At 42.7% G+C, this 144,179-nt stretch overlaps 4 protein-coding genes and 2 long non-coding RNA genes across 15 annotated transcripts in view; 4 read left to right on the top strand and 2 right to left on the bottom strand.

Moving 5' to 3' along the window:
• Nucleotides 1-24,687: 24,687 nt before the first annotated feature.
• LOC149983202 (uncharacterized) lies at nt 24,688-36,798 on the bottom strand. Its single transcript, XR_016495928.1, has 2 exons — nt 36,642-36,798; nt 24,688-25,874 (listed from the first exon to the last, which is right to left on the bottom strand). It is a non-coding gene; the product is annotated as an uncharacterized LOC149983202 (long non-coding RNA).
• A 306-nt stretch (nt 36,799-37,104) lies between these two features.
• Nucleotides 37,105-43,358, top strand: LOC110516770 (caspase-7). Its single transcript, XM_036977059.2, has 3 exons — nt 37,105-39,641; nt 42,193-42,356; nt 42,451-43,358. Exons 1-3 carry the CDS (start codon nt 39,404-39,406, stop codon nt 42,898-42,900), a joined length of 852 nt encoding a protein of 283 aa, XP_036832954.2. The 5' UTR covers nt 37,105-39,403; the 3' UTR covers nt 42,901-43,358.
• Nucleotides 43,359-46,529: 3,171 nt separating this feature from the next.
• LOC110523432 (transcription factor 7-like 1-B) lies at nt 46,530-77,589 on the bottom strand. Of its 5 annotated transcripts, XM_090234185.1 has the most exons (13): nt 76,473-76,529; nt 76,255-76,336; nt 75,237-75,403; nt 68,091-68,757; nt 50,136-50,219; nt 49,392-49,509; nt 49,136-49,229; nt 48,912-48,998; nt 48,654-48,770; nt 48,405-48,567; nt 48,151-48,258; nt 47,981-48,068; nt 46,530-47,849 (listed from the first exon to the last, which is right to left on the bottom strand). In XM_090234185.1, the coding sequence occupies exons 5-13, from the start codon at nt 50,208-50,210 to the stop codon at nt 47,275-47,277; spliced, it is 1,425 nt and encodes a 474-aa protein (XP_090090311.1). In that variant the 5' UTR covers nt 50,211-50,219; nt 68,091-68,757; nt 75,237-75,403; nt 76,255-76,336; nt 76,473-76,529; the 3' UTR covers nt 46,530-47,274. The 5 variants fall into 5 exon arrangements, with proteins under 5 accessions (XP_090090311.1, XP_021457787.2, XP_036832948.1 ...); XM_021602112.3 differs by lacking the exon at nt 68,091-68,757 and having other exon boundaries at nt 76,473-77,589; XM_036977053.2 differs by lacking the exon at nt 68,091-68,757 and having other exon boundaries at nt 76,255-76,333; nt 76,473-77,491.
• Nucleotides 76,237-88,066, top strand: LOC110523433 (drebrin-like protein B). 6 transcript variants are annotated; one of them, XM_090234190.1, is made up of 16 exons: nt 76,237-76,400; nt 79,553-79,608; nt 79,808-79,920; nt 80,019-80,093; nt 80,193-80,336; nt 80,414-80,500; nt 84,958-85,035; nt 85,276-85,427; nt 85,521-85,575; nt 85,696-85,761; nt 85,855-85,957; nt 86,178-86,363; nt 86,779-86,853; nt 86,958-87,091; nt 87,253-87,313; nt 87,539-88,066. In XM_090234190.1, the coding sequence occupies exons 3-16, from the start codon at nt 79,825-79,827 to the stop codon at nt 87,673-87,675; spliced, it is 1,449 nt and encodes a 482-aa protein (XP_090090316.1). In that variant the 5' UTR covers nt 76,237-76,400; nt 79,553-79,608; nt 79,808-79,824; the 3' UTR covers nt 87,676-88,066. The 6 variants fall into 6 exon arrangements, with proteins under 6 accessions (XP_090090316.1, XP_090090317.1, XP_090090315.1 ...); XM_090234191.1 differs by having other exon boundaries at nt 76,264-76,400; nt 87,256-87,313; XM_090234189.1 differs by having other exon boundaries at nt 76,264-76,400; nt 86,958-87,093; nt 87,246-87,313.
• A 310-nt stretch (nt 88,067-88,376) lies between these two features.
• Nucleotides 88,377-90,402, top strand: LOC110523434 (cytochrome c oxidase subunit 5B, mitochondrial). The gene is made up of 4 exons (XM_021602118.3): nt 88,377-88,575; nt 89,186-89,256; nt 89,516-89,615; nt 89,821-90,402. Exons 1-4 carry the CDS (start codon nt 88,479-88,481, stop codon nt 89,931-89,933), a joined length of 381 nt encoding a protein of 126 aa, XP_021457793.1. The 5' UTR covers nt 88,377-88,478; the 3' UTR covers nt 89,934-90,402.
• A 7,142-nt stretch (nt 90,403-97,544) lies between these two features.
• LOC149983201 (uncharacterized) overlaps nt 97,545-144,179 on the top strand; it is a 192,424-nt gene continuing 145,789 nt past the window's right edge. Inside the window, exons 1-2 of the long non-coding RNA XR_016495927.1 lie at nt 97,545-98,223; nt 98,592-98,653. This is a non-coding gene — a long non-coding RNA (uncharacterized LOC149983201). The remainder of the gene's footprint in view (nt 98,224-98,591; nt 98,654-144,179) is intronic.

The raw sequence follows: 144,179 nt of genomic DNA, 5'->3' as shown, positions 1-144,179 counted from the left end.
GAGTGTGCAAAGCTGTCATCAAGGCAAATGGTGGCTACTTGAAGAATCTAAAATCTAAAATATATTTTGGTTTGTTTAACACTTTTTTGGTTACTACATGATTCCATATGTGTTATTTCATAGTTTTGATGTCTTCACTATTATTCTACAATGTAGAAAATAGTAAAAATAAAGAAAAATCCTGGAATGAGTCGGTATGTCCAAACTTTTGACTGGTACTCTATATCTCAGGAGGCTGGTTTTGGGGAGACGGCTCAAATAATGACTGTAATGGAATCAAAAACAAGGAAACCATGTATTTGATGTTTGATGTGTCGATAACATTCCATTCATTCCATTCCAGCCATTACTATGAGCCTGTCCTCCCCAATTAAGGTGTTGTTTATGGCTTGGTTTTTCTGGCTTCTTGACCTCTGCTTCTAGTGAGCCTGAGGCAGCCTTATATCACTGCAAGGGTGATGTCTCAGCTGTCTGAAACTGACTGACTGCTTGGTCTCAGGTGAAATTATAAGGATATGTCTTATTAACGGGATGAAGGATGGTGGGTGGAGGATGCTAGTTCCATGTTATGGGTTTGCTGTCCATGTTGCTAATAAGTTTAAGGGTGATGCTGCAGGAATGACTATTCAGTGGCTGCTGTCCTTGGTGCTGAAAATGTTTGCAGTACTGCCGCCCGGGGTCATATGAATCCAGGGTGGCAGTACTGAAGCGACTGTGTGTGCGTGGTTGTGTGTGTGTGTGTGTGTGTGTGTGTGTGTGTGTGTGTGTGTGTGTGTGTGTGTGTGTGTGTGTGTGTGTGTGTGTGTGTGTTTATTATACTAGGAACTGAAAAAAGAGATTTCATCATTTCTCCTCTCTCTTTCCTGAGCTCAAGTATTGTCTGATAGTAGAGAAATATATTTATTCTGAAATTAACAGAATGATCTATTCAGAAACTCAATTTGAACTCAATTACGGCATCTCTCCCAGTCGACCAAGCCTTTGTAGCGGTAATTGTGGCTGGGATCCTCAGACTCAGATCCTTTGAACAGTAAATTGCAGCGGAACTCAAACCTTTAGCAGAACGGTGGGGAGCATTCTAATTCTGATGACAGGGGAGGGGGCAGGAGGGGGAGGAGGGGGTGCAGATGTTTTACACAGGAACAGGTACAAGTAGTGTGTGAGAGTGCCTGAAGTAAAACACTGCGCGTGAGCTTGGGATGACAGCTTGGAATGACACATCAAACACACACAGACACACATACGCAAACAAAACCCACACAGATATATCAACAGGCACAAATAGCCATGAGCACACAAAAAAGCAGGCAGGGACACACACATACACAACCACTCATGCTCACAACAACGGGAAAACAAGGACTCTGCGAGCGTTGAGCTAATGAATTTGTCAATTCCAGCCCTGGCACTTGTAATGATAATGCAACAAGCTTATGTCCATAAACCTCACATTTTTAAAGGTTTAGTTTAGGCATTCATTTTGAATGGTTAAGGTAAGGGTTAAGGTTTGAGATAGGGAGCTGGAGCTTGTGGCTTATGCCCATCCCCCATCCCCGTCCACAACACCCCAGAAAAACCAAGCCTATTTGACGACGATAGCGGTCACGGTTGCCCCTAGTGGCCAGTTTTTAAGTAATCTCCCGACGTCCTGCTTACCTGGATGGATGTCGAATTCCGCAGTGGCTCTTGAGCGACCTGGCTGGATAATGAGCTTACTGTGGCTTGAGCTCACAGAGCCGACACACACACACACACACACACACACACACACAGTAAAACCGCTATCAGTAAGCGTGCCATGGCTAAATAGCTAACAGCTGGACAACCAATGCCACATTAATTACAGAACCTACTGGGAGTGCTGGCAAGGGACTATGTGTGAGAGGGAGAGAGGGAGAGACAACCAATGCCACATTAATTACAGAACCTACTGGGAGTGCTGGCAAGGGACTATGTGTGAGAGGGAGAGAGGGAGAGACAACCAATGCCACATTAAATACAGAACCTACTGGGAGTGCTGGCAAGGGACTATGTGTGAGAGGGAGAGAGAGAGAGACAACCAATGCCACATTAAATACAGAACCTACTGGGAGTGCAGGCAAGGGACTATGTGTGAGAGGGAGAGAGGGAGAGACAACCAATGCCACATTAATTACAGAACCTACTGGGAGTGCTGGCAAGGGACTATGTGTGAGAGGGAGAGAGGGAGAGACAACCAATGCCACATTAATTACAGAACCTACTGGGAGTGCTGGCAAGGGACTATGTGTGAGAGGGAGAGAGGGAGAGACAACCAATGCCACATTAATTACAGAACCTACTGGGAGTGCTGGCAAGGGACTATGTGTGAGAGGGAGAGAGGGAGAGACAAACAATGCCACATTAAATACAGAACCTACTGGGAGTGCTGGCAAGGGACTATGTGTGAGAGGGAGAGAGGGAGAGACAACCAATGCCACATTAATTACAGAACCTACTGGGAGTGCTGGCAAGGGACTATGTGTGAGAGGGAGAGAGGGAGAGACAACCAATGCCACATTAATTACAGAACCTACTGGGAGTGCTGGCAAGGGACTATGTGTGAGAGGGAGAGAGGGAGAGACAACCAATGCCACATTAATTAAATAACCTACTGGGAGTGCTGGCAAGGGACTATGTGTGAGAGGGAGAGAGGGAGAGACAACTAATGCCACATTAATTACAGAACCTACTGGGAGTTCAGGCAAGGGACTATGTGTGAGAGGGAGAGAGGGAGAGACAACCAATGCCACATTAATTAAATAACCTACTGGGAGTGCTGGCAAGGGACTATGTGTGAGAGGGAGAGAGGGAGAGACAACCAATGCCACATTAATTACAGAACCTACTGGGAGTGCTGGCAAGGGACTATGTGTGAGAGGGAGAGAGGGAGAGACAACCAATGCCACATTAATTACAGAACCTACTGGGAGTGCTGGCAAGGGACTATGTGTGAGAGGGAGAGAGGGAGAGACAACCAACCAGGTGTTAAGCTGAACCCTCTTTTTTCCCCCCAGGGGATGAAACACTGACAACAAAGCTATAACCTGAAACTGTCTTTGTCTCTTTCTACCAGAGACACAGTAGAAACTGTTATTATCAACCAGATCTCTCACCTCTGATGATAAAGGCATTGATATGATAAACAGACAGAATAGAGAGTTCAGGCGCTGGGGCAGGGTACTATTTACATTTCAACAGCTTATGATGAGAATGTCACAAAACAGTGTTAAAGAACACGTACCTGATACGATTCATAGAATATTGTTGATGAGTGATCACCTCCTAAATCAAATACCACACAGTGCTTGATCTACACTGAACAAAAATATAAACACAACATGCAACAATTTCTAATATTTTACTTAGTTACAGTTCACTTAACGAAATTAGTAAATTGAAATGAATTCATGAGGCCCTAATCTATGAGTTTCACATGACTGGGAATACAGAAATGCATCTGTTGGTCACAGATGCCTATAAAAATAAGGTAGTGGTGTGAATCAGAAAACCAGTCAGTATCTGGTGTGACCCCCATTTGATTCATGCAGTGTGACACATCTGCATCGCATAGAGTTGATCAGGCTGTTGATTGTGGCCTGTGGAATGTTGTCCCGTTCCTCTTCAATGGCTGTGCGAAGTTGCTGGATATTAGCGGGAACTGGAACACCCCGTCATACACTTAGATCCAGAGCATCCCAAACTTGCTCAATGGGTGACATGTCTGGTGAGTATGCAGGCCATGAAAGAACTGGGAAATGTTCAGCTACCAGGAATTGTGTACAGATCCATGTGACATGGGGCCCTGCATTATCATCACATGAGGTGATTGTGGTGGATGAATGGTACAGCAATGGGCCACAGGATATCGTCATGGTATCTCTGTGCATTCAAATTGACATCGATAAAATGCAATTGTGTTCATTGTCCGTAGCTTATGCCTACCAATACCATAAGCCCACCACCACCATGGGGCACTCTGTTCACAACGTTGACATCAGCAAACCACTCTCCAACATGACACCATACACGCTGTCTGCCATCTTCCCAGTACAGTTGAAACCGGCATTCATCCGTGAAGAGCACACTTCTCCAGCGTGCCAGTGGACATTGAAGTTGATCACTTGCCCACAGAAGTGGGTTACGACACCGAATAACAGTCAGGTCAAGACCCTGGTGAGGACATTGAGTACGCAGATGAGCTTACCTAAGACAGTTTCTGAATAGTTTGTGCTGAAATTATTTGGTTGTGCAAACCCACAAACCCACAGCTGTCTGGGTGGCTGGTCTCAGATGATCCTGCAGGTGAAGAAGATGGATGTCGAGGTCCTGTGCTGGCATGGTTACACGTGGTCTGCGATTGTGAGGCAGGTTGGACGTACTGCTAAATTCTCTAAAAGGATGTTGGAGGCGGCTTATGGTAGAGAAATTAACATTAAATCTAGAAACAGCTCTGGTGGACATTCTTGCAGTTAGCATGCCAATTGCACGCTCCCTCAAAACTTGAGACATCTGTGGCGTTGTGTTGTGTGACAAAACTGCACGTTTTAGAGTGGCCTTTTATTGTCCCTGCAGCACAAGGTGCACCTCATCTCCCTCACCAACTTCAAACATCTGCTATCTGAGCAGCTAACCGATCGCTGCAGCTGTACATAGTCTATTGGTAAATAGCCCACCCATTTTCACCTACCTCATCCCCATACTGTTTTTATTTATTTATTTTTCTGCTCTTTTGCACACCAATATCTCTACCTGTACATGACCATCTGATCATTTATCACTCCAGTGTTAATCTGCAAAATTGTAATTATTCGCCTACCTCATGCCTTTTGCACACAATGTATATAGACTCTCCCTTTTTTCTACTGTGTTATTGACTTGTTAATTGTTACTCCATGTGTAACTCTGTGTTGTCTGTTCACACTGCTATGCCTTATCTTGGCCAGGTCGCAGTTGCAAATGAGAACTTGTTCTCAACTAGCCTACCTGGTTAAATAAAGGTGAAATAAAATTTTAAAAAAATCTGTGTACTGATCATGCTATTTAATCAGCTTCTTGATATGCCACACCTGTCAGGTGGATGGATTATCTTGGTAAAGGAGAAATGCTCAATAAAAGGGATGGAAACTAATTTGTGCATTTGAGAAAAATAAGCTTTTTGTGCACACTTTTTGTGCACAGATGATTTCTGGGATATTTTATTTCAGCTCATGAGACATGGGACCGACACTTTACATGTTGTGTTTATATTTTTGTTCAATGTAGCTGCAAGCACAACCTTAACTCTTACTGTTCTTTTCCTGTGTTCACCTTTATTTGTGTCACGCCTGCTCCCACTCCCGCTCCCTCTCTCTGGTGCTCGAGGGCGCCAGGCGGCCCATCATTACCCACACCTGTCACAATTGTTAGGCGCATAAGCGCTTCATTAAACTCACCTGGACTCTATTACCTTATTGATTGCCTCCCGTATATCTGTCACTTCCTCAGTTTCTTTCCCGTGTCTGCATTATTGTTGTTGTTTTCCTTGTCCAGAAGTTGTCCATGTTTTGTTTCATGTCTGTTTATCCATTAAATGTTCACCCCCTGTACGTGCTTCTCGCCTCCTGGCGTCTGTCCTCACAGAATGCAGACACCAATATTGGAAGCATCAGGGAGTTTTGTTTTGTTTTGGTTGGTAACGTCGGGTTCGGGTGCTGCTGCCGAAGGAACCGGGGGTGCCTCAGCTGGCTTGTCAGGCTTCCACGCCTCAGCTGGCTCGAGAGGTTTCCTTGCCTCGGTTGGCTCGGCAGGTTCCCACGCCTCAGCCAGCTCGTCGGGCGTCCATGCTTCAGCCAGCCTGTCGGACTTCCATACCTCAGCTCGCCCAGGTGGGACACCGGGTGGCACCCCTAGCGGGGGGGGGGGGGGTACTGTCACGCCTGCTTCCGCCAGGCGGACCATCATTACGTACACCTGTCACCATCGTTACTCGCATCAGTGCTTCATGGGTCTCACCTGGACTCTATTACCTTACTGATTAGCTCCTCTAAATCTGTCACTTCCTCAGTTTCTTCCCTGTGTCTGCATTAATGTTGTTATGTTTTCCTTGTCCAGATGCTGTCCTTGTTTTGTTTCATGTCTGTTTATCCATTAAATGTTCACTCCCTGTACTTGCTTCTCCTCTCCCCCAGCATCTGTCCTCACAATTTGACCTGTTTCTTCGCAGAAAATACACCTGATGCAATGTTTAGTAATATTGGCCCTGGCCCTGAACCCAAAACTACACAGCAAATGTGTGTTCCATGCATTCGGTGAGTGTTCTGTGAGCGTTCCAGGAGTGTTCTGTTTTTGATTGCGAAACCATGGAAGCACAGGATATTTTTATCAGTTGTTTACACTTTACAGACCATAGAACCCTTGAAAATAGACTTGAAGCATAAAAAGACAGCTACTTCACAGATGTGCTGTTTCACTGATGTGCTGTGACCAGTGCTCTCTGGCATGTCTCATTGATTATAGTGGGAGCGTTTTAACTGTGGCTGACCAACGTTCAAAACACAGATATGCTACGGTTCCAGTGTAGTCTCTATAGCAACCAGGTCTGTCTGTTTGTAGCTGCAAGACCACAGGACAGTGTCACCTAGAGAGACAAACCATCATCTTAGCTAACACACACACACTCATACGCACACACAAATCTGGAGAGAAAATGATCTTAACTAGTTGCTAATTCTGAACTACGATGCTCTCACTCTTGGGAAGTAGGTCCACACACACACACAAACATGCACGTGTGCACGCACGCAAACACACACGTACGCACGCATGTATACACACACACACACACACACACACACACACACACACACACACACACACACACACACACACACACACACACACACACACACACACACACAAACACACACACACACACACACACACACATATACATTCCCACACACACCTATACATTCCCCCTCACACACACCTCCATATCTCTCTCTCGAGTGACAGGACTAATCCCTCTCAATTTCCTCAGAGCAGGATGGCCTAAGTGCCCATTACAAGTCATTATAAGCAGTCATAGGTGTAAGTGGACCACATTCAGAGACAAGAACCCTGCCGCCTTGGAAACCTGTCCAACTGTCAGCGCCAACTAGAGAGCAGGAGAGAGGGAGGGAGAAGAGCAGGATAGGAGAGATGGGATGAGGAGAAAGGGATTTGTAGAAGGGAGAATGATGAGAAAGACAGAAAGAGAGGGAGACAAGGTGGTAGGGAAAGGGGAGAGTGGTTGGTGGCTAAGAAGGGAGAGGGTGAGAAAAGAAAGGGTAGAGGAGAGAAGGGATGAAGAGACAAAGACAGAGAAAGAGAGAGGGGGGAAAGAAAAAGGAGAGAGAGAGAGAGAGAGCGGGAGATAAAGGGAGAGTTAAATGGTGTGTGATTGTCTTGAATAGCAGACAGACCCATTGTCTGAGCTATCAATCTCAGATAGAAGCTCTACCAAGGTCACACACACACACACCCACACCAACACACACACACATACCAGGGTAAGTGCTGCAGTCATTGACAGGGACATTGTGTGAAACATTATTCTACAGATAATCACCAAATAGCCTCAAAGCATTTTACCCTCCTTGACTGCCTAGACCTGGGGAGTAGGGAGGGATGGACACACGGTTAAGCACACATATTAACACAAACACACTCACACGTGCACGCTATCTCTCTCTCTCACACACATGCTCGTCTTTCGAGACCCACGTGTGTTTGATAACAGATGATAATCAGCTGAGGGGAAGCGATGAACCAATGGCGGGAATGAACGCAATTGCACATTAGATGAGGCATTCTCAGTAGGATGAACCTAGTATGTTGATATTTGTTGTTTACTGCTTTTGTTTGTACTAAACAGTATGTTCAAAATAGTATGTAGTACAATTAGTACACAGTATGTAGTTTAAGTAAGTAGTAGACAAGCCGGGTTACGGACATGTCTTTAACACTCACACTGTTCAACTTTTAATCACATATTTCCTAGAAAGTCCAGTTGTGTCTAGTATGAGGTGAGAATGTCTATAACTATGCTAATGAAGTGTGTGTGTCTGGTATGATCATGTTAAAGGTAGAACTAGGATCAGATGTGACGTACCAGCAGCACAGTGTATCCTTCATGATTCATAGCTCACACACTCTGCAGGTGTTTCCCTGTCATTTGAGGTTATGAGCACGAATCCATTGGAGCTCTTCACAGTCTGTTTGACAGCCCTGCCTCACACACACGCGTGCAAGCATGCACAGACACACACACACACACACACACACACACACACACACACACACACACACACTCACACACAGACACACACACTGAGAGGCTGGGAGGACAGATAGAGTTAAGTGGTGCTAAAACAATGATGATGTGTTTGACTGAAGGTGATGCAGCAGTACAACTACCTCTGTAAGGTGAGGAACACTAATGCTAAAGGAGTTTAGATCACTGACACACCGAGAGGGAGAAAAGAAAGGGATCTCTCTATCTCTCTTCATCTGAGCAGAATCTCGGCCCATATTAATACAACGACGACCCTAGAGATCCATCACATGCAGATTGATAAAGCTGTAGGTACATACACACGGGTGTACAAAGCTGCAGGTTTTTGGCTTGGCCACATCTGAGCGGGTTTTATGAATGTGACTTGTGTTAGCTTAGTGGGATTAGAGAGAGAGAGAGTGCAAGTGTGTGTGTGTGTGTGTGTGTATAGTCTTGTTGTAAATCCGTCTAAGCTAAGCTATGAGGCTCCGACTGGGACCATAAAACAGCTAAAGCTCTGGACCACACAGCAACAAACACACACACACTAACAAACACAAACACAAACACACACAAACTGTAATCACATCAGTAATAATGAAGTGCTTTGAAAGGCTGGTCATGGCACACATCAACTACATCATCCCAGACACGCTGGGCCCCAACAGATCCACAGACGACGCAATCCCAATTGCACTCCCCTCTGCCTTCTCCCACCTAAAAAAGATCAATACCTATGTGAGGATGCTGTTCATTGACTACAGCACAGCGTTCAACACCATGGTGCCCTGCAAGCTTGACCTGGTACTAAACACCTCCCTCTGCAATTGGATCCTGGACTTCCTGACTGACTTCCCCAGGTGGTAAGAGTAGGTAACAACACCTCCACCACACTGACCCTCAACACCTGGGCCTCCCAGGGGCATGTGCTTAAACCCCTCCTGTACTCCCTGTTCACCCACGACTGTGTGGCCACGCACGACTTTAACTCCATCATCAAGTTTGCAGAGGACATGACGGTGGTATGCCTGATCACCAACGGCGATGAGGTCAGAGAGGGAGGAGGTCAGAGACCTGGCAGTGTGGTGCAAGGACAACAACCTCTCTCTTAATGTCAGCAAGACCAATGAGCTGATCGTGGACTACAGGAAACAGGGGCAGGTGCACATCCCCCATCCCTATAGACTTGGCCGCAGTGGAGAGGGTCAAAAGCTTCAAATTCCTTGGTGTCCACACCATGGTCCTCTCACACCAGCACAGTCGTGTGCCGCAGTGCCTCTTCTCCGTCATGGCCCATCAGATCCTTGGGAACTTTTACAGCTGCACCATCGAGAGCATCCTGACTGGTTGTATCATCGTCTGGTATGGCAACTACACCACCCTCGACTGGAAGGCCCAACAGAAGGTGGTGCTGCCGGTCCAACACATAACTGGGGGTGAGCTCCCAGCTATCCAGGATGTACATGCCAGGCAGTGTCTGAGAAAGGCCCGAAAAACTGCCATTGACTCCAACCACCCTAGACATGAACTGTTCTCCATGCTCACATCAGGCAGGCGGTACCAGTTTATCACGGCTTAGACCAACAGACTCCTAAACAGCTACTATGTCCTGGCCATAAGACTGTTGTATTGCTGATACCTACTGCTCCCCCTCACACCTACGCTGCTGCTAAAATGACTGTTGATTAGATTTATTACTACCACTACGCTGCTGTTCAATGATTGAATTCCACTACCATTAGTATCTTTCTATTTATCCTGCTACTGGTCACTATTACTCCTGTTTACATGTACTGTATATATTACCATAAGTATATTACCATGATCATTTACATATTCCTGCTACCAGTCACCTTTCAGTCCACTTTACATTTATATCAACCTATCACGCTCACACTAACACACTCACACTAACACACTCACAATAACACACTCACACTAACACACTCACACTAACACACTGACATTAACACATTCACACTCACACTAACACACTCAAACTAACACTAACAGACTCACACAAACTCACTCACACTAACATACTAACACTAACACACCCACACTAACACACTCACACACTAACATTAACACATTCACACTCACACTAACACACTAACATTAACACATTCACACTAACACACTCAAACTAACAGTAACACACTCACACTCACACTAACACACTAACATTAACACATTCACACTCACACTAACACACTCACACTAACACACTCACACTAACACACTAACATTAACACATTCACACTCACACTAACACACTCAAACTAACACTAACAGACTCACACAAACACACTCACACTAACATACTAACACTAACACACCCACACTAACACACTCACAATAACACACTCACACTAACACACTCACACTAACACACTAACATTAACACATTCACACTAACACACTCAAACTAACAGTAACACACTCACACTAACACATTCACAATAACACACTCACACTAACACACTCACACTAACACACTAACATTAACACATTCACACTCACACATTCACACTCAAACTAACACTAACAGACTCACACAAACACACTCACACTAACATGCTAACACTAACACACCCAAACTAACACACTCACACTAACACACTCACACTGACACACTAACATTAACACATTCACACTCACACTAACACACTCAAACTAACACTAACAGACTCACACAAACACACTCACACTAACATACTAACACTAACACACCCACACTAACACACTCACACTAACACACTCACACTAACACACTAACATTAACACATTCACACTCACATTAACACACTCAAACTAACACTAACAGACTCACACAAACACACTCACACTAACATACTAACACTAACACACCCACACTAACACACTCACAATAACACACTCACACTAACACACTCACACTAACACACTAACATTAACACATTCACACTAACACACTCAAACTAACACTAACACACTCACACTAACACACTCACACTAACACTAACACACTCACACAAACACACTCACACTAACATACTAACACTAACACACTCACACTAACACACTCACACGAACACACGAACACACTAACACACTCACACTAACACACTCATACAAACACTAACACTAACACTAACACTAACACAGTCACACTAACACAGTCACACTAACACAAACACTAACACACTAACACAAACACACTCACACTAACACTAACACACTCCCACTAACACACTCACACTCACATACTCACACTTAAACACTAACAAACTAACACACTCACACTAACACACTCATATAATCACACTAACACTAACACACTCACGCTAACACACTCACGCTAACACACTCACATTAACACACTAACACTAACACACTCATACTAACACCCTCACACTAACACACTCACACACTAACACACTCATACAAACACTAACACTAACACTAACACTAACACAGTCACACTAACACAGTCACACTAACACTAACACTAACACACTCCCACTAACACACTAACACAAACACACTCACACTAACACTAACACACTCCCACTAACACACTCACACTCACATACTCACACTTAAACACTAACAAACTAACACACTCACACTAACACACTCAAACTAACAGTAACACACTCACACTAACACATTCACAATAACACACTCACACTAACACACTCACACTAACACACTAACATTAACACATTCACACTCACACATTCACACTCAAACTAACACTAACAGACTCACACAAACACACTCACACTAACATGCTAACACTAACACACCCAAACTAACACACTCACACTAACACACTCACACTGACACACTAACATTAACACATTCACACTCACACTAACACACTCAAACTAACACTAACAGACTCACACAAACACACTCACACTAACATACTAACACTAACACACCCACACTAACACACTCACACTAACACACTCACACTAACACACTAACATTAACACATTCACACTCACATTAACACACTCAAACTAACACTAACAGACTCACACAAACACACTCACACTAACATACTAACACTAACACACCCACACTAACACACTCACAATAACACACTCACACTAACACACTCACACTAACACACTAACATTAACACATTCACACTAACACACTCAAACTAACACTAACACACTCACACTAACACACTCACACTAACACTAACACACTCACACAAACACACTCACACTAACATACTAACACTAACACACTCACACTAACACACTCACACGAACACACGAACACACTAACACACTCACACTAACACACTCATACAAACACTAACACTAACACTAACACTAACACAGTCACACTAACACAGTCACACTAACACAAACACTAACACACTAACACAAACACACTCACACTAACACTAACACACTCCCACTAACACACTCACACTCACATACTCACACTTAAACACTAACAAACTAACACACTCACACTAACACACTCATATAATCACACTAACACTAACACACTCACGCTAACACACTCACGCTAACACACTCACATTAACACACTAACACTAACACACTCATACTAACACCCTCACACTAACACACTCACACACTAACACACTCATACAAACACTAACACTAACACTAACACTAACACAGTCACACTAACACAGTCACACTAACACTAACACTAACACACTCCCACTAACACACTAACACAAACACACTCACACTAACACTAACACACTCCCACTAACACACTCACACTCACATACTCACACTTAAACACTAACAAACTAACACACTCACACTAACACACTCATATAATCACACTAACACTAACACACTCACGCTAACACACTCACGCTAACACACTCACATTAACACACTAACACTAACACACTCATACTAACACCCTCACACTAACACACTCACACACTAACACACTCACACTAACACTAACACACTCACACTAACACATTAACACACTAACACTACCACACTCACACTAACACACACACACTAATGCACTCACACACGCACACAAACACACTCACACTAACACACTCACACTAACACACTCACACTTACACACACACTCACACACTAACAGACTAACACAAACACACTCACACTAACACTAAAACACTCACACTAACACACTCACACTAACACACTAACACACTCACACACTAACACGATAACACACTCACACTAACACACTCACACACTCACATAATCACACTAACACACTCACACTCACACTAACACACTCACACTAACACACTAACACACTCACACACTAACACACTCACACTAACACACTAACACACTAACACACTAACACGATAACACACTCACACACTCACAAAATCACACTAACACTAACACACTCACACAAACACATTAACACACTCACACAAACACATTAACACACTCACACTAACACACTAACACACTCACACTAACACACTCACACTAACACACTCACACTAACACTAACACTAACACACTCACACTAACACACTAACACACTAACACACACACACTAATACTTACACACTAACTCACACTAACACACTCACACACTCACACAAACAAACTAACACTAACACACTCACACTCACACACTAACACTAACACACTAACACACTCACACTAACACACTCACACTAATACTTTCACACTTACACACTCACACACTCACACTAACACACTCACACACTCACACTAATACACTCACACTCACACACTAACACTAACACACAAACACATTCACACTAACACACTAACACACTCACACTAACACACTAACCACTAGGTTACCTTGGGGCGGCAGGGTAGCCTAGTGGTTAGAGCGTTGAACTAGTAACTGAAAGGTTGCTAGTCCGAGCTGACAAGGTACAAATCTGTCGTTCTGCCCCTGAACAGGCAGTTAACCCACTGTTCCTAGGCCATCATTGAAAATAAGAATTTGTTCTGAACTGACTTGCCTAGTACAATAAAGGTAAAATAAAACATACTAACACACTCACACACTCACACTAACACGTACTTACACACCCACCTCTGCTGCTACACCATTTACTACTATTATGATTATGATTATGATTATTATTACTATTATTATTATTATTATTATTATTACTATTATTAGTATTAGTATTATTATTACTATTGTTATTATTATTATTACTAGTATTATTATTACTATAAGTATTATTATTATTACTATTATTAGTATTATTATTACTATTGTTATTATTATTATTATTAGTAGTAGTAGTATTATTATTACTATTGTTATTATTATTATTATTACTATAATTATTATTATTATTACTATTATTAGTATTAGTATTATTATTACTATTGTTATTATTATCATTACTATTGTTAGTATTAGTAGTATTATTACTATTGTTATTATTATTACTATTATTACTATAATTAGTATTATTATTACTATTATTAGTATTAGTATTATTATTACTATTATTATTATTATTATTATTATTATTACTATTATTATTATTATTTATCCTGCCACCAGTCATAGCTCCTAATCCCTACCTACAGTACATACACATATCTAACTCATACATTCCATTATCCCTGCATATTGTACCTGTGGTATTGGCACTGACCTTGTAAATGGCTTCTTCTCTTATTCCTTATGTCTCTTTATTCTTTATTCATTACACTATATTTAGAATACTGCACTGTTGGGTAGGGTTTACAAGTTAAGCATTTCACTGTACTAGTGAGTGCGTCAAATAAAATGCACACAGACACACAAACACGCACACACACACACGTACATGCACGCGCATGCACACACAGGTACACACAAGCACACATGCACACACACACAGAGAGCAGCTATAAACAGTGCTGTGTTCTAGGGTAAGACAGTAAGATAACAACATGTGGAGATGTTTACCTGCTCTGTGTGTCTCTGAACCAGGTGCTGCACTCAGGTGTTGTGACCAGGCCTGTTGCACTAAGGGAAGTTATAGCCGGTGTTGTGACACCTTCCGTTCAGCTGATCATTTCAGTGTCGAGCTGGTGGTTAATTACCATCAGGTTTAAATTCAGCAGCTGTGATTACAGCCGCACACATGCATGCACAAATACACACACAAAGAGAGAGAAAAAAGGGTGGTGGGGTAGAGAGATAGAGGGAGAGAAAGAGGGGGGAGACAGAAAGCTATGATTAGAGTCAGGTAAGAGTTCAGACAGGTTAAACAGCTCCACTGATTAGAGTCTTTAAACTGTCTCTTTACCTTGTCAGGGGTTAGACCTGCTGAGGTGTGTTTGCATGTGAATATGCCCGTGTGTATGTCTCTGAACTTAGCTCCAACTTGAGAAAATGTTGGCAAAAATTAAATAAACTTAAATTGATATCTTTGTCTCAAATGTTCATTCAACTAGAAATTAATATTTGGCATCTAACCTAAAATATTACTGTAGAACTTGTTTCACACACAGTGCTGTTAACATTCAATGTTTTCAACTTAAATATTTGACACATACATTGTTGAAATGCATTTTTACAGTAATTAATATTCAACATGTCCTCACCTCAGATTTGAACTCGCAACCTCTTGATTCACGGCAGTCCAATCAGTCCAATCTTCCTGCTAAACCCCCTTGTTGGTGTCAAAGACAGATTTTTCATGTATTGCTACAATTCGCACTTCAAAGTACATCTCAGCTCTGTTAAAAGTACACTCAAGAAAAAAAGTTTGTAAATATCATAGTGACTTAGGTGTAACATTAAAACAGATTAACATGCCCCACCAACATTAGACAACTACAGAGAAAAATTCAATTGCTGAAATATGTCAATCAAATCAATGATTGAGAGAATAGTCAGATTAACTGATAACTGACACATACATGGTTGTCCTCTCCCTATGAGTTCATATCCAAGGTGTTGAATAATGATGAATGTATAAATTAACATGCACAATGTAATCACAACATGGTAGCTGCAAAAAACACTCAAACTGGACTGTTTTATCTTCATTCAAAGACTCAGCCATGGACACTCGTACTGACAGTTGCTGCTGCCTCGCGTGATGTATTGTTGTCTCTACCTTCTTGCCCTTTGTGCTACTGTCTGTGCCCAATAATGTTTGTAACATATTTTTAGCTGCTACCAGCTAAATCCCAGCCCCGGTCCCCACAGGAGGCCTTTTTCTTTTTGGTAGGCTGTCATTCATTTGTTCTTAACTCAATTGTCTAGTTAAATAAAGGTTCAATAAAACAATTTAAAAAATAAAGAAATGTATGTCAACATGTGTCAAATATTGGAAAACTGGAAAACATTTTATGTTAAGAACACTGTGTATAAATGGAAAACATTTTATGTTAAGAACACTGTGTATGTGTGAGTGTGTGTGTGAGTGTGTGAGTGTGTGTGTGTATGTGTGAGTGTGAGTGTGTGTGTGTGTGTGTGTGTGTGTGTGTGTGTGTGTGTGTGTGTGTGTGTGTGTGTGAGTGTGTGAGTGTGTGTGTGTGTGTGTGTGTGTGTGTGTGTGAGTGTGTGTGTGTGTGTGTCCTCTGTGTGTGTGTGTGTGTGTGTGTATGTGTGAGTGTGTGTGTGTGTGTGTGTGTGTGTGTGTGTGTGTGTGTGTGTGTGTGTGTGTGTGTGTGTGTGTGTGTGTGTGTGTGTGTGTGTGTGTGTGTGTGTGTGTGTGTAACTACATTGTTCCACAGCCTTTTTTAGGTAAGATGCCAAAATATGAATTTCTAGTTGAATGAACATGTGAAACATGTTGAGCAAACACATCATTTTAAGTTGACTGAATTTTTTCTTAAGTTAAACTAATTTGTTTAAGTTCAGGTAACTTGCACTGAAAAGTTGCGTAAACAAAAAAAAGTCAGTGGAACCAATTACTTAATAATAATTAGCTGAAACAAATGTTGTTGTTTTTCACAGCATGTGATGGCCACACACAAGTGCAAACGTGACACATGAGTGTGCACACACACACACACACACACACACACACACACACACACACACACACACACACACACACACACACTCATGCACACCAGTCCTCCTCTGTTGTCTTTGAGAAGGTCTTCATCCAGATATAGAGAGCCAGCCTGAAGACAGACGGAAGGACGGTCGTCCAAACACAATCCACTCTGGAAGACAGAACTGTCCAAACCACCTAAAATAACCAGACACAGACAAGGTGACACACAGGTCTACTGCTATGTTATATTCCAGACAGTCAGAAAAGGCCTGCATCTCTTTTCCTCACCAAATATTGTGTACGTAAACATGTTTTTTTGTGTGTGTATTTGAACTAGGACCTGCAGACTACAGACAACACAACACCTGAGGGAAACCTGGGTTGGGTTCAGTCGAGCACACTGTAGCAGAGCAACACAGAACCAAAATATCTCTGTTCTTATTGATCAACTTCATGTATTTGCTTCTTTTTCTAAGTGTTTTATGCCGTTTTGTGCCTACTGAACATGATGACTGAGTAATCTGGCCAATCAGTAGCATTTATTAACAATAATAAACATGAATTGATTGGTAAATTGGCAGAGTGAGAAGAGAAGAGAAGACAAGCTCAAATCAATACAAGTGTTTACATTTCTTCACCAGTTACTTTCAATCAATGTTTCTTTATTTAAAAAGAAAGAATTTGAATGTGCAATTCAAATGTTTTGCAGCAATCAAATCAAATATGATAGGCTATTGTAGCAGCCAGGTCGCTCAAGATCCACTGCAAAATCTGACGTCTGTCCCGGTGTCCAGGTAAACAGGTATGTCGGGAGATGACTTCCATACCAAGGATTATTTACCTATTTGATTTAGAGTTTTAGGATCTCTTAAGGTATACACAATATTTAGTTTTTTCTTTGATGAAACATTGAATTTGAATGTACTGCTATTAGCCCAAGGAAACACACTGAATAACAGCTTCATACAGGTATAAACAGATAGTATATATATATATATATAAATATATAAACATTGAATTTGAATGTACTGCTATTAGCCCAAGGAAACACACTGAATAACAGCTTCATACAGGTATAAACAGATAGTATATATATATATATATAAATATATAAACATTGAATTTGAATGTACTGCTATTAGCCCAAGGAAACACACTGAATAACAGCTTCATACAGGTATAAACAGATAGTATATATATATATATATATATATATATATATATATATATATATATATATATAGTTTCCTGATCTTTCTTATACCTCTCAGATTTAGGAGAGACACTTCAGAACAAACTTCCTTTAGATTTTTTGGGGGGACTATCTGTTTATACATGTATGAAGCTGTTATTCAGTGTGTTTCCTTGGGCTAATAGCAGTACAGTCAAATTCAATGTTTATATATTTATATATATATATATATATACTATCTGTTTATACCTGTATGAAGCTGTTATTCAGTGTGTTTCCTTGGGCTAATAGCAGTACATTCAAATTCAATGTTTATATATTTATATATATATATATATATATATATATATATATATATATATATATATATATATATATATATTTTTTTTTTTAGGTATTTAACCCCTTATTTTTGGCACTAAACTATTTTCATATACAGTCATGGCCAAAAATGTTGGCTGCCTTTCATTTTTTTCAAGTAACAATAAAAATAAGTTCAAATTGACTTCCACAATTTTTGGATTATACTGTTAATATTACAGAACCTTGTTTTTGATTCAGAACCCTGTATGGAAGATATCCATATTACATTGTGCTAGAACCCTCTATGGAATATATCCATATTACAATGTGCTAGAACCTTGTATGGTAGATATCCATATTACATTGTGCTAGAACCCTGTTTGGTAGATATCCATATTACATTGTGTAGATCCCTGTATGGTAGATATCCATATTACATTGTGCTAGAACCTTGTATGGTAGATATCCATATTACATTGTGCTTGAACCCTGTATGGTAGATATCCATATTACATTGTGCTAGAACCCTGTATGGTAGATATACATATTACATTGTGCTAGAACCCTCTATGGTAGATATCCATATTACATTGTGCTAGATCCCTGTATGGTAGATATCCATATTACATTGTGCTAGAACCCTCTATGGTAGATATCCATATTACATTGTGCTAGAACCCTGTATGGTAGATATCCATATTACATTGTGCTAGAACCCTGTATGGTAGATATCCATATTACATTGTGCTAGAACCCTGTATGGTAGATATCCATATTACATTGTGCAAGAACGCTCTATGGTAGATATCCATATTACATTGTGCTAGAACCCTGTATGGTAGATATCCATATTACATTGTGCTAGAACCCTCTATGGTAGATATCCATATTACATTGTGCTAGAACCCTGTATGGTAGATATCCATATTACATTGTGCTAGAACCCTGTATGGAAGATATCCATATTACATTGTGCTAGAACCCTGTATGGTAGATATCCATATTGCATTGTGCTAGAACCCTGTATGGAAGATATCCATATTACATTGTGCTAGAACCCTGTATGGTAGATATCCATATTACATTGTGCTAGAACCCTGTATGGTAGATATCCATATTACATTGTGCTAGAACCCTCTATGGTAGATATCCATATTACATTGTGCTAGAACCCTGTATGGTAGATATCCATATTACATTGTGCTAGAACCCTCTATGGTAGATATCCATATTACATTGTGTAGATCCCTGTATGGTAGATATCCATATTACATTGTGCTAGAACCCTGTATGGTAGATATCCATATTACATTGTGCTAGATCCCTGTATGGTAGATATCCATATTACATTGTGCTAGATCCCTGTATGGTAGATATCTATATTACATTGTGCTAGAACCCTGTTTGGTAGATATCCATATTACATTGTGCTAGATCCCTGTATGGTAGATATCCATATTACATTGTGCTAGAACCCTGTATGGTAGATATCCATATTACATTGTGCTAGAACCCTGTTTGGTAGATATCCATATTACATTGTGCTAGAACCCTGTTTGGTAGATATCCATATTACATTGTGCTAGATCCCTGTATGGTAGATATCCATATTACATTGTGCTAGATCCCTGTATGGTAGATATCTATATTACATTGTGCTAGAACCCTGTTTGGTAGATATCCATATTACATTGTGCTAGATCCCTGTATGGTAGATATCCATATTACATTGTGCTAGAACCCTGTATGGTAGATATCCATATTACATTGTGCTAGAACCCTGTTTGGTAGATATCCATATTACATTGTGCTAGATCCCTGTATGGTAGATATCCATATTACATTGTGCTAGAACCCTGTATGGTAGATATTCATATTACATTGTGCTAGAACCCTGTTTGGTAGATATCCATATTACATTGTGCTAGATCCCTGTATGGTAGATATCCATATTACATTGTGCTAGAACCCTGTTTGGTAGATATCCATATTACATTGTGCTAGAACCCTGTTTGGTAGATATCCATATTACATTGTGCTAGAACCCTGTATGGTAGATATCCATATTACATTGTGCTAGATCCCTGTATGGTAGATATCCATAATACATTGTGCTAGATCCCTGTATGGTAGATATCATATTACAGGGATATATTGGGGTAGTGTTGCTGTTACGTAGCTTTGCTTTTGTGCAACAAATATTTACATTTTCTTTTATTTTGTACAAGGTTAATGCAAGATGATAGCCTTCTGCTCTTTCCAGCCTATAAAAAAACCCTAAACTTAGATTCCTGGAGCCACAATTCCCTTCTTCCACTCCACTAACACCTGCTAGTCACCATTGCCATCTAATACACCACTGGAGCCCTAGGTCTCTCATTCATACAGGAAACACAAGCTTCAAAACATTATTGTTGACATTGTTTTTACCAGTCCCTTTCAATCAGTGTTTTGAATGTTGAATGTGTTATTTAAATGGTTGCGTTTCAAAGAATGTGTTATTATACAACATGCTAAATGTTTTAGTCTGTGTGAGTGTGTGAGTGTGTATGTCCGTGCTTGCGCATATGTTATGCTGTGATTTGTGATGTCACAGCTGTATTGGTAATGTGTCAGTCATTACTGTCTCCATTGACTCTTGCTCATCACACTAAATGGGTGATGATTAGTTGACAGAATAGCAGTGCTGTGTGTCAGCATGGCTTCCGGCATGCTTTCTGTCACACTGGCAGTAATGGGATGCTGTCATTTCTGCTTGCATCACTCTCTCTCTCTCTTTCTCTGTCTTTCTCTTTCATCCTCTTTTTATCTATCTTGGAGCGGCAGGTAGCCTAGTGGTAAGCGAAAGGTTGCTGGATTGAATCCCCGAGCTGACAATGTAAAAATCTGTCGTTCTGCTCCTGAATGAGGCAGTTAACCCACCGTTCCCCAGTAGGCCGCCATTGTAAATAAGAATTTGTCCTTAACTGACTTGCCTAGTTAAATAAAGGTTAAATACATTTTTTTAAATAATAATATTTTGCTGTCTCTCACTCTCTCTCTCTCTCTCTCTCTTTGTCTCTCTCTCAGTGAACATAAGATAAACACTAATGGACTTACAGACATTAATTGCTACTGACTCATACAAACATTTTCCATTTTCAGTAGACTACCTGAGCGTTGCTTGACTCTGTAGTTATGATGAAGCTGTAAATGTCACCCAACTTTTCCTCAATTCACACACACACACACACACACACACACACACACACACACACACACACACACGCTGATACAGCTGATAAGCTGAATATGTGAATTCCACCTTGCATTTCTCTACTCTGTCCTTTCCTCTAACTCTCTTGTTCTCTTTATATTACAAAGTTACATCGTTACATAGTTAAATGTGATAAAGCAGCAGCAAAACATGAGTTCTAGACTGTAAACACAGAGAAGAACACAAACAGCGGGGCCAAAGATCAATATTATTTCTCTAAAGCCACTTAACTGCTCTTCTCTGATTGGTTGTCCTGGGTGAAAAGGAAAGACCTGATTATCAGATGAGTCACCAGATAGAGACAGCATGAATGGAGGAAAATTAAAGAGCAATAAGTGGAAAGGTAGGTCAGAAATGATTCAAGATTCATGTGCTGTGAGCGGGTGTCAGGAGAAATTAAACTCTGGTCAAGTCACAGTGGTAATAATATACCTGGATAGAGAGAGAGAATTATTGTGATAGAGAGAAAATAACTAAATATTGTTAAGGTACAACTTACAACTTGAAGTAAGGGGCATGTTTCCATATAGACTTTATTGTACACTTTCACTGCCTCCATCGCTTCTCTCTCTCTCTCTCTCTCTCTCTCTCTCTCTCTCTCTCTCTCTCTCTCACACTCACACTGACACACACACACACTCACTCTCGCTCACTCTCTTTGTTCAGGGTCTACTTGTTATGCAGTGAGGGAGATGTGTGACCTCGCCCTCTCTCACTTTCCTCTCCAATCTGTTCATTTCTTGTCATTTACCCTCCTAACAAGGCCTTATTCACCACTATTGTCCCCAAGGAGAAGACGACTCCTATTTACATAATTGAAGGAATCAGGACAGATAATACATTACTTAGAGAGTGTGCGTGTGTGTGTGTGTGTGTGTGTGTGTGTGTGTGTGTGTGTGTGTGTGTGTGCCTTTGGAGGTTTGAACACTGCTCGTTCAGCACTTGCGGTTCAAACACAGGTCACTCAGACACTAACACACGCACACACACCATGCTAGACACAGGCAACCCAGAAAAACACTCTCCTGTCCTCTCGTCTCCTTTCCTCTCGTCTCCTCTCGTCTCCTTTTTGCCTCCTCTTTCATCAACTCTCCTCCGCTCTCGTCTCCTCAAATTTCCTATCCTCCTGTCTTCTCTCATTTCCTCTCCTCCACCCTCTTCTTCGCTCCTCTATTCTTGTGCTGCACATTGTGTGTGTCCGCTTCAATACAGTGAAAAGCCCATAGAGACTGTGAAAAGGGTTAAGGTTGACTCAATTAAATATTGATTAAATAGATAATAATAATAATAATAGTCCTCTGACTATTACCATTCACACTCTACTGCTCTGTCACGTTTTGCCATTTTAGTGGTGTGTGTGTGTGTGTGTCCCTATGTTATCGTCATTACTTTAATTATGTGTGTTATCTTTTTTTCATCACATGCATAATTTCATGTGTGTGGGAAAATTTGATCTACCCTGAAAAACACTTATTGACACACACACACACACACACACACTAACACTAACACTAACAAATACGTCTGATTAATAAAAAGATACGAGTGACAGAATGGAGGAGAATCTCAGCATGTGACACCCCGCATAACAACACTCCTCACACACACAGTCATTTGTATGTGTGTGCGTGAGGGTGGGTGGGTGTGTGTTGTGATCTATGAGATGTGACAGTGTGTGTCATCATGGCAGACACACTCAGGCTTTGAGGAATGATAAACACACATGCCCTCTAAAAAAGCCACCCCACGACAAGACTTACCCTTGTGTCTGTCTGTGTGTGTGTGTGTGTCTCTCTTCTTCTCAGCTGGTATGGCTGATTTACATGCAGTGATTCAGCTCCCTCTAGGACTCAACTGACCCCCTACACACGTGCACTTACGTGGACACATGCTCGCACACACACACATACAAACACACACACACAGATGCACACCCAGACACACCAGGGAGGATACAGCCCATTTCCGCCCCACAGAGAGGTGTTCAGTGAAGGTGTGAGTCTGGCAGAGCAGGGAGGAAAGCGAGAGGGAGACCGATAAAGAGAGAGAGAGAGAGAGAGAGAGAGAGAGAGAGAGAGAGAGAGAGAGAGAGAGAGAGAACAAACTGTCTGTGTGTATGAGGACACCATGAAACACACAGCACTCTGCACACACATCTCCTCTCGCTCCCCCTTCTCTCCTCGCTACCTTCCTAAATATCAACATTAACCCCTATCCTATCTGTTCTCAGTGGGATTAAAGATCAAACCAGCTTGTTTCTCAGCACGTGTTCAGTAGAGTGCAGTTGTCACGACTTGCAGACAGTCTACCTGTTAGGTGTAGATGTGCTGATTGAAGAGAGAGGAGAGGTTCATCACATCCGTTATTACACAGACCAACAGCACTACCCTATGGCCTTATACTGCACTGCATCTTCTTTGCAGTCACAGAGGATTGTGCCTGTAACTGTGTGACGAGTACTTTCGGATGAGTTGTATAGGTAAATGGATAGAGAATGTGTGTTTTTTTGTCAGACAATCACCTCCATCGCATTGTCCATCATCCGTCAATGTAAGACATCCATTGAAAAACCATTGACTCAATCATTTTCAGACACAAAATATCTGTATGGCATAAAGAGCCAGGAACCACAGTAGAGGGCAAGCAGCGTTTATTCCTTTACTGTACAGACACATTCCAAAAAGCTGAGCAGTCATGTGTGCATTTAGACCGAAACTACACCAAACAATCATACTGAAATGGAGACATATACCAAAATATATTCCAAAGAATATAGAGAAACAAACAGAAATATATCCATCTGCTCCGGGAGTCTTCACTGTAAATAACAAGACATCGTCATTACTAAACCACAGTGTGCGTGTTGAAGGAGCAGCTACAATATCACACACAATATAGAGAAATATATGGATGGCACATATAGTTAAATAGGCAGGAATACCAATAGGCATCTGTTTAGTTGCGTGTCTGGTTTTAGTTCATATACAAAAGTAAGTTTAAGCATTTGGATTGACACTGCAAAAACAGCACTAATCTCTTCCAAACATACCAGCGGCAACAACACACAGGCAACAATCTGGTCATAACAAAAGACCATTGAAAATGTCCAAAAAATCACTGAGTGAAACATGCTGTTCGGCGTAATCTCATCTGTCATGCACATGCATCATCACTGATCTACAGTGCATCTACATATCGTCTTAAATACACACCACACCATCCCTCTGACTTCTGACACACCATTCACCGACCATCAATTCATCTATCCATTAATCCATCCAGTACATCCAACAACTAGGACCAGGAGGTTTTCCTAACCATGTGATCTGACCAGGGAAAACTCCAGGTCCTAGTCCCAGGCTACTTGGCTCTGCTGGTCAGAGAGAATCTCTCTGGTTTAGAAACTAACATCTCCCTCATGTGCTTATCCTACTTCTCTGGTCCATACAGGCTTAATGGTGAGGGCAAGATGTTGTCTGTGTGTGTGCAGAAACATAGCATAGTGTAGTCTGCTGGAGTGACAGTATCAGTACTAGTCATTACGATACAGACAGAACAGAAATGTCAATGTTAGAACAGAAACACCCATATATATATATATACACAGAGAGAGAGAGAGAGAGAGAGAGAGACAAGAGGGAAGGGCTTGAGTGGTGTGTAAGTCACTGGGCCTCTCTATGTTGTCATCATTACTTCAAGCGGGGGTAGAGCTCTGCCAGGATGCTCTGAGGGATTCTCTTCAGCATCTCTTTGGGGAAGATTCTCATCAGCTGCCAGCTGATGTCCAGCGTCTCAAACACAGTCCTGTTCTCATGGGCTCCTAGAACAGAGAGAATGAAATGAGATGTTATAAAAACACACACACAGCCCCACCCCCCTCCCCTACACACCAGTGTACCCTGGGCGATGAAGTTCTTTTCAAACTTCTGTAGGAACTCCAGGTAGAGCAGATCATCAGGCGTGAGAGCCTCCTCTCCCACCACAGCCTTCATCGCCTGCACATCCTTACCTATCGCATAACACACAAACTATATATACAAACACACGTACACGATCACAGATTTTCCTAGCAGAAGTGCTGAACGTTGTTGAGCAGTGTGTGTGTGTGTGTGTGTGTGTGTGTGTGTGTGTGTGTGTGTGTGTGTGTGTGTGTGTGTGTGTATATTTGTGCGGGTGTGTGCATTTGTGTGCGTGTGTGCCAGCTGGTTGGAGACATCTAAGTGGTCTACGCATTTCATCCCTTCTCCGATGGCTGACTTCATCAGACGAGAGAGAGACGGCAGAACGTTGATGGGAGGATAGATCTAGAGAGAGGAAATATTCTGCGCCATAATGAACAGCAGATTACTGCATTTTCTCAGTGAACACAATGTCCTGAGCAAAAATCAAATTGGATTCCTACCAAATTATCGAACATAAGATCACATATATATCCTACACACCCTAATCTTCTGATTCATATCTAAAAAAGAGCCACCAAATGTTAGAATAATTTAAAAACAAGTGACCCCCAATCCAACCATTACCAAGTCCTTAACTGCCAAGAGGTGACCATAGAGAAGAGTCCCCTTGTCACGCCCTGACCTTAAAGATCCTTTTTATTCTCTATTTTGGTTAGGTCAGGGGGTGACTAGGGTGGTTAGTCTAGTTTTTCATTTCTATGTTGGCCTGGTATGGTTCTCAATCAGAGCCAGCTGTCTATTGTTGGCGATCATATTTAGGCAGCCTTTTCCCACTGGGTTTTTGTGGGATCTTGTCTATGTCTAGGTGCCTGCGAGCACTACATTAGTTTCACGTTTCGTTTTGCGGTTTATTGTTTCCTGTGAGTTTTATCTAATTAACACGTGGAACTCTATGCATGCTGCGCCTTGGTCCATTAATTCAACCAACGATCGTGACACCCCTCAGCCAGCTGGTCATGTGGCTCAATTCACTAACCACTACCAACCCAACAAAGCCTAAGAACAACACTCAGAAAATCTGGCCCAACCAAATTATCACAAAATCTAAATATATCACCCATTGGAAAGAAATCACAAAAAATCTAGGTAAACTTCAATACTATTTGTCTCTAAACAGACAGTACATGGTGGCAGACTGACCACTGTAACTGATAGAAAAATGAGGAAAGCACTATTAACAAACTCAGTGATCACAACCTAGCCATAGAGAATGGTCATCACAGGCAAACCTGGCTGACCAGAGAGGACAGGCTGTGCTCATTCTGCCCCCAGGAAGAGATATACTTTGACAGATATTCTGACATAAGAAATACATTCTTCCCTCAAATTATAAAACAATACGAAGAATTAGACAACCTAAATGATGAAGACAAACTTTAAAAAATATTTTTGTTTTGTTTTTTAATTTAATATTTGAAACATACAATCTATTTGCACTGAATCCACAAAACATCTACATCACATCAGTCATCTAACAGACTCCCATCCAGAGAGACCCACCGAAGCAACCAGGGTCAACGCCCTGCTCAAGAGCACGTTGACAGATCTCATACAAGGTCAAAAATGGGGACCCGAATCTGTGACCTATCAGCCACTGGCCCAAGCTCCCAACCCCCAGGCCACCAGCCCTCCAAGATTCCCTCCACAGTTCCCCCAAGAGCTGCTCCTCAACAATCTGAGACCCCTCCCCCACACACACACCAACAACCATAAAAATGAATAAAAGAGGGGGGGGAAAGGAAAACAGAAAACAACAATGCAAAAAAACAAAAGACATCAAGGACAACAAAAAAGCATAACAAGGCCTACTGTATCTGTTTGAATGCATGTATGACACTATTTACATGTGAGTATGTGTGTGTGTCCGTGTATTTGCTTGTGTGTGCATTTGAATGAGAGTGTGTGTATATGCATGTGTACAAACACCTGCGCGGCATCAGCCTCAGAGAGAGAGATCAGCCTCGGGAAAACCAGAATTAGCTGTAACATCACTGCTCCTCAGTGTTATTCAAACTTACTTTTTCTTTTAACTTAATTTTAACTTTTATCTTTGACCGTCATTCTAACCCCCACCCAGCAACTCCACTCCCACTTGTCTCCAATTCCATATCCCAACCCTCAGCTTCACTCAGCCCATCCCATTTATCTCTGCTGGCCACCCACCTCGGGTTTCTATGCACCACATATCTTTCAACTATGCTGTGATTTTAAACATACAATTTGAATCTATCTAATCGAATAGATTCCACATATTGCAAGTTGAAGATAAACACTTACGAAGAGTTTTAGTATATTAGTAATTGACAGACCTGGTCACTCCACATCTCCCAACAATACTATTTCTAGGGTCAATTTCAGATTAATGTTATGCATTTTCAGCCAGTCCAGAAACAGGCTACCTGAGGGCAATACCATAAAAAATGGTCTAATGATTCTGTATCCTCACAACAAAATCTGCAGAGCTGCGTTGATTGTATGCTCTAAATATTCAACATCAATGGTGCAGGACGAAGAACCCGCTCATCCCGTGGATCCAGCCCTGGACCCGGGATGAACACTGTGCCTGGACTGAACCTTGGTGCCGAGGAAGGCTCCTGCCGTGGAGCGGGACTGGACACCGGGTCCAGACTGGACATCGGTGCAGAGGAAGGCTCCTGCCATGGAGCGGGACTGGACACCGGGTCTAGACTGGACATCGGTGCAGAGAAAGGCTCCTGCCATGGAGCGGGACTGGACACCGGGTCTAGACTGGACATCGGTGCAGAGGAAGGCTCCTGCCGTGGAGCGGGACTGGACACCGGGTCCAGACTGGACATCGGTGCAGAGGAAGGCTCCTGCCTTGGAGCTGGACTGGACGCCGTGCCTGGGCTAGGCACCGGCGCAGAAGAAGGCTCCGGCCTTGGAGCGGGACTTTCTGGACCGTCACAGGAGGTTCCGGACCGTGGACCGTCACAGGAGGTTCCGGACCGTGGACCTTCATAGGAGGTTCCAGACTGTGGACCGTCGTAGGAGGTTCCGGACTGGGGACCGTCGCCGAAAGCTCTGGACTGTGGACCGACGCTGGAAGCTCTGGACTGGGGACCGTCGCTGGAAGCCTGGTGCGTGGAGCCTGCACAGGTGGTACCAGACTGGTGACACACACTTCAGGGCAAGTGTGAGGAGCAGGCACAGGACGCACCGGACTGAGGAGACGTACTGGAGACCTGGTGCGTGGAGCCGGCACAACTGGTATCGAACAGATGACAACCTCCGCACAGTGAGTGCAGGGAGCTAGCACAGGACGTACTGGGCTGTGGAGGCGCACTGGAGAGCTGGTGCGTAGAGCCGGCACAAATTGTACCGGAACGATGACACACTTCGCACGGCGAGTGAGGGGAGCTGGCACAGGACGTACTGGGCTGTGAAGGCGCACTAGAAACTTGGTGCGTGGAGCTGGCACAGATGGTGCCGGGCTGAGAAGGCGCTCTTCAGAGCACCTGCGCTGCAGAATACTCCTTGCCAAAACCTCTCTCCGGTATCTCTCATTACCTTCCTTATCGACTCACACACAGGCTCTTGCTCACTCCCCGGCTCCGCCGACCAACCCGTGTGCCCCCCCCAAAAAAAATTTGGGGGTGTTATTTGGGCTTTCTAAGTGGCCGCGAACCCCGGCGTCGTCACTGTCCTCCCTTCTCTCCTTGCGTCTGCCACCAAGGAAGGCGATCCTGTCCTGCCAGGATTTCCTCCCAAATCCAGGATCCCCTCCCATCCAATATCTCCTCCCAAGTCCAGGATACCCTCTCCTCCTGGGCACGCTGCTTGGTCCTGTTGTGGTGGGATCTTCTGTCACAATCGTCGTAATCACATTCAGACCAAAGCACAGCAGGAAATCAGTTCGACATATTTTATTTGAGGTGAACCGCACAACAAAACAACAAAGAATAAACTAAACTTGACGTTCTGGAGTGCTCACAGGCAACAACACAAAAATAAGATCCCACAAAACACAGTGGGGAAATGGCTGCCTAAATATGATCCCCTATCAGAGACAACGAAAAACAGCTGCCTCTGATTGGGAACCATACCAGGCCAACATAGAACTAAACAACCTAGAATACCCACCCTAGTCACACCCCGACCTAATCAAAATAGAGAATAAAAAGGCTCTATATGGTCAGGGCGTGACAGAAGTATTGAATCTTGAGTCGTTTTATATATCAACGCATACACCCTGTACCATGGAATCGCTACATAAAAAATCTCATCCCAACTAATAAAAAATTTAGTGAAAGAACAAAATGCTGTGTTTTAGCAGCCACATTTGTGGCCTCCTGTCACAACCTGAGAAACAGCCAGTGAGAAGTATAGTGTTATTATTCATATTTGCCTATTCTTTATTAGAGTCTGAACATCACTTGAGAGAATTGATTTGCCAGACACGTTCAACTAGTATCCTATAAATCCTATAAACATACCATGTTTTGGCATAGTAAGTATAGGGATCTGGGTGAAAAACATACCATGTTTGGGCATAGTGAGTATAGAGATCTGGGTGATAAACATACCATGTTTGGGCATAGTGAGTATAGGGATCTGGGTGATAAACATACCCATGTTTGGGCATAGTGAGTATAGAGATCTGGGTGATAAACATACCATGTTTGGGCATAGTGAGTATAGAGATCTGGGTGATAAACATACCATGTTTGGGCATAGTGAATATAAGGATCTAGGTGATAAGGGGTGACAGGTAGCCAAGCGGTTAGAGTGTTGGGCCAGTGAATGAAAGGTTGCTAGATCGAGTCCCTGAGCTGACAAGGTAAAAATCTGTCATTCTGCCCCTGGACAAGGCAGTTAACCCTCTGTCATTGTAAAAAATGATTTGTTCTTAACTGACTTGCCTGGTTAAATAAAACAATTTTTTTTAAAGATAAACATACCATGTTTGGGCATAGTAAGCATAGGGATCTGGGTGATAAACATACCATCATTGGGCATAGGGAGTATAGGGATCTGGCATTGTCTTACGTCAGATGGCGTCACTCAACCGATCGTCTTGTAGGACGAGGGGGTTATTATTACTTAACCTGTGCGGAGTCAAGATGGCGTCGCTGTGAGAGGGAGTGTTTTCTCGCTTATCAAAGCAACATGAGGGTTAGGTGGTTTACAGTCTAATATTGGCTATCAATGTTGAAAGAATCTAACTATAACTTGTTTTAGTGACATAGGGCAAGTTTAGAGTTAGTTTTTGTCAAGTTGAATGGGAAGAACACAACAGAAAGACAACAGATGACGGAATATCCAAGCCTCACAGAAGACGGCAGGCATGCTAGCTAGCTACGAGGAGAGTCAGAACCACATGGATACACACGATGACGCAAGCTCAAGCAAGAGAAAGAACAAGACAGACCAGGATGAAATCCTTGCAACCTCTTTACCTCAGACTCCAATTAAAAACCACCGGTGAAAAAAGTGAAGTGAACTTTTCTCTGCAATCCAGTCCCTGTCTACTAAACAACACTCCACATTCTCCAAAGTGTCCATCATAGGGCGGGCTACCAACAAAACATCATAGAAGATCGATAATTTGTCAGAGACTGTGAGTCAGCTTCACAAAATTGTGAGCGAGAACAAGGAAAAGATAACGTTCCTGGAGAATGAGCTGAAGAAACTGCAATCCCAAAATCCCAAAATGGGTAACTCTGTTGACATGAACCATACTGGAACTGTGAGTAGTGCCACGAATACATTTAATGTACTGCCACGAGTAAATGTACAGTTCAAACTACAACTTATGAACACTTGCCAACTAAAAAAAGGATAAAAAGATGTTTGTTATACTGATAACCACCTCTACCTTAGCAGAGCGTAGTTTTCCACCGGAGTAAACCCCTCAAGGTTGTTTTATTGTTCACATTACTACTTCTGTTATCTAGTTTGTGCTCTTTCTTTCTTTAATGCAGGAGTTCATTTTCAACTCACTCAATGTTGTTAGTCTGAATGCTAGGGGTTTGAGAGATCTTACAAAAAGGAAAGCCTTATTTTTATATTGTAAACGCAGATGTTGTCCTTCTTCAGGAAACTCATTTGTGTGAAAGTTATTTTACATTTTGGAAATCCCAATGGGGAGAAATGGCCTACTTCAGTCATGAATCAAACCATTCTGCTGGCGTTTTGACACTTATTCACAAGTTTAAAGGCGACATTATTAGAATCCACATCCACTTCACAGGATGGGAGATGGGTCATAGTAACTGTTGAACTTGACAATGCTATTTTCATCATTTGCAATGTATATGGACATAACTCACATGCTGCAAATAAGACCCCTCTTACCCAACTTACCAGAAAATTACAGGATTTATGCAACAAATACTCAGAGGCTTTTCTAATTATTTCAGTGTATTTTAATGAAACACCTGATGAATCTGCTGATCGTTTTCCTCCGAGAACGAGTCAAAGCCCTCAAAATGTCAATATCGATTATGCAAGATCCATTATGCATGGATCTCTCCGTTGATGATGCCTGCCGTTATTTCAATCCGGAGGCAAAGGGTTATACCTGGACCAACAAAACTATGTCACGTAGTATTCCTAATTTCCCCCGTTCTGTTACAATTTGTTATAGATGTAGATCATCAGTTGGCTCCCTTTTCTGATCATTGTAACGTCTGCTTCCAACTCACGCTCTCAAACACGTAGATCCCCTGAACGCAGCTCACTTTCCAGCTCACACTCTCAAACACATAGGTCCCGTGAAAGCAGCTCACTCTCCAGATCCCAATCACCTGAATTCTGATCACCTGTTCACACACCTGTATGTCATTATCACACACTATTTAGTTCAGTTCTTTGCACCCTGTTATTGTGAGGTATTGTTTGTTTTGTGACACACTTCTATTCGGAGCTCAGTTTTTCCCATAATTTAACCCTCTTGTGTATGATAGTTTTTGCCTGCCTTTTGCCTATTCCCTGTCTGTACTTTAGCCTATCAGATTTCCTGTTATCAATCCATTGCCTGAGCTCCCGGATGACGTAACTAGCCTTTTCCCTGCCTGTACTGTTGCCTTTTTGGACCCCCTGTGTATGACCTTCTGCCTGCCCCTGGACCCAGCTACCTGCCTCCTCCTGTGGTCCATCTCTGGCGCAGGCGTTCCACCAAATTCAAAATACAGAAATTGTCATAATAAACATTCATACAAAAATACAAGCGTTATACATCGGCTTAAAGATTAACTTCTTGTTAATCCAGCCGCTTTGTCACATTTCAAAAAGGCTTTACGGCAAAAGCATACCATGTGATTATCTGAGGACAGCGCCCCGCTTATAAAAGCATATAAATATTTTACAACCAAGTAAAGGAATTACAAAAGTCAGAAATAGCGATAGAATTAATCACTTACCTTTGAAGATCTTCACATGGTTGCACTCACAAGAGTTCCCAACTACACAATAAATGTTTGTTTTGTTTGATAAAGTCCCTCTTTATATCCCAAAAATTCTGTTTTGTTGGCTCGTTTTGTTCAGTAATCCACTGGCTCAAAGACGGTCAAAACATGCAGATGAATACATCCTAATAGTATCTGGGTACTAACTGGGTACTAACCCATTAGAAACTCTACAGGCATTAATTTGAAAAGTACCCACATCAACAAAATCCCACTTCCTGGATGGATTTTCCTCAGGTTTTCGCCTGTCATATCAGTTCTGTTATACGCAGACATTATTTTAATAGTTTTGGAAACGTTAGAGTGTTTTCTATCCAAATCTACCAATAATATGCATATCCTGCTTCTGGGCCTGAGTAACAGGCATTTTACTTTGGGCACGCTTCTCATCCAGATGTCGAAATACTGCCCCCATGCCATAAGAAGTTTTAACAATAAACACCTTCTGTGCCCTGCGCTTGAAACCAGCTCTCGGTTTCCCATCGTGTTCATTATAATCATCACTTGATTTCCCTGAATTTACAAGCTACTAAAAAATCTAAAAGGTACTCAAGGATATTGGAAATTAAACAATACTTTTCTTAAAGATCCTATTCTCTTGGAAACATCAAATTGTTAGCCAAATATATTTTTGCAAGAAAAGACTTGGGTCATGGAAGTAGATGGGAATTTTTCAAATATAAAGTCAGAGTTGTAGCCATTAAATGTGCCAAAGCGCTGATGCACTTACAGTGCCTTGCGAAAGTATTCGGCCCCCTTGAACTTTGCAACCTTTTGCCACATTTCAGGCTTCAAACATAAAGATATAAAACTGTATTTTTTTGTGAAGAATCAACAACAAGTGGGACACAATCATGAAGTGGAACGACATTTATTGGATATTTCAAACTTTTTTAACAAATCAAAAACTGAAAAATTGGGCGTGCAAAATTATTCAGCCCCTTTACTTTCAGTGCAGCAAACTCTCTCCAGAAGTTCAGTGAGGATCTCTGAATGATCCAATGTTGACCTAAATGACTAATGATGATAAATACAATCCACCTGTGTGTAATCAAGTCTCCGTATAAATGCACCTGCACTGTGATAGTCTCAGAGGTCCGTTAAAAGCGCAGAGAGCATCATGAAGAACAAGGAACACACCAGGCAGGTCCGAGATACTGTTGTGAAGAAGTTTAAAGCCGGATTTGGATACAAAAAGATTTCCCAAGCTTTAAACATCCCAAGGAGCACTGTGCAAGCGATAATATTGAAATGGAAGGAGTATCAGACCACTGCAAATCTACCAAGACCTGGCCGTCCCTCTAAACTTTCAGCTCATACAAGGAGAAGACTGATCAGAGATGCAGCCAAGAGGCCCATGATCACTCTGGATGAACTGCAGAGATCTACAGCTGAGGTGGGAGACTCTGTCCATAGGACAACAATCAGTCAGTCGTATATTGCACAAATCTGGCCTTTATGGAAGAGTGGCAAGAAGAAAGCCATTTCTTAAAGATATCCATAAAAAGTGTTGTTTAAAGTTTGCCACAAGCCACCTGGGAGACACACCAAACATGTGGAAGAAGGTGCTCTGGTCAGATGAAACCAAAATGGAACTTTTTGGCAACAATGCAAAGCGTTATGTTTGGCGTAAAAGCAACACAGCTCATCACCTTGAACACACCATCCCCACTGTCAAACATGGTGGTGGCAGCATCATGGTTTGGGCCTGCTTTTCTTCAGCAGGGACAGGGAAGATGGTTAAAATTGATGGGAAGATGGATGGAGCCAAATACAGGACCATTCTGGAAGAAAACCTGATAGAGTCTGCAAAAGACCTGAGACTGGGACGGAGATTTGTCTTCCAACAAGACAATGATCCAAAACATAAAGCAAAATCTACAATGGAATGGTTCAAAAATAAACCAATCCAGGTGTTAGAATAGCCAATTCAAAGTCCAGACCTGAATCCAATCGAGAATCTGTGGAAAGAACTGAAAACTGCTGTTCACAAATGCTCTCCATCCAACCTCACTGAGCTCGAGCTGTTTTGCAAGGAGGAATGGGAAAAAAATTCAGTCTCTCGATGTGCAAAACTGATAGAGACATACCCCAAGCGACTTACAGCTGTAATCGCAGCAAAAGGTGGCGCTACAAAGGATTAACTTAAGGGGGCTGAATAATTTTGCACGCCCAATTTTTCAGTTTTTGATTTGTTAAAAAAGTTTGAGATATCCAATAAATGTCGTTCCACTTCATGATTGTGTCCCACTTGTTGTTGATTCTTCACAAAAAAATACAGTTTTATATCTTTATGTTTGAAGCCTGAAATGTGGCAAAAGGTCACAAAGTTCAAGGGGGCTGAATACTTTCGCAAGGCACTGTATCCTCTCTGGTACAAGTGGGCGTCCCACCTCAGCAACAGCCAGTGCAATTGCAGGGCGCCAAATTCAAAACAACAGAAATCCCATAATTAAAATTCCTCAAACATACAAGTATTATCCACCATTTTAAAGATAAAGTTCTTGTAAATCCAACCACAGTGTCAGATTTCAAAAAGGCTTTACTGCGAAAGCACACCATGCGATTATGTTAGGTCAGCACCTAGTCACAGAAAACCATACAGCCATTTTACCAGCCAAAGAGAGGACTCACAAAAAGCAGAAATAGAGACAAAATGAATCACTAACCTTTGATGATCTTCATCAGATGGCACTCATAGGACTTCATGTTACACAATGTATGTTTTTTTCGATAAAGTTCATATTTATATCCAAAAATCATCTCAGTTTACATTGGTGCGTTATGGTCAGAAATGCATTGTCTCAAACAAACATCTGGTTAAAGTGCAGAGAGCCACATCAAATTACAGAAATACTCATCATAAACATTGATAAACGATACAAGTCTTAAACATACGAATAAAGATAAACTCCTTAATGCAACCGCTGTGTCAGATTTCAAAAAGGCTTTACGGAGAAAGCACACTTTGCGATTATGTTAGGTCTGCACCTAGCCACAGAAACCCATACAGCCATTTTCCAGCCAAGGAGAGTGTCACAAAAGTCAGAAATAGCATTAAAATTAATCACTTACCTTTGATGATGTTCATCTGGTGGCACTCCCAGGTCTCCATGTTAGACAATAAATGTTTGTTTTGTTTGATAAGTCTAGACAAAAGGTTTTTAAAAAGTACAATAGAGGTTAGTAGAAACATACCAAACAATGTTTAAAATCAATCCTCCGGTTGTTTTTGTCATAAATATTCAATAATATTTCAACCAGACAAAAGCTTCGTCAATGGGAAAGGAGAAACAAGAAAGGAGCGTTCCCGATCAGGCACATGGCTGATGAATGGAAATTTCCACTGGCCACTGATTGAAAGTGCTGTAACTCCCTCAATGCCTAAAGACTGGTCACGTGTAGAGGAAGCCACAGAGCTCATGAACTGGGTCCTAAGTCTCTGTATGGTGGATAGGCTTTCAATGGAAAAACAGCCTTTCAAAATAATAGTACTTCCTGGTTGGATTTTCCTCTGGTTTTCGCCTGCCATATCAGTTATGTTATACTCACAGACATTATTTTAACAGTTTTTGAAATTTTAGAGTGTTTCTATCCAAATCTACTAATTATATGCATATCCTATCTTCTGGGCCTGAGTAGCAGGCAGTTTAATTTGGGCGCGCTTTTCATCCAAAATTCTGAATGCTGCCCCCTACCCTAGTGAAGTTAAAGAACCTTAGAGTAAAAGAGTTGATGAGCAAGCTTGACAGTTTTCTAAAGAAAGATAATTATCTCAAGAAGTCTGTATTTAAATCTTTACAACTAGAATTAGAACAGTTCTACACGGCTCTGGGGAAGGGGGCCTTTGTCAGATCAAGAGCAAAATGGATTGAAGAGTGGAAAAGAAACACTAGTTACTTTTTTGCACTTGAAAAAATAAACTACAAAATAAAATCTATAACTGCACTCAAATTTAATGTGTTATGCAAAGATCCCATTACAATATCAACATTTGTCAATTATATAAAGCCTTTGACACAATTGAACATCAATTTCTCTTTAGGTCACTAAAACTCAAACAACTCACAATTTCAGGAAGATGGTTGTGAAAGCTACATTTACCACATTCAGAATTATGTCTCTGTAATTGAGGATGATTTCCAATCAGTTTGCGATTCACCTGTGTCAACTGAAGAAATTAGAGGCTCTGAATTCAATGAAAAAAGGGAAACCACCTGGCCCTGGTGGCCTGTCAGTTGAATTCTATAGACAGTTTTGGGAGTTACTATCAAGGCACAAGGCGACACCCAGATGCAGACACGGGAGGCAGATGGTTGGAGTCTTACAATGTTTATTAATCCAAAGGGGTAGGCAAGAGAATGGTCATGGACAGGCAAAAAGGTCAAAACCAGATCAGAGTCTAGGAGGTACAGAGTGGCAGAAAAGGCTCATGGTCAAGGCAGACAGAATGGTCAGGCAGGCAGAATGGTCAGGCAGGCAGAATGGTCAGGGAGGCAGAATGGTCAGGCAGGCAGAATGGTCAGGCAGGCAGGTACAAAGTCCAGAAAAAGACAAATGTCAAAACCGGAGGACTAGAAAAAGGAGAATAGCAAAAAGCAGGAGAACGGGAAAACGCTGGTTGACTTGGAAACATACAGATGAAACAGATCAGGGCGTGACAGTTAATAGAAGACCCTATTTTTTATGTTTCAAGATTGCATTGGAAATGGGCTCCACTATGAAACAGGGCCATATTTCAATGATTCCGAAGCCCGATAAAGACCCTTCTCTCAATGTTGATTACAAATTGATTGCTCTGGTTTATGCCAAAAGATTAAAGAAAGGAATAGATAGACTAATAGGGATGTAAAAAAATGTGTACAAAATTTGAGAGAAATAAGCTTTCTGGGATATTTTATTTCAGCTCATGAAACATGGGACCAAGACTTTACATGTTGCGCTTACATTTTTGTTCAGTGAACATTTTAAGTTCTTGCATTTGATTATTATTAATCAAATACAAACCTTGAATTGATTCCTCGTGTACTCACGACCATCCCTAACAACAACTAAAAAGCAAAACATTCCAGTAGTCAGTTCTTTCTGGTTATGTAGGTGAATATAGCTGGTTAAATTGTCTGAAATTGGCAATCCCTGAGTAATGTGATTATTCAGAACCACTTACTCCTATTTATACAATGTGACTTTGAGTCTTTGTGAAAGTGAAGCTATTGATGACAGTCTGCCCAGCAAGCCCTTTACAAATGAGATGAGGTGGTTATCCATTGCTATAGTATAGGTTGTGAAATATGGTTAAGTCCAGAGATGAGCTTACACGGGTTTCACTGAGATGGCTTTCCCAGCAGACAGAAAGAACATAGTAGATGAATGTAGGAGGAAATGAGGGAAAAACAGAAAGAGCAGAGTTAGGTAATACTGTGACGCAACAGCATGTGATCCTGATATTCCACTTCTGGCCTTCCAGGTGTGTTAGTGTAAAGGGCAGGGCTATTGGCGGTAGCCCATCTGTCTGCAAGTTGGAACAGTGTTCAGCTGCAGTATAAATACATACACACCTGAACCTGACTCATAAACACACAGACTTTACACTGACATTCTAAAGAAGCTGAGACACAGCTTAGGTGGATATATACGTGCTGGTGGTGTATTCAGGTGGATATTTACCTGCTGGTGGTGTATTCAGGTGGATATTTACCTGCTGGTGGTGTATTCAGGTGGCTCTTACCTGTTGAACCTTACCCCAAGAGAGAAGTCACTCAATTCGGCACTCTGATCTACACTCTTTCTATCACATTGGACTTTGTGCACAATATACTAGTACATTTGTCAGAGACATTGAATCCGACCTAAACCCCCAGAGAGCAAGCAGAGACGACAGAAGCAAGGGATAGGTTGAGACTCCAAAGGGATTGGTAGAAACCTTGAGAGGAACCAGACTGCAGCGACCAACTGGACCAATGGTCTCTATATTTTTGGAAATGCCACTGTGGAGACGGACAAAGGCTGGCGATGAGGAGTGTAACCGCGCTGTCCTGGTCGCAGTGTCGAACTTTGACCACGGTGTACCACTGTGCAGGAGACCAGGGGCAGAGAAAGACGCCAAAAGACTCCACCGTACCCTGACCAGACTAGGATACAGAGTGGACATACACACTGACCTCACCTCTCATGAGATGTACACACTCTTCAAGACAGGTAACACACACAGACACACACATACCTTATACACACACACCCCTGCTCTACATCAGCTCTAAAACAGTAACAAATACTTTATATCCTGGTTTTATCCATTTTATCAAACATATCAGCGTTATTACGTAATGTTAGCAATTAGGGGACGGTCACAGAGTCCACTGCAGCCCTGAATACAAAACAATTGAAAACCTACACTGAGTGTACAAAACATTAAGGACACCTGCTCTTTCCATGACATAGACTGATCAGGTGAATCCAGGTGAAAGCTATGATCCCTTATTGATGTCCCTAGTTAAATCAACTTCAATCATTGTAGATGAACCTGCACTGTGATAGTCTCAGAGGTCCGTTAAAAGCGCAGAGAGCATCATGAAGAACAAGGAACACACCAGGCAGGTCCGAGATACTGTTGTGAAGAAGTTTAAAGCCGGATTTGGATACAAAAAGATTTCCCAAGCTTTAAACATCCCAAGGAGCACTGTGCAAGCGATAATATTGAAATGGAAGGAGTATCAGACCACTGCAAATCTACCAAGACCTGGCCGTCCCTCTAAACTTTCAGCTCATACACGGAGAAGACTGATCAGAGATGCAGCCAAGAGGCCCATGATCACTCTGGATGAACTGCAGAGATCTACAGCTGAGGTGGGAGACTGTCCATAGGACAACAATCAGTCGTATATTGCACAAATCTGGCAAGAAGAAAGCCATTTCTTAAAGATATCCATAAAAAGTGTTGTTTAAAGTTTGCCACAAGCCACCTGGGAGACACACCAAACATGTGGAAGAAGGTGCTCTGGTCAGATGAAACCAAAATTGAACTTTTTGGCAACAATGCAAAACGTTATGTTTGGCGTAAAAGCAACCCAGCTGAACACACCATCCCCACTGTCAAACATGGTGGTGGCAGCATCATGGTTTGGGCCTGCTTTTCTTCAGCAGGGACAGGGAAGATGGTTAAAATTGATGGGAAGATGGATGGAGCCAAATACAGGACCATTCTGGAAGAAAACCTGATGGAGTCAGCAAAAGACCTGAGACTGGGACGGAGATTTGTCTTCCAACAAGACAATGATCCAAAACATAAAGCAAAATCTACAATGGAATGGTTCAATGATAAACATATCCAGGTGTTAGAATGGCCAAGTCAAAGTCCAGACCTGAATCCAATCGAGAATCTGTGGAAAGAACTGAAAACTGCTGTTCACAAATGCTCTCCATCCAACCTCACTGAGCTCGAGCTGTTTTGCAAGGAGGAATGGGAAAAAATGTCAGTCTCTCGTTGTGCAAAACTGATAGAGACATACCCCAAGCGACTTACAGCTGTAATCGCAGCAAAAGGTGGTGCTACAAAGTATTAACTTAAGGGGGCTGAATAATTTTGCACACCCAATTTTTCAGTTTTTGATTTGTTAAAAAAGTTTGAAATATCCAATAAATGTCGTTCCACTTCATGATTGTGTCCCACTTGTTGTTGATTCTTCACAAAAAAATACAGTTTTATATCTTTATGTTTGAAGCCTGAAATGTGGCAAAAGGTCGCAAAGTTCAAGGGGGCCGAATACTTTCGCAAGGCACTGTATGTACCATTCAGACGGTGAAATGTCAAGATAAAAGATTTACGTGCTTTTGAACAGGGTATGGTTGTAGGTGCCAGACCCCACCTTGACCAAACTGTGGGAAGAATTGGAGTCTACATGGGCCAGCGTCCCTGTGGAGTCCATTCCCCGACGAATTGATGCTATTCTGAGGGCAAAAGGGGGAGCACACCGCAATATTAGGAAGGTGTTCTTAATGTTTGGTACACTCAGTGTATACACACACATAAACAGAGTGTACAAAACAAACCATTAACAACACCTTCCTAACAGATCGTATCTCTTGTCTTGCCCATTCACCCTCTGAATGGCACACACACAATCCATGTATCAATTGTCTCAAGGCTTAAAAATCCTTCTTTAACCTGTCTTTAACCTGAGGCAGAGGAAAGATTATTTGCCATTCATTGTTATTTACAGTTACTTACAGTAGTAATCATAGGAGATTTGAAATACTGTATCTATGGCGTGCAGACAGAATGAAATGATGACACACACAAACACACACGCACACTCACGAGACAGAATGTCCTAGTAATAAAGGATGACACAGTCCTATACACACCTGTTTAATAACTACTGTGCAAACACCTGCGGACATATGCACACACCGTGCTGTGACCTGCAGACAGGATGACAGATGGATAAGCTAATCTTTCACTAAAGCAAACTGTTCTGAGGAATCGCATACCACCATCATCACATGACCCAACAGGGAGATAATGTTAGATTAATGTTTCTTCTTCTAACCAGTACAGCCAGAGAGGGATGGGCCGACCAATAGTCTGGTTCTTCTAAAGGTTTCTTCCTTTTAGGGACTGTTTCCTTGCCACTGTGCTGCTGTTAGCTCTTAGTGGGTCTAGGCCAGTAAAGCACTTTCTAACAAAACATTTATAAATTAATAACATTTCATTAATTGATTGATTGATTGATGCATTGATTGATTGCAGAGAGCGAGCGGCCGGTGAAGGAGTGTTTCCTGGCAGTGCTGTCATCTCACGGGGAGGAGGGCTGTGTGTTCGGGGCAGACGGAAGGCCGGTTAGACTGTCCCACATCTTCTCCTGCTTCAACAACTCACACATGGAGGGAAAGACCAAACTGTTCTTTATCCAGGTCAGTACCATTATCATCAATCACCACATCCACAACAAAAAATCAGTCAGTGATGTGACAATCATCATTAGTAATCATCTTTCTCTCTCCCTAGGCGTGTCGTGGGGGTGAGCTGGATGATGGGGTGACAGTGGAGACGGATTCAGCAGGAAGTGATGTCATTGAGGACACTCTGTCTCAGTACCTGTCCATCCCCATGGATACAGCGGTGATGTACGCCACCACGCCAGGTTACGGGGCCTTCATGCACCCTCTGGGGGCTGTCTTCCTCCAGACACTCTGCATCCTATTGGAGGAGGAAGGGGGCAGAGCCTTGGAGTTGACACGCCTACTGACACGCCTCTCCCATCGTGTAGCCTTTGGCTTCCAGGCCAAAGGTCGTCTGCTGGGGGGGAAGAAGGAAATGCCTTGCTTTGTATCGCGACTGACCAGAGAGGTATTCCCATTCGCCGAGCCCGAGAAGGAGGGCGGGGCCAATGGGCTTTCTGCAACGACATTGGTCAATCCAGAGTACAACAGACCTCGCAAACCATCTATAAGCTAAACCCGAAGTCTTTGTGAGAACTAAAGACACTTGTCGCTCACAGATTGACAGGGTAGACTTGCTCTGTCAGCTACATTAGTACGGATGACTTTCAATGTGTTGTTAGCCAGAGGGTTGTGAGTTTGTGCAAAGGTTGGGACAGAATTTCCACTCTGTTACTTGTGTACATGTTCGTGTGCATAATAGAAACAGAACATTGTAAAGATCAGATATGTGGATAAAGGAACAGATCTGGAGGTGTTGGTGGTTTCACCACAGAGTAGATGATTATGGCGTCTTCCTTTATAGACATGCATCTTAAAATATTCTAGATAATGAATTGTATACTATGTTATTTGAGTCTGTTTCTTTAATTCAAATGGCAACCTAAGGCTAAGCTTCTGCTTCTATGCTTTTATTTTAAACCATTAAATGTAAGTTGAACACGCATGCTCAATGTTGAGTGTGTTAAAAAACGACTTTGTGTGTGACAATATCTTTTTTTCATTCATTGATTTGATAAATCTAATGTTCAAGGTGTTTTTAGTATTTTAACTGAGACAAGACATGACTGTATTCCTAAGTTGTAGCGCTCTGACTGGTACAGTGAGACGGAGAGTAAGTTGAAGAAGACACAGCGTTACGCCAAACCAGTGCACCAGCAGGCTCAGATTTGAGTACCTCTGCTGTAGAAGGAGGAACACCAGTCCAGGTAGACTAAAATATTAAAGTCACACTACAGTCTCCTTCTCACCTCATTTACTTAAAAGGAACATCTCAATAAGTGGCCCAGGTATCCTCATGACATGGCACAAGTGGGGTTCTCTATTTCTCAACTATTGTTCCCGCAAGCATGGGGGAGTCCATCAGACTAACTCCTTGAATGGATGACTGAGTTTGAACTTGTGTAACCCTTAAGTGTGTGTATATTACTGTATAGGTGGGATATTGTTTTTCCAACAGGGAAAGTAAAAAGATTGCTGGAATGCGTCCTTACTCTTTGAACCCACATACTGAGCTGTGAGAAGGACTATAGGCCTTTCCTCAGACAGACAAGACAGGGAAAGAAGAACACATAACATGAACGCCTGTCACCTGATACACTCTGGCACATAATTACCTACCGCAAACAAAGCACACTGATAAACCACCCCATAAACACCTACCACACACATCTGATTCATTACTGATACAAATGTACTTCTCAGCACTATCACTTTCCGCTCTCAAGACTCATTTACAGTAAGACGGACTCTCTGCTGAGGAACTCTGAGGTCATGACCATAAGAGTTACATGTTTAATCATTAACCTGGGAGTTCCTTCAACCAGCTGATTAAATTTAGTAGAGCAACTGATACTATACACCTATGCATTTACATTTTAGCCAATGAGCCGACGCTCTTATCCAGGACTTACAGGAGCAGTTAGGGTTAAGTGCCTTGCTCAAGGGCACATCAACATATTTTTTTTTACCTGGTCAGGGATTCGAACCAGGTAAGTTCAGTTACTTGCTCTTAACCCCTAGACTACCTGCTCTGAGTTTACCCTGGGCTGGTACAGACACACACACACGACGTCTGCGTTCCAAATACCCAAGTTCAGCCTTGCTCCGATTGTAAGACGATTAGATCAGTGACTGTGCACTTTATTGTAGTAATAAAGGTTGAGTTGAGGAAACTTGTTCTTGAACAGATCATATCTACATCTCAAATCCAAATCAAATGTTACTTGTCACATGCGCCAAAAACAAATGGTGTAGACCTTACAAGCCCTTCATTTCTTGACCTGCAATGTTGGTTAAGAAAATATTTACTAAATAAACTAAAGTAAAAAAACGTTTACAAAATAAATAGCAAAATAACAATAACGAGGCTATATACAGGGGGTACCGGTACCAAGTCAATGTGGGGGGTACAGGTTAGTCGAAGTCATTTGTACATTTAGGTAGCGGTAAAGTGACTATGCATATAAAATAAACAGTGAGTAGCAGCAGTGTAAAAACAAAGGGGCGGAGGTGTCAATGTAAATAGTCTGGGTGTCCATTTGATTAATTGTTCAGCAGTCTTATTGATTTGGGGTAGAAGCTGTTAAGGAACCTTTTGGGACCTAGACTTGGCACTCCGGTACCGCTTGCCATGCGGTAGCAGAGAGAACAGCATTACTTGGGTGACTGGAGTCTGACAATTTTTGGGGTCTTCCTCTGACAACGCCTAGTATATAGGTCCTGGGTGTCAGGAAGCTTGGAGCCAGGGATGTATTGGGCTGTACACACTACCCTCTGCAGCGCCTTACCAGGCAGTGATGAACCCGGTCAGGATGCTCTCAATGGTACAGCTGTGGAACTTAAGGATCTGGGGACCCATGCCAAATCTTTTCAGTCTCCTGAGGGGGAAATTGTGCTGTCGTGCCCTCTTCACGACTGTCTTGGTGTATTTGGATCAAGATAGTTTGTTGGTGATGTGGACATCGGTCACCCTGTCTGGGTTGACGCCCCCCCCCCCCACACGGGTTGTGCCGTGGCAGAGATCTTTGTGGGATATACTCAGCCTTGTCTCAGGATGGTAAGTTGGTGGTTGAAGATATCCCTCTAGTGGTGTGGGGGCTGTGCTTTGGCAAAGTGGGTGGGGTTATATCCTTCCTGTTTGGCCCTGTCCGGGGGTGTCCTCGGATGGGGCCACAGTGTCTCCTGACCCCTCCTGTCTCAGCCTCCAGTATTTATGCTGCAGTAGTTTATGTGTCAGGGGGGCTAGGGTCAGTTTGTTATATCTGGAGTACTTCTCCTGTCCTATTTGGTGTCCTGTGTGAATTTAAGTGTGCTCTCTCTAATTCTCTCTTTCTCGCTCTCGGAGGACCTGAGCCCTAGGACCATGCCTCAGGACTACCTGACATGACTCCTTGCTGTCCCCAGTCCACCTGGCCGTGCTGCTGCTCCAGTTTCAACTGTTCTGCCTTATTATTATTATTGGACCATGCTGGTCATTTATGAACATTTGAACATCTTGGACATGTTCTGTTATAATCTCCACCCGGCACAGCCAGAAGAGGACTGGCCACCCCACATAGCCTGGTTCCTCTCTAGGTTTCTTCCTAGGTTTTGGCCATTCTAGGGAGTTTTTCCTAGCCACCGTGCTTCTACACCTGCATTGCTTGCTGTTTGGGGTTTTAGGCTGGGTTTCTGTACAGCACTTTGAGATATCAGCTGATTTACGAAGGGATATATAAATACATTTGATTTGATTTTGACACCAAGGAACTTGAAACTCTCAAGCCGCTCCACTACAGCCCCGTCGATATGAATAGGGGTGTGTTTGGCCATCCTTTTCCTATAGTCCACGATCATCTCCTTTGTCTTGCTCACATTGAGAGATTGTTATCCTGGTGTCTCTGACGACCTCCCTATAGGCTCTCATCGTTGTCGGTGATCAGGCCTACCACCGTTATCGGCAGCAAACTTGGTGTTGGAATCGTGCTTGGCCACTCAGTCATGGGTGAACAGGAGGGGACTAAGCACGCACATTTTATTTGTGCTGGTCAAACGTTGAGGTTCATAGGAAACACCTACCTTCGATGATGAGATCCATTGAAGATGCAGTGTGTTTATTAGAAAGACTATGCTACCAAAGGCAAAGACAACGCAGGAACAGAGACGTTTCAGAAATAAGTAGATGTTTATTATCAAGACTCAAGTCATACGGGGGGTTATAAAAGAATAGGGGAGGGAGGGAAAACAGAAAACACATTACTACCACAAAGACTGAAACGTACTTTGATCTATTTTTCTTTAAAAATGTACCTTTCCTTTTTTGTATTTTATACAAGTAGCAAATTGGACAAATTAATACAAAAAAAGGTAAGACGTTGCAATACCATTTGACAAAAAAATGTAGTTACATGAAGACAAGTTAAGAGGTGTGGTCAAATATTGACCAATAATTGTTTCCTTTCCATACTAATATAAAACCCGGTCTAATATCTATAAAAGGTTAAAAAAAAGTTTATTTACAGACAAAAAAAGCAATTAAAAAAGTAGGAAGAAATTGACCCTAATCCTAAGGCAACAAACAGGGGGTGTTGCAGGCTTTCCCCCCCCAATCACTAACATGATTCTGCTAATCAATTAATAATGATCTTCATTTAAACCTCTATTCAAACACTATTTCAATTGTGTGTGTTGCTAGGCTGGAGCATCATGTAGCCCTCAAGGAGTTGTTCACCCCTGCCCACATAGTAGAGTGGACTCTCCTACACACTGATAGGGGGTCATATATTTTTTCCTCCCACCCATGATTAGACAGGGTTTAGAGGTATCTGTGGTTAGGGGTAGTGTAATGCTTACGATTACGGCTGGCCTTAGAGGAATCTGATCATAGATTTGTGGTTAGCGTCTTTGGGTTTTAACTATTATTTCTAGTGACGAGGGAGAGTGGCTGGGACTGGAGCATGGCATGATGGGAGCTCATTGTTGATTGGTGGATAGAGGTGGGAGGAGCTAAGCCAGAGGCAAAGGGGATTGGTCGAGACAGAAGTGGTGGAGTCTGTTTGCTGGATGAGCTCATGTGGAGAGAAAATGGGGGATGAGAGTAGGGGGATGAAGAGGTATTGGGGGTAGGGGGCAGAGGGAGGTGTGTGTGAGTTAATACATGTGAATGTGTGTGAGACTGGATGTGGGTGTAAGCCTGACTGTGTGTGTCCCTGAGTGACTGCAGACGAGGGGGTTTGGTGGTGAGGGAGAGGGGCTGGACCTGCTCAGGATGTGTGTGCTCGGAGTGTGAGTGTGTGTGTTCGGTGTGTGTAGGTGCGGGAGCAGCAGGGGAGGCCAGAGCAGTGGTGGGCGTGGCTGGAGAGTCCAGAGAGGAGGCGGGACTAGCCTGGGACAGGTGTGTGTGTGTCAGGTGTGTGTGAGACACACTGGGTCTCTCCTGAGTTCCATACGACACACACGACTTCTTGAGCTGCGCGGAGAAGTGCTCTAGAGACAAAATAAAAACACACTGATCAGTCTTGCTGTTACTTCCCAGTTATGTCATTAAGTAGAACAGAGTAGGTCACTTCTCACGTCTTCATATTGCTCTGATCTTGAATGTATTAGGTGGTTCTTACCCTCTGGAGCAGCTGACTGGCGGTGTGTCATCTGTCCCTCTGGAGCAGTCTCTGGCCTGCCATCTCTCTTCCTTTTCTTCCTCTTCCCCTGCACACATACAATCACATCACGTCCTCCACCACCACCACACAGCAACCAATCAAATCACTACTAAATAATTACTACTTACGTAGTTGTCTCTAGCTGACCATCCAGGGTAGAGTTGGGAGTGTAGCTGTCTCTCCTTGCGGGCCATATCATAGTACTTAGACTGCTCCTCACGAGACAGAGTGTGCCACTGTAGACAGACGCACAGACACACAGGGTTAACACACACACTCCCTTCTGGAGCATAGGTCATTGACCACAACGTTCACTACGAACGCACACATCGTACAAACAATGACTGTGTGTGAGCACGCATACACACACACTGCCACTCACTCTGCGTCCCAGAATCTGGTTGATGGCAGCGCTCTCCTTCAGGGTGCACTCAGCCACCACCTTGGGTCTCTGCTCCTTCATGTACAGCATAAAGGCATTCAGAGGCTTCTTCACGTGAGGCTTCTTCTCCTCCTCTCTGTCCCCCATAGAAACAGCACACCTCCTACACACACCACAGCACAGAGTTACGGAGTCAGCAACGGGGGTGTGAGAAAGGTGTGTGGTTTAAAGAGCTGTGTGTGTGCGTACCCGTGCTGGTTGCTGTCTCTCGGTTCTTGTTTGATCGCCGTGGAAACGATAGCAGGGTGGGGGACTGACGTCTGGGGAGGCGGGACCATGTGGGGTGAGAAACGACTGGACACAAAGCTGTCAAACACACACCATACCACAAACATAAATAACAATTAAATGACATGTTTGCAATCTTTACAGAAGTCCAGTCATCACAGTATGTAGTCTCCAGAGGAGTGATACGTGGATGTGTGTGAGTGATTAGGTGAGCTGTACCTGGACATGGAAGAGTTCAAGGCGAGAGCTGCAGGGTAGGATGGTCTAAACCCCCCCACTGGAATACCGTACATGGACTGGCCCTGCCTGGAGACAGAAAACGAGGGAGGGGAAACAGCGACACTTTTGTAATAGCATATGTTGTGCTAAAAATTGTTGGCAAAATAAACTAAACCATTATTGTATTCATCATGAGAGTTTGAATGGGCGTGTGTGTGACTCACAGCCAGCTCAGCGGGTGTGTCATGTGTTCCATGCCTCCAGGAGAGAGAGGGTAGTAAGGAGAGAGCTCTGCTGGGTGGGGGGTGGGGGGAAGACCTGGAGAGGGGAGAGCAACATATATATCTGTTGTTATATAGCAACAAGTGTCATCTGACAGATATCAAACGTAAAATGTGAATCACCTAGGTTTTAACATTAATACTGAGTATTCCAGACAAAAGCAGAAAGAGGGATGAGAGAGGAGAGGAACTTTCATACCCGTGTCAGCTGAGAGGTGAGGAGGGGGTGTCCGTGGAGGGAAGGGGTCTGGACTGTAGGACAGGAGTGGGGAAAAGGGGGACAGGTGACTATGCTGCACCACTGGGACCTTATTGGACTAGAGAGAGAAAGAGAGGAGAGAGGGAGATAGAGAGGGAAGAGGCAGGGATTAGATTTGGAACAGCTATACAATGCTTTCAAATCGACATGAGCATTGGCCCTAGGGCCTGCGGTTGTTTCTGGGCTGACTGGCTGTATCAGTGACAGGGGGTGAGTCCTGGTCTTCAGGGATATCCTCAGATACCGAACACACACTCCGTTACATACACACTCACGGTCCTGGTCTCTGTATCAGAACACACACACCACCCGGAGGTGCTAAAGTCCTCATTGTCTCTGGACGGATTAACACCATTCAGCTTTAACATTCCAGCGTCTGTCTGTCTGCAGCAGGTTTGAGGGAGGTCAGGAGGGTGTGTGTGTGAGCCTGGAGAGGGTGAGGGAGGACCCGATTCAGGTCACCCGAGTGCCGTGTGTGGATACTCCGGGAGACATGCTAAATGGCTGATAGTAGCAGAGCAGGGTAACTAACCAGGGTAAGTTATGTAATAAAAACAAGGTACTTCAATAAAGTACGTAAAGCTAGAAGCTTACTTGCTACGTACAGTTGTCCTTTTACATGTTATGTGTCAGGGCAAGTGATGTCACTGCACAGTCACTAGACTGCAGTGCACACACACTCACCATGTGAGCAGGGGAGGGAGAGCGAGGGTCTTTTAAAGCAGAAGTTCCAGGAACATCCAGCATGGGCCACTTCATCTGTAGATACTAGAGAGAGCGAGCGTGATTTAAAACATACCACTTTGATTCATTGTCTGCATGCACTACATATTAAAAAATATTTAATGGACAAATATGACATATCGTGAAACGGGTATGACGAGGGGTGTCTGTGGAGGGACGTACGAGGGAGGATGTGTGTGTTACAGAATGTGAGCGGTTGAGAGAGTGTACTCCGATGACTCTCCACATGGGTCTGGGTCAGATTATGTATGCAGACACACACACACACACACCCCTCCCCCCTCTATCTGGTGAGTGTATCAGTCAGGCCCCAGCTGCACGTCTCTCTACATTAAGGTTTATGTGTGTGAACGCTTGCTTTTAGAAAAGCAGTGCACACACAACCAGGGCTTAAGTTAGCAGGGTGGAAGGGGTAGTGGGCATGGACAATGGTGTGGTTTTAGAGGCCCTCTTGGCCGCGGACTAAAATAAAATACATATATTTTTTTTCACCTTTATTTTAAAGCCAATTTCCTGCAATTATACACATTTTACCATAAGGAAGATAGACTATTTCACAGTTTTGAAGCTTGTTTCCTGCAATTTTATACATTTGTCATGGGGCGAAGAGACAAATTGCAGTTTCAAAGCTAATCTCCTGCAATTCTGCAATGGTCATGGCTTATGCCTTGCTCTTATGCGATCTGAGTTACTGAAACAAACCATGTGGGGCCTATGTGCTATTATGTGTTTATTTTCGCGATATTTCTAAATTATTTTGTACATAATGTTTCTGCAACCGTATCTTACGGCAGAAAACTTAAATCAGTTCTACCAAATCTCTATCAACATGTTAAATGTGCAACCAGAGGGAAAATAATTCTAGATCACCTGTACTCCACACACAGAGATGCGTACAGAGCCCTCCATTTGGTAAATCCTACCACAACTCTATCCTCCTGATTCCTGCTTACAAGCAAAAATTAAAGCAGGAAGCACCAGTGACTCGGTCTATGAAAAAAATGGTCAGATGAAGCAGATGCTAAACTACAGGACTGTTTTGCTATCACAGACTGGAACATGTTCCGGGATTCTTCCGATGACATTGAGGAATACACCACATCAGTCACTGGCTTTATCAATAAGTGCATTAAGGACGTCGTCCCCACAGTGACTGTACGTACATACCCCAACCAGAAGCCATGGATTACAGGCAACATTCGCACTGAGCTAAAGGGTAGAGCTGCCGCTTTCAAGGTGCTGGATTCTAACCCTGAGGCTTACAAGAAATCCCGCTATGCCCTGCGACGAACCATCAAAAAGGCAAAGCGTCAATACAGGGCAAAGATTGAATTCTACTACACCGGCTCCGACACTCGTCGGATGTGGCAGGGCTTGCAAACTATTACAGACTACAAAGGGCTGTATCCCTGTACGTACAGTGCCTTGCGAAAGTATTCGGCCCCCTTGAACTTTGCGACCTTTTGCCACATTTCAGGCTTCAAACATAAAGATATAAAACTGTATTTTTGTGTGAAGAATCAGCAACAAGTAGGACACAATCATGAAGTGGAATGACATTGGATATTTCAAACTTTTTTAACAAATCAAAAACTGAAAAATAGGGCGTGCAAAATTATTCAGCCCCCTTAAGTTAATACTTTGTAGCGCCACCTTTTGCTGCGATTACAGCTGTAAGTCACTTGGGGTATGTCTCTATCAGTTTTGCACATCGAGAGACTGACATTTTTTCCCATTCCTCCTTGCAAAACAGCTCGAGCTCAGTGAGGTTGGATGGAGAGCATTTGTGAACAGCAGTTTTCAGTTCTTTCCACAGATTCTCGATTGGATTCAGGTCTGGACTTTGACTTGGCCATTCTAACACCTGGATATGTTTATTTTTGAACCATTCCATTGTAGATTTTGCTTTATGTTTTGGATCATTGTCTTGTTGGAAGACAAATCTCTGTCCCAGTCTCAGGTCTTTTGCAGACTCCATCAGGTTTTCTTCCAGAATGGTCCTGTATTTGGCTCCATCCATCTTCCCATCAATTTTAACCATCTTCCCTGTCCCTGCTGAAGAAAAGCAGGCCCAAACCATGATGCTGCCACCACCATGTTTGACAGTGGGGATGGTGTGTTCAGCTGTGTTGCTTTTACGCCAAACATAACGTTTTGCATTGTTGCCAAAAAGTTGGTGTTTGGTGTGTCTCCCAGGTGGCTTGTGGCAAACTTTAAACAACACTTTTTATGGATATCTTTAAGAAATGGCTTTCTTCTTGCCACTCTTCCATAAAGGCAGTTTATAAGAAATCCCGCTATGCCCTGAAGACAAACAAGCAAAGCATCAATACAGGATTAAGATTGAATCCTACTACACCGGCTCCGACGCTCGTCGGATGTGGCAGGGCTCGTCGAATGTGGCAGGGCTTGAAAATCCAGACGCGAGCTGCCCAATGATGCGAGCCTACCAGACGAGCTAAATCACTTCTATGCTCGCTTCGAGGCAAGCAACACTGAGGCATGCATGAGAGCATCAGCTGTTCCGGACGACTGTGTGATCACGCTCTCCATAGCCGACGTGAGTAAGACCTTTAAACAGGTCAACATTCACAAGGCTGTGGGGTCAGATGGATTACCAGGGCGTGTGCTCCGGGCATGTGCTGACCAACTGGCAGGTGTCTGCACTGGCATTTTCAACATGTCCCTGATTGAGTCTGTAATACCAACATGCTTCAAGCAGACCACCATAGACTAAACACCTTCTGCAACTGGAACCTGGACTTCCTGACGGGCCTCCCCCAGGTGGTGAGGGTAGGTAGCAACACATCTGCCACGCTGATCCTCAACACTAGAGCTCCCCTAGAGCTCCCTGTTCACCCACGACTGCATGGCCAGGCATGACTCCCAACACCATCATTAAGATTGCAGACGACACAACAGTGGTAGGCCTGATCACCGACAACGATGAGACAGCCTATAGGGAGGTGGTCAGAGAACTGGCCGGGTGGTGCCAGAATAACAACCTATCCCTCAACGCAACCAAGACCAAGGAGATGATTGTGGACTACAGGAAAAGGAGCACCGAGCACGTCCCCATTCTCATCGACGGGCTGTAGTGGAGCAGGTTGAGAGCTTCAAATTCCTTGGTGTCCACATCAACAACAAACTAAAATGGTCCAAACACACCAAGACAGTCGTGAAGAGGGCACAACAAAGCCTATTCCCCCCCAGGAAACTAAAAAGATTTGGCATGGGTCCTGAGATCCTCAAAAGGTTCTACAGCTGCAACATCGAGAGCATCCTGATCGGTTGCATCACTGCCTGGTACGGCAAATGCTCAGCCTCCGACCGCAAGGCACTTCAGAGGGTAGTGCGTACGGCTCAGTACATCACTGGGGCAAAGCTTCCTGCCATCCAGGACCTCTACACCAGGCGGTGTCAGAGGAAGGCCCTAAAAATTGTCAAAGACCCCAGCCACCCCAGTCATAGACTGTTCTCTCCACTACCGCATGGCAAGCAGTGCCAAGTCTAGGACAAAAAAGCTTCTCAACAGTTTTTACCCCCAAGCCATAAGACTCCTGAACAGGTAACCAAATGGTTACCCGGACTATTTGTAGTGTTCCCCCCCAACCCCTCTTTTATGCTGCTGCTACTCTCTATTAATCATATATGCATAGTCACTTTAACTATACATTCACGTACATACTACCTCAATTGGCCCGACCAACCAGTGCTCCCACACATTGGCAAACCGGACTATCTGCATTGTGTCCCACCACCCGCCAACGCCTATCTTTTACGCTACTGCTACTCTCTGTTCATCATCTATGCATAGTCACTAACTATATCTACATGTACATACTACCTCAATAAGCCTGACTAACCGGTGTCTGTATATAGCCTTGCTCCTCTTATTTTCAAATTTCTTTTTACTGTTGTTTTATTTCTTTACTTACTTACCTACACACACACACACTTTTTTCCCCTCCACACTATTGGTTAGAGCCCGTAAGTAAGCATTTCACTAATTTCTACACCTGTTGTATTCGGCGCACGTGACAAATAAACTTTGATTTGATGCCGTGACACTTTTGGAATTTCAGATTCTCCCTGGATGTAGTTTTTATTTTGGTGATTGTTAGCTCTCAAATATAATTGAATTTTAAAAAATGTATCTGGTTTTAGCCGTTTACGCTTACACTGAAAATGTTTTACCTTCCCGAAACCCCGGCCACGATTTAGCAGCGGCAGTGCACCACTGCTAAATGCATATAAGGGAGAACACATTGACGTAAACTACAACAGCTCAGGGGTCAGTCTCCACTCAAAGGAAGTGAGACAGGAAGGAAGAAGGGATAAGCGAGGGGGCTAAAAATGGACATGGCAATTTGCAGGAGTAGAGAGGTCTAGTATCTGTGTAGGGACAATAATCTTGAGGTGCAAAGTGACCTAGAGGTCGAGAGAGGAGTAGTAAGATGTGCCATAGAGGGGGAGAGAGAATGTGTGTGACGGGTATAATGCAGGGGTTCTCAAAGTGGACAGGGTCTGCGGAGGTACTGCAGGGAGTATATTATTTTTTAAATTAATATTACTAACAGCTCAAACAAATTTTGGCCAAGGGCTCCGTGGAATAAGTTTAGAGAGTGTAATACAATATTATTCATCTACAGTTTGTGTAACCCTTGGTCAACTGGGCCTGGGATGCTCACTGGGATATTGGTGTCCAACAATTACAGGCATAAATGTACTGTAATTTAAACTTTAAAACTGCCCCATGATAAAATGTGTAGAATTGCAGAACATTTGCTTAACGTTCTCACCATTTCCAAGAGATGGGCCTTTAAAATGTTCCTTCCCAGGGACCGAAACTTGGTTTGTCCAGCCATGCACTTCCAAAGTCATAGTAGAACTCCTTGTGTTGTGATTATGAGGGGTCACTGATGAATTCGCCATTGCAAAATGGGTCCCAGTTTTGTTCACAGCAGACCAACATGCTACATTGAGTCACTGACTACAGTTGAGGAAAAAACTAACGTAGCACACACATCATGAATAAGGGTCCCATTGTGTAGCAGGCCAAATAAAACTAAAATAATGAGGACCACAAGAACATAGGTGTTTGCCTGTGCAGGGAGTGTGTGTACACTGCACAAGGAGAAAAAGTGTGTGAGAGGCTGAGCAGCTCTTTACTCTCTATTGTTACCTCTCTCTCTCTCTCACACACACACACACACACACACACACCCACCCCAAGGCCCCAGGAAGTTCTAGCTGTGAGCTCTAACTGAAACCAGCTGTTAGAAATACCATACTGATGAAGCCTACACACATATACACACTCTCCCTTTCTCTCTCTCTCTTTATCCCTGAACAATAAGGAGTTAGCTGCTCTATCATGAAGTCACTGCACAGCTGGAGGCTAAACATACTGTTTCTTATAAAACACCAAGACACAAACCACACACACACCAACGCCCCCCACCCTCCTTAATTTAGCATAATAGGTTCCATAACCAGTTTTGCAAACACTATTCACCATAAATAAAAAGCTGTAAACAGCAGTAGGTAGCATCATTTAGCTTTCTTTGTATGTTGCAAAAACATTTGATTGCAGAATACAACAGAATCATTTTTGAAGTTCAGCGAGAGAAACAAAATGAATTTAAGTCCACGTCAGTTTCTCTCTGCAAACTAGGTAGGTAAAAAAATATATATACTACCGTTCAAAAGTTTGGGGTCACTTAGAAATATCCTTGTTTTTGAAAGAAAAGCACATTTTTGTTCATTAAAATAACATCAAATTGATCAGAAATACAGTGTAGACATTGTTAATGTTGTAAATTACTATTGTAGCTGGAAACAGCTGTTTTTTTATGGAATATCTACAGAGGCCCATTATCAGCAACCATCACTTCAGTGTTCCAATGACACATTGTGTTAACTAATCCAAGTTAATCATTTTAAACGGCTAATTGATCATTAGAAAACCCCTTTGCAATTATGTTAGCACAGCTGAAAACTTTTGTGCTGATTAAAGCAGCAATAAAACTGGCCTTCTTTAGACTGACCTCATTGTCCCATTTGAGTACACAAATACGATATAATGTGCAAGCCTGTGTGTGTGTTAAGGTTGCAGTGTGTGTTATGTTAAGTTTGAGGCCCTATTGCCTGTTTTGACTCCATATTGTCTCACTGGTCTTAAAATAACAGGAGAGAAGGCTATCACCACCAACCTGAACACATACAAGAGAGGTATGTTAGAACAGTCACTAATCTCTCCATCCAGTCCCTTCTGAAATGCACTAACGCCCAGGGATGACTGAACACCGATTGTGTAAGTTGAAAGATTGCTGAGAGAGCAACCTGAGCCACACTTCTGCCTCCATCTCCAACACTGGAATTAAATCAAACTTTGTGACACGTGCCGAATACAACAAGTGTGGACTTTACCGTGAAATGCTTACTTACAAGCCCTTAACCAACAGTGCAGTTCAAGAAGAAGAAAATATTAACCAAGTAGGCTAAAATAAAAAAGTAATAATAAAAAATAACAATAAGAATAAGAATAACGAGGCTATATAAAGACGGGGCACCGGTACCGAGTCAGTGTGCAGGGGTACAGGCTAGTTGAGGAAATCTGTACATGCAGGTGGGGGCGAAGTGACTAGGTAACAAACAAACAGCGAGTAGCAGCAGTGCACAGCAGGGGGGGTAAATGTAAATTGTCCGGTGGCACTTTTTATGAATTGCTCAACAGTCTTATGGCTTGTGGATAGAAGTCTACAACTTGGGTGACTGGAGTCTTTGACAACGCCTATTAAGGTCCTGGATGGCAGGAAGCTTGGCCCCAGTGATGTACTGGGCCATTCGCACCACCTTCGGTAGCGCCTTACAGCAGTTGCCATACTAGGCGGTGATGCAACCGGTCTGGATGCTCTCGATGGTGCAGCTGTAGAACCTTTTGAGGATCAAGGGGCCCATGCCAAATCTTTTCAGTCTGCTGAGGGAGAAAATGTTTTGTTGTGCCCTCTTCAAGACTGTCTTGATGTGTTTGGACCATGATAGTTCGTTGGTGATGTAGATACCAAGGAACTTGAAGTTGAAACTCTCGACCCGCTCCACTACAGCCCGCCTGTTTGGCCCGTCTTTTCCTGTAGTAGACGATCAGCTCCTTTGTCTTGCTCACATTTAGGGAGAGGTCATTGTCCTGGCACCACACTGCCAGTTCTCTGACCTCCTCCCTATAGGCGGTCTCATCGTTGTCGGTGATCAGGCCTACCACTGTTGTGTCGTCAGCAAACTTAATGATGGTGTTGGAGTCGTGTTTGACAACCAGTCGTGGGTGAACAGTGAATACAGGAGGGGACTAAGTACACACCCCTGAGGGGCCCCAGTGTTAAGGATCAGCATGGCAGATGTGGTGTTGCCTACTCTTATCTCCTGGGGGGTGGCCTGTCAGGAAGTCTAGGATCCAGTTGCAGAGGGAGGTGTTTAGTCCCAGAGTCCTTAGCTTAGTGATGAGCTTCGTGGGCACTATGGTGTTGAACGCTGAGCTATAGTTGATGAACAGCATTCTCACATAGGTGTTCCTTTTGTCCAAGTGAGAAAGGGCGGTGTGGAGCGCGATTGAGATTGCATCATCTATGGATCTGTTGGGGCGGTATGCAAATTGGAGTGGGTCTAGGCTGTCTGGGAGGATGCTGTTGATGTGAGCCATGACCAGCCTTTTAAAGCATGTCATCGCTACCGACGGGAGTGCCACAGGGCGGTAATCATTAAGGCAGGTTACCTTCGCTTCCTTGGGCACAGGGACTATGGTGGTCTGCTTGAAACATTTAGGTATTCCAGACTTGGTCAGGGAGAGGTTGAAAATGTCAGTGCAGACGCTTGACAGTTGGTCCACGCATGCTCTGAGTACACGTCCTGGTAATCCGTCTGGCCAAGCTGCTTTGAGAATGTTGACCTGTTTAAAAGGTTTGTTCACATCTACCACATTCACGTCTACCGAGAGCGTTATCACACAGTCATCCAGAACAGCTGGTGCTCTCGTGCATGCGTCAGTGTTGCTTGCCTCGAAGTGAGCATAAAAGGCATTGAGCTCGTCTGGTAGGCTCGCATCATTGGGCAGCTCGTGTCTGGGTTTTCAAGCCCTGCCACATTCGACGAGCCCTGCCACATTCGACGAGCCCTGCCACATTCGACGAGCCCTGCCACATTCGACGAGCCCTGCCACATCCGACGAGCGTCAGTGCCGGTGTAGTAGGATTCAATCTTAATCCTGTATTGATGCTTTGCTTGTTTGTCTTCAGGGCATAGCGGGATTTCTTATAAACTGCCGCTCCTTGAAAGCGGCAGCTCTAGCCTTTAGCTCGATGCAGATGTTGCCTGTATTCCTTGGCTTCTGGTTGGGATATGTACGTACAGTCACTGTGTGGATGACTTCATCGATGCACTTACTGATGAAGCCGATGACTGAGGTTGTGTATTCCTCAATGCCATTGGATGAATCCCGGAACATATTCCAGTATGTGCTAGCAAAACAGTCCTGTAGTGAAGCATCCACATCATCTGACCACTTCCGTATTGAGCAAGTCACTGGTACTTCCGGCTTTAGGTTTTGCTTGTAAGCAGGAGGATAGAATTGTGGTCAGATTTGCCAAATGGAGTACAGGGGAGAGCTTTGTATGCATCTCTGTGTGTGGAGTAAAGGTGGTCCAGGATTTTTTCCCCCCCATGTTTACACGCGACATATTGGTAAAAATTTGGTAAAACGGATTTAAATTTTGCCAGCATTCAATTCCCCGGCCACTAGGAGCGCCGCTTCTGGGTGAGCATTTTCTTGTTTGCTTATGGCCTTATGCAGTTGGTTGAGAGAGAGGTCTGAGTGCCAGCTTCGCTTTGTGGTGGTAAATAGACGGCTACGAATAATACAGACGAGAACTCTCTTGGTAGATAGTGTGGTTGACAGCTTATCATAAGGTACTCTACCTCAGGCGAGCAATACCTTGAGACTTCTTTAATATTAGACATCGCACACCAGCTGTTATTGACAAATAGACACACACACCACCCCTCCTCGTCTTACCAGAGGTAGCGTGTCTGTTCTGCCGGTGCATGGAAAATCCCGCTAGCTCTTTGTCCATTTCTTCATTCAGCCACGTCTCGATGAAACATAAGATGTTACAATTTTTAATGTCCCGTTCGTAGGATAATCCTAAAATCGTAGGTCAACAATTTTATTTTCCAATAATTGTACGTTAGCAAGAAGAACGGATGGCAGTGGGAGTTTACTCGCTCGCCTCCGGATTCTCAGAAGGATCCCTGATATGCATTTTTCCACCGTCTTTTCTTCACGCAGAAGGCGTGGATCTGGGCCTGTTCCAGTGTAAGCAGGATATACTACTTCATCGGACTCGTTAAAGGAAAACGTTTCTTCCAGTCCGCGGTGAGTAATCACTTTCCTGATGTCCAGAAGTTATTTTCGTTCATAAGAGACAGCAGTAGCAACATTATCTACACAATAAGTTAACAAATAAGACAACAAACTGCAAAAAAAATAACAAAATTGCAGAATTTTGGTTGGGAGAATGTAAAACGTCAGCCATGTTCTTCAGCGCCATCTTAATATCTCCTGCCTAACTCTAACGGATTCTGCAAGCTTCCCATCCAAAACAGTTTATGCATATATTATGATGACATTTTGTGACGTTTTGGCATCAGGCAAGAATTTTTCCCCTCGAGGCCAGCCGAAGTCAACGCCCCTTCGTTGGTGATTGGTCAACAGTAGGGACTCCTCGATGAAGTGTTTGTCGTAATTCAACGAGACATGACTCGTTTTCATGCACATTTCTTCACTTCACGGCACCAAACACCCAAGTTAAATCTAATTGAGTGACTAAGATCACCTCAGCAAAAACGTCACAATTAATGACAGATTCCGAGTTCTTAGATTAAGTCTAATTATTTTGAGGGAGTGTATACTGGCCACGGTGTCTCAAGACGGACAAACAGTACTACTGCCGCCTTTTTATTGTTTTCCAAGCAAAGTTATTTTCAAATGAAGATCGGAGGTACACTATATATACACAAAAGTATGTGGACACCCATTCAAATTAGTGGACTCGGCTATTTCAGCAACACCAGTTGCTGACAGGTGTTTAAAATTGAGCACACTGCCATGCAATCTCCATAGACAAACATTGGCAGTAGAACGGCCTTACTGAAGAGCTCAGTGACATTCAGCGTAGCAGTCATAGGATGCCACGTTTCCAAATGTCTGCACTGTTAGAGCTGCCCCGGTCAACTGTAAGTGCTGTTATTGTGAAGTGGAAATGTCTAGGAACAACAACGGCTCAGTGGTAGACTTCACAAGCTCAAAGAAAGTGACAAGCGAGTGACGAAGCGCGTAAAAAATCGTCTGTCCTTGGTTGCAGCACTGACTGCCAAGTTCCAAACTGCCTCTGGAAACAACATCAGCACAATAACTGTTCGTAAGGAGCTTCATGAAATGCGTTTCCATGGCCGAGCAGCCACACACAAGTCTAACAAGACCATGCAAAGTGCCAAGCGTCAGCTGGAGTGGTGGAAAGCACACCGCTATTGGACTCTGGAGCAGTGGAAACGCGTTCTCTGGAGTAATGAATCACTAATGCTCTCGTGGCTGAATGGAAGCAAGTCCCCGCAGCAAAATTCCAACATCTAGTGGGAACCCTTCCCAGAAGAGTGGAAGCTGGCCAGCAGGGATGTTCTTGTCCCATCGTGCTCTAGCGACTCCTGACACGATCACCAGGCGTACGGTATTTCCTCCGACATATTGGTGCAGCTGGCTTCTGGGTAAAATGGGTATTGTGTCAAGAAGCGGTGCGGTTTGGCTGGGTTGTGTTTCGGAGGACGGACGGCTCCCGACCTTTGCCTCTCCCGAGTCCGAATGGAAGTTGCAGCGATGGGACAAGACAGTAACTACCAAATGGATACCATGAAATTGGGGAGAAAAAGGAGACAAAAAAAATAAGGAAAAAAGGGTGCGTGTTAAAAGGGGAAAGGGTTCCTGAACAACTCTCCCTGGGGTTACAGTATCCATGGGAAACAGCTTTTCGGGTTTCCCTAATCCTGGAGAGCTAGACTTAAAGATGCAGCCCGGGTTCTAAAGCACAAAAAAATGTGCAACATATTGTACACTTTAAAAAAATTGTAAGTATGATATGTTATTATAAATAATAATCATAGCAGGACGTAACATCATACGAAACAGATGTAGTACTTAAATTAAATAAAAACATTTTGGCTCGTGAGCACCTCTCAAAATTACTGGCTGAAATTATATACAAGTTTTACTTCCAGTCCTGGAGAGGAGATATCTCCTTCTGTGACAATCTGATTTCACCCCTAGAATTTTTGGTCTATATTTCGGTGAGGATAGATGGTATGCTATGGTAAAATTGGTAAAATACACGTTTAGCCGATGTTATTGCGGGTGTAGCGAAATGCTTGTGCTTCTAGTTCCGACAATGCAGTAATAACCAACGAGCAATCTAACCTAACAATTCCAAAACTACTACCTTATACACACACACACAAGTGTAAAGGGACCCAAGTTAAACAATTGAAAGGCAATGCTACCAAATACTAATTGAGTGTATGTAAACTTCTGACCCACTGGGAATTTGACAAAATAAATAAAAGCTGAAATAAATCACTCTACTATTATTCGGACATTTCACATTCTTCAAAAAACGTGGGGATCCTAACTGACCTATGACAGGGAATTTTTACTAGGATTAAATGTCAGGAATTGTGAAACACTGAGTTTAAATGTATTTTGCTAAGGTGTATGTAAACGTCCGACATCAACTGTACATAAGAGATGAGTACTGCAAAATATGTAAACATTATTTAAGTGGCCAGTGATTTCAAGTCTATTTGTATGAATTGAGGATCAGCGAAGTGGAAGTATTCTTTGGGCCTCGAGCTTAATGATGAGCTTGGAGGGTACCGTGGAGTTGAATGCTGAGCTATAGCCAATGAACAGCATTCTTACATGGGTATTCCTCTTGTCCAGATGGGATAGGGTAGTATGCAGTGTGATGGCGATTGCCTCGTCTATGGATCTATTGGGGTGGTAAACAAATTTAAATGGTTTAGGGTATCAGGTAAGGTAGAGGTGATATGATCCTTGACTAGTTTCTCAAAGCACTTCATGATGACGGAAGTGAGTGCTATGAGGCAATGGTTATTTAGTTCAGTTACCTTTGCTTTCTTGGTACAGGAACAATGGTGGCCATCTTGAAGCATGTGGGGACAGCAAACTGGGATAGGGAGAGATTGAGTATGTCCGTAAACACACCCACCACCGGGTCTGCGCATGCTCTGATGCAGCTAGTGACGCCGTGTGGGCCAGCAGCCTTGCGAGGGTTAACACGCTTAAAATGTCTTACGTTGGCCAAAGAGAAGGAAAGCCCACATTCACTGGTAGCGGGCCGCTTCTGTGGCACTGTGTTGTCCTCAAAGCAGGCAAAGGTGTTTAGTTTGTCCGGAAGCAAGACGTCGGTGTCCGTGAGTAGGCTGGTTCTCTCTTTGTTGTCCGTGATTGTCTGTAGACCCTGCCACATACGTCTTGTGTTGAATTACGACTCCACTTTGTCTCTATACTAACGTTTTGCCTGTTTGATTGCATTGCGGAGGGAATAACTACACTGTTTGTATGGTTTTAATAGTCAGAGTGGGAACAACATCTCCTATACACTTCATGAGAAACTCAGTCACTGTATCAGTGTATTCAATGTTATTCTCAGAGGATACACGGAACATATCCCAGTCAACATGATCAAAACAATTTGAAGTGTGGATTCCGATTGGTCAGCCCAACGTTGAATAGTCGTTAGCACGGGTACTTACTGTTTGAGTTTCTGCCTATAGGAAGGGAGGAGCAAAATGGAGTCGTGATCAGATTTGCCGAAGGGAGGGAAGGGGTGGGCTATGTCGGCATCTCGGAAGTTGGAGTTGGTGGTCGAGTGTTTTAGCAGCGCGAATTACTACAGTCAATGTGTTGATAGAACTTCGGCAGCGGTTTCCTCAATTTTTTTTTGTTAAAATCCCCAGCAAAAACAAATACGGCCTCAGGATGTGTGGTATCCAGCTTGCATAAAGTATTTGAGGGCCGTCGTGGTATCGGCTTGAGGGGGAATATACACGGCTGTGACTATAACCGAAGAAAATTCTCTCTCCGGAGGTAACACGGCCGGTATTTGATTGTGAGATATTGTAGGTCGGGTGAACAAAAGGACTTGAGTTCCTGTATGTTATCACAATCATAGTTAATCATGAAACATACACCCCCGCACTCCTTCTTCCCAGAGAGATATTTATTCCTGTCTGAGCGATGAACTGAGAAGCCAAATGCAATGTTACCGTGAAACAGAGTGCGTTACAAGTCCTGATGTGTCATTGGAAGGAAATTCTTCCAGAGAAGTACACTCCGAATACCTCTTCTCCTCTGGCGATGTTTTGGATCAACCTCTGGAATCAGTTAAACTGCCTTGGGGGATACGAACAAAGGATCCAATTCAAGAAAGTCGTATTCCTGGTCATAATGCTGGTGAGTTACCGTCACTCTGATATCCAAAAGTTATTCCCGGCTGTATGTAATTACACAAAAAAAATTCTGGCCTAATAACCTAAGAAATAACACATACATTCGTGGCCAAAAGTTGAGAATGACACAATTCTTAATTTCACAAAGTCTGCTGCCTCAGTTTGTATGATGGCAATTTGCATATACTCCAGAATGTTATGAAGTGATCAGATGAATTGCAATTAATTGCAAAGTCCCTCTTTGCCATGCAAATTAACTGAAACCCCCCCAAAAAACATTTCCACTACATTTCAGCCCTGCCACAAAAGGACCAGCTGACATGTCAGTGATTCTCTCGTTAACACAGGTGTGGGTGTTGACGAGGACAAGACTGGAGAGCACTATGTCATGCTGGATGAGTTCGAATAACAGACTGGAAGCTTCAAAGGGAGGGTGGTGCTTGGAATCATTGTTCTTCCTCTGTCAACCATGGTTACCTGCAAGGAAACAAGTGCCGTCATCATTGCGTTGCACAAAAAGGACTTCACAGGCAAAGATATTGCTGCCAGTAACGATTGCACCCAAATCAACCATTTATCAGATCCTCAACAACTTCAAGGAGTGTGGTTCAATTGTGAAGAAGGCTTCAGGGCACTCAAGAAAGTCCAGCAAGCGCCAGGACCGTCTCCTAAGGTTGATCCAGCTGCGAGATCGGGCACCACCAGTACAGAGCTTGCTCAGGAATGGCAGCAGGCAGGTGTGAGTGCATCTGCACGCACAGTGAGGCGAAGACTTTTGGAGGATGGCCTGGAGTCAAGAAGGGCGGCAAAGAAGCCACTTCTCTCCAGGAAAAACATCAGGGACAGACTGATATTCTGCAAAAGGTACAGGAATTGGACTGCTGAGGACTGGGGTAAAGTCATTATCTCTGATAAATCCCCTTTCCAATTGTTTGGGGCATCCAAAAAAAAAGCTTGTCTGGAGAAGACAAGTTGAGCGCTACCATCAGTCCTGTGTCACGCCAACAGTAAAGCATCCTGAGACCACTCATGTGTGGGGTTGCTTCTCAGCCAAGGGAGTGGGCTCACTCACAATTTTGCCTAAGAACACAGCCATAAATAAAGACTGGTACCAACATCCTCCGAGAGCAACTTCTCCCAACCATCCAGGAACAGTTTGGTGACGAACAATGCCTTTTCCAGCATGATGAAGCACCTTGCCATAAGGCAAAAGTGATAACTAAGTGGCTCAAGGAACAAAACATAGATATTTTGGGTCCATGGCCAGGAAACTCCCCAGACCTTAATCCCATTGGGAACTTGTGGTCAATCCTCAAGAGACGGGTGGACAAACAAAAACCCACAAATTCTGACAAACTCCAAGAATTGATTATGCAAGAATGGGCTGCCCAGAAGTTAATTGACAGCATGCCAGGGCGGATTGCAGAGGTCTTGAAAAAGATGGGTCAACACTGCAAAAATTGACTCTCTGCATCAACTTCATGTAATTGTCAATAAAAGCCTTTGACTCCGTATGAAACACTTGTAATTATACTTCAGTATTCCATAGCAACACATGACAAAAATATCTAAAGACACTGAAGCAGCAAACTATGTGGAAATTAATATGTGTCATTCTCAACTTTTGGCCATGACTTTACAAAAACAAAATACTGTAAAGTTGCCTAGGAGCTAGAAGCACGGCTCCCCTTTCTGTCAGTGCCATTTCTGGCTATTCTACAGTTAACCATTTAAATGTAATGACAAAATGTTGATTTTCACCTAAATAGACATACCCAAAAGTAAACTGCTATTCATGTGTAATTACATGATTCTGACATGCCAAAACTTGGTATATTTGGAAAGAAGACATGTGGGAGATGCGGAAATGGTCAAAAGATAGGAGTTACATAGTTCAGAAAACACAAGATCACACACACACAAAATAACCGTTTTTTATTTTGAAAGTCATCTTTCAATGACAATCTATTAGTGAATTGATTCCCAGAGCTGGAAACACGTTAGATGGCTTCCACAACATGTGAACAATCAGGGAAAAAATGGATTGATAGACCTAACAAATAAAAATGGACAGATGGTTTTAGTAAGTGCTTGTAAGTAAGCATTTCACAGTAAAGTCCACACTTGTCTTTGGCGCATGTGACAAATAAAGTTTGATTTGATTTTGATATGTCTGTAAATTAGACAATTCCAGTGCAATTACATATTTGCAATCCCTAAATGCTATTTGTTCAGCATAAAAATACAATTTCTACCATATCAACCAGGGTACATTCAAGTGTCCTTTCACTTCTCCAAAGTGTCCAAATGTGGTATTTGCACTGTTTTTGCACACTGGATGTGCCTAAAAGTTATTGTTCGCTATAAAAACAAAATCTCCACAACACCAACATCTCTCAAACATTGTGGTAGTGTCGGGGGACATCCAACTGTTTTTCAACCTTCCAACGTGCCTGAAAGTTTAGCCTAGGCATATCCAATGTATTGGTCCCACATACAAATTTACAAAAACAATATAAAAGCAACAGATACACAGTGCCAGTCAAAACTTGACACACCTACTCATTCCAGGATTTTGCTTTATTTTTAAATAGTAAAATAATAGTGAAGACATCAAAACTATGAAATAACACATATTGAATCATGTAGTAACAAAAACAAACAATTTTATATTTGAGATTCTACAAAGTAGCCACCCTTTGCCTTGATGACAGCCTTGCACATTTTACATTCTCTCCACCAACTCCATGAGGTAGTCACATGGAATGCATTTCAATTAACAGGCGTGCCTTGCTAAAAGTTAAGGAAAGAAATTCCACAAATTAATGCATTTGAGCCAATACGTTGTGTTGTGACAAGGTAGGGGTGGTATACAGAAGATAGCCCTGTTTGTTAAAGACCAAGTCCATATTATGGCAAGAATAGCTCAAATAATCAAAGAGAAACGACAGTCCATTATTTTAAGACATGAAGGTCAGTCAAACCGGAACATTTCAACTTGCAGTCACAAAAACCATTGAGCGCTATGATGAAACTGGCTCTCATGAGGACCGTCACAGGAAAGGAAGACCCAGAGTTACCTCTGCTGCAGAGGATAAGTTCATTAAAGTTACTAGCCTAAGAAATTGCAGGCCAAATAAATGCTTCCCAGAGTTCAAGTAACAGACACATCTCAACATCAACTGTTCAGAGGAGAATGCGTGAATCAGGCCTTCATGGTCGAATTGCTGCAAAGAAACCACTACTAAAGGACAACAATAAAAAGAAGAGACTTGCTTGGGCCAAGAATCACAAGCAATGATCATTAGACCAGTAGAAATCTGTCCTTCGGTCTGATGAGTCAAAATGTGTGATTTTTGGTTCCAACTGCCGTGTCATTGTGAGACACGAAGTAGGTGAACGGATGATCTACGCATGTGTGGTTCCCACCGTGAAGCATGGAGGTGGTGGTGTGATGGTGCCACTGTCTGTGATTTATTTAGAATTCAAGGCACACTTAACCAGCATGGCTACCACAGCATTCTGCAGCAATATGCCATCCAATCTGGTTTGCACTTAGTGGGACTATCATTTGTGTTTGAAAGGGACAATGACCCAACACATCTCTAGGCTGTGTAAGGGCTATTTGTCCAAAAAGGAGAGTGATTGAGTGCTGCATCAGATGACCTGGACTCCACAATCACCCGACCTCAATCTAATTGAAATGGTTTGGGATTAGTTGGATGGCAGAGTGAAGGAAAAGCAGCCAACAAGTGCTCAGCATATGTGGGAACTTCAAGACTGTTGGAAAATCATTCCAGGTGAAGCTGGTTGAAAGAATGCCAACAGTGTGCAAAGCTGTCATCAAGGCAAAGGGTGGCTACTTTGAATAATCTCAAATATAACATTAGTTTGATTTGTTTAACACTTTCTTGGTTAATACATGTTTCTATATGTGTTATTTCATAATGTTGATGTGTTCACTATTATTCTACAATGTAGAAAATTGTAAAAATAAAGAAAGCCCTTGACTGAGTAGGTGTGTCCAAACGATTTACTGGTACTGTACATAAAAAACGAACTTGGTTACACACGTGTCCTTCACAAAAAAAGGTGCAAAATAGAAATAAGCTTTACTATTTACAAATGGCAGTCGTGTTCGTTTTACATCCCAGGTGTAGATGATTAGATTTCACTTTCACCGTAGCTTGTGCATGTCATGAGTCTTTGAAGCAGTCCCTCTCTACCAGGAAACAAAAAGCGAACTGGCATTTCGGACAGAAGATCTGGCATTTTACCCTCCAGATTGTTCTTTTGTCATGTGTGTTAGATAGTGGCACTCACCTTGAGTGGGTGGTCTTGTGATGGTTATGAGGTTGCTTTGGGCCCCCAAATCAGCTATTTCCAACACCAGCTGCTCTCGGAAGGCCAACTGGGAAAGAGGAGCTTGACCTTTTGCTTTGGCCATATACTTGTGGAGAATGAAAGTATTTACTGTAGCAATGTCCACAAAGTGTAAAAAAAAAAAAAAAATCTACCACTTCCTGGTCTTGTGGAGGACCTGGTAGTAGCCTATCAGAACATCAGATAGGTCGACACCCCCCATGATAGCATTGTAGTCCTTCACAGAAACAGGATTTGAGATATTCTTCCTTTTTCACCCTCCTTGAGACATGGTTGTTATTGAATGCCTTATGCTGAATATGGTTACTTCGCTAGTGATCTTCCATTTCACAAAAAGCAGCTTGTTAGTCCTGATCGACAGTATGGTCTCCCTCTCCGCTGTCTTTGTCATGTCGTTTACCTTGGTGTTGGAGAAACCGATTCTGTTAGGATGAATGGTGCCACAAGACACTACTTTATTTTTCAAGAGGTCTATTAAAAGTGGATGTGGAACCATCAGATGGGGTGGTTGACATAGCAGAGTGGGTGAAGACGTTGACCGGCGGGGCGCTTGCTGGGGAGGGATGGTGCCCAAATGTCATCCTCCATATCCTCTGATTCCTCCACTCTGTTGTGAATTAAATAAATGTATATATTGTTGAAGACACAGAATTACAGTTGACTATATTTACAAAATATTACTGTAAACACACTAAGCCTAAACTGTATCTATACAGTGACTCAAATTGGTGTGAAGCACACACAATGCAAACAGTGAGAACCACAAATAAACAACGGCTAGGAGAGTTTAGTGGCCTCTCCAAAGTTACAAGGATGAAACTTAGAACAGTGAACTATTATGAAACATAGAAATTACTTGTTACATAGGCCTATGTAAACTAAATCCAAAGCACAAATAGCAGATCCAAAGCACAAATAGCAGAATACATTTAATTTTTGATAAGTTTAGTAAATTATCGATATAAAGTCATGAAAATAATTTACTTACAGAGCTAAAAGTGGATCCAATCCTTCTAGAAAGCAATCTTCCTCGGCTGAGTCGAAATAATCGCTGCCCAAATCGCTCCCCTGATCCGAGATCGGTATACATAGCAGCCTTTTTTCTAGCTTCCTGTTCGATATTCTTAGTCTCCCCCCCCCCTTTTTTCTTCCTTGAGAAGCGATATTTTATGCTAAAGCGATGAAATTATAGAGATTAAATCTGTTTACAATGTAATGTAGCGTGCTTGGTGTGTCTCGTCTCTGAGCCAGGTAGCAATAGTTTGCATTACGCATAAAATGTTCTAGGCCTTGCTTTGTCCACCCAGGCCAACTGCATATTCCTAAAAAGCTTATCCCATTGGCTACAAGACTGTCAAGGTGCCATAGTAGCCAATACCCTGTGTAATGGATGCCTACGGCGTGTAAGCAGGCGACGTCATATTTTTGATGAGCAAAGAGTCACTTGGTGGACATTCTATGTTGCCATTAAGTCATATATCATCAGATAACATTGGCAATAGGCTAGATTTGTTCCTACCAACCTAAGTATTAATTGTATACCCCCATGTAGCTATAGCTCAAACACAGACCAAATGGAAGCTTACCTTGTAAGATGTTTGCTGAAAACATTGTGTAAAATAAACATTTTGACTCTCGGGACTGGTGATCAATAACAGTAGGTCACAGGCAAACAAATAAGACATAATCATGATCTGCAGAGTCCCGGCTCTCGTTGTGAATCAATGTATTTTGTGTTTATTTTGTTTATGCTCCACAGCGCTAACAGGAATGTAGGTAGCAACTATCTTGAAATTAGGTCATTGGCTTGGCCTGCCCTTATACATTAGTATGCCCATATAATGTAGTAAGTCAAATCAAAGTTTATTTGTCACGTGCACCGAATACAACAGGTGTAGACTTTACAGTGAAATGCTTACTTACAGGCTCTAACCAATAGTGCAAAAAAGGTATTAGGTTAACAATAGGTAAGTAAAAAAATAGAACAGCAGCAAAAAGACGGGCTATATACAGTAGCGAGGCTACATACAGACACCGGTTAGTCAGGCAGATTGAGGCCACACCAAAGATTTTAAGGCACAGATCAATAACCAAGATACTCAGCTTTCTGCAGACAGACACCCTGCTTTTGCAGCTAGGGGCTAGCGTTCTCATTGAACTGAATTTGTGTATATATATATATATATATATATCTAATAGGCTCCCCAAACATGGGGACTTTACATTTAAGTAGGGATGCATGATATATCGGTAAGCATTTCAGAATCGGACGATATTAGCAAAAAATGACAACATCGGACAAATGTCTAGTTTAACACCGATGTCAAAGCGGACATGTATACCTATATAACGTTAGGTAGATGACGTAATGACGCCACGAAAAATACAACGCTACACACGCAACACTATTCCTAACCTGGCCCACAATGTCTGCTGTGTGGATCTACTTTGAAGTTTCAGAGGAAGATAACAAAAAGGCCATAAGCAATGTTTGTGCTGCTATTATTTCCTGAGGGGAGAAAGTGAAATCTTTCAAAACCACAAACCTAATTACTCATTTGAAAGTGCATCACCCCCAGACGTTAGGCGACTATTTAGAAGAAAAGCCGAAAAAAACTAAGTGCCCACTTCCAACAATTAAACAAGTTCAAGTTGAGCAGTCATTTGAAAAAGTAAGAACATTTCAGTGAGACACCTCAAAGGTAAAATCCATTAACGCCAAGATAATTGCCCTTGACAATCAACCGTTCTCTGTCGTGGATGGTGTTGGCTTTCGTCGACTGCTCGGGCACCTCGAGCCCCAGTACACACTTCCAAGCAGGCACTATTTTTCAGATGTTGCCCTATCGGAGTTACACAGTATCGTTGAAACGCACATTCATGAGCTACTTGCTATGGCCATCACTGCTATTAGTTTCACAACTGACATTTGGACCAGCGATATCAGCCCCATGAGCATGCTGAGTCTAACAGCACAGTGGGTTGACAAGGATTTCGTACTGAGGAAAGCCTTATTGCATGCTCAAGAATGTGCTGATTCTCATACTGCTGCTGCCATTTCAATTGCATTTGAGAACATGTTAGAAACTTGGAAACACTCCTAGCTCCATTTGAACAACTGACTGGAGAAATAAGCTCATCAACTGCGTCTGCAGCAGACGTGATAGCCTCTGTCATGGCATTGAAACGCCTGCTCAACAAAACTTGCAAAAGTACTCTACTAGAGGCTGTGAACAAGTAACTTGTGTCATTCTCTCCGAGCCTCTTTACTGTGTCGCCAGCATGCTCGATGCTAGGTACAAGGACCGCTACTTCGATGCAGACAAGAAACAGGGTTTACGTGACACAGCTGGACAAGATAGAAACGGACACAGTGACAGTGCGCACTGAAGAGGCCCCGTGAGAGGAGAGGCCACGGACAGACAGAGCTGAAACTTCACTGCTTGACATGTATGATGAAATCCTGGTTGAGAATGAAACGATTGAACAAATGAACAACGAAACAGCAGGTCCGTGTGTGTTTCAACTCTAACTGTATTAGAATGCTAAAAAGGCCGCAAAAAAATGTATTATCGGTTATCGGTCAAAAAATGTAATATTGGTGCATCCCTACATTTAAGGGGTTAACATTAGTATGTTTATCTTCTCTCAGACAGAGAAGTGGGCATCTCTATCACCATCTAATAGGGGAGGAAGGCTGGGGGAGGAGGAAGGTTGGGGGAGGAGGAAGGTTGGGGGAGGAGGAAGGTTGGGGGAGGAGGAAGGCGTATCAACCACTGTGTGGGGATGATCTCCTATTGAGAACAGTATTAAGTCCATTCAGCTTCTCCACCTCCTCCTAATGACAACAATATCCCATTAATACCTGGGGAAGGGAATACAAAGGCAAGCAGACAGGGTGTGGAGTTAATGTATACAAAAAAAGAGCAACTACTACCAGTTGTGTTGAAGGGAAACATTTCCACATCAGACTTATAAAACCTTTGATCGGAATGTTAGCTTTTTGTCTACTTACACATACACAATTCAGAGTGAAGATACCCAAAGAGGGCCTCAATTAGAGGTTGACCGATTAATCGGCATGGCCGATTTCAAGTTTTCATAACAATCGGTAATCTGCCTTTTTGGACATTGATTATGGCCGATTACATTGCAATCCATGAGGAAACTGCGTGGCAGGCCACCTGTTACAGCAGTGTAGCGTCAAAATGACCTTGTGGCTGCAAGGAGCCAAGATAAGTTGCTAGCAAGCATTAAACTTATCGTATAAAAAAAACAATCAATCTTCACAAAATCACTAGTTAACCACCCATGGTTGATGATATTACTGGGTTAACTAGCTTGTCCTGCTTTGCATATAATCAATGCAGTGCCTGTTAATTTATCATCGAATCACACCCTACTTCAACTTCGCCAAACAGGAGATGATTTAACAAAAGCGCATTCATGAAAAAAGCACGTAAATTGCACAAATCTACCTACCCATAAACATCAATGCCTTTCTTAAAATCAACACAGAGTATATATTTTTAAACCTGCATATTTGGTTAAAATAAATGTTAGCAGGCAATGTTAACTAGGGAAATTTTGTCACTTCTCTTGCGTTCAGTGCAAGCCGAGTCAGGGTATATGCAACAGTTTGGGCCGTCTGGCTCATTGCAAACTGTGTTTCTTCCTAACAAAGACCGTAATTAATTTGCCAGAATTGTACATAATTATGACATAACCTGTTGCGACTCTAGGTGGAGTATTTTCATTTTTGGGAGAAAAAAAAAGTTCCCGTTTTAAAACGGGATATCTTGTCAGGACAAGATGCTAGAATATGCATATAATTGACAGCTTAGGATAGAAAACACTCTAACGTTTCCAAAACTGTAAAGATAATGTATGTGAGTATAACAGAACTGATGTTGCAGGCGAAAGCCTGAGAAAAATCCAATCTGGAAGTGCCCCATATTTTGAAAGCGCTGCGTTACAATGAGTCCCTATTGAGCTGTTCATGTGCTATCAACCAGATTACGCTTTCTACGTATTCCCCAAGGTGTCTACAGCATTGTGACGTAGTTTTACGCATTTATGTTGAAGAATAGCCGTAGGCGGCTACATAGCGTAAGTGGTCACCTGATGCCCCCAGAGAAATTCTTGTGTAAAGTACAGAGGTAGCCATTACTCCAATCGGTCCTACTGAAAAACTAATTGTCCCGACGGATATATTATCAAATAGATATCCTAACACCTTGAGGATTGATTATAAACAACGTTTGCTATGTTTCTGTCGATATTATGGAGCTAATTTTGAATATTTTTCACCGTTTTCGTGACTGCAATTTCCAGGTGATTTCTCAGCCAAACGTGAAGAACAAACAGAGCTATTTCGCTAACAAAAATAATATTTTTGGAAAAAAGGAACATTTGCTATCTAACTGGGAGTCTCGTGAGTGAAAACATCCAAAGCTCATCAAAGGTAAACGATTTAATTTGATTGCTTTTCTGATTTCCGTGACCAAGTTACCTGCTGCTAGCTGGACAAAATGCTATGCTATCGATAAACTTACACAAATGCTTGTCTAGCTTTGGCTGTAAAGCATATTTTGAAAATCTGAGATGACAGGGTGATTAACAAAAGGCTAAGCTGTGTCTCAATATATTTCACTTGTGATTTCCATGAATAGGAATATTTATGTCCGTTGCATTATGCTAATTAGTGTCAGGCGATGATTACGCTCCTGCATGCGGGATGGGGTATATGCAACAGTTTGGGCTGTCTGGCTCATTGCAAACTGTGTTTCTTCCTAACAAAGACCGTAATTAATTTGCCAGAATTGTACATAATTATGACAAAACATTGATGGTTGTTCAATGTAACAGCAATATTTAGACTTAGGGTTTCCACCCGTTCGACAAAATATGGAACGGTTCCGTACTTCACTGAAAGAATAAACGTTTTGTTTTCGAAATGATAGTCATTAATATGGTCAAATCCGGAAACTAAAGGCTCGTATTTCTGTGTTTATTATAATTAAATCTATGATTTGATATTTGATAGAGCAGTCTGAGTGGTGGTAGGCAGCGGCAGGCTCTTAAGCATTTATTCAAACAGCACTTTACTGCGTTTGCGAGCAGCTCTTAGCAATCGATGCTTGAAGCACAGCGCTGTTAATGACTTCAAGCCTATCAACTCCTGAGATTAGACTGGCAATACTAAAGTGCCTATAAGAACATCCAATAGTCAAAGGTGTATGAAATACAAATGGTATAGAGAAATAGTTGACGCATCATAATTCCTATAATAACAACCTAAAACTTCTTAACTGGGAATATTGAACCACCAGCTTTCATATGTTCTCATGTTCTGAGCAAGGAACTTAAACGGCAGCCTTTTTTACATGGCACATATTGCACTTTTACTTTCTTCTCCAAGACTGTTTTTGCAATATTTAAACAAAATTGAACATTTCATTATTTATTTGAGACTAAATAGATTTATGTATTATGTTAAAATTAAAGGGTTCATTGTTCATTCAGTATTGTTGTAATTGTCATTACAAATATATATTAAAAAACGGCTGATTAATCGTTATTGGCTTTTTTTGGTCCTCCAAAAATTGGTATCGGCGTTGAAAAATCATAATCGGTCGACCTCTAGCCTCAATCCCAAAACACAGAAAGGAAACAAAAAAAAACAACAACGTTAGCTACAACTGTAGCATAGTTACGCATGGATGGTGATGAAATACTGTAGCCTCTCTCTCCCCCCTCGCTCACTCTGTCACACACATTCCAGCAACAGTGTTTTATCAGGGCTGTGTTGGGGCCTGTCTGCAGCGGTAGTGCCAGTGTGTTAATACACCATTAATCGCTATGAGATACATCACACTGCTCAGAGTTGGAGCGCACACACACAACTCATCATTCACTGTCCCTTATAACCACACAACAGACATCCCACACAGTCGATACACACACCGCCAGACACCACTCACAGACAGCTATGTTAGTACAGCAGCCTTACTTGCAAAAATTATAAGAACAATAACAGAGAGGCAGTATGTGATGCATGTTCCTGCGTGCATGTGACTGACTCACCGTCCTGGAGCCGGGTGAGAGGACTCCAGGAGAAAGGTAGGGGTTACCAAGGTTCCCCAAGTGGCCCAGGTTGGCTAGGTTACCCAGGTCAGGGATCATCAGTAAGGGATAGCCAGCGTACAGAGATGCCTTGAACAACCCACTGTCGTGTTGCTGTCTCCTCAGAGCTGGGAGAGAGAGGGAGAGAGAGAAACTGTATATAGACATAATGACATTTGAAATGTCTTTTTTCTTTTGGAACTTCTGAGAGTGTGTTGTTTACTGTTAATTTCCATTTATTTCACTTTTGTTTATTATCTACTTCTCTTGCTTTGGCAATGTTAACATATGTTTCCCATGCCAATAGAGAGCCTAAATTGGATTGAAAAAATTGAGACCGAGTTTACTTCAACAACCATTGACCAACTGCCTCCTCAGAGCTGGGGGATAGACTAGGGATGGGTTGTCAATCTATTATAATCTGTTTAGTTGCTTTGTTAGCATGTAAGACAGTGACATCTCTTGTTAACAGGGCTCATTGAATTGGGAGAGAAATGGGGGTGTGGGAGATGGGTGAGGGGGGAAATGAGGCTGGAGAGAGGAGGATTCTGGAGGAAGAACTGAGCGGTTTCCACTAGATGTTCCAGCTGCAAAGTCATAATTTGCAATAACGCAAAAATTCATATATACAAAAATTAGCTTTTTGGTCTCAATTTAAGTTTAGGCATTCGGGTTTGCAGTGTGTTTCAAATCAGATTGTATGACTGTGCCAGCTAGTGACCACTCTGCAGAGCTGCCGCCAAGGCAAGAATGCTTGTAGTTGTTGATTTATTGCTATATGTTCTGTGTTTCTTGTAAGGGGTGTAAAATGACCTAACTCTTTCAACACTGCTTTTTTTTAAATGAATTGAGAAATAAAGGAATGGACTGGGAGGGAGAGATAAAGGAGAGGATATAAAGAAAAGTGGGGAGAGGGGGGCACTCATATGAAGGATAAAAGTGAGAGTTATAGTTTTACTATGAGTCTGTCGTGTTTTACCTTCTGCAACGAACTCTCTCTGTCTGACATAACTCTCCCAATCCGGTATGTGATGCTGGGGACGTCTATGACTGACTGCCTGCTGACAAACACACACAAACGTTGTTTGCCAAAAAACACTGGAGATTGGTGGCTAGAAGAAAAAGGTTAGTACCGTAGTTGTTTATATAGTGATTCAATCGTCTGTCCCTAGCTGGCTAGCTAGTAAAGTTAGCTACCTCGGAGTCAGACGAACTGCTGTTGTTCTCCGTCTCGTTGACCAGTGAAGACTTGACATCGTCCAGGTCCCGCTCAGAGGACACATTCTCGGCGGTCTTTTCCTCCTGCTCCCCCTCGTCTTTAAACGAGATCAACTCATCGTTGGCTCCCAAATCATCTCCTCCTCCTCCGTCCAGCTGCGGCATCTTGAATTTCTAAAAACACACTCACTGTTGTCTTGCCGTGGAAGTGATGTCGTACCCACCGAGTTTCAAAACACCCTGCTAACGTTAGCTAGCTAGTACACTGTATTATTTGGATTTCCACGATTTCCAGTGGTAGTAACGAGATTAGCCATGAACAAGACGAGTTGTTGCAAACTTTGCAAAAATAAGCATCCAACGACTGTTCATTGTTAGCTAGCTAACGTTAGTTAGCCATGCTAAGCTAACTAGTTAACTAGCTAGTCGATTCCTGGAGTTGTTCCACTCGTTTCTTGTCGCGTCTTTTATTTTGGGCTAGAAAAACTAGCTAACGTTACAACCCACATCGACGACCCCACGAATAACCGTATACTGATGTAAAAACAACTAGCAATCTCTTAAAACTGAAAGGGAAAACGAAAACAATGGAAAGCTGTACGTCGCAGAAGTTTAAAACACGCACGCACATAAGTTGTCCTCCTGCACATACGTTCTCCTCCTACTTAACGTTAGCCTCCCGAGTAAAATCAGCCCGAAGAAAAGTCAGCTCACAAGCCTACTTTCTTAATTATTTTGTCGTCCATTATCCTTCAAAAATAGAAAATTCAACCCTTGCGAGTTTGAGAAAAGTTAGTCGCTGGTTGTGTGCGTGTATATGGTCGCATGGGAAATAATACAAGTCGCTTGGTGTTTCTGAGGTGGAGTGGAAGGAAGAGCTAGGCCGCCGCCGGGAGACTGGGGTGGGGGAGGAGGGAAAACAGGAGAAGGGAGACTGGAGGAAGAAAGTGAGGAGGGAAGACGGGAGACTGGAGGCAGAAAGTGGGGAGGGAAGACTGGGGGTGGGAGAGGAGAGAAAACAGGAGGAAGAAAGTGGGGAGGGAAGACGCTTGGGCAGAGTAATTCCAGTCCAGCTATCAATGATGTATGTGTCAATGGTGCCAGGAGTTTTTCCCATCTGATTTCTGGAGCTAAAAAATTATATTGGTCAGGGGGAAAGTATATCTTTGCATTGTCTGGATTCCCAGCCAGATCACCCGTGATACAGTGGTCTAAGGCACTGCATCTCAGTGCATTACAGTCCCTGGTTCAAATCCAGGCTGTATCACATCAGGCTGTGATTGGGAGTCCCATAGGGTGGCACACAATTAAAAATACAAATCAGTTTGCCTCCGCACTGAATATCGCTCAGTTTTACTGTTGTTTCACCACACTGAATTATATTGGATTCCAGCTGGCTTCATGTGCATATTCATAGGAGAGAACTGAAGGATGTAATAGTAGGCTAATGATTATGATGAAGATAATGGTGTTGATAATGCCCGCTCTCCTTCTCTCTTTAATCTTTGTGTGTGTACTTTTTTCTGTGAGACTGTAACCCGAGCCCTCCCTTGGTCTGTTATCTGTTACACCCCCCCCCCCCCCCCCCCCCCCCATATATGTTTATGTGACTGCAGGTCCTTGCTACAAAATTGACACTCAACCCTCTAGCAAACCACAGGCATTTCCAAGCTAACATAATACTATTGCACAATAGTGTGTTTGTGCATGTGTGTGTAGTGCAAACGTGTGTGTGATGGGGGTGTTGGGAATGATGAGTGTCATGCCCCCCTCCCTCATAATAAAACCACCCACCAACGAGCAAAGGAGACAAGGGATTAGACTGCATCTGAAATAGTGTGTGTGTGTGAGTGTATTTGTGTCTATGCCTCTATGTCTGTCTGTGTGCATTGGTGAAAAGGAATTCCCTCTTTTGTTCCTGAGAAAGCTAGTGTATGTTCAGTATGTGTGTGTGTGTGTGTGTGTGTGTGTGTGTGTTTGTGTATGTGTGTGCATGTGCATGTGTAAAAGAGGAAGCTGGAGGGTGCTCATCTACACACAGAGAGAGAGAGCATGCAAGAGAGAGAGAGAAAGAGGGTTGGCAGGGATAGAAAAGGAGGGAGAGAGGGAACTGCTCACCAACAGCAAAGAGATAATGAGATAGGATAGAGAAAGAGTGGAGATCTACTTATCAACAAGGCTGATGTTTGTGAACCTTCTGTAGTCTAACCAGCAATCACCCTCAGTCCCTTTACAGTAGACTCTTCCACCACCTAAATAGTTAGCAGGAAGCATTTAGTCTGCCGACCTGCTTGTACTGAAGAACTTGCGGTACTGCAGCACCAATCTAAAAAATTAGACTTTTCCGGTTCTGCCCTGACCGGTTTCTTTCACTCCCTCTCTCTCTCTCTCTCTCTCACACACACACACACACACACACACACACACACACACACACACACGTGCACGCACACACACACACTGCCCCGACAAGTTTCAGAGGGGTGTGTGTGTAGTAGTTCCTTCATACTGAATCAGCTCGGACAGCCTGTGTGTGTTAGCGGTCCTCTTTCCTTGATTTCTCTAGGTAGAATATTTGAATCTTACTTTGACACAGAGAGGAGACCATTATTTTGCCGATTTGGTCCTGATCCATCCCAGTTTTGACAAAGCTGAAAGAATCCCCTTGGTACAAGACTCGCTTGTCATTGGAAGTTCTGCCTTTACCCATTAGAGTGCTCTTTCATCATTCAGTATATCTCAGCTACTCCAACTGAAGAGACCATTTCTTATTTCCTGGATAAAGTTTTGGTGCTGCGTTTTCTTTGACGCAGTGAATGCCACGGCACAGATAGACACACAGGAGAATGTCGGTGAATCTAAGTAAAAACGGAGCAGCACTCACGGCCGCGTATAAAGAAGTGGTGGATGTGAAGTCTGATACCAACTGGTGAGCAAGAACTGAGAGAAGGATTAGATCAGTTGATTTGGTATCACAGTTGTATCTGTATGTGTGTGTTTGTGATTCAGCAATGACAAGAGAGAGAGAATCTTCCAGTTGTTTTTCTGTCTGTCTACAGGACTCTGTTCACCTATGAGGGGAACACCAATGACATCCGCCTGGCAGAGAAGGGAGGTGAGTGTGGGTCTGCAATATAAGTTGTTTGTGCATGTGTGTAATGTGGGGGGGGGTTCAGGGAATTTGTTGTATGATAACTGAAAACTGATGATACACCATACCACGTAGGCTTTAGTTTAGCTGGCTGACATGGTCATCAGTAACGTTGACGACCCACATTCGATTTGTGTGTTTGTGTATGTGTATCTGTATGTAGACGGCGGTCTGGAGGAGATGGTGGAGGAGTTGAGCAGTGGGAAGGTGATGTATGCCTTCTGTCGTGTCAAGGACCCCAACTCTGGCCTGTGTAAATATGTCCTCATCAACTGGGTAAGTAGCACACACACACACACACCACCCTCGAAGCATAACGATCAATAGAGACCTTTGCCAAATCAGCCATTCACCTTTGTGTGTGTGTGTTTTAGACAGGTGAAGGGGTAAAGGACTCTCGGAAAGGACAGTGCGCCAACCATGTCATTTCCATGGGTAACTTCCTAAGGGTGAGTTTTACCTGCATTAAAGAGAGAGATGCTCCAAAATGTTAATTCTCTAAATTTGCGCTGTGTAGACTCTCTCTCTGACCAATCTCATTCCTGCAGGGTGCCCATGTGACCATCAATGCACGGGGGGAGGATGACGTGGAGCCAGAGAGCATCATGGGTAAAGTGGCCAAGGCGTCGGGGGCCAACTTTAACTTTCGCAAAGAGACACAGAAATACAGCGATGTACCCAGTGGACCTGTGGTGAGAACACACACACACTCATGCACACACAATCATACACACACACACACACAGAGTAATGTGTTGTTGTGTTTCAGGGGTCGGTGTACCAGAAGACTAATGCTGTGGATGAGATTCTGCAAACCAAAGAGACACAGAAATATGACATACCCAGAGGGCCTGTGGTGAGAACACACACACACACACACACACACACACACACACACACACACACACACACACACACACACACACACACACACACACACACACACAGTGTAGTTATTCCCTCCTCAAGTCAATCAAACAGGCAAAACGTCAGTGTAGAGACAAAGTGGAGTTGCAATTCAACGTCTCAGACACGAGACATATGGGGCAGGGTCTACAGACAATCACGGACTACAAAAGGAAAACCAGTCACGGACACCGACCTCTTATTTCCGGACAAGCTAAACACCTTCTTTGCCCGCTTTGCGGATAACACAGTGCCACCGACGCGGCCCGCGACCAAGGACTGTGGGCTCTCCTTCTCCGTGGTCGTCTCGAGTAAGACATTAAAGCGTGTTATCCCTCACAAGGCTGCTGGCCCAGACGGCATCCCTAGCCGTGTCATCAGAGCATACGCAGACCAGCTGGCTGGTGTGTTAACGGACATGTTCAATCTCTCCATATCCCAGTCTGCTGTCCCCACATACTTCAAGATGGGCACCATTGTTCCTGTACCCAAGAAAGCAAAGGTAACTGGACTAAATGACTATTGCCCCTTAGCTGTCACTTCTGTCATCATGAAGTGCTTTAAGAGGCTAGTTAAGGATCATATCACCTCTACCTTACCTGTCACCTTAGACCCACTTCAGTTTGCATACTGCCCCAATAGATCCACAGATGATTCAATCGCCATCACACTGCACACTGCCCTATCCCATCTGGACAATACCTATGTAAGAATGCTGTTCATTGACTATAGCTCAGCATTCAACACCATAGTACACTCCAAGCTCACCATTAAGCTTGAGGCCCAGGGTCTGAACCCCACCCTGTGCAACTGGGACCTGGACTTCCTGGCGGGCCGCTCCCAGGTGGTGAAGGTAGGAAACAACACATCCACTTTGCTGATCCTCATAACTGGAGCCCCATAAGGGTGCCAGCTCAGCCCTCTCCTGTACTCCCTGTTCACCCATGACTGCATGGCCAAGCTCACCTCCAACTCAATAATCAAGTTAGCAGATGACACAACAGTAGCAGGCTTGATTACCAACAATGATGAGACAGCCTACAGGGAGGAGATGAGGGCTCTGGGAGTGTGGTGCCAGGAAAATAACCTCTCACTCAATGTCAACAAAACAAAGGAGATGATCGTGGACTTCAGGAAACAGCAGAGGGAACATCCCCCTATCTACATCGACTGGACCACAGTGGAGAAGGTGGAAAGCTTCAAGTTCCTCGGGGTACACATCACTGACAAACTGAAATGGTCCACCCACATGGACAGTGTGGTGAAGAAGGCGGAACAGCGCCTCTTCAACCTCAGGAGGCTGAATACATTTGGCTTGGCACCTAAAACCCTCACAAACGTTTACAGATGCACAATTGAGAGCATCCTGTTGGGCTGTATCACCGCCTGGTACGGCAATTGCACAGCGCGCAATCGCAGGGCTCTCCAGAGGGTGGAGCGGTCTGCCCAATGCATCACCAGAGGCAAACTACCTGCCCTCCAGGACACCTACAGCACCTGATGTCACAGGAAGGCCAAAAAGACCATCAAGGACAACAACCACACGAGCCACTTCCTGTTCACCCCGCTATCATCCAGAATGCGAGGTCAGTACAGGTGCATCAAAGCTGGGACTGAAAGACTGAAAAACAGCTTCTATCTCAAGGCCATCAGACTGTTAAACAGCCATCACTAGCACATTAGAGGCTGCTGCCTATATACAGTTGAAGTCGGAAGTTTACATACACTTAGATTGGAGTCATTAAAACTCGTTTTTCATCCACTCCACAAATTTCTTGTTAACAAACTATAGTTTTGGCAAGTCGGTTAGGACATCTACTTTGTGCATGACACAAGTAATTTTTCCAACAATTGTTTACACACAGATTATTTCACTTATAATTCACTGTATCACAATTCCAGTGGGTAAGACGTTTACATACACTAAGTTGATTATGCTTTTAAACAGCTTGGAAAATTCCCCAAAAGTATGTGATGTCTTTAAAAGCTTCTGGTAGGCTAATTGACATCATTTGAGTCAATTGTAGGAGTACCTGTGGATGTATTTCAAGGCCTACCTTCAAACTCAGTGCCTCTTTGCTTGGCATCATGGGACAATCAAATGAAATCAGCCAAGACCTCAGAAAAAAAATTGTAGACCTCCACAAGTCTGGTTCATCCTTAGGAGCAATTTCCAAACACCTGAAGGTACCACGTTCATCTGTACAAACAATAGTACGCAAGTATAAACACCATGGGACCACGCAGCCAGCATACCGCTCAAGAAGGAGACGTGTTCTGTCTCCTAGAGTTGAACGTACTTTGGTGCGAAAAGTGCAAATAAATCCCAGGACAACAGCAAAGGACCGTGTGAAGATGCTGGAGGAAACAGGTACAAAAGTATCTATATCCACAGTAAAACGAGTCCTATATCAACATAACCTGAAAGGCTGCTCAGCAAGGAAGAAGCCACTGCTCCCAAACCGCCATAAAAAAGGCAGACTACAGTTTGCAACTGCACATGGACAAATATCGTACTTTCTGGAGAAATGTCCTCTGGTCTAATGAAACAAAAATAGAACTGTTTGGCCATAATGACCATCGTTAATATTTGGAGGAAAAAAGGGGATGCTTGCAAGCCGAAGAACACCGTCCCAATGGTGAAGGGGGGGGGGGGGCAGCATCATGTTGTGGGGGTGCTTTGCTGAAGGAGGGACTGGTGCATTTCACAAAATAGATGGCATCATGAGGATGGAAAAGTATGTGGATATATTGAAGCAACATCTCAAGACATCAGTCAGGAAGTTAAAGCTTGGTCGCAAATGGTCTTCCAAATGGACAAGGGCCCCAAGCATACTTCCAGAGTTGTGTCAAAATGGCTTAAGGATAACAAAGTCAAGGTGTTGGAGTGGCCATCACAAAGCCCTGACCTTAATCCTATAGTAAATTTGTGGGCAGAACTGAATAAGCATGTGCAAGCAAGGAGGCCTACCAACTTGACTCATTTACACCAGCTCTGTCAGGAGGAATGGGCCAAAATTCACCCAATTTATTGTGGGGAGCTTGTGGAAGGCTACCCAAAAAGTTTGACCCAAGTTAACCAATTTAAAGGCAATGCTACTAAATACTAATTGAGTGTATGTAAACTTCTGACCCACTGGAAATGTGATGAAATAAATAAAAGCTGAAATAAATCATTCTCTCTACTATTATTCTGACATTTCACATTCTTCAAATAAAGTGGTGATCCTAACTGACCTAAGACAGGGACTTTTTACTAGGATTAAATGTCAAGAATTGTGAAATACTGAGTTTAAATGTACTTGGCTAAGGTGTATGTAAACGTCCGACTTCAACTGTACATAGACTTGAAATCACTGGCCACTTTAAAAAAAAAATGGAACAATAGTAACTTTTTTTTATTTTACCTAGGCAAGTCTATTTTACCTAGGCAAGTCAGTTCAGGAGAAATTCTTATTTTCAATGACAGCCTAGGAACAGTGGGTTAACTGGTCTAGGAACAGTGGGTTAACAGTGGGTTAACTGTTACTAGTCCCAACGCTCTAACCACTAGGCTACCCTACCCTGTTTACATATTGTGCATTACTCATCTCATATGTATATACTGTATTCTATTTTATTCTACTGTATCTTAGTCTATGCCGCTCTGACGTTGCTTGTCCATATATTTATATATTCTTAATTCTATTCCTTCACTTAGATTTATGTGTATTGGGTATATATTGTGAAATTGTTAGATATTACTTGTTAGATATTACCGCACGGGCGGAGCTAGAAACACAAGCATTTTGCTACACCCGCAATAACGTCTCCTAAACATGTGTATGTGACCAATAAAATTTGATTTGATTTGACACACACACACACAAACAGCTGTAATGTTTGTATTTATTTTATTTCACCTTTATTTAACCAGGTAGGCCAGTTGAGAACAAGTTCTCATTTACAACTGCGACCTGGCCAAGATAAAGCAAAGCAGTGCGACACAAACAACAACACAGAGTTACACATGAAATAAACAAATGTACAGTCAATAACACAATTGGAAAAACAATCTATATACAGTGTGTGCAAATGAGGTAACATTAGGGAGGTAAGGCAATAAATAGGCAGTAGTGGCGAAGCAATTACTATTTAGCAATTAAACACTGGAGTGATAGATGTACAGAAGATGAATGTGCAAGTAGAGATACTGGGGTACAAAGGAGCAAAATAAATAAATAACAATATGGGATGAGGTAGCTGGATGGGCTATTTACAGATGGGCTATGTACAGGTGCAATGATCTGTGAGCTGCTCTGACAGCTGATGCTTAAAGTTAGTGAGGGAGATATGAGTCTCTAGCTTCAGTGATTTTTGCAATTCGTTCCAGTCATTGGCAGCAGAGAATGTATTGTTGTGTTTCAGGGGTCGGTGTACCAGAAGACTAATGCTGTGGATGAGATTCTGCAAACCAACAAGGACAACTTCTGGGCCCAATCTCAGGTAGACCTTCTCAGATAGCCAAGCCTACATTTTATTTGTCGTATGTAACTAGTAAGCTACATTTAAGTGCTTGCTCTTAAGACATAACAAAATTCCAGACAAAAGTAATACTATACTATATTGTTATCTCCCTATTCCTAATGTGGTATGCAATCCTGTTTTGAGTTACTCTGCTGCTGGTTCTTTGGGAGTTTGGTTCCAACAGAATGTTACATTTCTCACTTTCTCTCTCTCTCTCAGAGAGATGAGGAGGTACGTCAGAAGGAGGAGAGCAAGAGAGTGGAGGAGGAGAGGCAAAGGGTGAAAAGAGAGCAAAAAGAGAGGGATGAAAAGGAGGCTGCAGAGAGAGAAATGAGGGCAAAGGAGAGAACCTCTCAAATCGACCAGGCAAAGTCAGTCATCACAGATGCACGCACATATGCGCAGACACACACAAACACATGCTCAATAATATAATATTGTCTGTGTGTGTGTCTGTTTGACAGGACTTACCAGAAGCAGCAGGAGTCAGGGTATAGAGACCAGGAACAACATCAGCCGGTGAGCCTTTTATGTGGTACTATGTGTGATTTCTATGCATTGCACAAAATGCTTTTGTGAGTTGCAGTATTCCAAACTTATTTGAGTGTGTGTGTTTTTGTGTGTGTGTCTGCTTTTTAGGAGCAGCAGGACAGTGAGCGTCAGAACTCTCAGAGGATAAGACCTGCATCTGTACAAAAAGCAAACGTGAGAGTCCGCACTCACTGTGTGTGTGTGTTTGTGTGTTCAATATGTCATAATTTACTGAACTGTGTGTGTGTGTGTGTGTGTGTGTGTCAGGAGGCAGCACGTCTGATCTCCCAAAGGTCCTTGAACCCCAGAGAGCTGTTTAAAAAGAGAGAGCAGAGTGCCTCACTGGACAACACGCCCAGCTCCAGACCTGGTAAAATCACCTAGAATGTTGTAACAATGTTTTATAGATAAGCAACAAGGTGGGTATTGATATAGAAAACTGGTCAACGCTAAGCACACTTAATAACTTAAATAAAGTTAGCAATAAATCATTATGACATATCAATAACACATTCTGCCCCCCCATAACACATATTCCCCTAGCCCCAATAACATATAACACATATTATTCCCCTCTCCCCCTCCCTCAGGGAAGCTGCAGAGCCACTTCCTGACTCAGAAGTCCACTGAGAGAGAAACACCCAACGAACCACGTTCCCCACAATACCCTGCTTTTCTTCACCCAGAAGCCCTGGCTTCACTGCTCCCAAAAACACCTGCTCTGCTCTCAGAGCCCAAGGCACAGGCAGCCCCACTCTCACCTGTCCAACCCGCAGGTAATACATGCACCCACCCACACACACACACACACACACACACACACACACACACCTGTATCATAGATAGCCCTTTAAACCCTGCTCCACTGCTCCCAGAAGCAGCTGCCCCACTCTCACCTGTCCAACCCACAAGTCAGACACGCATGCACACATGAATGCACACACACATCTGTATCATAGCTAAGCCTTTAACCCCTTACTTCTCTGCTCCCAGAACGCCCTGCTCCTCTACTCCCAGAAACCCCTGCTACTGTGTTCCTACAGCCTGAGGCACAAGCAGCCCTACACTCACATGTCCAACCCACAAGCCAAACACGCATGCATACAGGCATGCAGCTAACACTTTCCACCACAGGCTGATGTCGTAGTGATAAGGCTGTCTAAATAATATGTGTGTGTATGTGTGTCACAGAGTCTTCCTTCACTGAAGAGGAGTACTGGTCAGATGATTTTGATGATGATACACAGGACACAGCACCAGAGGACGGTAGGCCTCCACCTCACACACAAACGCAAACTCATTTCCACTCTCACATTGTTACCACTTAAAAACTACAGCTGGTGAGGGTCTTTAAATATTGAATCTCTCAGAGCCAACAGTTGCCGGCCTGGTTCAGGGTAGAGAGAGGCACATTGACCTAGATGAGGTATACGAGCTCCTGCCATTGGCAGCAACAAATGAGGAGGATAACATTTATGATGATATCTACCAGGACACACCCACAGTAAGTCTACAGGAAGTATGATGACGTTGCTCTTAGCCATGTTATCAAATATTATTCCAAATAGGTTGGAAAATTCTGTGGTGTTATGACTCCACTGTTTTATTCTGTTCAAATCTTCTTTAACTCCCTATCACTTGAACAATCTCTCTCGGGTGCTGGAGCAGAGAGAGGAGGCCAGTGGACAGGATGTGCATGCCAGGGCTCTGTATGACTACCAAGCCAGTGAGTGTTGCCCAGCTCTGGGTTCAAATCAAGTCCCTCTCTTTTTCTCATTTCATCTTCTTTCATCTGATCCTTCTTTGCTTTTCTAATCTTTTCTCTGATGTCCCACCTCATATTCCTTCCCTTCTTTCATCTCTTCTGGCACCACTCATCCCTATCTCATCTCTATCCATAAAGTTGTATTGAATTTACTCTTCTTTCATCCTTCTCTCCTCTCCTCCTCAGCTGACGACTCTGAGATTACCTTTGATCCTGATGACATCATCACAGGGATAGACATGGAGGATGAGGGTTGGTGGAGAGGCTACGGACCGGATGGACACTACGGAATGTTCCCTGCTAATTACGTTGAGCTCCTGTAGTTCCAAAGCCCTCCCACATGCCTGTACAACCAATTAGAGCATCAGATCATTCTGACTGCGACCAATGCGAACAATACAGGGGTAGGAAGGGGGATGTTTTTCTCTCTGCACAGATATTAGGTTTATAAGTAGAAAGAGAAGAGAATGGGGGTGCAGGGCTTATCAGGGATGTCAGGGAAAGTGACTGTCACTTGATTACTGTATTTTAATGTACAACAGAGCTCATGTCAGTGTATTCTAGTCTTTATGATTGTCTGGTTTTAGTCAGGTCTCAGACTAGCAGTCTTCTATGGGATTATGGGGATGTTTGGGGTTTTATATGTGTCTTGAATTTGTCAGACTTTTGCTTTTGATCCACTTTTCAATAAATAAAGATGAATGTCCAACTGTTTCCATGTGCTTAATCTTTTTTTGAGTTCTAGATTATTTATGCTCATCCCCCTTTTATGAAATGGGGACGGTGTATTCATTTGGACTAATCTTGCCTAGTTTAATAAAGGTTAAATAAAAAATAGATTATTAACAGATGATGTCATGTAGGCCTACTGATTGGACTGTAATGTTTTCTTAGTTGTTTTGGGAACGAAAGGTTGAATCAGTTTGCATGATAAAGTATATTCATAGCCTACCTTTTCAGGTAACGTTAGTCAACGACTCGAGCCTTGAACGCGTCTATTTTTTAAATACAAGAGCACAGACGTCAGAATAATGCGACTGTCACGTAAATATTAAACGTCATCAGTGTGCTGCCAGTTGTATTGCGACCTCTTCTTATACAGCAGTGCTTTCGACCAGAAAGAGAAATGGCTGCAAGGTTATTGCTTCGCTCGGCCGTCAGGGCCGCTACAACTTGCCGGGCCGCCCCGGTCCCTGCTCTCACCCGCGGCATGGCGGTTGGTGGTGAGTCGGTAATGTGGAGGTTTTGGGCAGAAGACATGGAAGCATCGTATTTGACATATTGATGTCTTGCCAAGGACAGGCGATGCATTGCCAGGCAATGGCGCAAGGCTTTCTAGCCAAGTTATCACAATTTTCAATCTGTCCACATTGTTCTCATTAAGTAGCTAGCTGAGCAGATTGTTTTCATGTCCTATATTGAGCTATTTTGCCTTATATAGCGACCTTTGTCAAAGGGACGGCAGGTGGTTAGAGCGTTGGACTAGTAACCGGAAGGTTGCAAGTTCAAACCCCCGAGCTGACAAGGTTCAAATATGTCGTTCTGCCCCTGAACGAGGCAGTTGACCCACTGTTCCTAGGCCGTCATTGAAAATAAGAATATGTTCTTAACTGACTTGCCTAGTTAAATAAAGGTAAAACAAATTAAAATAATAAAGTCAAAGATGGTACCTTAGTTTAGGGTTCTAGCTAGCGCGTCAGCGAGCTATCGGTCTCGACTTTATCATTGAATGTGCTTAGCGCGGAAGTAGCCCACTGCTAATTTTGCTAACTTTTAAACTAGCTAATGCCAACTATTTAACCTTGCTAGCTAACACTGATGACATGTTTTCAGGCATCCCCACCGACGAGGAGCAGGCCACTGGTCTGGAGAAGATAGTTATGAAGGCTGCGCAACAGGGCGCGGTGAGTCGAGATGACATTTGTTTGAAATTAATATTATTTGCGTCAACTGTGTTGCTATGGCCAACATTTACGTGACACCGGTAGTTTAACATGTCAAGTATTAATTAGTTTGGCAGTAATCTCACTCTGTTCTCAGCACTGGCCCGACATGTCTCTAGCCACATTTAGGATCCTTAAAAGGTTTGTGTGCTTTGTTCTCCATGTCACCAAGTCATACCTAGGTCTAAAACTGAACCTGTCTTGTGTGATTTCTTTCCAGGACCCCTACAGCATGTTGAAGCCCAAAGAGTATGCTGGCTCAAAGGCTGACCCCCATCTGGTGCCCTCCATCACTACCAAGAGGATTGTGGGCTGTGTCTGTATGTGACTAGCTTTATATTAGTTTTTCTACAGCTGTCTGGTAGTTATGTGGCCAGAAGCTGTACCACTCTGATTTGTCATGGCTGTCTGAGGGTTAACCTTCCTGCTCATATCTAATGTCTCCTTCAACTGATCTCTCCCTCCCTCCTATATTTCTCCCCCCTTTCTCCCCCTTCTCTCTCACTTTCTCCATTCTCTCTCTAGGTGAGGAGGATAACACTGCAGTGGTGTGGTTCTGGCTCCATCAGGGCGATGCTCAGCGCTGTCCCTCATGTGGCTCCCACTACAAACTGGTGCCCCACGAGCTGCCCCACTAAAATACACACAAACATACACCCTCTTATATACATAGACACATCACCTAGTACCTTTACATGACATTACATTCACTGAAAGATTCCAGCTTCTTTAGCATGAAGGGGGTTAGATGGTGATGTCAAATCTCAATGTTCTTTCAGGAAGTGTATTTGCACGGGGAGTTAGGTGTTTTAAATTAGAATGTTGGGCCTCTGTGTTTACCCTTTGATTTCTTTTAATCATGTGTTTGCTGTCCAATTTATCTTTATCTCATCCTAACGTCTACTTGAAAATCTATCTAACCTGCTAACCTCAATGTCAGTCTGATCACAGGACCAGTTATTGTTTAAAACGTACCTAAGGCCTAGGCCTAATGGTGTGGGACGCAATGTTATTTTTCAAACAATTCCATTCAAACAGCAGTTTACGTTGATGTATGTACTGTACACTTGGTCTTATCAAATCAATAAAGTATACTCCTTAACTCCTCTTGCTGTTTCGGTGGTGATGTAGAATAGCGTGATGGTTTTGGTCAGGGGTGGGCAAAATACAGCATGTTAATTTAAATAATACTACATCTCTAAAACCAGATGGAAAGTATGTAGAAATGATAATAGACCTATATAATTAGAAATGAGTGCCAGTTTTCTAGGCTGTAATTTGATTTTGACCAGCAAATCTGTCAACATAAAATCAGTGGCTATCTGTTTAATTTTGAAATCCCAATGTGGCCCTCGAGCCAAAATTAAGATTTAGGTCATCTGGATCTGAGAAGCCGACGCATATAATGGTGTATTCATTCAAGGACTATGATTGTCGCACTTATTTTCACAGTTTTCATTGTGGTGCCATGTGTAATGTATAGTACCCTGCTTTTTGTAAAAGCAAGCTAATGGCACGGAGGGGATAAATTACGTTATACGGGCTCCTAACCAATTGTTTTTTTTTCACTAACTTATTTTATACATGTTTTTGCTTCTGGATATCAGAACAGCGATTACTCACCTGTAACTGGATGAAGATTGTTTTCTTTAATGAGTCTGATGCGAAGGATATATTGTTTCTCCCAGACCAGGCCCAAATCCCTGTCATTTGCATGAAAAAAAAGACTAAGGTCCAGGGGGGACAGTTCTGGGTGCCATGTGATAATTAGTTTGGTGAGTGGCTAACCCGCCTCTACCATCCATTCCATTGGCCAACGTACAAAAATTGGAGAATAAACTGGATGAGCTCAGTTCAAGACTCCTACGAACAGGACATTAAAAACGGTAACATCTTTTGTGTCACCAAGTCTTGGCTGAACGACGACACGGATAATATACATTTGGCTGGGTTTTCTGTGCATCGGCAGAACAACAGCTACGTCTGGGAAGAAAAGGGGTGGTGGTGTGTCTATTTGTCAATAGCAGCTGGTGGGAGATATCTAATATTAAGAAGGTCTCGAGGTATTGCTTGCCTGAGGTAGAGTAACTCATGATAAGCCGTAGACCACGATATCTACAAAGATAATTTTCATCTATATTTTTCATAGCTGTATATTGACCATCACATGGCCATAAGCAAACAAGAAAAATGCTCATCCAGAAGAGGCGCTACTAATGGATGGGGATTTTAATGCAGGTAGACAAATCTGTTTTACCTCATCTCTACCAGCATGTCACATGCAACCAGAGGGGGAAAAAAACTGTAGACCACCAATACTCCACACACAGACGCATACAAAGTTCCCCCTTGGCAAATCTGACCATAATTCTATCCTCCTGATTCCTGCTTACAAGCAAAAACTAAATCAGGAAGTACCAGTGACTTGCTCAATACAAAAGTGGTCAGATGACACGGATGCTACGCTACATGACTGTTTTGCTAGCACAGACTGGAATATTAAATCAAATCAAATTTATTTAAATAGCCCTTCTTACATCAGCTGATATCTCAAAGTGCTGTACAGAAACCCAGCCTAAAACCCCAAACAGCAAGCAATGCAGGTGTAGAAGCACGGTGGCTAGGAAAAACTCCCTAGAAAGGCCAAAACCTAGGAAGAAACCTAGAGAGGATCCAGGCTATGAGGGCTGTGCCGGGTGGAGATTATAACAGAACATGGCCAAGATGTGCAAATGTTCATAAATGACCAGCATGGTCCAATAATAATAATCACAGTAGTTGTCGAGTGTGCAGCAAGAAGGCACCTCAGGAGTAAATGTCAGTTGGCTTTTCATAGCTGAACATTAGGAGTATCTCTACCGCTCCTGCTGTCTCTAGAGAGTTAAAAACAGCAGGTCTGGGACTGGTAGCATGTCCGGTGAACAGGTTAGGGTTCCATAGTCGCAGGCAGAATAGTTGAAACTGGAGCAGCAGCACGGCCAGGTGGACTGGGGACAGCAAGGAGTCATCATGCCAGGTAGTCCTGAGGCATGGACCTAGGGCTCAGGTCCTCCGAGAGAGAGAAAGAAAGAGAGAAAGAGAGAATTAGAGAGAGAATACTTACATTCAAACAGGACACCGGATAAGACAGGAGAAGTACTCCAGATATAACAAACTGACAGTAGCCCCCCGACACATAAACTACTGCAGCATAAATACTGGAGGCTAAGACAGGAGGGGTCCTTAGACACTGTGGCCCCATCCGAAGATAACCCCGGACAGGGCCAAACAGGAAGGATATAATCGCACCCACTTTGCCAAAGCACAGCCCCCACACCACTAGAGGGATATCTTCAACCACCAACTTACCATCCTGAGACAAGGCCGAGTACAGCCCACAAAGATCTCTGCCACGGCACAACCAAAGGGGGGGCGGACGCCAACCCAGACAGGAAGATCACGTCAGTGACTCAACCCACTCAAGTGACGCACCCCTCCTAGGGACGGCATGAAAGAGCACCAGTAAGCCAGTGACTCAGCCCCTGTAATAGGGTTTGAGGCAGTGAATCCCAGTGGAGAGAGGGGAACCAGCCAGGCAGAGACAGCAAGGGCGGTTCCTTGCTCCAGAGCCTTTCCGTTCACCTTCACACTCCTGGGCCAGACTACACTCAATCATATGACCTACTGAAGAGATGAGTCTTCAGTAAGGACTTAAAGGTTGAGACCGAGTCTGCGTCTCTCACATGGGTAGGCAGACCATTCCATAAAAATGGAGTTCTATAGGAGAAAGCCCTGCCTCCAGCTGTTTGCTTAGAAATTCTAGGGACAATTAGGAGGCCTGCATCTTGTGACCGTAGCGTACGTGTAGGTACATACGGCAGGACCAAATCAGAAAGATAGGTAGGAGCAAGCCCCTGTAATGCTTTGTAGGTTAGCAGTAAAACCTTGAAATCAGCCTTAACAGGAAGCCAGCCCTTGCCTTAACAGGAAGCCAGTGTAGAGAGGCTAGCACTGGAGTAATATGATCAAATTTGTTGGTTCTAGTCAATATTCTAGCAGCCATTTTTAGAACTAACTGAAGTTTATTTAGTGCTTTATCCAGGTAGCTGGAAAGTAGAGCATTGCAGTAGTCTAATCTAGAAGTGACAAAAGCATGGATACATTTTTCTGCATAATTTTTGGACTGAAAGTTTCTGATTTTTGCAATGTTACGTAAATGGAAAAAAGTCTTGATATGTTCGTCAAAAGAGAGATTAGGGTCCAGAGTAACACCGAGGTCCTTCACAGTTTTATTTGAGACGACTGTTAAACCATCAAGATTAATTGTCAGATTCAACAGAAGATCTCTTTGTTTCTTGGGACCTAAAACAAGCATCTCTGTTTTGTCCGAGTTTAAAAGTAGAACGTTTGCAGCCATCCACTTCTTTATGTCTGAAACACAGGCTTCTAGCGAGGGCAATTTTGGGGCTTCACCATGTTTCATTGAAATGTACAGCTGTGTGTCATCCGCATAGCAGTGAAAGTTAACATCATGTTTGCGAATGACATCCTCAAGAGGTACAATATATAGTGAAAACAATAGTTTTCAGAAAAAAAACAGAACCTTGAGGAACACCGAAATTTACAGTTGATGTCAGAGGACAAACCATTCACAGAAAAAACTGATATCTTTCCGACAGATAAGATCTAAACCAGGCCAGAACTTGTCCGTGTAGACCAATTTGGGTTTCCAATCTCTCCAAAAGAATGTGGTGATCGATGGTATCAAAAGCGGCACTAAGGTCTAGGAGCACGAGGACAGATGCAGAGCCTCAGTCTGACGCCATTAAAAGGTAATTTACCAACTTCACAAGTGCAGTCTCAGTGCTATGATGGGGTCTAAAACAAGACTGAAGCATTTTGAAACATTCTTTCTCTTCAGGAAGGCAAGGCAGTAAGTTGCTGCGCAACAGCTTTTTCAAAAATGTTTGAGAGGAATGGAAGATTCGATATAGGCCGAAAGTATTTATACAGTGCCTTGCGAAAGTATTCGGCCCCCTTGAACTTTGCGACCTTTTGCCACATTTCAGGCTTCAAACATAAAGATATACAACTGCATTTTTTTGTGTAGAATCAACAACAAGTGGGACACAATCATGAAGTGGAATGACATATATTTGATATTTCAAACTTTTTTAACAAATCAAAAACTGAAAAATTGGGCGTGCAAAATTATTCAGCCCCTTTACTTTCAGTGCAGCAAACTCTCTCCAGAAGTTCAGTGAGGATCTCTGAATGATCCAATGTTGACCTAAATGACTAATGATGATAAATACAATCCACCTGTGTGTAATCAAGTCTCCGTATAAATGCACCTGCACTGTGATAGTCTCAGAGGTCCGTTAAAAGCGCAGAGAGCATCATGAAGAACAAGGAACACACCAGGCAGGTCCGAGATACTGTTGTGAAGAAGTTTAAAGCCGGATTTGGATACAAAAAGATTTCCCAAGCTTTAAACATCCCAAGGAGCACTGTGCAAGCGATAATATTGAAATGGAAGGAGTATCAGACCACTGCAAATCTACCAAGACCTGGCCGTCCCTCTAAACTTTCAGCTCATACAAGGAGAAGACTGATCAGAGATGCAGCCAAGAGGCCCATGATCACTCTGGATGAACTGCAGAGATCTACAGCTGAGGTGGGAGACTCTGTCCATAGGACAACAATCAGTCGTATATTGCACAAATCTGGCCTTTATGGAAGAGTGGCAAGAAGAAAGCCATTTCTTAAAGATATCCATAAAAAGTGTTGTTTAAAGTTTGCCACAAGCCACCTGGGAGACACACCAAACATGTGGAAGAAGGTGCTCTGGTCAGATGAAACCAAAATTGAACTTTTTGGCAACAATGCAAAACGTTATGTTTGGCGTAAAAGCAACACAGCTGAACACACCATCCCCACTGTCAAACATGGTGGTGGCAGCATCATGGTTTGGGCCTGCTTTTCTTCAGCAGGGACAGGGAAGATGGTTAAAATTGATGGGAAGATGGATGGAGCCAAATACAGGACCATTCTGGAAGAAAACCTGATGGAGTCTGCAAAAGACCTGAGACTGGGACGGAGATTTGTCTTCCAACAAGACAATGATCCAAAACATAAAGCAAAATCTACAATGGAATGGTTCAAAAATAAACATATCCAGGTGTTAGAATGGCCAAGTCAAAGTCCAGACCTGAATCCAATTGAGAATCTGTGGAAAGAACTGAAAACTGCTGTTCACAAATGCTCTCCATCCAACCTCACTGAGCTCGAGCTGTTTTGCAAGGAGGAATGGGAAAACATTTCAGTCTCTCGATGTGCAAAACTGATAGAGACATACCCCAAGCGACTTACAGCTGTAATCGCAGCAAAAGGTGGCGCTACAAAGTATTATCATGGGGCGGCAGGGTAGCCTAGTGGTTAGAGCGTTGGACTAGTAACCGGAAGGTTGCGAGTTCAAACCCCCGAGCTGACAAGGTACAAATCTGTCGTTCTGCCCCTGAACAGGCAGTTAACCCACTGTTCCCAGGCTGTCATTGAAAATAAGAATTTGTTCTTAACTGACTTGCCTGGTAAAATAAATAAATAAATTAACTTAAGGGGGCTGAATAATTTTGCACGCCCAATTTTTCAGTTTTTGATTTGTTAAAAAAGTTTGAAATATCCAATAAATGTCGTTCCACTTCATGATTGTGTCCCACTTGTTGTTGATTCTTCACAAAAAAATACAGTTTTATATCTTTATGTTTGAAGCCTGAAATGTGGCAAAAGGTCGCAAAGTTCAAGGGGGCCGAATACTTTCGCAAGGCACTGTATTTTCTGGGTCAAGGTTTGGCTTTTTCAAGAGAGGCTTTAGTACTGCCACTTTTAGTGAGTTTGGTCCACATCCGGTGGATAGAGAGCCGTTTATTATGTTCAACATAGGAGGGCCAAGCACAGGAAGCATCTCTTTCAGTAGTTTAGTTGGAATAGGGTCCAATATGCAGCTTGAAGGTTTAGTGGCCATGATTATTTTCATCATTGTGTCAAGAGATATAGTACTAAAACACTTGAGTGTCTCTCTTGATCCTAGGTCCTGGCAGAGTTGTGCAGACTCAGGACAACTGAGCTTTGGACGAATACGCAGATTTAAAGAGGAGTCCGTAATTTGCTCTTCAATGATCATAATCTTTTCCTCAAAGAAGTTCATGAATTTATTACTGCTGAAGTGAAAGCCATCCTCACTTGGGGAATGCTGCAAATTCGGATTGTTCTTATTTTCCTCAATTAAGTTGGAAAAATAGGATGATTGAGCAGCAGTGAGGGCTCATCGATACTGCACGGAAGACTAGTCGGAAGCTAATCGGAAGACTTCCAGTTTGGTGTGGCGCCATTTCCGTTCCACTTTTCTGGAAGCTTGCTTCAGAGCCTGGGTATTTTATGTATACCAGGGAGCTAGTTTCTTATGAGAAATGTTTTTAGTTTTTAGGGGTGCAACTGCATCTAGGGTATTGCGCAAGGTTAAATTGAGTTCCTCAGTTAGGTTGTTAACTGATTTTTGTCCTCTGACGTCCTTGGGTAGGCAGAGGGAGTCTGGAAGGGCATCAAGCAATCTTTGTGTTGTTTGAGAATTTATAGCACGACTTTTGATGCTCCTTGGTTGGGGTCTGAGCAGATTATTTGTTGCGATTGCAAACGTAATAAAATGGTGGTCCGATAGTCCAGGATTTTGAGGAAAAACATTAAGATCCACAACATGTAGGTCCATGTAGGTCCAATAGGTCCAGAGTACAACTGGGAGAGTGAGTAGGTCCAGAGACATTTTGGACAAAACCCACTGAGTCGATGATGGCTCTGAAAGCCTTTTGGAGTGGGTCTGTGGACTTTTCCATGTGAATATTAAAGTCACCAAAGATTAGAATATGATCTGCTATGACTACAAGGTCCGATAGGAATTCGGGGAACTCAATGAGGAACGCTGTATATGGCCCAGGAGGCCTGTAAACAGTAGGTACAAAAAGTGATTGAGTAGGCTGCATAGATTTCATGACTTGTAGCTCAAAAGACGAAAACTTCTTTTTTTTTGTTGTAAATTGAAATATGCTATTGTAAATGTTAGCAACACCTCCGCCTTTGCGGAATGCACGGGGGTTATGGTCACTAGTGTAACCAGGAGGTGAGGCCTCGTTTAACACAGTAAATTCATCAGGCTTAATCTTAGAGCTCTAGGGGCGCTATTTCATTTTTGGATAAAAAACGTTCCCGTTTTAAGCGCGATATTTTGTCACGAAAAGATGCTCGACTATGCATATTCTTGACAGTTTTGGAAAGAAAACACTCTGAAGTTTCAGAATCTGCAAAGATTTTGTCTGTAAGTGCCCCAGAACTCATTCTACAGGCGAAACCAAGATGATGCATCACCCAGGAATTAGCAGAATTTCTGAAGCTCTGTTTTCCATTCTCTCCTTATATGGCTGTGATTGCGCAAGGAATGAGCCTACACTTTCTGTCGTTCGCCCAAGGTCTTAGCAGCATTGTGACGTATTTGTAGGCATATCATTGGAAGATTGGCCATAAGAGACTACATTTTCCAGAGGTCCGCCCGGTGTCCTTTGTCTAAATTTGTGCGTAATCTTCAGGTGCAGGCATTTTCTCCTGGGATTCAGGAGAGAAAGCATGTTTCCAAGAACGATGTATCAATGAAGAGATATGTGAAAAACACCTTGAGGATTGATTCTAAACAACGTTTGCCATGTTTTCAGTCGATATTATGGAGTTAATTTGGAAAAAAGTTTGCGTTTTGAGGACTGAATTTATGGATTTTTTTTGGTAGCCAAATGTGATGTATAAAACGGAGCTATTTCTAATACACAAGGAATCTTTTTGGAAAAACTGAGCATCTGCTATCTAACTGAGAGTATCCTCATTGAAAACATCAGAAGTTCTTCAAAGGTAAATGATTTTATTTGAAGGCTTTTATGTTTTTGTTAATGTTGCGTGCTGGATGCTAACGCTAATGCTAACGCTAAATGCTAACGCGAAATGCTAACTCTAGCTAGCTACTTTTACACAAATGATTGTTTTCCTATGGTTGAGAAGCATATTTTGAAAATCTGAGATGACAGTGTTGTTTACAAAAGGCTAAGCTTGAGAGATGGCATATTTATTTCATTTCATTTGCGATTTTCATAAATAGTTAACGTTGTGTTATGCTAATGAGCTTGCTGATAGATTTACACAATCCTGGATACAGGGGTTTTTTCATAGCTAAACGTGACGCAGAAAACGGAGCGATTTGTCCTAAACAAATAATCTTTCAGGAAAAACTGAACATTTGCTATCTGAGAGTCTCCTCAATGAAAACATCTGAAGTTCTTCAAAGGTAAATGATTTTTTTGAATGCTTTTCTGTTTTTTTGTGTAAATGTTGCCAGCTGAATGCTAATGCTAAATGCTACGTTAGCCATCAATACTGTTACACAAATGATTGTTTTGCAATGGTTGAGAAGCATATTTTGAAAATCTGAGATGACAGTGTTGTTAACAAAAGGCTAAGCTTGAGAGCTAGCATATTTATTTCATTTCATTTGCGATTTTCATGAATAGTTAACGTTGCGTTATGGTAATGAGCTTGAGTCTGTATTCACGAACCCGGATCCGGGATGGGGAGATCAGAAAGGTTAAGCCATGTTTCAGTCAGGCAAATCACATCAAGATTATGTTCAGTGATTAGTTCATTGACTATAACTGCCTTTGAAGTGAGGATCTAACATTAAGTAGCCCTATTTTGAGATGTGAGGTATCACGATCTCTTTCAATAATGGCAGGAATGGAGGAGGTCTTTATCCTAGTGAGATTGCTAAGGTGAATATGTTCTGGGATTCATCCAATGTCATTGAGGAGTATACCACCTCAGTCACCGGCTTCATCAATAAGTGCATCGACGACGTCGTCCCCACAGTGACCGTACGTACAGTATATATCCCAACCAGAAGCCATGGATTACAGGCAACATCCGTACCGAGCTAAAGGCTAGAGCTGCCGCTTTCAAGGAGTGGGACACTAACCCGGACGCTTCTAAGAAATCCCAATATGCCCTCAGAAGAACCATCAAACAAGCAAAGTGCCAATACAGGACTAAGATTGAATCCTACTACGCCGGCACTGACGTTCGTCGGATGTGAAGGGGCTTACAAACTATTACGGACTACAAAGGGAAACCCAGCCGTGAGTTGCCCAAGCAACACTGAAGCATGTATGAGAGCAGCAACTTTTCCGGACGACTGTGTGATCACGCTCTCCATAGCCGAATTGAGCAAGACCTTTAAACAGGTCAAAATTCACAAGGTCATGGGGCCACACGGATTACCAGGATGTGTACTCAGAGCATGCGCATACCAACTGGCAAGTGTCTTCACTGGCATTTTCAACCTCTCCCTGACCAAGTCTGTAATATTTACAGTTGAAGTCGTGAGTTTACATATACCATAGCCGAATACATTCAAACTCAGTTTTTCACAATTCCTGACATTTAATCCTAGTAAATATTTGCTGTCTTATGTCAGTTAGGATCACGACTTTATTTTAAGAATGTGAAATGTCAGAATAGTAGTAAAGATAATTATTTATATCAGCTTTTATTTCTTTCATCACGTAGATGGTGCTTCAATATATCCACATAATTTTCCTACCTCATGATGAAATCTATTTTGTGTGTGCACCAGTCCCTCCTGCAGCAAAGCACCCCCACAACACAATGCTGCCACCCCCATGCTTCATAGTTGGGATGGTGTTCTTCGGCTTGCAAGCCTACAAACATAACAATGGTCATTATGGCCAAACAATTCTATTTTTGTTTCACCAGACCAGAGGACATTTCTCCAAAAAGTATGATCTTTGTTCCATTGTGCAGTTGCAAACTGTAGTCTGGCTTTTTTATGGTGGTTTTGGAGCAGTGGCTTCTTCCTTGCTGAGCGGCCATTCGGGTTATGTCGATATAGGACTCGTTTTACTGTGGATATAGATACTTTTGTACCTGTTTCCTCCAGCATTTTCACAAGGCCCTTTGCTGTTGTTCTGGGATTGATTTGCTTTTTTCTCACCAAAGTACATTCATATCTAGGAGACAGAATGTGTGAGCGGTGTTACTGCTGCGTGGTCCTATGGTGTTTATATTTGCATACTACTGTTTGTACAGATGAATGTGGTACCTTCAGGCATTTGGAAATTCCTCCCAAGGAAGAAGCAGACTTGTGGAGGTCAACAATTATTTTCTGAGGTCTTGGCTGATTTCTTTTGATTTTCCCATGATGTCAAGCAAAGAGGCACTGAGTTTGAAGGTAGGCCTTGAAAAACATCCACAGGTACACCGCCAATTGACTCAAATGATGTCAATTAGCCTATCAGAAGCTTCTAAAGCCATTTTCTAAGCTGTTTAAAGGCACCGTCAACTTAGTGTATGTAAACTTCTGACCCACTGGAATTATGATACAGTGAATTTTAAGTGAAACAATCTGTCTGTAAACAATTGTTGTAAAAATTACTTGTTTCATGCACGAAGTAGATGTCCTAACCGACTTGCCAAAACTATAGTTTGTCAACAAGAAATTTGTGGAGTGGTTGAAAAACGAGTTTTATGACTCCAATTCTAAGTGTATGTAAACTTCTGACTTCAACTGTACATGTTTCAAGCAGACCACCATAGTCCCTGTGCCTAAGAAAGGTAAGGTAACCTGCCTAAATGACTACCACCCCCATAGCACTCACGTCAGTAGCCATAAAGTGCTTTAAAATGCTGGTCATCAACACCATCATCCCAGAAACCCTAGACACATTCCAATTTGCATACCAGACCAACAAATCCACAGATGATGCAATCTCAGAATCCGGAAGCCAGCCGCAACAATGTGTCGGAGGCTACACCGTGCACCTGGCAACCTTGGTTAGCGCGCACTGCGCCCGGCCCGCCACAGGAGTCGCTGGTGTGCGATGAGACAAGGACATCGATGAGACAAGGACTACCGACCAAGCCCTCCCTAACCCGGACGACGCTAGGCCAATTGTGCGTCGCCCCACGGACCTCCCGGTCGCGGCCGGTTACAGAGCCTGGGCGCGAACCCAGGGACTCTGACGGCACAGCTGGCGTTGTAGTACAGCGCCCTTAACCACTGCGCCACCCGGGAGGCCTTGATGATGCAATCTCAATTGCACTCCACACTGCCCTTTCTCACCTGGACAAAAGGAACACCTATGTGAGAATGCTGTTCATTGACTAGGTAGACAACAAAACATCTGCCACGCTGATCCTCAACACGGGGTACCTCAATGGTGAGTGCTTAGTCCCCTCCTGTACTCGCTGTTCACCCACGACTGCGTAGCAAAGCACAACTCCTACACCATCATTAAGTTATTTTCGATGTACCCATTCCATGGCACATGGTTTATGAATTGATACGCAATTCTAATTTTTAAATATAAATTACTATACAAAATTCTTGCAACTAATATAATGTTATATATATGGGGGGATACAATCTTCCCAGCTCTGCAGATTCTGCTGTGAGGAGGCAGAGTTATTAGGTAATTTATTTCGGTACTGTCCATATGTAGATCGTTTTTGGTCACAGGTCCAGGAATGGCTGAAGAATTGCAACATTTGCCTAGTACTAACACTACAGATAGCAATACTGGGTGATTTGAAAAGCCATAGTCAATCAATCAATAATATAATAATTATTTTAGCAAAAATGTTTATTTTTAATTTACAATCTGTAGAAGCTATGAGAATAGGAGGGTTCAATTATTTTGTGAAGCATCACAGCACAGTTGAATTATATATGGCAAGTAGAAATCCGAAATGGATGATGTTGAGAGACAGATGGGAGGGGTTGAATGGAGCTGAAGGCTGGGACTAATAACAAGATAAACAATGTAAAACATACGGGATCTGTAAAATATATATAGGTTCGGAACTTTTGTGAAATCACCAACAATCACCGACAATCACCGACAATGATGAGACAGCCTATAGGGAGGAGGTCAGAGACCTGGCAGTGTGGTGCCAGGATAACAACCTCTCCCTCCACGAGAGCAAGACAAAAGAGATGATCGTGGACTACAGGAAAAGGAGGACCGAATACACCCCTATTCACATCGACGGGGCTGTGGAGCGGGTCGAGAGTTTCAAGTTCCTTAGTGTCCACATCACCAACAAACTGAGTACGGCCAAGCTTCCTGCCATCCAGTGCCTATATCGTAGGAGGTATCAGAGGAAGGCCCAAAAAATTGTCAAAGACTCCATTGATGCTGGAGAGCCAAGTCTACGTTCAAAAGGCTCCTGAACAGCTTCTATCCCCAAGCCATAATACTGCTGAACAGCTTCTATCCCCAAGCCATAAAACTGCTGAGCAGCTTCTATCCCCAAGCCATAAAACTGCTCAGCAGCTTCTATCCCCAAGCCATAAAACTGCTGAGCAGCTTCTATCCCCAAGCCATAAAACTGCTGAGCAGCTTCTATCCCCAAGCCATAAAACTGCTGAGCAGCTTCTATCCCCAAGCCATAAAACTGCTGAGCAGCTTCTATCCCCAAGCCATAAAACTGCTGAGCAGCTTCTATCCCCAAGCCATAAAACTGCTGAGCAGCTTCTATCCCCAAGCCATAAAACTGCTGAGCAGCTTCTATCCCCAAGCCATAAAACTGCTGAGCAGCTTCTATCCCCAAGCCATAAAACTGCTGAGCAGCTTCTATCCCCAAGCCATAAAACTGCTGAGCAGCTTCTATCCCCAAGCCATAAAACTGCTGAGCAGCTTCTATCCCCAAGCCATAAAACTGCTGAGCAGCTTCTATCCCCAAGCCATAAAACTGCTGAGCAGCTTCTATCCCCAAGCCATAAAACTGCTGAGCAGCTTCTATCCCCAAGCCATAAAACTGCTGAGCAGCTTCTATCCCCAAGCCATAAAACTGCTGAGCAGCTTCTATCCCCAAGCCATAAAACTGCTCAGCAGCTTCTATCCCCAAGCCATAAAACTGCTCAGCAGCTTCTATCCCCAAGCCATAAAACTGCTGAGCAGCTTCTATCCCCAAGCCATAAAACTGCTGAGCAGCTTCTATCCCCAAGCCATAAAACTGCTGAGCAGCTTCTATCCCCAAGCCATAAAACTGCTCAGCAGCTTCTATCCCCAAGCCATAAAACTGCTCAGCAGCTTCTATCCCCAAGCCATAAAACTGCTGAGCAGCTAATCAAATGGCCACATGGACAATTTGCCTTTATCCTCCCCTTAGTTTTTACACTGCTGCTACTCACTGTTTATTATCTATGCATAGTCACTTTACCTCTACCTGTACAAATGACCTCAGCTAACCTGTATCCCCGCACATTGACTCGGTACTGGTACCCATTGTATATAGCCTCATTATTGTTACTTTTTTATTTTTTACTTTAGGTGATTTAGTAAATATTTTCTTAACTGCATTGATGGTTAAGGGCTTCTAAGTAAGCATTTCACAATGTTGTATTTGGTGCATGCGACATCATATTTGATTTGATTCGATATGACTTGCTTCTGCAACTTGTGGAGTCACCAGCAGAGGGTAATATTTACCACCAGATGATCCCAGTTGTGTGTTTCTCTTCAGATGTTCCATAGACATCCTATAACATGACATCAGATGTTATTCAGGCACTGACCGATTGGTGTCATTATAAAACCACATCTCATCTGGCTAGTTCTTCACACTTTGTAAGGGAGTCATAGAGCTGGTTAGTTTGGAGAGAGGAACAGCTGTTTGTTTCAAGCTCGTCTACATCTCTGTCATGCTCTCGCCACAATTCATCCTGTATCAGACAGAACATCAACAAATGTCTCAGTTTTTTAGTCTTGAATCATAGTCTCATTAGTGTTATTCCATTCTCTTTCATAGTATGTTGATGATGACCCAAGTCTTACCACAGTGCTGGTGGTGCTATTGTGGCAAGAAATTTGTGGATTCTTTCAAAGGCACCAGCTGTGTCTCAAATGACAGTATAGTGCACTCCTTTTAAATGACACATCCTGTATAGTGCACTCCTTTTAAATGACACATCCTGTATAGTGCACTCCTTTTAAATGACACATCCCGTATAGTGCACTCCTTTTAAATGACACATCCCGTATAGTGCACTCCTTTTAAATGACACATCCCGTATAGTGCACTCCTTTTAAATGACACATCCCGTATAGTGCACTCCTTTTAAATGACACATCCCGTATAGTGCACTCCTTTTAAATGACACATCCCGTATAGTGCACTCCTTTTAAATGACACATCCCGTATAGTACACTCCTTTTAAATGACACATCCCATATAGTGCACTCCTTTAAATGACACATCCCGTATAGTGCACTCCTTTTAAATGACACATCCCGTATAGTGCACTCCTTTTAAATGACACATCCTGTATAGTGCACTCCTTTTAAATGACACATCCTGTATAGTGCACTCCTTTTAAATGACACATCCTGTATAGTGCACTCCTTTTAAATGACACCATATCCCCATAGAGTGGACTACATTTAAATGGCACCCTGGTCCCCATATAGGGCAACTAAATGGAGAGGGAATAGCCTAGGTTTAGGTTGTCACTGGATATTTGCCCAGGGCTATAATCCCCCGTGGCCTATGAAGTTGGGTTTCCATGGTTACTGAAAGGAAAGGACATTGATGCCCAATTAATCATTGTGTGTGTGTGTGTGTGTGTATGTTTTTTTCTGCGTATTTAGGATTCATTCCTGGTCCTTCTTTACTGCCCTCTCCTCTACACATTACTACTCATTTACTCTCACTTAGAGGGGAGAGTTTGAGAGGAGGAAGAGTGGATAGGATGAAAGGGGAGGGAGGGGGTGGAAGAGAGAAGGACAGTCACGTCCTACAGGTCTGAGAAATGCCAGACTTGCAGGGCAACTTGGGAAATGATTTATACTGAAGGAAAGGAGGTTGGGAGGGTGTAGAGAGAACAAGAGGGGGGATATGATGAGTGATAAGGGAGAGGGTGAATGGCATAGAGAGGTGAAGAGGTATATAGAAAGGAGGGAGAAAGGCTATGGGTTTAGGGAGGAGAACCCAGGAGGATTATGTAAGCTGGGCTGACTTTAAGATGCAGAGAGGATGCTACTTGTTTACTGCTCTTCTTTCCTTCTCATTCCTTTTTCTCTCTCTCGCTCACTCTCACTGTATTGCAATGCAACTCCTGTCTCTCTCTCTCTTCTCTCCTTCTTTCCAGACACAGAGGTCTGATGTGGAGGAAACTGTCCTGCCTTCAGGCTGCTGCTGGCCTGGTCTCCCCTCCTTGAGGTCCAGGGTGTCTGACCCTGTCATCCACCCCATGGAGGGCTTAATGTCTATGGGCATGTCTGCTGCAAGAGCCTCCTGTCAGCTCCAGCCCGGGGCTACTAGGGTCAGATCAGCCCGATGCATCCGAGTCAGTCAGACCTTCCTCTCCCTGACCCTGCTGTATTTCTGTTTGTGTGTGTGTGTGTTCTCACTACAGGTTCTCTGGGTACATCGCTGTATTTCGGTGTCTCTTTTGTGAAAGTTAAAGTTGGCCCCCGACGCCTTGGCCACTTCATTGACATCTGGCTGTAACTGATTGTGAAGCATAGCTGATGGTCTGTTTAACTTATTCCCAGACACATACACACTGAGGTTGTATCAAGCTGTTGCTCATTAGCCTATTAACAAGCCAACACGCACACATGCCACCCATCACGTCCAGCTCATTAACACATGTATTTCTCTATTTGATACGCAGCTGAGAGATGGGAACAAAAGCACTGGCCTGCAGGCTGCCTGAATATGGAAAGATTACACACACAGAGAGAGGGATAAATAGTCAACACTTTCAATTATTAACCTCTATCAACCATGTCAATATTAGCATGGTGGTTATTATGGTGAAGGCAGACAGCATAGTCTGCATACAGATAGAGCAGAATGGTGTAATCTCTAGCCTGTCAGTCTCCCACCCACACACCCCACCTCTCTTTTTTTCCTCTGTCTCTCTTTCATCCAAACCTCACCTGCCATGTTGCAGTACACGAGTGTTGCAAAAAAAATCCAATCATTTCTCGTGCGTGCGAACACCCGTCTGCCTAGCTAAGCACTAGAATATAACTTGATTGTAGCACATGGAGATGTGTGAAACACTCCTCAGCCTGAAGTGTTCCAATAGTTAGCTTTTCATGTGGCGCGACAGGTAAGATGCTTCAGGAGGGCATTCATGTGCTAGCAGGACAGAGGTTATGGGTTTGAGTACCGCTTCCTCGCTAAGCAAACAGTGTGGTGTCCGTTACACAAAAACACACAGCCTGTCATCGCGAGCCAGTGCCACCACTTACTTCATTAAGCACATTTACTGTTGACGCCGCCCCCTGATTGGAGGATCAAAGTGATAATTGCTGTCATGGAAACCGGGCCCCTACAGTCCTGTGATTGCAGTGGAGAGGGTGTGTCTGCCAACAAGCAAATGTTGAGGCGGAGGAGTGTGTGTGTTGTGTATAACAGCATGTTATTACACCATTCTCGTTTTTGAGTTTGTATATCTGTAGATGCTCATGTTCAAGCTAAAACAAACAATTTATCCTCAGAACTAACTCCCAGGTCTGGAAAAAGTGGTACCCCCAGGTCTGGTCCAACACTGATAACTTCAGACTCAATCTACCTTCACTATCAGCTAAGTCGGCACCCTAAACACCATAACCCTGTGCACTTATTCACCAACTCGCCACCCTAATTCTCCAACCACTTATTCACCAACTCGCCACCATAATTCTCCAACCACTTATTCACCAACTCGCCACCCTAATTCTCCAACCACTTATTCACCAACTCGCCACCCTAATTCTCCAACCACTTATTCACCAACTCGCCACCCTAATTCTCCAACCACTTATTCACCAACTCGCCACATTTTGTTACGTTACAGCCTTATTCCTAAATGGATTAAATAAATAAAAATCCTCATCAATCTGTAGACACTACCCCATCATGATGAAGTGAAAACAGGTTTTTAGAAAAATAAGCATCAATCAATCAAATGTATTTATAAAGCCCTTCTTATATCAGCTGTTGTCACAAAGTAATGTACAAAAACCCAGCCTAAAACCCCAAACAGCAAGCAATGCAGGTGTAGAAGCAGGGTGGCTAGGAAAACCTCCCTAGAAAGGCCAAAACCTAGGAAGAAATCTAGAGAGGAACCAGGCTATGAGGGGTGGCCAGTCATCTTCTGGCTGTGCCGGTTGGAGATTATAACAGAACATGGCCAAGATGTTCAAATGTTCAGAGATGACCAGCAGGGTCAGATAATAATAATCACAGTAAATGTCAGTTGGCTTTTCATAGCCGATCATTCAGAGTATCTCTACCACACCTGCTGTCTCTAGAGAGTTGAAAACAGCAGGTCTGGGACAAGGCAGCACGTCCAATGAAAAGGTTATGGTTCCATAGTCGCAATCAGAACAGTTGAAACTGGAGCAGCAGCACTATCAGGTGGACTGGGGACAGCAAGGAGTCATCAGGCCAGGTAGTCTTGAGGCGTGGTCCTAGGACCTAGGTACTCCGAGAGAAAGAGAGAGAATTATAGAGAGCATACTTCAATTCATACAGGACACCAGATAAGACAGGAGAAATAGTCCAGATATAAAAGACTGACCCTAGCCCCCCGACACATAAACTACTGCAGCATAAATACTGGAGGATGAGACAGGAGGGGTCGGGAGACACTGTGGCCCGATCCAACGATACCCCCAGACAGGGCAAAGCAGGCAGGATATAACCCTACCCACTTTGCCAAAGCACAGGCCCCACACCACTAGAGGGATATCTTCAACCACCAACTTACCATCCTTAGACAAGGCCGAGTATAGCCCACAAAGATCTTCCCCACGGCACAAACCCAAGGGGTGGGGGTGGGGCGCCAACCCCAACAGGAATACCACATCAGTGACTCAACCCACTCAAGTGACACACCCCTCCTAGGGACAGCATGGAAGAGCACCAGTAAGCCAGTGACTCAGCCCCTGTAATAGGGTTTGAGGCAGAGAATCCCAGTGGAGAGAGGGGAACCAGCCAGGCAAAGACAGCAAGGTAGGTTTGTTCCTCCAGTGCCTTTCCGTTCACCTTCACACTCCTGGGCCAGACTACACACAATCATAGGACCTACTGAAGAGATTAATCTTCAATAAAGACTTAAAAGGTCGAGACCGAGTCTGCGTCTCTCACATGGATGGGCAGACCATTCCATATAAAATGGAGCTCTATAGGAGAAAGCCCTGCCTCCAGCTGTTTGCTTAGAAATTCTAGGGACAGTAAGGAGGCCTGTGTCTTGTGACCATAGCGTACGTGTAGGTATGTACGGCAGGACCAAATCAGAAAACTAGGTAGGAGCAAGCCCATGTAATGCTTTGAAGGTTAGCAGTAAAATCTTGAAATCAGCCCTAACCTTAACAGGAAGCCAGTGTAGAGAGGCTAGCACTGGAGTAATATGATCAAATTTGTTGGTTCTAGTCAAGATTCTAGCAGACATTTTTAGAACTAACTGAAGTTTATTGAGTGCTTTATCCAGGTAGCTGGAAAGTAGAGATTTGAAGTAGTCTAATCTAGAAGTGACAAAAGCATGGATACATTTTTCTGCATAATTTTTGGACTGAAAGTTCCTGATTTCTGCAATGTTACGTAGATGGAAAAAAAGCTGTCCTTGAAACAGTCTTGATATGTTCGTCAAGAGAGAGATCAGGGTCCAGAGTAACGCCGAGGTCCTTCACAGTTTTATTTGCGATTATTTGCGATTTGCGATTTGTCACCATCCACTTCCTTATGTCTGAAACACAGGCTTCCAGGGAGAGCAATTTTGGGGCTTCACCATGTTTCATCGAAATGTACAGCTGTGTGTCGCCCAGATAGCAGTGATAGTTGACATTGCTTTTCTGAATGACATCCCCAAGAGGTAAAATATATAGTGAAAACAATAGTGGTCCTCAAACGGAACCTTGAGGAACACCGACATTTACAGTTGATTTGTCAGAGGACAAACCATTCACAGAGACAAACTGATATCTTTCTGACAGATAAGATCTAAACCAGGCCAGAACTTGTCCGTGTAGACCAATTTGGGTTTCCAATCTCTCCAAAAGAATTTGGTGATCGATGGTATCAAAAGCAGCACTAAGGTCTAGGAGCACGAGGACAGATGCAGAGCCTCGGTCTGATGCCATTAAAAGGTAATTTACCACCTTCACAAGTGCAGTCTCAGTGCTATGATGGGGTCTAAAACCAAACTGAAGCATTTCGTACACATTGTTTGTCTTAAGTAAGGCAGTGAGTTGCTGCGCAACAGCCTTTTCTAAAAATGTTGAGAAGAATTGAAGATTCGATATAGGTTGATAGTTTTTTATATTTTCTAGGTCAAGGTTTGGCTTTTTCAAGAGAGGTTTTATTACTGCCACTTTTAGTGAGTTTGGTACACATCCGGTGGACAGAGAGCCGTTTATAATGTTCAACATTGGAGGGCCAAGCACAGGAAGCAGCTCTTTCAGGTGTTTAGTTGGAATAGGGTCCAGTATGCAACTTGAAGGTTTGGAGGCCATGATTATTTTCATCATTGTGTCAAGAGATATAGTACTAAAACACTTGAGTGTCTCTCTTGATCCTAGGTCCTGGCAGAGTTGTGCAGACTCAGGACAACTGAGCTTTGAAGGAATATGCAGATTTAAAGAGGACATTGTGGTATTATTAGTATTGTAGTATTATTAATCTGTAATCCAAACCCTTACAGCAGCTGTTACTGTAACGGCCCCTCTCTCTCTGCTCCAATATGGACACAGCACATTAAAAACAAATTAATCTCCAATTCCTCATACACTATTCATTCAGCTCTCTCTCGCTCTCGCTCTCACTCTCTCTCGCTCTCTGTATGAGAGCGAGAGAGAGCTGAATGAATAGAGAGAGAGAGAGGGGGAGAGAGAGAGTGTAAGGGAAGGAAGGAAAGAAGAGGGAAAGAAAGAAGGAGGGAAGGAAGGAAGGAAGGGACAGGGAGGGAGGGAGGGAGGGAGGGAGGGAGGGAGGGAGGGAGGGAGGGAGGGAGGGCCAAGATAAATCTGGAAATAACCAGGTATAAGATAATGTGCTCTCATTGTTGAGGGGAAAACAATTCCCTGTCCCCATCTCCCTCCTATGTGACCTGCAAGAGGTGTAGATAAGGTATTGGGATTATACACCTGTATGTGTGCACTGTGTACGTGTGTGTATGTGTTTGTGTGTGTGCACTGTGTGTGTGTTCTCTCTCTGTTCCCCCTCTCTGTATTTTCTCCCTCTCTGATTCTAGTTGTATAACTTTCTCCCCCTCTTTTTGATCTTCTGGTCCTCCCTTCCTCTTTGTATCTTTCTCTCACTTCCTGTTCCCCTTTATACCTCCTCCCTCCACCTCTCTGTATTTCTATCTGAGTATGCAATCCATATCTGAGATTCAGAAACTCACTATCAAAGTGAATTGCTGTGACTCAGTTGTAAACAAAGGCAGCCTGCAATCTGCTTGTTTTATTTCTCCCAAAGTGGCTTTTTTGTCACCTTCGGCAGTACTGATTCTGAACAATGTGTGAACGCAGATTACACAGTGAACCCAACTTCACTGAAACTTCAAAATAACATTAGCAATTATTTTCTTCCCTAAATCATGTGGCCCCATAGAGACGGGTGACATCATGTCGATACAGACATCTTAAAGAGAGAGTGGAGGCCTGTTAAGTTGTGCGCTAACACTCGCCCACACACTCCTACACACACACTAAGTGAGAAAGTGGCTATCAGGTTGCCATGATGCCAATCGAATGCATAAAACAGAAGGTGATTGATCTGAGAGGAGGAGAGATGTCCTGTCCTTTTACACTTCAAAGATATGGACCTACAGTACCTGGTCCTTTCACCTGCTGACAGGAAACATGAGGGGTGCACCTCAATTATCTAATTTTGGCTTCAACTCCTCATCTCCTCTCCTTGATCTTAATGCTCTTATACAGTATGGGTTCATCTTATTTACCTCTACATCCTGTCTCCTCTTCATCTCCATAGTCTTGGCTGGCTTTGTCTTCTCTCAAATCATTCATTTTCCTGCCCCCCCCCCCCCCCCCCCCAGTAGTTACTGGGTGTATTGATACAATATCCAAAGTGTAATTAAAAACTTCACCATGCTCAAAAGGATATTAAATGTCTGCTTTTAAAAAAAATTAATTTTAAAACCTTACAGATAATTGTATGTGTGGGGTACAGAGATGAGGTAGTCATACATGTTTTTTATGTTAAACACTAGTATAGCACACAGAGTGAGTCCATGCAACTTATTAATATGACTTGTTAAGCAAATGTTTACTTGTGAACTTATTTAGTCTTGCCACAACAAAGGGGTTGAATACTGAATTAAGACCAGCTTTTCATGTTTTTATTGATTTGTAAACGTATCTAAAAACATACTCCACTTTGACATTATGGGGTATTGTGTGTAGGCCAGTGACACAACATCTCAATTTATTCCACTTTGACATTATGGGGTATTGTGTGTAGGCCAGTGACACAGCATCTCAATTTATTCCACTTTGACATTATGGGGTGTTGTGTGTAGGCCAGTGACACAACATCTCAATTTATTCCACTTTGACATTATGGGGTATTGTGTGTAGGCCAGTGACACAACATCTCAATTTATTCCACTTTGACATTATGGGGTATTGTGTGTAGGCCAGTGACACAACATCTCAATTTATTCCACTTTGACATTATGGGGTATTGTGTGTAGGCCAGTGACACAACATCTCAATTTATTCCACTTTGACATTATGGGGTATTGTGTGTAGGCCAGTGACACAACATCTCAATTTATTCCACTTTGACATTATGGGGTGTTGTGTGTAGGCCAGTGACACAACATCTCAATTTATTCCACTTTGACATTATGAGGTATTGTGTGTAGGCCAGTGACACAACATCTCAATTTATTCCACTTTGACATTATGGGGTATTGTGTGTAGGCCAGTGACACAACATCTCAATTTATTCCACTTTGACATTATGAGGTATTGTGTGTAGGCCAGTGACACAACATCTCAATTTATTCCACTTTGACATTATGGGGTGTTGTGTGTAGGCCAGTGACACAACATCTCAATTTATTCCACTTTGACATTATCTGGTATTGTGAGTAGGCCAGTGACACAACATCTCAATTTATTCCACTTTGACATTATGGGGTATTGTGTGTAGGCCAGTGACACAACATCTCAATTTATTCCACTTTGACATTATGGGGTGTTGTGTGTAGGCCAGTGACACAACATCTCAATTTATTCCACTTTGACATTATGGGGTATTGTGTGTAGGCCAGTGACACAACATCTCAATTTATTCCACTTTGACATTATGGGGTATTGTGTGTAGGCCAGTGACACAACATCTCAATTTATTCCACTTTGACATTATGGGGTATTGTGTGTAGGCCAGTGACACAACATCTCAATTTATTCCACTTTGACATTATGGGGTATTGTGTGTAGGCCAGTGACACAACATCTCAATTTATTCCACTTTGACATTATGGGGTATTGTGTGTAGGCCAGTGACACAACATCTCAATTTATTCCACTTTGACATTATGGGGTATTGTGTGTAGGCCAGTGACACAACATCTCAATTTATTCCACTTTGACATTATGGGGTGTTGTGTGTAGGCCAGTGACACAACATCTCAATTTATTCCACTTTGACATTATGGGGTATTGTGTGTAGGCCAGTGACACAACATCTCAATTTATTCCACTTTGACATTATGGGGTATTGTGTGTAGGCCAGTGACACAACATCTCAATTTATTCCACTTTGACATTATGGGGTATTGTGTGTAGGCCAGTGACACAACATCTCAATTTATTCCACTTTGACATTATGGGGTATTGTGTGTAGGCCAGTGACACAACATCTCAATTTATTCCACTTTGACATTATGGGGTATTGTGTGTAGGCCAGTGACACAACATCTCAATTTATTCCACTTTGACATTATGGGGTGTTGTGTGTAGGCCAGTGACACAACATCTCAATTTATTCCACTTTGACATTATGGGGTATTGTGTGTAGGCCAGTGACACAACATCTCAATTTATTCCACTTTGACATTATGGGGTATTGTGTGTAGGCCAGTGACACAACATCTCAATTTATTCCACTTTGACATTATGGGGTATTGTGTGTAGGCCAGTGACACAACATCTCAATTTATTCCACTTTGACATTATGGGGTATTGTGTGTAGGCCAGTGACACAACATCTCAATTTATTCCACTTTGACATTATGGGGTATTGTGTGTAGGCCAGTGACACAACATCTCAATTTATTCCACTTTGACATTATGGGGTGTTGTGTGTAGGCCAGTGACACAACATCTCAATTTATTCCACTTTGACATTATGGGGTATTGTGTGTAGGCCAGTGACACAACATCTCAATTTATTCCACTTTGACATTATGGGGTATTGTGTGTAGGCCAGTGACACAACATCTCAATTTATTCCACTTTGACATTATGGGGTATTGTGTGTAGGCCAGTGACACAACATCTCAATTTATTCCATTTTGGCATTATGGGGTATTGTGTGTAGGCCAGTGACACAACATCTCAATTTATTCCACTTTGACATTATGGGGTATTGTGTGTAGGCCAGTGACACAACATCTCAATTTATTCCACTTTGACATTATGGGGTATTGTGTGTAGGCCAGTGACACAACATCTCAATTTATTCCACTTTGACATTATCTGGTATTGTGTGTAGGCCAGTGACACAAAATCTAAATGTAATCCATTTTAAATCCAGGCTGTAACACAACAACATGTGGAACAAGTCAAGGGGTGTGAATACTTTCTGAAGGCACTGTATGATATTGGGATTACACACATGGACATTTCCTATGGCCAGATATGGACTCATTAGCAGTGGGGAAAAGTACTTCGGTAAAAATACTATAAAGTATTTAAATACTATACTACTTTATACTATACTATAAAGTATTTAAATACTATACTACTTTATACTATAAATACTATAAAGTCGTTTTGTGGGGTATCTGTACTTTACTTTACTATTTATATTTTTGATAAGTTTTACTTTTATTTCACTACATTCCTAAAGAAAATAATGTACTTTTTACTCCATACATTTTCCCTGACACCCAAAAGGACTTGTTACTTGTTGAATGCTTAGCAGGACAGGGACACCATCCAATTCACGCACTTATCAAGAGAACACTTTGTCATCAATACAAATACATAATTTGTAAATGATGTCTGAGTGTTGGAGTGTACCCCTGGCTATCCATACATGTTATAAACAAGTAAATGGTGCCATCTGTTTGCTTAATATAAGGATTTTGAAATGATTTTATACATTTACTTTTGATACTTAAGCATATTTTAGCAATTTCATTTACTTTTGATACTTAAGTATATTTAGAACCGAATACTTTTAGACTTTTATTCAAGTAGTATTTTACTGGGTGACTTTCTGTATACTTTTACTCAAGTATGACAATTGGTACTTTTTCCACCACTGCTCATTTGATATCCTGAGATATGTGACATCCTATTTTTCTCTCTTCATGTTGACAAATACTAACGGCATACATAGCATATCTGTGTTTTCTCAACACATTCAAGATAGGAAGCTATAATAGGTGCAGATATCTCTTAGCTGAGGTCCCTCGAGATATCATACATGGTATGGCCGGACATGGACTAATTAGATATCCTGAGATTGGCCTATGTGGACATCTTATTTTCTCTATATGTTGACAAATATTGACAGTAGGCCTACATAGTATATTTTCTCAGCACATACATGGTCGTTTTTTTATTGTATTACCATGGCAGGAAAATACCATGGTATTTGCACCAGTACCATGTTTTTTTCCTGCCATGGTAGTGACCAAAAAAATAAATATTGTTTTGATAGTACTAGCTACCATGGTGCAAAAAAATACAATGGTTTTGTGCTAGCAGTGAAACAAGAAAGCATGGTCGTTGTTTACAATATTATGATGGTCTGTGTCCCACCATTTTTGGAGTAAAGTGACCAAAAACGTTGCATTTTATGGTACTCACATAATGCAACATTGACTACTCGCTCTGCAATGGCAAAGTGTAGGCCTAGTATCAGTGGCGGTCAGTCAAATCAAATCAAATGTATTTATATAGCCCTTCTTATATCAGCTGATATCTCAAAGTGCTGTACAAAAACCCAGCCTAAAACCCCAAACAGCAAGCAATGCAGATGTAGAAGCACAGTGGCTAGGAAAAACTCCCTAGAAAGGCCAAAACCTAGGAAGAAACCTAGAGAGGAACCAGGCCTATGTGGGGTGGCCAGTCTTCTTCTGGCTGTGCCGGGTGGAGATTATAACAGAACATGGCCAAGATGTTCAAATGTTCATAAATGACCAGCAGGGTCAAATAATAATAGTCACAGTAGTTGTCAAGGGTCTAACAAGTCAGCACCTCAGGAGAAAATGTCAGTTGGCTTTTCATAGCCGATCATTAGGAGTATCTCTACCACTCCTGCTGTCTCTAGAGAGTTGAAAACAGCAGGTCTGGGACAGGTAGCACGTCCGGTGAACAGGTCAGGGTTCCATAGCCGCAGGTAGAACAGTTGAAATTGGAGCAGCAGCACGGCCAGGTGGACTGGGGACAGCAAGGAGTCATCATGCCAGGTAGTCCTGAGGCATGGTCCTAGGGCTCAGGTCTTCCGAGAAAGAGAAAGAAAGAAAGAGAGAATTAGAGAGAGCAGACTTAAATTCACACAGGACATCGGATAAGAGGAGAAGTACTCCAGATATAACAGACTGACCCTAGCCCCCTGACACATAAACTACTGCAGCATAAATACTGGAGGCTGAGACCGGAGGGGTCAGGAGACACTGTGGCCCCATCCGATGATACCCCGGACAGGGCCAAACAGGCAGAGTAGGCCAAACGGTCAGTACCGTTTAAGATGAGGGAGGACTATTTTTTGGCCTTATTTCTATTACAGTATGTTGGATGACTGTCATTCATATTCCATTCACCCAGCTCAATGTAACATCGATAGGTTTAGGCTATTACATGATACTCAAATTTTCCCAATACCCATCATGAGGTTCCTACAACCTAGCCTATGAATGAAAGTTTACAACATAGGTGCACACAGGTCGAGAGAAAATTTGAGATGACAGACACTGACACATTCAATAGCACCTTGCACACTCTTGCCTGCATCTATCGTATCTAGGGTGTAATCATTAGTCCAACAGTTGCAAACATGAGTTTCTATTGTACAAATTCTGTTATTTGTATCCCCGTTTTGTTTGCTTCCGTTTATGAAACGTTTTTCAACAGAATTGGCAGAATGAATACACCCCTGATCATAGCAGCCACGTTGTATTAATTCTAGCCTCTATGCACTCTCCTCCTCTCACCTTTTCCCTTCGTTTGTGGACTTCAAATGAACAACACATCATCTGTCCCCAACACATAGTTGTCCCCATATTAGCTAAAGTAACATTCTAGTCAACATAGCTAATAGAACATTAGTAGTTTAAGCTTTCAGTACTAGATTCATTCTCTAATCCTTTGATTGAGTGGACAACATGTCAGTTCATGCTGCAAGAGCTCTGATAGGTTGGAGGACGTCCTTCGGAAGTTGTCATATTTACTGTGTAAGTCTAGGGTAGAGGGTGAGAACCAATATCCTCCTGGGTTTTGTATTGAAGTCAATGTACCAAGAGGAGGATGGAACCAAGGGGAGGACGGAGGCTAGCTGTCCTCCGGCTATACCACGGTTCTACCCTACAGAGTGCTGTTGAGGCTACTATAGACTACTGTAGACCTTCATTGCAAAACAGTTTATTCTATTGACAACATGTTCTACAGCTTGTTCTATTGACAACATGACTAGCTAAGTTATGAAATGTGATCTTACAGTGTTAGGCTTTCACAAGGCAATTCAGATAATTTTTTTTACATTTTTGGTGCGCATAGAAAAGAGTCATGATTCAGGTGCTTGTTCTGCGACTCATTTCTTCACAATAGACAAACATATGTCATTCTGTTCAGAACAACCCAGGGCATGACACCACGTGATCTTGTAACTGTACATCAAACATAGTGATAAAAAACGTTGACATTGTATATGGCATGAGAAGTGCACATTTGGGTGTTTGGCTTGATCGTATGGCATCAAAGCATTATTTATTATAATACTGAATGTCATATATTTCAAAATACATTGAGTCTTCTTAATTTATAGCATTTCCCCCACAAAGACAAGCCTGAGCTCTGATGTCATTTATATCATATTACTGTACAGCCACTGCATTCCAGTTTAGGTGCCTACCAGTGCCAATCTCTGCCATTTTTGACCCGTATACATACGGATCCCGAGTGTAAAGGGTTACCACCTCGGATAGTAGTACAGTAGTAGTATGTTATCTTGACAATTAAAATATTTATTGTAACATCCTTTAAAAGTATAAAGCTACTTGTTTATTGTCAGAACAAGCCTTCTAGATATGTGTAGAATATAAAACATCACTGTCCCCCTGTTTCACCATAGGGTCTTTTTCACAACAGTTTAACATTTAAATAATATTTCAGTTTCCTGTAAAAACATATTTTCTGAGTATTAACATGTGAAATGGAGATGCTAAAATAGCCAATGAATTATCAAGTCATCTACATAAATAAACCAAGGGTCGGTCAAAATTATTCCCAAGATGCTACACAATTATATTACTTCTTATAGACAGACATTCAACCGGTGAAACATTTTTTTTCAAAAGTTTGAACACACCTACTCATTACAGGGTTTTTCTTTATTTTTTACTATTTTCTACATTGTAGAATAATAGTGAAGACATCAAAACTATGAAATAACACATATGGAAATATGTAGTAACCAAAAAAGTATTAAACAACAAAATATGTTTTATATTTGAGATTCTTAATAGTAGCCACCCTTCGCCTTGATTACAGCTTTGCAAACTCTTGGCATTCTCTCAACCAGATTCATGAGGTAGTTAGTTACCTGGGATGCATTTCAATTAACAGTTGTGCCTTGTTAAAAGTACATTTTTGGAATTTCTTTCCTTCTTATTAATGCGTTTGAGCCAATCAGTTGTGTTGTGACAAGGTAGGGGTGGTATACAGAAGATAGGCTATTTGGTAAAATACCAAGTTAATTTAATGGCAAGAACAGCTCAAATAAGCAAAGAGAAACGACAGTCCATCATTACTTTAAGACATGAAGGTCAGTCAATCCAGAAAATGGGTCTCAATTCAACGGCTCAGACACAAGACTATGCAGGCCGCTCCCAAGGACTATATCAAATCAAATGTATTTGTCACATACACATGGTTAGCAGATGTTAATGCGAGTGTAGCGAAATGCTTTTGCTTCTAGTTCCGACAATGCAGTAATAACCAACGAGTAATCTAACCTAACAATTCCAAAACTACTACCTTATACACACAAGTGTAAAGGGATAAAGAATATGTACAAAAAGATATGAATGAGTGATGGTACTGAACGGCATAGGCAAGATGCAGTAGATGGTATCGAGTACAGTATATACATATGAGATGAGTAATGTAGGTTATGCAAACAAAGTGGCATAGTTTAAAGTGGCTAGTGATATATGTATTACATAAAGATGCAGTAGATGATATAGAGTACAGTATATACATATACATATGAGATGAATAATGTAGGGTATGTAAACATTATATTAAGTAGCATTGTTTAAAGTGACTAGTGACACTAGCCACACTCCGATGGCGCTCACCTCCTCCCTGTAGGCCGTCTCGTCGTTGTTGGTAATCAAGCCTACCACTGTAGTGTCGTCCGCAAACTTGATGATTGAGTTGGAGGCGTGCATGGCCACGCAATCGTGGGTGAACAGGGAGTACAGGAGAGGGCTCAGAACGCACCCTTGTGGGGCCCCAGTGTTGAGGATCAGCGGGGTGGAGATGTTGTTACCTACCCTCACCACCTGGGGGCGGCCCGTCAGGAAGTCCAGTACCCAGTTGCACAGGGCGGGGTCGAGACCCAGGGTCCCGAGCTTGATGACAAGTTTGGAGGGTACTATGGTGTTAAATGCTGAGCTGTAGTCGATGAACAGCATTCTCACATAGGTATTCCTCTTGTCCAGATGGGTTAGGGCAGTGTGCAGTGTGGTTGAGATTTAGGCTTTCGTTCTCCATTGTCGAAATGAGTAAGACATTTAAGCAAAAAACAGAGATACTGTATCCCACCGACCCTTCTACTGACTCTTCCACCATTGCAGTCAAAGTAGCCACCCTTTACGTTGACAACAGTACACTTTTGGCATTTTCTCAACCAGCTTGAGGAATGAGGAATGCTTTTCCAACAGTCCTGAGGGAGTTCCCACATATGCTGAGCTGCTTTCCCTTCCCTCTGTGGTCCAACTCATCCCAAGCCATCTCAACTGGGTTGAGGTCGGGTGATTGTGGAGGCCAGGTCATCTGATGCAGCTCTCCATCACTCTCATTCTTGGTCAAATAGCCCTTACACAAACAAGAGGCTGTTTTGGGTAATTTTCCTGTTGAAAAACAAATGATAGTCCCACTAAGCGCAAACCAGGTGGGATGGCGTATAGCTGCAGAATGCTGTGGTAGCCATGCTGGTTAAATTTGTCTTGAATTCTAAATAAATCACTGACATTGTCACCAGCAAAGCACCACCACTCCATCACACCTCCACCTCCTCCTCCTCCTCATCTCATAATTAAAATTCCTCAAACATACATGTATCTTATGCCGTTTTAAAGGTAATCTTGTTGTTAATCCCACCACAGTGTCCGGTTTCAAATAGGCTTTACAGCAAAAGCACCACAAACGATTATGTTAGGTCACCACCAAGCCACAGAAAAACAGCCATTTTTCCAGCCAAAGAGAGGAGTCACAAAAAGCACAAATCGAGATTAAATTAATCACTAACCTTTGATGATCTTCATCAGATGACACTCATAGGACTTCATGTTACACAATACATGTATGTTTTGTTTGATAAAGTTCATATTTATATAAAAAATCTGAGTTCACTAGTTCCAAAAATATCCAGTGATTTTGCATAGCCACATCATTCAACAGAAATACTCATCATAAATGTAGATGAAAATACAAGTTATACACATGGAATTATAGATATACCTCTCCTTAACGCAACCTCTGTGTCAGATTTCAAAAAAACTTTACGGAAAAACCAAACCATGCAATAATCTGAGATGGCGCTCAGAAAAATAATAAAATTAGCCGCCATGTTGGAGTCAACAGAAACCAGAAATAACATTATAAATATTCCCTTAACTTTGAGGATCTTCATCAGAATGCACTCCCAGGAATCCTAGTTCCACAATAAATGCATGATTTGTTTGATAATGTCCATTATTTATGTCCAAGTAGCTACTTTTGTTAGGGCGTTAGGTACACATATCCAAACGCTCGTGCAGGCTGAAGGCCTAATGCATGAATGGCATACGGAGTGTTACAGCAAGCGACCGGGAGGATTCTTTCACAAGAACAAGGCATTGCTTGTGTTGGACAGCATGAGGGCCCACATAACAGATTCCTGGGGGCACAACAAAGTATTTGCAGCCACTCGACATCAGTGTAAATCGTGCATTTAAGGTGGCGCTCCGTGTTCAGTTGGAGGCTTGGATGACAAGAGGGGAGAAATCCTTCACTAAAACGGGCCGCATGCGAAGAGCCACTTATGGTCAAGTCTGCCAGTGGGTCCTGACAGCGTGGAGCATTGTCAAAAAATCCACTATCATCAACAGGTTTCGAAAGGCTGGACTGCTGCGTGTTGTTGAGGGTAGTTCAGCCCGACACCGAAGGAGATGACTTCAGTGGTTTCAGTGCACAGGAGGAGGAAGATAGTGACCAATGACTTTCTTGGTAGGCTACTGTATAATTTTTGTTACAAGCCGTGTTTCGTTAAAGCCTATTTATTTTTGTTACAAGCCGTGTTTCGTTAAAGCCTATTTATTTTTGTTACAAGCCGTGTTTCATTAAAGCCTATTTATTTTTGTTACAAGCCGTGTTTCATTAAAGGCTATTTATTTTTGTTACAAGCTGTGTTTCATTAAAGCCTATTTATTTTTGTCAATGTACCGGTAGGCACTGCGGCTTATAGACATGTGCGGCTTATTTATGTACAAAATACATATTTTTTAATCATTCAGTGGGTGCGGTTTATATTCAGGTGCACTTAATAGTCCAGAAATTACGGTAGTTGCTTTATGTTCGTGAGAACATTGATATTCACTAGTGATGGGGACAGATATGGAAAATCCATCTAATACAGTACATCAGATAACAATAGTCTCACTACTCAGTATTTTTAACTACCATTTAACCCATAGCAAAAATACAAGATACACACTTCAAAAACTGTTATTTTTTAGGTGCTCAATAGAAAGAATAGTAGATGGTAAATATTATTTTCCATACAGTATTTGACTATAACTTCACAAGCACAATGTTTTAGAATTGTCACACCCTGACCATAGTTTGCTTTGTATGTTTCTATGTTTAGGGTGTGATCTGAGTGGGCATTCTATGTTACATGTCTAGTTTGTCTGTTTCTGTGTTTGGCCTGATATGGTTCTCAATCAGAGGCAGGTGTTAGTCATTGTCTCTGATTGGGAACCATATTTAGGTAGCCTGTTTTGTGTTGGGTTTTGTGGGTGATTGTTCCTGTCTCTGTGTTTGCACCAGATAGGGCTGTTTCGGTTTTTCACATTTCTTGTTTTGTTAGTCTATTCATGTATAGTTTCTTTATTAAAGAACCATGAATAATAACCACGCTGCGTTTTGGTCCGCCTCTTCTTCGACTCAAGAAAACCGTTACAATAATGTGTATCCAATGGCATGTTGTGGGCATCAAATATGTCAATCTTACAGTTTCATTATCCTTATAAGGTATATACGTACGTGGCAAATCATCAGAAATAGAGGTATTGTAAAGCACTTGGCTACTTACATTTTTTTTTAGCACAGTGTTGTATGCCCCCTCCAACATTGCTAAAGAGCACATTATTTTTTATGTGACTTGTCAACTGGTACGGTACTGCCTGTCTCTGCTTACTGTGCATCAATTAAATTCAGATAATGAGATTTATTTACAGTGCATTCAGAAAGTATTCAGACCCATTGACTTTTTCCACATGTTATGTTACAGCCTTATTATAAAATGGATTAAATAGTTTTTTTCCCCATCAATCTACACAAAATACCCCATAATAACAAAGCAAAAACTAGCTTTTAGGAAATGTTGCTAATTTATTACAAAAAACAACTGAAATAGCACATTTACATAAGTATTCAGACCCTTTAATCAGAACTTTATTGAAGTACTTTTGGCAGCGATATCAGCCTCTAGTCTTCTTTGGTATGATGCTACAAACTTGGCACTCCTGTATTTGGGGAGTTTCTCCCATTCTTCTCTGCAGATCCTCTCAAGCACTGACAAATTGGATGGGGAGCGTTGTTGCAGAGCTATTTTCAGGTCTCTCCAGAGATGTTAGATTGGGTTCAAGTCCGGGCTCTGGCTTGGCCACACAAGGACATTCAGAGGACATTCAGGCTGTGTGCTTCAGGTTGCTGTCCTGTTGGAGGGTGAACCTTCGCCCCAGTCTGAGATCCTGTGCGCTCTTGAGCAGGTTTTCATCAAGGATCTCTCTGTACTTTGCCCTGTTCATATTTGCCTCGATCCTGACTAGTGTCCCAGTCCCTGCTACTGAAAAACATCCCCACAGCATGATGCTGCCACCACCTTCCTTCACAGTAGGGATGGTGCCAGGTTTCCTCCAGACGTGAAGCTCAGACGTGACGCTTGGCATTCAGGCCAAAGAGTTCAATCTTGGTTTAACCAGACCAGAGAATCTTTGTTCTCTTTAGGTGTCTTTTGGCAAACTCCAAGCAGGCTGTCATGTGCCTTTTACTGAGGAGTGGCTTCCGTCTGGCCACTCTACCATAAAGGCCTGATTGGTGGAGTGATGCAGAGATGGTTGTCCTTCTGGAAGGTTCTCCTATCTCCACAGAGGAACTCTAGAGCTCTGTCAGAGTGACTATCAGGTTCTTGGTCACCTCCTTGACCAAGGCCCGTCTCCCCCGATTGCTCAATTTGGCCGGGCGGCTAGCTCTAGGAAGAGTCTTGGTGGTTCCAAACTTCTTCCATTTAAGAATGATGGAGGCCATTGTGTTCTTGGGGACCTTCAATGCTACAGAAATGTTTTGGTACTCTTCCCCAGATCTGTACCACGACACAATCCTGTTTCGGAGCAGTACGGACAAATCTTTCGACCTCATTGCTTGGTTTTTGCTCTGACATGTGCTGTCAACTGTGGGACCGTTATATAGACAGGTGTTTGCCTTTCCAAATCATGTCCAATCAATTGACTTTGCCACAGGTGGACTCCAATCAAGTTGTAGAAACATCTCAAGGATGATGAATGGGAACAGGATGCACCTGAGCTCAATTTTGAGTCTCATAGTAAAGGGTCTGATTACTTATGTCAAGGTATTTCTCTTTTTTTTTATTTCTCAAAATTTCTCAAAACCTGTTTTCACTTTGTCTGAGAATTAAAAATATATATATTTTAGAATAAGACTGTAACGTAACAAAATGTTTAAAAAAGTCAAGAGGTCTGAATATTTTCCAAAGGCACTGTATAACTTAGATATTTCAGCAATGCATTGTACATTACACTTTTGGTTCAGTAGTTACCAGTTGAGCTGTTTGATTAAGTGATATTTATTTTTATTTTTAACATGACAAAGAAAATATTAATACAAGTAAAGTGAATACTGCATTGCATTTTGAAAAGCAGATACTTAGATTGAATATGTATCCAAATTGAAAGAGTGATTTCGTGCAGTGATCAAATTACTTTGTGAATTTGTTTGTTGTACTCAGTCAAATTAAAATGGGACCTGTTTCAAGAAATTAGGCGTATGTCGCAAGTCACTACTTCACAGGAGTTTTTTTTAATCAAAATGCATTTTTTGGCAGAAATGCGTTCTGGAACATGTGAACTTTCATGTGCCTTAATAACAAACGTGTATGTCATCTGTAAATACAAATACAATTGTTAAATTACGAGCCTGGTTGGTTTAGCCATGGAAAAAGCCAGCAACCTTCCCCGCTAGCTATGATTGACTGAGATAATGGATGGGCAGGACACACCGAGAGATGAGTTCAGATTGGTCTGTCATGTAGCGCACTTCTGTCTATATCATGAGCAGTATGTGTAGATAATCATTGCTTCCGCAGCTTTTTTGAAAGATAAAACGTTAGCCATAGAAATCTGCAAAAGTTGCTACTGCTCACAAACACATTGTTGCCCAGAATTTAGCAGGCGCTGTCGACAAAGATCAGCGGGAAAAAGTTGTGATGGACTACTTTTCTGCACAAGGTTCAGTGTGAACCAAAGTGACTTGATAAAAAAAGCTGTAGCTAGTTACAAACCAAATGTAAAAGCTGCCATGAAGCGTTCATCCATGCATATGGTAAGAGTCTAGTTACATTTTCTAATTTTGACAGAAAGTCAAAATTTTTCATTGCAAGTTTTACATGTCATTTTTTATTTATTTCACCTTTATTTAACCAGGTAGGCTAGTTGAGAACAAATGATCATTTACAACTGCGACCTGGCCAAGATAAAGCAAAGCAGTGTGACACAGACAACAACACAGAGTTACACATGGAATAAACAATAAACAAGCCAATAACACAATAAACAAGTCAATGACACAGTAGAAAAAAGACTATATACAGTGTGTGCAAAAGGCATAAGGAGGTAGGCAATAAATAGGCCATAGGAGCAATTTAGCAGATTAACACTGGAGTGATAAATGAGCAGATGATGATGTGCAAGTAGAGATACTGGTGTGCAAAAGAGCCGAAAAGTAAATAAAAAAATTATGGTAGGTAGATTGAGGTAGGTAGATTGAGTGGGCTATTTACAGATGGACTATGTACAGCTGCAGCGATCGGTTAGCTGCTCAGATAGCTGATGTTTAAAGTTGGTGAGGGAAATAAAAGTCTCCAACTTCAGCGATTTTTGCAAATCGTTCCAGTCACTGGCAGCAGAGAACTGGAAGGAAAGGCGGCCAAATTAGGTGTTGGCTTTGGGTATTATCAGTGAGATAAACCTGCTGGAACGTGTGCTACGGGTGGGTGTTGTTATTGTGACCAGTGAACTGAGATAAGGCGGAGCTTTACCAAGCAAAGACTTATAGATGACCTGGAGCCAGTGGGTCTGGCGACGAAGATGTAGCGAGAGCCAGCCAACTAGAGCATACAGGTCGCAGTGGTGGGTGGTTTATGGTGATTTGGTAACAAAACGGATGGCACTGTGATAGACTGCATCCAATTTGCTGTATTGGAAGCTATTTTGTAGATGACATCGGCGAAGTCGAGGATCGGTAGGATAGTCATTTTTACTAGGGTAAGTTTGGCTGCGTGAGTGAAGGAGGCTTTGATGCAAAATAGAAAGCCGATTCTAGATTTGATTTTGGATTGAATATGTTTAATATGAGTCTGGAAGGAGAGTTCAGTCTAGCCAGACACCTAGGTATTTGTTGTTGTCCACATGTTCTAGGTCAGAACCGTCCAGGATGGTGATGCTATTCGGGCGGGCGGGTGATGGCAGCAAACGGTTGAAAAGAATGCATTTGGTTTCACTAGCGTTTAAGAGAAGTTGGTGGCCATGGAAGGAGTGTTGTATGGCATTGAAGCTCGTTTGGAGGATAATTAGCACAGTGTGCAAGGAAGGGCCAGAAGTATACAGAATGGTGTCGTCTGCGTAGAGGTGGATCAGGGAATCGCCCGCAGCAAGAGCGACATCATTGATGTATACAGAGAAAAGAGTCGGCCCGAGAATTGAACCCTGTGGTACCCCCATAGAGACTGCCAGACGTCCGGACAACAACCCTCCGATTTGACACAATGAACTCTGTCTGCAAAGTAGTTGGTGAACCAGGCGAGGCAGTCATTAGAAAAACCAAGGCTATTGAGTCTGCCGATAAGAATACGGTGATTGACAGAGTCGAAAGCCTTGGCCAGGTCGATGAAGACTGCTACACAGTACTGTCTTTTATCGATGGCAGTTATGATATATCATTCAGTACCTTGAGCGTTGCTGATGTGCACCCGTGATCGGCTCGGAAACCGGATTGCACAGCGAAGAAGGTACTGTGGGATTCGAAATGGTCAGTGATCTGTTCATTAACTTTGCTTTCAAAGACTTTAGATAGGCAGGGCAGGATGGATATAGGTCTGTAACCGTTTGGGTCTAGGGTATCACCCCCTTTGAAGAGGGGGATGACCGTGGCAGCTTTCCAATCTTTAGGGATCTCGGACGATATGAAAGAGAGGTTGAACAGACTGGTGATAAGGGTTGCAACAATGGCGGCGGATAATTTTAGAAAGAGAGGGTCCAGATTGTCCTGCCCAGCTGATTTCAACGGGTCCAGGTTTTGCAGCTCTTTTAGAACATCTGCCATCTGGATTTGGGTGAAGAGGAACCTGGGGAGGCTTGGGCGAGTAGCTGCGAGGGGGGATTATCATGGATTTATTGGTGGTGACCGTGTTAACTAGCCTCAGTGCAGTGGGCAGCTGAGAGGAGGTGATCTTGTTCTCCATGGACTTTACGGTGTCCCAAAACATTTTGGAGATAGAGCTACAGGATGGAAATTTCTGCTTGAAAAAGCTAGCCTTTGCTTTCCTGACTGCGTGTATTGGTTCCTGACTTCCCTGAACAGTTGCATATCGCAGGGACTATTCGATGATAGGATGCCACAGGATGTTTTTGTGCTGGTCAAGGAGTGAACCTAGGCTATATCTGTTCTTAGTTCTGAATTTTTTTAACGGGTTATGCTTATCTAAGATGGTGAGGAAATTACTTTTAAAGAATGACCAGGCATCCTCGACTGACGGGATGAGGTCAATATCCTTCCAGGATACCCGGGCCAGGTTGACTGGAAAGGCCTGCTCGCAGAAGTGTTTTAGGGAGCGTTTGACAGTGATGAGGGGTGGTCGTTTGACCGTGGACCCATAGCGGATACAGGCAATGAGGCAGTGATCGCTGAGGTCCTGATGGAAAACAGCAGAGGTGTATTTGGAGGGCAAGATGGTCATGATAATGTCTATGAGGGTGCCCATGTTTTCGGATTTAAGGTTGTATCTGGTTGGTTCCTTGATGATTTATGTGAGATTGAGGGCATCTACCTTAGATTGTAGGACTGCCGGGATGTAAAGCATATCCCAGTTTAGGTCACCTAACAGAACGAACTCTAATGCTAGATGGGGGTCGATCAATTCACAAATGGTGTCCAGGGCACAGCTGGGAGCGGAGGGGGGTCGATAGCAGGCGGCAACAGTGAGAGACTTATTTCTGGAGAGATTCATTTTTTTAATTAGAAGTTCGAACTGTTTGGGTATAGACCTGGAAAGTATGACAGAGCTTTGCAGGCTCTCTCTGCAGTAGATTGCAACTCCTCCCCCTTTGGCAGTTCTATCTTGACGGAAAATGTTGTAGTTCGGTATGGAAATCTCAAAATTTTTGGTGGCCTTCCTAAGCCAGGATTCAGACACGGCAAGGACATCCGGGTTGGCGGAGCGTGCTAAAAAAAATCAAACTTAGGGAGGAGGCTTCTGATGTTAACATGCATGAAACCAAGGCTTTTTCGATCAAAGAAGTCAACAAATGAGGGTGCCTGGGGACACGCAGGGCCTGGGGTTTACCTCCACATCACCCGAGGAACAGAGGAGGAGTAAAGTGAGGGTACGGCTAAAGGCTATCAAAACTGGTCGCCTAGAGCGTTGGGGACAAAGAATAAAAGGAGCAGATTTCTGGGCATGATAGAATAGATTCAGGGCATAATGTGCAGACAGGGGTATGGTGGGGTGTGGGTACAGTGGCGGTAAACCCAGACCTGATGATAAGAGAGGTTGTATCTCTGGACATGCTGGTTATAATGGGTGAGGTCACCGCATGTGTGGGAGGTGGGACAAAGGAGGTATCAGAGGTATGAGTGGAACTAGGGGCTCCATTGTAAACTAAAACAATGATAACTAACCTAAACAACAGTATACAAGGCATATTGACATTTGAGAGAGACATTCAGTGGGGCATAAAGTAATCACAGGTGTTGATTGGGAGAGCTAGCTTAGACAACAACGGGTAAGACCACAGCAAATCAGCTAAAACAACAACAACAGGTAAAATGGCGATGAAGGGCAGAGAGTGTCGGTTAACTACACACAGAGCCTGAGTTCGCGGCTGGGCTGACAGATAAACAAAAAATAAACAGAATGGAGAACCGTGATTAATGGACAGTCGAGCAGGCATCAGCTATGTAGCCAAGTGATCATTTGATCCAGGGGGCAGCAATAGATGGAACAGGGAAGCCGCGGAGTAGTCGCTACTACGCTAGCACGTGGGCTAGCGTAGTAGCGTAGAAGTTAAAGCCTACTGTTAGCTAGCTAGCAAACTTTAGCTTGCTATCGCGATAGTTTTAGAGAAAACTGCTGTGGAAAACTTGGCCAGAAGCTAGCAAGTGTCAAGTGAATCCACAACATCACCACAGCAAACAAAGTTACACTCGTTTGAGATACTAGCTAATGATGTTATAATGTCACAATTTATTATATAGATAGATCTGCTCTATAAGGTTTTAAATAGGTTATGCTAGCTAACATTAGCTATGTCGACTAAGTTATCTAGCTAGGTTAGCCAGCTACTGGGGGTGTCCTCGGATGGGGCCACAGTGTCTCCAGACCCCTCCTGTCTCAGCCTCCAGTATTTATGCTGGAGTAGTTTATGTGTCGGGGGGCTAGGGTCAGTTTGTTATATCTGGAGTACTTCTCCTGTCCTATTCGGTGTCCTGTGTGAATTTAAGTGTGCTCTCTCTAATTCTCTCTCTCTCTCAGCACTTTGAGATATCAGCTGATGTACGAAGGGCTATATAAATACATTTGATTTGATACTGTCATGGGAGCTATGTTCAAAAACGTTCACATGTAAACATGCAGTGGACAGGCTTGAAAATATGATTATATTAAATTAATGCACAATTAAATGATGAGAATATTTATTTGTAGATTACAATTTATGGTTTGGCATAAGTAGTGTGAAAATATATTTTGACCTTTTCATGGATAACATTAGCATAATGTTTTCTGTTAGAGAGTGGAGAGGAGGAAGACTGGATAGGAAGAAGAGTGAAAGAGAGAGGAGGAAAGGTAAAGACATGATTACAGAGCCTGCCAATTTATTATTGCAAACCATTTTTTTTAGATAAAATACAAAAAAGAGGCAAGCAATGGGAATCTGTTAACCAAAGTATTTTATCTAATAGTGTACTATTTATTATTAAAGATTGGAGAAGGAGAGGAAAAATTAAGGGAGTAAAAAGAGTGAAGCGAGGATAGTGTGGAAGAGTGAGGTGGAAAGGTTAAGAGCAGGAAGATGAGTGAAGAAAAGAGGACGAGAAAGATTGGAGGAGAAGAAAAAGTTAAGAGAGTTAGAAGAGTGACACAAGGAGAGTGAAAAAGAGAAGACAGAGGAGGTATAATGGCTCTTTCCAAGAAACGGAAGTGCCATTTTAATGACAACATGATGAGAGAATTTCCATTTATACGCTCAGGTCAAGACGATAGAATGGTTAACTGCACCCTTTGTAATTCCTCTTTTTCAATTGGCAGCTGGAGAAGAACGGCAGTGGTAGAACATCAACAGACGAAAAAGCATAAAGTCTCTCTGATTGGCCGTGTTGGTATGCCCTCTGTCACCACATTCTTCCCAAGAAGAATATGATTTAGCTGTGCAGGGGGGTATCTTTGCATACCACACTATGCGACACAATCATAGTTATGGACTGCACAGCACAACTGACATGAAAGCTTTATGAGCCAAAGTTTACATGTGCTAGGACAAAATGTGAAGTCATAGTGAGTAACGTGTTAGCACCATGGGCAACTACTTTGGTAACACAGGACCTAGACCAGTTTGAATTTGTTTCCCTGTCCATTGATGCGTCCAATCATGGACATGTAAAGCTTCTGCCAGTAGTAGTCAGATATTGTAAGATATATGGTGGCAACACATCTGTGGAAACAAAACTGCATGATTTTGTTGAATTGAAAGGAGAAACAGCAGAGGAGATTGCAGCTGAGGTCCTGGTGGTCATCCAAAAATGTAACATGCAAAACAAAGTCGTGGCATTCTCTGCCAACAACACAAATAACAACTTTGGAGGACTGAATAGGCTGGGGAGGGTCAATGTCCATACCAAAGTTAAAAATGCTCTGCAGCGGGAGGTGATTGGCTTAGGTTGTCCTGCCCACATCATTCATAACACGACCAGAACAGCTTTGGATATGATTCCCTTTGATGTTGAGTACCTGCTCACAAAGATATTTGGATATTTTCACCGTCAGAGTAGAAAGACTGAAGCGCTTTTGTGAGTTTGTTGGCCAGGAGTACCATAACATTTTCGGACACAGCGATGTTCGCTGGCTGTCCATGCTCCCTGCTCTAGAAAGAGTGCTGAAAAGGTATGTGCCATTGAAATCCTTTTTTATTTCTGAAGACAAATGCCCTGTTGTCCTGTGAGCAATGTTCGAAGATCCACTGACTGAACTTTGGCTGGCCTTTGTACATGGAAACGTGAGCATATTCAGTGACATGATCAAGATGCTTGAATGCCAGGACCGCTGTGCTGTGGAGTTAGCTGCAATTCTGAGAAACATTGAGGGAAAATCGACTGCAAGGTGTGATGATAACTTCATTCCAGTTTTGGTCAGAGGACTTCTGAGAGAGCTAGAGGGAAATGGAGCCATGTCTAAAGAGAGTTCTCTCAAAACATCCCAATCATTCTTCACTACGGCTGTGAACTACTTGCAAGCATGGGGAAAGCGCACAGATAATCTAAAATATTTACATGGTCTCCTTTTTAAAAGACAACCTCAGCGTGAAGAGATCCAGAAGGCAGCAGGCACACTGCAGGAAAAATGCCCAAATGTGACCATCAATGAGGATGCATTGTTTGACGAGGTTACTGGCCTGCAAGAGTTCCTAAAGGGGGATCGCTTGAAGAATGGAAAACATCTGAGACACCGCTTAGTCAGAGATGGAGCACGGTGGTTATCCACTTCAAAGAGAACGACATCCCACACACTAACGTGGCTAGATTAGCGTCTGTTGTCATGTGCTTACCTGGAAGTAATGCACCAGTCGAGACAGTGTTCTCATAAATGAATGATATATGGACAGCAGCAAGTAATGTGTTCACTGTTCCTACCATGCTTATTGTGAAGACAAACTTCAACCTCCCCTGCCAGGAGTTCATGGAGAAGCTGGCCAAAGGCAGAGTAATCCTGAAGAAGATACATTCTTTTGAGAAATATACAGATTAGATTGGTATAAGTATATTATGTAGTTACCAATCACATCATCGTCTTATTTCTTTATTATGTTGTTAAGTATTTCACATATACTATTGTCTGTTTCTTCAGTTTTGCTCATGTTCTCTTCTGCTCTTATTCTACCCAGACTACCAGGACCACTGTTCAGATTGGACAGTTCTGTCTTGTCTGTAGTGTTTCTGTAATATAGTTGTTTTCTCTATCACAGTGTGCCAGTTAGACTAAATACTTGAAACCGGAATTGTCCCCCTTTTTCATTTCATAGATAATAACATTGGATATTTTAATGATATATTGACCGCCGAACTGGAAATGTCCCCGGTTTTAATATCAGAAATCTGGTCACCTTACTGTAGCTATCTATGGGTTGGGATTATGGTTAATTGTTTAGATAGCTAGCTAGCTAACTACCTACATGTCGAAACAAAGGACCACTTTACAAGATAATGATTACATAACCATCAAGTTAGCCAGGTGTGTCTGAGGGTGATTTATGGCCATCTATTGTATTTTATGAACATGTGTACATATTTGGATAATATTGTCCCATCCACTTAGCTAGATGTTATTGGTGGATGTTTATGGCATTTCTTTCACATGACCCATCAATTTAGACAAGTGTCTGGGTAAGTATAATCTAGTAATTATAAAATAGTTATACAATATTTTTATCTGGACACTTTCAAAGTCATATTAGGATATAGACCAAGGACTAGATAAAGTATATTTTTACTTTGAGTTTTTCCTTAGTGTAAAGAAATGGGTGGGGATAAGGCTTAGGAGGGTGTGAACGATGCTGAATAGATAGTAGACAAAGAAGAACTCTCCAGGTGTACCAAAATATTCAAGGGCCGATGACCTGAATACATTTTGATGACCTGAATACATTTTTGTGCCAAGAGTTGTGAAAATGTCCACATCCTCAAACGTTTGGACACACCTAGTCATTCAAGGTTTTTCTTTATTTTTAAGATTTTCTACATTGAAGAATAATAGTGAAGACATCAAAACTATGAAATAACACATGTGGAGATATTAAATAATTACTCTCCTTCTTGGTCAAATAGCCCTTCCACATTCTGGAGGTGTGTGTTGGGTAATTGTCCTGTTGAAAAACAAATGATAGTCCTACTAAGACCAAACCAGATGGGATGGCGTATAGCTGCAGAATGCTGTGGTAGCCATGCTGGTTAACCCATGTGATCCCGAATATTTCCCAGACATGAAAAAATCCAAATCAAGTGTCATTAGTAACATTTTGCGTAATTAATAATTATTTTTTGAAATTTTAATGGAAAAGTAGGTGAAAAAGTGTGTTTTATGGTCGGTCACAATTAACATATTTCTCCTATGCAGTTATCAAAGTTCTTATATATCCCAACCCAGTTATTAAAACCTCTTGAGGCAAGGGGGCAGTATTTTGATGTTTGGATTTTTTTTATTTTTTTATTTCACCTTTATTTAACCAGGTAGGCTAGTTGAGAACAAGTTCTCATTTACAACTGCTACCTGGCCAAGATAAGGCATAGCAGTGTGAACAGACAACACAGAGTTACACATGGAGTAAACAATTAACAAGTCAATAACACAGTAGAAAAAAGGGGAGTCTATATATACATTGTGTGCAAAAGGGCATGAGAAGGTAGGCAAATAATTACAATTATGCAGATTAACACTGGAGTGATAAATGATCAGAAGGTTATGTACAGGTAGAGATATTGGTGTGCAAAAGAGCAGAAAAATACATAAATAAAAACAGTATGGGGATGAGGTAGGTGAAAATGGGTGGGCTATTTACCAATAGACTATGTACAGCTGCAGCGATCGGTTAGCTGCTCAGATAGCAGATGTTTGAAGTTGGTGAGGGAAATAAAAGTCTCCAACTTCAGCGATTTTTGCAATTCGTTCCAGTCACAGGCAGCAGAGAACTGGAACGAAAGGCGGCCAAATGAGGTGTTGGCTTTAGGGATGATCAGTGAGATACACCTGCTGGAGCGCGTGCTACGGATGGGTGTTGCCATCGTAACCAGTGAACTGAGATAAGGCGGAGCTTTACCTAGCATGGACTTGTAGATGACCTGGAGCCAGTGGGTCTGGCGACGAATATGTAGCGAGGGCCAGCCGACTAGAGCATACAAGTCGCAGTGGTGGGTGGTATAAGGTGCTTTAGTGACAAAACGGATGGCACTGTGATAAACTGCATCCAGTTTGCTGAGTAGAGTGTTGGAAGCAATTTTGTAGATGACATCGCCGAAGTCGAGGATCGGTAGGATAGTCAGTTTTACTAGGGTAAGTTTGGCGGCGTGAGTGAAGGAGGCTTTGTTGCGGAATAGAAAGCCGACTCTTGATTTGATTTTCGATTGGAGATGTTTGATATGGGTCTGGAAGGAGAGTTTAGAGTCTAGCCAGACACCTAGGTACTTATAGATGTCCACATATTCAAGGTCGGAACCATCCAGGGTGGTGATGCTGGTCAGGCGTGCGGGTGCAGGCAGCGAACGGTTGAAAAGCATGCATTTGGTTTTACTAGCGTTTAAGAGCAGTTGGAGGCCACGGAAGGAGTGCTGTATGGCATTGAAGCTCGTTTGGAGGTTAGATAGCACAGTGTCCAAGGACGGGCCGGAAGTATATAGAATGGTGTCGTCTGCGTAGAGGTGGATCAGGGAATCGCCCGCAGCATGAGAAACATCATTGATATATACAGAGAAAAGAGTCGGCCCGAGAATTGAACCCTGTGGCACCCCCATAGAGACTGCCAGAGGACCGGACAGCATGCCCTCCGATTTGACACACTGAACTCTGTCTGCAAAGTAATTGGTGAACCAGGCAAGGCAGTCATCCGAAAAACCGAGGCTACTGAGTCTGCCGATAAGAATACGGTGATTGACAGAGTCGAAAGCCTTGGCAAGGTCTATGAAGACGGCTGCACAGTACTGTCTTTTATCGATGGCGGTTATGATATCGTTTAGTACCTTGAGCGTGGCTGAGGTACACCCGTGACCGGCTCGGAAACCAGATTGCACAGCGGAGAAGGTACGGTGTGATTCAAGATGGTCAGTGACCTGTTTGTTGACTTGGCTTTCGAAGACCTTAGATAGGCAGGGCAGGATGGATATAGGTCTGTAACAGTTTGGGTCCAGGGTGTCGCCCCCTTTGAAGAGGGGGATGACTGCGGCAGCTTTCCAATCCTTGGGGATCTCAGACGATATGAAAGAGAGGTTGAACAGGCTGGTAATAGGGGTTGCGACAATGGCGGCGGATAGTTTCAGGAATAGAGGGTCCAGATTGTCAAGCCCAGCTGATTTATACGGGTCCAGGTTTTGCAGTTCTTTCAGAACATCTGCTATCTGGATTTGGGTAAAGGAGAACCTGGAGAGGCTTGGGCGAGTAGCTGCGGGGGGGGGGGGAGCTGTTGGCCGAGGTTGGAGTAGCCAGGCGGAAGGCATGGCCAGCCGTTGAGAAATGCTTGTTGAAGTTTTCGATAATCATGGATTTATCGGTGGTGACCGTGTTACCTAGCCTCAGTGCAGTGGGCAGCTGGGAGGAGGTGCTCTTGTTCTCCATGGACTTCACAGTGTCCCAGAACTTTTTGGAGTTGAAGCTACAGGATGCAAACTTCTGCCTGAAGAAGTTGGCTTTAGCTTTCCTGACTGACTGTGTGTATTGGTTCCTGACTTCCCTGAACAGTTGCATATCGCGGGGACTATTCGATGTTAGTGCAGTCCGCCACAGGATGTTTTTGTGCTTGTCGAGGGCAGTCAGGTCTGGAGTGAACCAGGGGCTATATCTGTTCTTAGTTCTGCATTTTTTGAACGGAGCATGCTTATCTAAAATGGTGAGGAAGTTACTTTTAAAGAAAGACCAGGCATCCTCAACTGACGGGATGAGGTCAATGTCCTTCCAGGATACCCGGGCCAGGTCGATTAGAAAGGCCTGCTCACAGAAGTGTTTTAGGGAGCGTTTGACAGTGATGAGGGGTGGTCGTTTGACTGCGGCTCCGTAGCGGATACAGGCAATGAGGCAGTGATCGCTGAGATCCTGGTTGAAGACAGCGGAGGTGTATTTGGAGGGCCAGTTGGTCAGGATGACGTCAATGAGGGTGCCCTTGTTTACAGAGTTAGGGTTGTACCTGGTGGGTTCCTTGATGATTTGAGTGAGATTGAGGGCATCTAGCTTAGATTGTAGGACTGCCGGGGTGTTAAGCATATCCCAGTTTAGGTCACCTAACAGAACAAACTCTGAAGCTAGATGGGGGGCGATCAATTCACAAATGGTGTCCAGGGCACAGCTGGGAGCTGAGGGGGGTCGGTAGCAGGCGGCAACAGTGAGAGACTTATTTCTGGAGAGAGTAATTTTCAAAATTAGTAGTTCGAACTGTTTGGGTATGGACCTGGAAAGTATGACATTACTTTACAGGCTATCTCTGCAGTAGACTGCAACTCCTCCCCCTTTGGCAGTTCTATCTTGACGGAAGATGTTATAGTTGGGTATGGAAATCTCAGAATTTTTGGTGGCCTTCCTGAGCCAGGATTCAGACACGGCAAGGACATCAGGGTTAGCAGAGTGTGCTAGAGCAGTGAGTAAGACAAACTTAGGGAGGAGGCTTCTGATGTTGACATGCATGAAACCAAGGCTTTTTCGATCACAGAAGTCAACAAATGAGGGTGCCTGGGGACATGCAGGGCCTGGGTTTACCTCCACATCACCCGCGGAACAGAGAAGGAGTAGTATGAGGGTGCGGCTGAAGGCTATCAAAACTGGTCGCCTAGGGCGTTGGGGACAGAGAATAAGAGGAGCAGGTTTCTGGGCATGGTAGAATATATTCAGGGCATAATGCGCAAACAGGGGTATGGTGGGGTGCGGGCACAGCGGAGGTAAGCCCAGGCACTGGGTGATGATGAGAGAGGTTGTATCTCTGGACATGCTGGTTGTAATGGGTGAGGTCACCGCATGTGTGGGGGGTGGGACAAAGGAGGTATCAGGGGTATAAAGAGTGGAACTAGGGGCTCCATTGTAAACTAAAACATGAAAAACGTACCCAAATGAAACTGCCTATTGCTCAGGCCCAGAATCTAGAACAGGCCCAGAATCTAGAACATGTATATAATTGTCAGATTAGGATAGAAAACACTCTAAAGTCTCCCAAACTGTCAAAATATTGTCTGTGAGTATAACAGAACTGATATTGCAGGCAAAAACCTGGGAAAAATCCAACCCGGAGGTGTTGTTTTTCCTGAAAGTTCTCTGTTTCATTGACTGCCTTCGCTCCATTTAAAGGGATATCAACCAGATTCCTTTTCCTATGGCTTCCCCATGGTGTGAACAGTCTTTAGACATAGTTTCAGGAAAGCGAGAAAGATCATATCATTGTATGGCTGGGTGCCAGCAACGTTTTGCATGCGCAACTACTTGGAGCAGACATTTTCTCTCTCTCTCTCCTATTGAAGAAGCTACTAAATATTATCAATTATATATTGTAAAAACAACCTGAGGATTGATTATAAAAAACGTTTGACATGTTTCTACGAACTTTACAGATTCTATTTGGAATTTGTCTGCAATGTCGTGACCACTCAAGCCTGTGGATTTCTGAACATAACGCGCCAACCAAATGGAGGTATTTTGGATATAAAAATAATCTTTATGGAACAAAAGGAACATTTATTGTGTAACGGGGAGTCCCGTGAGTGCAAACATCCGAAGATCATCAAAGGTAAGCAATTCATTTTATTGCTTTTCTGATTTTCGTGACCAATCTACTTGGCTGCTAGCTGTTTGTAATGTTTTGTCTACTGAGAGAGATGTCCTTACATAAACGCTTGGTATGCTTTCGCCGAAAAGCTTTTTTGAAATCTGACACACCATTTTATGAAAATGAAATATTTGTAGTAATTTAATTTGAATTTGGCGCTCTGCAATTCAGCGGATGTTGACGAAAATGATTCCGCTAACGGGATGGGTGCATCAAGAAGTATTAACACATTTAAAACTCTGTCACTAACAGTCCCCAGCATTGCCACTAGAATGCCCCATCACATTCTAGTGTGACTATTTTACACATCAAAAACCCTTATACGACACGATATGAATACTGAGAGCAAAGACAAAAAGACAACAACCATCAACGTATTTCAACATTGTTACTTTAGTGCAACATTAATATTGTAACTTTATTGTAACATTTGAACTTGTACTTTAGTGCAATATTCATTGTAACATTGCCATTGTAACATTTTAGTGCAACAGTCGTGTGATTCATTCCCACTGAACATAAAGATAACATTTAGGATAGAGGTAGCCTGTAGAATATGCATTCAAGTAGAGGCCTACACTGAACAAAATACAATTATATATATATATATATATATATATATATATATATATATATATATATATATATATATATATATATATATATATATATATATATATATTTAAAAAGCGCCACTGGACAATGAGTGCTTATATATATATATATATATATCATAGAGTTAGGCTTCAGAACCAAGTGCAAGATTAGTTTGTGCATCACTGTTTTGAACTACAATCAGTCAGACCTACTGTCATACAGGATGTCTTGAATCAATTGACCTTCTTTTCCAAAAACATTTCCGTCATTTCGATTGTCTTTTTCGTCAACTTTTCTTTTCTTCCTAGAGTCCGTTGTACTGCTTCTCCTCACCCTTTATCGACTTTTCTATTTTAATTTTATTATATTTTTCAGCCCTTTTTCATTCGGTCTTATCTCCTTTTCTACTGTCCATGGTATATCTTGAAGCACTCAATGTGCAGTGGCGCTTTGTATTTCTCACATGCATAGGTAGTACGTTTGTCACAATGACGACTTCTCTGGAACCGGTGCATCGTGTTGATTGGCCAGTGAGAAGCTTTGTCATATCATGCCTGATCTTCAACAGTATCAGCCAGTAAAGATCTCCTTCTGTGGCTCAGTGGTTTCGTGCCAAACTTTTGCATATTTGGGCTGTATACTACGTATGTGTTTTGGAATCACATCAGTGGCAGGCCTCTTCGATCGTTTGAACGCTCAATCTTTATTTTTGACCACCTGCAGCATTTCCCTTGGCTCTTCTGGCTGAACCCTCTGGCGGGTAGAGGCCCTTGGCTCTTCATTATCAACAATGGAGGGGGCCGGGGGAGGTTGTGGATGGGGGGGTGGTGAGGGGTAGGTCATCATCACTGATAACGTTCCTGTCATGATCTGTTTGCATAGGTTCAGCATATGCATTCAACAGCCTGGCTGGCAAATGGCCTGTCCATATTCCATAACTGACCCATCGCTATCACAATCACTCAGGACAGCATCTTTCTCATTTTGATTGATAACTGCAATGTTGCATGCCTTGTCTGGGCAGTCACCTAGATCCAACATATCCAGAACTTGACTAAAAGTGAAACTTAAAGAAAGAACAAAGTAGAAAGTCAGGTAGAACAAGAACTATGTATGAGTATAAGTATGATCCCGCCTGTCACTATTGTTGCCGTCAACATGTTTACTCATTCTATGACCACACTGAACACAGTTGAGTAATTGCAAATGCATATATCAATACTAGACACCTTAAAGATGATGTGTACCAAAGATCTTTGTCCTATCTTAATGTTAACATACTTTACTAACCTTTTGTTTGGGAGCTTTGAAGCAGCCATCCTCTTCTCATGGTGCAACCAGGAAGGAAACAGCTCTGGTTATGTGACAATTTACAATAAACACGTGACACTGCACATGTTTCATTGAGACCCTTATTTATTTCAATATTGGCTGGAAATGCATTGATAGATCATTCAGTAACATTTTTAGAGCCTTAAAACAGATTTTTTTTTATTTTTTACGGTCACTATTGTGACCGATGGGATTAAATAGGTTAACTGTAGGTTAACTGTGCCTTAAATAAATCACAGACAGTGTCACCAGCAAAGCACCCTCACATCATCACATCTCCTCCTCTATGCTCCACGGTGGGAACTACACATGCAGAGATTATCCATTCACTTACACTGCATCTCTCAAAGACACGGCGGTTGGAACCAAAAATCTCTCATTTGGATTCATTTGACCAATGGACAGATTTTCAAGGGTCTAATGTCAATTGCTTGTGTTTCTTGGCCCAAGCAAGTATCTTCTTATTATTGGTGTCCTTTAGTAGTGGTTTCGTTGCAGCAATTCGACCACGAAGGCCTGATTCACTGTCTCCTCTGAACAGTTGATGTTGAGATGTGTCTGTTCCTTGAACTTATTTGAGCCGCCATTTCTGAGGCTGGTAACTCTAATGAATTTATCCTCTGCAGCCGAGGTGACCCTGGGTCTTACTTTCCTGTGGCAGTCCTCATGGGAGCCAATTTCATTCATTCAGCCAATTTCATTCATTATTCTATACATGGTACATACACAGTCTTATGGTATGTCTTACCCCTGTATTGTTCACGGGCTTACTGACTCATGGTAATACACATACAGTGTAGGCCTACATGCTACCCCTATACACCCCATTATCTACTACTGCCACTCAACTATATACAGTATATAGGCCCCACCTCATAGAACCCAGATCATTTCTCTCTATCAGTACTAGCATAGTTGAAGTCAGAACACAACTGCCTGAAGAGAGGAGTCATACAAACAAGCCATTTTTTGTATTTTTGTATTTAATTTACCTTTATTTAACTAGGCAAGTCAGTTAATTAAGAACAAATTCTTATTTACAATGACGGTCTACCGGGGAACAGTGGGTTACTGTATGGGGCGTCTGGGGCTGTCAGGTCAGAGTTGCGTCTGAACATGCAAGCTCACAGTGACGTCTGGGCATTTCGCCTATCAGTGTTGCCAACTTAGTGACGTTGTCTCTATATTTAGCAAGTATTCAGACCCCTCTAGCAACACATTTTCAAAAAAGCCACTAGCGACAAATCTAGTGTATTTTTCTGGTGTTACTGGAGACTTTTGTAGACTCTGACATAAAAGCACGTATCGTTCTTACTCTTCTCAACAAGCAGCGGATGCTGCCGTGGGCCCCACCCCCGTCCCAAAGCACTCACAGGCGGTCCAGTCCTCGTGCAGCAGTCCCTCCCAGCTGCAGTCAGAGCAGGTGATGTTCACCCCTCCGCGTCCAGACTGCAAATTAATTGCGCATGCGGGAAACCGCCGCTGGCTGGGATGTAAATGTAAAATGTTCTTTGTCTAAAACAAATCACTGCATTTGACTCACACAGCCTCAGTCACTTACTCACCTTGTCCACTGTGTGTGTGCCTCTCTGTGACATAAGCTAAACATCTAGCTGGCTAGCTCATCATGTCTCAGTTTAAACTGTACACTCAAAAATACAGAAAGGAGTGGGAATCAAACCCTGAATTCAAAGGCTGGTTGAAGCTGTTTATTGGAGATGGCCTCAACTATCTGGTTCTTATTCGCTGTGTGCCACTCTCTGCAGCTTACTCATTTGTAGTTCTAAACATATTTAGGGTGTTTTTTTACTCACTTTTTGTCACTCCCACGACGTTATTCCTCTCTCCTACAGCGTCCATCACAATTACATGCACATTGCCAATTATGCAAATGAGGTAATGCCGTCATTCAGCAACTTCTAGCGACTTTTAGGACAGCCAATTGCTACTTTCCTTACTGAGGAGTTGGCAACACTGGCACCTATACCCCATTGTCCAAGTTCCTTAACCTGTGAGAATGCTTGTAGTTGTGATGGGCTAGTCAGGAGGGGGGGGGTGTGTCTGTGTGTATTGCTGGGGAGGGGCTATGTATGTGGGTCTGGACAGTTATCACTCAAAGTCAGGAAGTTGTCTCCAGCTGTGTCTTGGATATTTAACATAACACCTCTAAAGCTACATATCAAACCCACTCAGAACAGCGGGAGTGATATTTACATCCTGGTGTATATGTATGTTGTATTTATTATGGATTCCCACTAGCTGATGCCAAGGCAGCATCTACTCTTCCTGGGATCCGGCAGAATTAAAGCAGTTATTCCGTTTTAAAAACATTACAATACATTCATTTCAGAATTCACAACACACTAAGTGTGTGCCCTCAGGCCCATGCGCCCTCAGGCCCATAATCACTAAGTGTGTGAAGTCCCGCCCCCCTTATAAATCACAAGATTTGGCAATTAAGCATTTTTAGAGTTGAACTATCCAGACCCACAAACACAGCCCCTCCCCACCAATACACACAAACCCCCCTCTTGTCTAGCCCATCACAACTTCAAGCATTCTCACTGGTTAATGAATTTGGACAATAGGGTATAGGCGTCATGCCCTGATTGTCACCCTGAGCTTGCATGTCTGGACGCATCTCTGACCTGACAGCCCCAGACACCCCATATGCTAACCCTTGAACAACACACACACACTCACCCACACACACACACGCAAACAAACACTGATAGACACACACACACAAACAGACAGACAGAAAAATCCATAATGGGGTATTGTTTTGTATTTTTATTTTACCCGTCTTTTTTCCCCCCAATTTCGATCTTGTCTCATCGCTGCAAAAATAGGTTGGACAGGGTGGTTAAAGGTGGCCAGCCAGGTCTTCGAGGTGCAACAGGCACAACTCTCAGTGACATTCAGAAAGCAACTGGTGAGGAGAGCTAACAGTATCCTAGACTGTCCTGATCACCGCCTCCTTGACGAACTTCTCCCCTCAGGTTATTTTAGACTTCCTAAACTCAATAGCAACATATACAATAACTATTTTATCCCACAGGCCATAAACTTTCTGAATCTGCACATTAAAATAAATAATGTCTATTTATTGCTGCACTTTTGCACAATGACTTTCTCTTTTTATCCATCTCATGTGTGTATCAGTTGTATGGCTGTCATTCTTTTTAATGCTGTGTTTCTTTTTTGTTGAACCCTGACTGCAAATCAAATTTCCCATTTGGGACGATAAAGATAACTTGAACTTGAAGTCACACCTGGGTGTGATATTAAAATCCTAGCCACTCAGAACAATGGGTGTGATGTTTACATACAACATGTGATAAAGAAGAATGAAACTAGCTACATAAGCACGATTGAATATAACACCATAAAGGTTATGAAATGAGTAACCTTACCTCGTGTGTCAGCAGTTATAAGGAATATAAACAAATATATTATGCTCCATACACACAGTGAGCTACAGTAGAAACGGTATAACACGACACACAGAAACTATTATAATGTAATAAGGCACTTACTTTGATAGAAACGCAGGTTGGATTTGAACATGGGTGTCTGTAGTGATTCCTCTAGCAATGAGACGCTGTGACACTTGGGAGTCATAAGGCCAGGGTAGCTTCAAAATACAACAGATGCTAATAGTTCTCTGACGCAATTAGCATCGTTTTCCACAGCTAATAGAATAATGTAGCTAGCTAAGCATGGAGTATAACACCATAAATGTTATGAAATGAGTAACGTTACATTGTGTGTCCGCGCTTTATAAGGAATATAAACAAAAACATTATGCTACAGTAGAAACGACAAAACACGACATGCAGAAACTATTATAACGTAATAAGGCACATTGATAGAAACGCACACATTTCCAAAGTTATTATTGGTAACGAAAACAACTTTGATTGTGATGCAGGCAACATACGGAAAATGTGAACACGTGTATGCAGGACAGGAGATGAGCAAATGTCTGCAGACTTGAACTGCACAAACAATTGGGAAGTGTTTGGGGAATTTTGTCCGGGTCAGAAATGTCAAAAAAATTAATTGGTCGGTAAAAGTAAAAATGACTACTTTAATGTGAATGAATGAGGCGGAACACACCTCAATTCCAACTGTTATTAGAAAATAAAACACTTGTTAGAAAATAATTTAAAATTGACAAGTTGAAAACAGCCTATAAATAAAAACAGTATGCTTGCTTAGGTTTGAGGGCAGCGCTGATTAAATGTACTGTTACGTAACAATCACATTCGGGAATGGAGAGAAGGTTCTGACATCACGTGCATAAAAAAACTCACGCTGGGGCGACCATTAGAGATATTTGGAACTCAAGCATGAAAGGGTTCACAAACCTCCAAATGAACTTCAATGCCATACAGCACTCCTTCCGTGGCCTCCAACTCCTCTTAAATGCTAGTAAAACGAAATGCATGCTCTTCAACCGATCGCTGCCCACACCCGCCCGCCCAACTAGCATCACTACTCTGGACGGTTCTGACTTAGAATATGTGGACAACTACAAATACCTAGGTGTCTGGCTAGACTGTAAACTCTCCTTCCAGACTCATATTATGCATCTCCAATCCAAAATTAAATCTAGAATCAGCTGCCTATTTCGCAACAAAGCCTCCGACACTCATGCTGCCAAACA

This window comes from Oncorhynchus mykiss, chromosome 5, assembly GCF_057628025.1.
Source record: "Oncorhynchus mykiss isolate SJ-2025 chromosome 5, ASM5762802v1, whole genome shotgun sequence".
Lineage (NCBI taxonomy): Eukaryota > Metazoa > Chordata > Actinopteri > Salmoniformes > Salmonidae > Oncorhynchus > Oncorhynchus mykiss.
Note: the sequence above shows the minus strand (reverse complement) of the source record. Positions and strands in the feature narration are given on the sequence as shown.

Bases quoted from the DNA above. Each gene is read 5' to 3' on its own strand.
- LOC110516770 (XM_036977059.2), top strand. From the start codon at position 39,404: ATGGTCTCTATATTTTTGGAAATGCCACTGTGGAGACGGACAAAGGCT. The intron at 39,642-42,192 runs GTAACACACACA...GATTGATTGCAG, and splicing joins GTACACACTCTTCAAGACAG to AGAGCGAGCGGCCGGTGAAG. The intron at 42,357-42,450 runs GTCAGTACCATT...CTCTCTCCCTAG, and splicing joins CCAAACTGTTCTTTATCCAG to GCGTGTCGTGGGGGTGAGCT.
- LOC110523432 (XM_021602112.3), bottom strand. From the start codon at position 76,658: ATGCCGCAGCTGGACGGAGGAGGAGGAGATGATTTGGGAGCCAACGAT. The intron at 48,259-48,404 runs GTGAGTGGCAGT...GTCTGTCTACAG, and splicing joins ACCAGATTCTGGGACGCAGA to TGGCACACTCTGTCTCGTGA. The intron at 48,069-48,150 runs GTAAGTAGTAAT...GTATGTGTGCAG, and splicing joins GGTCAGCTAGAGACAACTAC to GGGAAGAGGAAGAAAAGGAA.
- LOC110523433 (XM_090234186.1), top strand. From the start codon at position 79,340: ATGTCGGTGAATCTAAGTAAAAACGGAGCAGCACTCACGGCCGCGTAT. The intron at 79,423-79,552 runs GTGAGCAAGAAC...GTCTGTCTACAG, and splicing joins GTGAAGTCTGATACCAACTG to GACTCTGTTCACCTATGAGG. The intron at 79,921-80,018 runs GTAAGTAGCACA...TGTGTGTTTTAG, and splicing joins AATATGTCCTCATCAACTGG to ACAGGTGAAGGGGTAAAGGA.
- LOC110523434 (XM_021602118.3), top strand. From the start codon at position 88,479: ATGGCTGCAAGGTTATTGCTTCGCTCGGCCGTCAGGGCCGCTACAACT. The intron at 88,576-89,185 runs GTGAGTCGGTAA...ACATGTTTTCAG, and splicing joins CCGCGGCATGGCGGTTGGTG to GCATCCCCACCGACGAGGAG. The intron at 89,616-89,820 runs GTATGTGACTAG...TTCTCTCTCTAG, and splicing joins GAGGATTGTGGGCTGTGTCT to GTGAGGAGGATAACACTGCA.